Here is a 143867-nt window from a genome sequence, read left to right as displayed (position 1 = left end):
CTGATAGATTATACAACTCAAGTCTAGATAAACAAATCATAATCAAGTCAATGTGGCATGGACAATCCTCATGCTCACCAAATAAGGCAACAAAGTCCAACATAGTATCAGCTCAATAAACAATATAATGAAACTAAAAACATAGTCAACCACTAAGCATGTCAGCATAACAGCATGTAAATCAACTCAGCTCTGGCCTCCTGCCGCCAGAGGTATCAACCCCCGAGGTACCTAATCCTGAAAATGTGCCTCAAACGTGGGGTGAGATCTCTAAAAAGAAATCTCAGTAAGACAAGGGGTCCTTAAGGATCTCTCCATCCCAAGCTCACTTACATGTGCAATATAAGTTCTAAAAACAGTATAATAGTATAAGTTCCAAAATCTGTGCAATGCAGCATATAATAATGTCATGTGTGTCAAAATCCTACTGGCCAGAGAACATGTAGGAATTACATACGTCTACAACCTACGATCAGTGCAAGACGCTACTTGCACCCACCCACAAAATCACCATATTGTATGACGCCACATACTCAGGCTTACCGTCTAGGTGGAACAACACATACATATCATAAGGCACTTGAACTTAACAGCTCAATAGCATTTCAAATATCAATACATGAAAACACATCATGCATATAAACCATCCTTCCATGAGGTATAGTGGAACCAACAATGGCAAAACTGAGGACACGAAACCTTACCTCTTAAGCAATCAATCCAAGCCAAAGTCCACACTAGCTCAAGGTCGACAAATAGCACAATCACAATCTATTTAGACTAGCAATCATATCAATATTTATAATCTACGAGTTTATGACACAATGACAACGTTCTCTTTATCGTTTCATGCCATTAGGCTTCTCTCAAAGCCATAAGCCCTTAATCCAATTGATTTTGACTTAGTTCAATTATTACAGAGGTTCAACTTAACCAATCTAGGGTCCGTAAACGCAATAATCAGTTCAGTATGAACAGAACAGTAACTGTCTCGAAATTCTCAGAATATCCGGATATATGTCGGGCCATATCTGGATATCCATATCTGGATATCTCCAACCCCATATCCGGATAGCAATATCCGGATATCATATCCGAATATTTCGCGACAGAATGCAGTTTCTGCATTTCTCGAGATATCCCTTCCAAGGTTTCGTTTTTAAAACTTTTAAACGTTAAAGTATGCATCTTTAAGCACATTTAGGTCAGTGCTCATGCTAACTAGTTAATCCTACCATTTTACATGCCAAGACTTCACTTTTATCAAAGGAAAACTCATGACAAGTGATGGTGCTTACCAACCAAGCTTAAAACAGAGGTAAGGGTGCTCTTGGAGCTCTCTATGAATCTCCACAAGTCTGACTTCAAAGGTTCACAAACATGGCACACAAAGTTTGGTCCTTTCACACTATAGATGGCTCCTTGAAGCTCAAAATGCCAAGAATATGACCCCCACAACCCAAACTCAGAACTCAACCCCCAAAGCCTCTCAAACTCAGAAGCTAAACTCATAAATGGAGCACATTTCAATCACTCAAGGCTTAAACACACTCGTATGAAGCTTTTGTGAAGAAATCAAGAGGAAAGGTGACCTCTTGAAGAGGGAGGAAGGGTGGCAAGGTGGCTGAACCCATGCTTCAGAAATGACTCACGTAGGAGGTTGAAATATGGCCTAGGGTTATGTGCACTAAGCATTTATACCCTCATTACGTTTAATCACACTGTATTAGCACTAATAGCTACGCTTATTATTTTAATCCCAAACTTTGGATTCTGAACCAAGCCATTTTTCTAGGATTTTTCATATTTTTATTTTATTTTTCGCAGAACTTTGCCGGTACGCGCTTTTAAGTGGCCGATATCAGTTTTGATGCCAGTTCTCATTATTTTGACTCCAAACTTGTTATACTAGTCCTAGATATTTTTCTAGTTATATATACATACTTTTCATGATTTTTCGAGATACTTCATCGATACACATTTATATCGCGAGGCAGAATCGGTATCTGCACTTTTCGTCAGAAAACAAGTTTCAACATTATTCATCACTTACTATAATTATTTAAGCTTTCTCATAATTATTAGGGTCAATTATGGAATTATTTCCTAAATTCATATTTAAATTAATTTAAATTCCTAAATTAACGGTGCGGCTTCTTACAAAAACAATCCATTAAAATTCTTTGAAATTCCAATCAAATACACCCGCATTAAACTTCTTGAATCAATGGTTGGGCCATATACAATGAACCAACTGTAAGTGCATCATTATCCTCTACTAGGAAAAGATTCGTACTCGAATCTGCTTCATATTCACCGATATCAATTTCTTTAGACGAAATCTCAAGTGATAAATCTTCCTCTATTAGATCTTCATAATCTAATTCTCCATCAGATTTATCATAGACTGGATTATCATCATAAACTAAATCTTCATCATAAGATGGATAATCACCATAAATCGAATAATCATCATAAACTATACTATGATCGTAGATATCAAAGCGAGGAATGTTGATTTGCATCTCAATATCTTGAAAAGCGAACTGAATTCCAAGTCATATTTTCCAATTATGTCCCTGGTTTAGAATCCCCAAAGGATTGACGTCCTATTCTTCGTCATCAGATGCGTCCTCTAATTCCATTCCTTCTTCGGATTGAATGCACAAATTTGTCCACGTAAGTCGCTGCTCCAAATGTTGGATTCTCATGCTCTGCGCCTCCACAAGTTGTCTCTTCAAAATTTGAATTTTATCGGTATGTGCTCTCACGAGCTGTCGCTCCAAATCTTGAATTTTTCTGCTCTGTGTTCGCACAAGCAATGTCTACAAAAATTAGATTTTCATGCTCTGCACCTCGACAAGTTTTTGCTTCAAATCTCGGATCCGCTTTTTGAGCTCTTTATTTTCTATGTCACACACGTCTATCTAACGTGATTGTCTGTCTTTTTTTAAGAACGAATCCACGTCGCTTGCCTTCATAACTCCACCATCAATGACCTATATGATTCTGTTCAGCCATTGGTTGTAGGCAACCTAGTGCTCTGATACCAAATGATGCCAAAAGCGCATAGTAAAGGTTGCTAAACAGATAATTAGAATTTCACAAACGAGTAACCCTTTGGTTCTCAATTATAATTATCAAAATAAAAAAATTCAACCGCAGAATAAGGTTCATAAGCACCATTTTATAGACTAATTACAAATTGATCCAAGATTCAAAAATCTAAAATCCTAAAAATAACGAAAATTCCTAACATAAATATATCGGTAACTAACTTCCAAAAATAAATAAATAATTATAATTAAATCATTCTAAACATGTACCAAATCTTAGATCTCAAATCATGTCAAATGTGTTGCTTTTCTTTTCTTGTCAAACAAATCTCAATCATATTTGCTGCTTTATTAGGACATGGATTTGATCGTAATTTGTTATATTTTAAATCACTGTTTCTTTCAACAATTAGGTCATACTTATTGGGCAACAACTCTAGATGATTCTGAACTTCTTGAATCAATGGTTGGGCCATATGCAATGGGTCAACTATAAGTGCATAACAAGTGTTGTATAACTAAAGCAACATGCTCTCTATCAGAATTCTATAACTGAAAACATTTCGATCAGGAAAAAAGAAATCACTTGGAGGATCATTGAAAGTCACAAAATTTTGTGGAGAAATGGCTAAACCAAATCTTGCTAGCCTATCAGCACAAAGATTTGCTCTCTCCAGGCAAAAATTCTGAATGCAAAAACTGCAGCTTTTGGATGATGTCTCTAATGCAGCACACCAAGGAGGAGATGCCACTAACCTTTGTTTTACTTGAGATACGCAATAAGGCTTCTTTTGAATCACAAGCAAGAACCAGATTAGAATATTTAATTTTCTAAGTTAGGAAAATGCCTTGATGACAACCCTATAAGGAGAAGAGCCAAAGCTGTCTTCCAATTGATATAGATTACTGCTGGAAAATTTCAAATCTTGTAAGAAGAGAAGTAATCTAGTGATGGGGATAACGGGCTTGGAAAAATTGTTCTCATGAAGAGATAAATTTCTCCATAGCCAAAGAGACCAACAGGTTACATAAAACATATCTTTCCAAACTAACAATTTCTTAACCTGAAAGCAATTAGTGATATTGTGTCAAAACCAACTTTTTCCTCCAAATTGAAAAAGTCTTAAGGCGCAATATCACCAAACCAGCTCAACCATATCGATTTGGTATATCCAGAGTCACAGGAGGTATGGATAATGGTTTCAACTTGGTTTAGGCAAGAGGGGCAGGATTGCAGACCACTACTCCAATGACAGGTTCTATCACGAACCGAGAGTTTGCAGACCACAACCCACATGAAAACTGTTACTCTATAAGGACCCTTTCATTTCAAATCGAATTCCAGAATCTATCACTACTGTTTGTGAATCCCGTTGAGGTCTCACAGTAAGCGTTCCTGACAAGAGATTGATAGAGGGTGGAATAATCACACTCAATCTCAAAGTAACCTCCTGGTGAAAAAATTGAGAAAGGTATTGTCAATTCCAATCACTTGACAAAAACTTAACTAAGTCACAAACTTTTAGAGTTAGATATGACTCAGATGGTTTTTAATAGCAAGATCGAGCATATTACTCTGCACACCACCCCAAACATTAGTTCAGAAGAAAGTTGTTCTCCCATTGCCAATATCTTATTTTAAGTGTTGAGACATGTTGTGCTAGACCTTGCACGAGTTCTTCAACAATGTTGAATCACTACTTTTCAGTTTTCACTACCACCTCATGGCACTGGTCACACTTTCTGCCATATTTGCTGTATAGGACTTGGACCCAAGGGCTATCCTGGTTATTGATGAAATTCCAAACTATCTTTTACATAAAGGCCTCGGTCTAACCTCTCAAATTAGTGATCCCCAGCCCACCATAGTTCTTAAGAAGACATAGTCTATCCCAAGAAACATATAGTCTAACCCACCATAGTTTTTTGTTTTATTTTAATAAAGTTAACAAAAATATTTGCAATTATTAAATTTGATAGGATATTTTACTTATCTTTTTTTCATGCATACTTGCCTATTCATTTGCAAAATTATTAAATCAAAATCTTAATTAGCTTTTTACTTTTTTCCTCTTCTCTTGAGATTCTGATCTAATCGTGTTGAAAATGAATAGTTAAAAAAAAGATAGATATAATAACTTATCTCCTACTAAAATATTTTTTAAGTTTTGAACTTTTTTACAAAAATTGAAAGCTTCAAAACAAGATATTATGAAAGGAAAAAATATTTACGTTTTTATTTTTTGTATTTCTCTTTAAATTTTAAATAATTAAATTATAATTTAAAAAAAAACAAAAATTTAATATCAATTTAAAATCTATTGTCTACCCTCCAGATTCATCATAAATAATTTTTTTTAATAATTTCACAAAAAAAAAAAGTATTAATAAAATTCTATCCACTTATGGATAACTATTAAATCTTGTTACACAAAAGTAGGAGATTCTAAAAACTGAATTAAGAATCTGTAAGCCTTGTCTTCGTCTGCCACAAGAACACTGAGGGAAAAAAAAAAATGGAAGAAAACAACACCAGTGCAAAGCAAGAAAAGAACATCAGTGATTGGCTTCCCATCACTAAATCTAGGAATGCAAAGTGGTGGTATTCAACTTTTCACAATGTCACTGCTGTGGTTGGAGCTGGAGTTCTGGGTTTCCCCTACGCTATGTCAGAACTTGGATGGTTTGTTCAACTCCCTCCTCCCTTTCAATTCATCAGATCTTACAAACAAAAAAACACACACACACATATATCATAGTTTATTATTTTGTGTTGGATATGGTATATGGAGTTAATGTCACATTCTTTGTCATGCATGGCAGGGGTCCAGGAATCACAGTTTTGATCCTTTCATGGATTTGCACATTCTACACAGCATGGCAAATGATTGAAATGCATGAGGCCGTGCCGGGAAAGAGGTTTGACAGGTATCATGAATTGGGGCAGCATGCATTTGGGGAAAAGCTTGGACTTTGGATTGTGGTGCCTCAACAACTAATGGTTGAAGTTGGTGTTAATATAGTTTACATGATCACTGGTGGAAAATCTATAAAGAAGATTCATGAGATTCTTTGTCATGATTGTAAGCCCATAAGAACAACCTACTTCATCATGATGTTTGCTTGTGTTCAATTTGTTCTCTCCCATCTCCCTAGTTTCAACTCCATCGCTGGGGTTTCTTTGGCTGCTGCTGTTATGTCCTTGAGGTACGGTATTTATTGTAGTACTTTTATTGATCATCCATGTTAATTATGAGATGCATAAAGAGAGAAACTTTTTGATTAAAAGATAAAATAAAAACCTGAGAGTTATTGGTTTACTGACTACACAACTAGATCCCAGGATTTGACGTGCGGAAAGGATAGTGGATTTGATTCTTAATAGTAGCAATGAAGGGTGAAGAGGCTTAAACCCGAAATATGGATAATCTGGTTCATTAGCACTTTGTACACATGTTGGTATCTTAAAGAAAAAATTGCACCCACACTGAATCGGATTAGTTGCGAAGTAATGAACCGATTGGAATATTTCTAAAAAAAAAAAAAAAAAATTAATATCAATCGAATTTTTGAAGGAACCATGTAAAAAATATCTTTGCTTGTTCTGCAGTTACTCTACAATTGCTTGGATAGCTTCGGTTCACAGAGGGGTTCAACCAGACGTGAGATATGATAGAAGATATTCAAGTACTACAGGAAATGTGTTTGGCTTCTTTAGTGCTTTGGGAGATGTAGCTTTTGGGTATGCAGGGCACAATGTGATTTTGGAGATCCAAGCTACCATCCCTTCAACACCTGAAAAGCCCTCCAAAGGAGCCATGTGGAAGGGCATGATTATTGCTTATATCATAGTGGCTTTGTGTTATTTTCCTATTTCCATCTTTGGTTATTGGGCTTTTGGAAACTCTGTTGATGACAACATCCTTTTGTCACTTGAGAAACCCCGCTGGCTCATTACAGCTGCTAATATATTTGTTGTTGTTCATGTTACTGGAAGTTATCAGGTACATTAATTTTTTTTTTTGTATGCTGTGAAAAATTATTTATGCTTTATAATCTAATTAGTTTTCTTGTTAGGTCTTTGCTGTTCCAGTGTTTGATATGTTGGAATTATTCCTTGTGAAAAGGATGAATTTCAAGCCAAGTTGGTTCCTTCGATTCATAACTCGTAATTTATATGTTTGTGAGTGTGCTTTTCTCTCTCATACTTAATTTTCATTTCTTGCACTTAATTCCACGTATAAACAGAATTTATCCAACAAGTTGCAAATTTATTTATATGCAGCACTTACGTTGTTCCTTGGAGTTTCATTTCCTTTCTTTGGTGGGCTTCTTGGCTTCTTTGGGGGATTTGTCTTTGCTCCAACCACATACTTTGTAAGGAAATTTTAATCTCCAATAACTTTTTACAACATAAAAGAAAATGTTAATATTGATCAATTTCATGATCTTTTGCAGCTCCCTTGCATAATGTGGCTTCTCATCCACAAACCAAAGAGATTTAGCATTTCTTGGTGGGCAAATTGGGTATGTACACCAAAAATATTCTCCACACTCATATATAATACTTTTGTTTAAATTGAAAGTTATATTTACAAATTTTTTTATTTACAAACTCTTACAATCTCAACTATGTACTCCGGAAGGTACACATGTGAGTAGGGGTGTAAATGGGCTGGGCTGGGCTGGGCTTTGGCCATCCTGGCCCAAGCCTACGTCAAAAAAAATTCAGCCTATCTGGCCTACTGGCCTATTAAAGGCTTTATTTGTAGGCCAAGCCCGGCCCATTATAAAAAATAAGAAAGCCTGACATGGCCTACAGGCCTTGTAGGCCTCCCACTATATATACTAAGCAAAAAAAAATAATTGTATAGAGCAAAGAAAGTTCCATTCATGCATGCACTAGTACTTCTCATAAGAAAAAAATGACAAACAAGAAAGAGTCAACATAATACCTCAGCTCTAGAATGTATATCATAGAGGAATAGAGTCAAAGAAATGGGAAAAATAAAAAAAATACAATTAGTGGATGCTGAAACAAAGTCTACAAGAGAATGTCATTCATCTAAAAATCTTTAAACCACCATCAAGACAAGGGAAAGAAGAGCATTATTGAAAGATCTTCATCAGTAACATCATAATCCAGCAAGGTACCCATTGCTCCATGGTATTAAGCTGCAACAGCATATAAAATTTGGAGACATTAGACAAGTTTTCCTTTCGTAAAATAAAATAGCACAAAAAGTAAGAGATATTGGTATTTGGTACTTTGTGTCTTTGTCACATAAAATAAATATTATTTTATTATTTTATTTTAATAAATTAAATAGGCCAGCCTACAAGGCCGTAGGCCGGGCTTGACAAAATTGGCCTATGGCCTATTTATTAAAAAAGTCTTTTTATAAGCCTAAGCCTACTCTACTTTTCTGAAAGGCTGGGCCTAGGCTGGGCTTAATGTAGGCTGGGCCGTAGGCTGGGCTGGGCCAGCCTGGCCCATTTACACCCCTACATGTGAGTGAATGTATTCCTCAGAATTTACATAGTTGAGTTTGTAAAAGAAAAAGTTGTAAATATAACATTTCTCTTTGTTTAATATTGATTTATGTTTTTACTGTATAAGAGTTTGATTTTTCTTATCGCTGTTCCAGTTTTGCATCATATTCGGAGTGCTTTTGATGGTTTTAGCTCCTATTGGCGCATTGAGGCAGATCATACTACAAGCTAAGGAATACAAATTTTACTCGTAACTTCCTTTGCACAATGAGGCTGCAAATTCATACTTTGATTTTTCTACGACAACTGGTCATCTATGTCTTTTGTTCCTTGTTTTTTTAGATATTATCATTTGCTCTAGGGAACTTCTTCATTCTGTTGCAGTGTTGCGTTGATTACTTCTTATGATTTGTAATAAGTACTTATGCGAAATCAAATATGTAGATATTCAACTAGGATTTTGCAGTTGTATTGAACAACTCAAAGGATACTCATTTTCATGCATACAACAAGTCAATCAGTAGAATTCGATTGATTGGATTTAATTCATGTTAGGTAACAATCTTTACAAAATAATAATAATTACTATTTTGTAAAAAAATATCTCAATTTTTTTTTAAAAGAACATGTTTTTTTTTTTGTATACCAAGAACATGTTTTTTAACGTCTGAAAGAGTCTGTTTGATTGTGTTCTGATTTTTTTTGTTCTTAAAACTGTTTTGTAAAATAGTTATGGAAATAGTTGTTTTCTATATTTATTTATTTTTGAAAGTTAAAAACCAAAACAGAAAACAAAAACAACTCAGACATGTTCTCTAAATATGATTCTAAAAACAAAAAAAAAAGTTATAGTTTTCAAAACTTTTTTTACAAAACAGGTGCTACCAAACGAGTTTTTTTGTTTTTTTGTTCTGAAAACTAAAAAACTGTTTTTAAAAATAATAATCAAACAGAATCGGGCCTGTTTGATTGTGTTCTAGTTTTTTTGTTCTTAAAACTGTTTTAAAAAATAGTTATGGAAACAGTTGTTTTCTATATTTTTTTCTTTTTGAAAGTTAAAAACCAAAACAGAAAACAAAAACAACTCAGACATGTTCCCAAAATTTGATTCTAAAAACAAAAAAACAGTTATAGTTTTCAAAACAGTTTTTACAAAACATGTGCTACCAAACGAGTTTTTTAGTTTTTTTATTCTGAAAACTAAAAAACTATTTTTAAAAACAATAATCAAACACAGCCGAATTCCTAGAACTGTTTTCTATCAGCTGGGCTTTAAACCGGGCCAAATTGGGCACGGGCAGGCGATAGCCCAATATAACGCATGTTGTAATCATGATCAAAAGTCATGCCCCTACGGTCCAATATACTTGATTGCATACTAAAAGACTGGGCCAAAAGAATAGAGCCCATGGGAAGGAGAAATAATGGATTAGACTGAAACGCTTTAAACTCTATAGCAGTTGGTGAAGCACATGTAATTCAACTTAGCACGCTTGAAAGTCGCTATCCACAAGGACTGATCAGTTATCAATTTACCTTGTATTAACAGAGTCCTAGGCTTAAGTTTAATCTTGAACAACCATGTGTGTATCTAAGGGATAAGACAGTTCACTTGATGATATCCAAGATTATGAAAATAATAACAAAATTGTGGAGATTCCGTATTAAATATAAACTACAGTGCAGCTTAAGGAAATATAGAGTTGTTACTGAAGATTAGTCCATTAAGTTAGCCATGTATACATTAGCTACTAAGTTCGACAAATAAAATCTAAACCACAAACTATTTTTAGTTTAGTTTCGACGAGCTCGATAAGTCTGGCTTGAAATCGTGCACGGCTGATTCATAGGCCTAAACTTTATTTCATTTTCTAATCCTGTGAATTGTCGTTTAAGACATATATTATCCTTTTTTATTCAAATAATTGAATTCCAACGAAAACTATGGTGTAACTTTTTAGTTGTCATTATACGAATATTAAATTGTTCGAATTTCTTGATCCTTATCAATTTGAATATTTTAAAGATTTAATTAAATTATAAAAGTTGTGTCCAATTTAAATAATCAATAACACCCAAAAGTTAAGAATATTCATAAAATAAATTCTAATATTCTACAACTTTTGACTCTATTTTCTTTCAATTTAATTATAATTTTAAAATAATCAATTTCATAACTTTCTTTTGCATTTAATATAAAACATTTTTTATTTCAAGGATTTATTTTAATATATTTCTACAACTAATTTCATTTAAATTTTTATGGGCTGTAAATTTAGTTTTAAGCAGTAATTTCCTTTTGAGCTAAAATGAAGAAACAAAAAACAAAATAGGATAAAGTGAATCATAAAGCTAATCATATTATTTAAATAATTGTTTTTAAGATACTAATTCCATATTTATATAACAACTGCATTTTCAATTATGTCATGAATCGTAAATTTAACATATAATTGTGTGTTTATATTAAAATATATCAATTATTAAAAATATAAAAACTTACTATAAATTTAAAAAAATAAGCAAATTCTTTTAGAAAAATAATAGTTTGAAAGACCAACTTTTGCATTATCTATAAAAAAGTAGAATGATTAATTTTATACCGAGATAAAAACAATAAGGTTGATTGATTTATTTTTATTAATTAATTGATCCTCAACAAATTACAACTATTAGATTTATAAAAATTAAGGATTAAGATTAAATATAAAATTTATTAATGCCCCGTGAAAAATATATATATATAATGTTGAAAATTTAGTTATGCATAAAAAAAAATGAAAATATTATAATCGTTTCGTCACTTCACAATTAGTCAAATTCAGAGTAAGTCTAAGATTAAGACTTTAAATCCTTTCAAAAATAATATTGAAAAAGATCGAACAGGTATTATCATCCTCTGCCAACTTATATATCATCATTTGGTATTTTGCATAATCTAATTATGTGTAAGAATGTGCGTAAGTACATCTTAAATATACAGCTTTATCTGAAAACAAATGCCAGCTAAAATCATTAATATTTAGCTGAAAAATCTACAACAATTTGCAGTAACTCCTGAATGAAAAAAGGGTAGAGATTATACTTTTTTTATTTAGAACAGGAAATAAAAATCTGAATCTGATGCTGGAAAAGTAAAAGTTTACATGCTGTGCTCAGGTGCAGCAACGTGGAGCAATAACCAGACGCCAGAGTTCCAAGATTAATGACTCAATGGCATCCCAAGTGATTCAATACGACCACGTAGACATCTAACTCCTAAGCCATTTGCCCATTTGTCCCACTTCCCATCTCCTATCTCCTCCCATTACATTTTACAGCTTTTTCGTTTTGTCTTTACGGCACAAACAGATGACCACTTAGACGATTAATTAAATTAAACGAATAAATAAAAAAGTACAATCTAGATCTAACAATAAGTAAAGATATAGAAGCAACAGAGTTGTCAGATCGCGCAAATAATAAGTATGACCCACAAAAAACTTTCACTAGCTATTGGGGTGTTACTAACATTGATTACATTGATAAATGGTATTCAGATATTTCATTAGAACACCACTGTTCCAAGCTCAAACTCAAACTCAAACCGGAAAGCCATTTTATCTAAGGATTTAAGGGAACAAAAAAAGTACACATGCATTAATTTACACTCAAGCAAGCCTTAACTTGTGGTTATGTATTCACAATTCTCAACACCAAGGTTGGAGATCAAAACCAAAGAGAGGATTATTAGTATTCTCACGAGCATGGAACGGAACGACATCGTTTAGGAACCCAATCTCAAGCTAAGAGCAGCTTTAACGTCTAATCTCCATGCAAAACCACCACAGTCCATCCTCCACGCATCACAGGGAACCGTTAATGAGTTCCTCTCTCTCCCACACGCGTACTGCACCACCCTCACCCTGCACGTGAACGAAGGGTAAAGAACCACTGTACTCACCTTCATCACAAGTAACACTAGTCCCTCACCCTCGTTCCCCATCATCTCCCCGTACGCACCGTTCGTCCACGTCACCCTCCCGTAACCGTCTGATATGAACCCCGGACACGTGTCACTGCTCATCTTCACCCTCCGTTCCTCGTCCGTACTCCCTAGCCCGTCTCCCTCCACCCACGTGTCCGTCACGCACACCACTGTCACGCACGAATACCTCATCGCTGGCTGATCCATCGCACCGCAGTACCAATAGGGTTCCACCTTCGCAGTGCTTCGATTCTCGAAACTCAGCCACACCGGCATGTTTTTGTTATTGTTGTTTTGCACTTCCTCTCCTGCAGATAGGGTTAGATCTCTCACCGGAGGATCCTTCGGATCGGGAGTTTCCGGAATCAACGGGAGAGTCACCACCGGCACCGGAGTCTTCCTCCGCCGTATCCTTCGTTTGCCGGTGGTGTTGTTTTCTCTGACGTACTTTCTCTTAGTTCGGCCGTTTTTGGAGAAAGCGTCGCTGCTCTCCGACGAAGAACCGTCGGAAGAGGCGCCTCCGGCTACCGGTTTCGGCGCGATGGGACGAAACCTAAGCATTATTCTGTCCATCGTGGACATATGGCATGTACCGGTTGCATATCTAGCGATGCAACACTCACCTCTTCCGTCCATCCTCTCTCTCTCTCTCTCTCTAAACGCACCGTTTTGCTTTCACTTGTTTTGTGGTAGAGGCAAAGTATTATGTGGATCAGTGGAAACAAACATTAGAGAGCAAATTAATGCAGACAGCGAGGGTAGAGACACGAGGGTTGGTTTTATAGGAACTGTGAGAAGGACACGTGTGAGATAGAGGAGAGAGGGGAAGAGTATTGGTTGGGAAGGGAAACGTGGCGTTATATGGGAGAGATTGAGTGAGAGAACCAATAGGAGAAGGAGTAGTGCACAGTAATAGCGGCAGAAGAGGGGCACGTAGTAGGCTGCTAGCTTCGAGCATTGTGAACTGTGATTGTGATACTTTGACCGTTGGATGGATTGGGATTCCAGATCATGGTTCCACGTGTGCCGATTCGATTATGGCACAAATCTAAGTTAAATTTTGTTCCCCTTTCGCATACTGCTATGGAAGCGCCTTAGCAAACACTGCTTTTCTACTGAAACCTCTTTTGTGAAAATGAAAGAATGGTAAAAGGAAACGATATATGCTAAACGTTTATGCGTTCAAACGGTCGACGATGATTGGTCACGGTCCATGACGATATAAAAGTCGGTTCTTAAATATAAGAGAAAACCCTTTCAAATTTGAAGTATGAATAAGCAGTATTACAAAATTTTAAAACATTATGGATTATTTCTTTTAAAAAAGTACCACTTAATCTTTTTAAAAATTTAAATTTTATAGCGAATATCATCGAATTACAAAAATCACATACTTATACAAGTTACAGATTAAATGCTAAATATTAAAAACTCATGAAAGTCAAATATTTTTGTTATTTAATCTATACCTTTTCTTACATTATCATAATTTAAGAAAATATGATAATAAATTATTTATATATATAAGAGAATGTTATACTTATAAATTTTTATTTACAAACTATATTATGTCTGACCGATAAAAGACTCTTGAATAAAGTCTGATCGGTCTGACATAGTGTAATTTGTAAATTTGTAAAAAAAAATTATCAATATAACCCTTTTCTTATATATATATATATATATATATATATATATATATATATATATATATATATATATATCAACATAAATTTTATAACTAGTATTAATCATCGATGCTACCTGCATCTTAATTATAACTCATATGAGCAATAAAGATTGCAAAAAATTGATAAACCATTCATTATTATACTACAAATTAAGAATAACTTTGCCAAATAAGTAGATTTGTTATTTTAAGAGATGTGAAACAGGGAGATCATGCATACAACGTCATGTAAAAGTCTTCAACATGAAACTAGATCAAATAAATGAGATTTTAAAAAGGGAAATAGTTTGAGAAATTATATGTATACAAGTTTATTATTATGGATTGAGTGTTTTTCATGCAATTATAAAATTTTTATAATACATTATTTATTTTATTTTATTCCTAAAACATTCTACAATTCACCATTTGTAAAAATTGATGACACTGTCTTGTTTTATTTAATAAGCACTAAACACAACATAAAACAATTAGCTCTATAAATTACATAGAAGAAATGAAGACGGTAATAAGGTAATTGCAAGATAAAAACATCATATTTGATAGCGTTGGCAAAACGGGCCAACCGACTTGACTCGGCCCAACTCGCGTGTAACCCAAAAAAAACGAGTCGGGTTAGGGTTGGCTCGAAAAATAAAACAAGCCAGAAAATCCAACCCAACCCAACCAAAGTCGAGTTAGGGTTGGTTCGCGGGTTGGCTCAAAAATATGGCGAGTTGACTTGAAAATCGGCTCACGGGTTGACTCGTTTTTCTCCTATTTAAAAGAACCTGTAGTATTAATGCACCAGCTATGTGGCTTCCATCAGCTTAAATAAAGGGTTACAGAATGAGAAGTAAATGCAAAATGTTCTAGTTTTGAATTTTCTTCATAATAAATTTGCATCAACATCGAGAAACAATCAAAACTCCTTGCTACCAAGTGGGAAAGATATTGAAGCAAACAAAGCTAACACAACTTAATAATATAAAAATGGAAACGATGTGAGAAGATTAGGGACTTAGGTTTAGAGAAGGAAGAAATACGATGACAACATGTGTGGGTTTTGTCCATTTTGTATATTATAATTTGTATTTTTTATAAAAAAAAAAAAAAAAAAAACTCAACCCGTGGATTGGCTCATTTTTCCCCGAGCTGGCTCGGGTTGGCAGCTCATTTTTTCCAACCTAACCCGACTCGTTTTTTACGGGTTACGAGCCAACCCGACAAGTTGGCTCATTTTTGCCAACCTTAATATTTGATAGGTAGTAACCCTAAAAGCTAAAGCTTGTTCCGCTACACAAGCAATTCTTCTCTATCTCTCCATTTCATTCATTAATTTGATTACCGATAGCATTTACCAAACATGTGATTGACACCCTATGTAGAGGTGTTTATGGAGCGGTTCATAATCGGTTTTGATAAAAATCGAATCGAACCAATTTTAAAGGATTTGGTTTTCAAACCGAACCGGTTTACATTTTTTAAAACCAGTTTTTAATTTTCAAAAATCGATTTATCGTTCATAACGGGTTTTGATTTAAAACCAATTTTAAACTGGTTTTAATTCAAAATCGGTTATGAATCATAAATCATCTATCACGTTCAAAACCGGCTGCACAACAAATTCAAATTTGGTTTTTGATGTATTATGCTATTTTTATAAGCAGTCGTTTCTTTCACCTACCTGGTTGTAGATAGTTGGTCAACTATTTCTTGCAAGAATTTTTATTATTTTGGAACTCTACGGACGAAATGATTCTTACAGATATTGTTTCACGTTGTTTTGAGAGTGATTTGTAAAAGAACAGTTAAATTATTTTAAACTATAAAAAAAATTGCTCCTCGTTCTCTCAAGATTTATGTTACTAAGAGTTTCATTTGAACTGATTGAGGAAAGTATAGGAGCAGCGTATGGCACCGCAAAGAGTGGCGTGGGTGTGGCTTCTATGTGGCTTCAGATCAGTGAAGAAAGGCAGCTGAAGCAGAAGCATCTATGATTTTTCCAGGAAATAATGGGAAATTTGTGCAGAGAAACAATTCACTTGATAGCAGCATCAATTCTATCACTGGCAAAATGATGAATTCACCTTATTTAGAAGACACGTACGATGACTCACCAAAAAAGAAAAAAACAAACATGTTGAAGAAGATTGGAGTTTTATAGAAAAAGAACCATCGATAAGCACATATGGCCCACGTATTTTATCATTGCATAAACCTGTTAGCCAAAATGAATTTACGTATTTGTTCTTTAATTGTAGAGCAGTTTGGTTACGGATAACCAATGATAACCAATTATTTTTATGGTTTGAAAAATAACCCGTTTATAAAATAAAATGCAGTTTCATATGAAACTGATTTTTAAAAATAAACGATTTTTAAAATATGGAGCAGTGTGGTCGTGGATCGGTCTGGTTCTTTTTAACATTTTGAACACCCCCAACCCTACGTCTCTCCACTCCACTTGACTTATGTTCAATTAGGAGGATCAAACAATAAGAGGCACAAAGTGAACAGAAAAGTTTCGACCACTAAAGCTTTTTTGTCCATAGGCTAGAATACAATAGAATCCAATTGTCAAACATGATTCGTCAGGTTTTATGTAAACTGGAGAGTCAACGATTTCAACAAAAATGGGTCGGTTCACATTTGTTCTTTAACAAATGTGATTCATTGTATTACCCAAATCGATTACCCGATCAATTTATTGATTTTCTAATTGAATCGATCGGGTTTCTTCTACCAAAGAACGTGAGATTACCACTAGAGGTGTTGGGGCCTTTGGCCCACCTCGTGAAGGCCTGGGCTTACATGTTATTAGCGGAAAAAAATATTATGCATTTCATGTGTACATAATGATAGGATTATAATAGTTGTTAGTATTATAATAGTTGTTAGCATAATTAGTATGCATTGTCATCATATTATCAACACAGGATTAGAATCAGGTTCCAATATAATTAGTATGTTAATATTCTGCATTAAATAGCATTAGTTGTTAGGATAAATTCAAAATTCAAATTGTAAGTCTTTCTATTGTATTCCTTTTGTATTTAAGAGCCATGTTGGCACAACAATGAAATGGGATGTATTCTTGTCAATTTTATTATGGTATCAGAGCATTGATCTAAAAGATCGCTTCCTGATAAGCACGCATAATGAAAGGCAAGTATAACAGAAATTGATATTTCCAAAACGCAGTACATACAATGCAAAGTGACACTAAAAAGGAACAAAAAGTCAACAACGCAGTATTGTTCTTTGCGCTTACACCATAGGTGATACAATAACTCCTAGACCTGGTTGAATCATCGTCATCAAACCCAGATCAACTCTCTGGTAAGAATTCAAGCTCACATTTATGGCTGGTAGACAACGGTGCTTCAAAGCAGATAATCAGCAACCTCAAACTTTTAAGTGACATTAAAGCAGTGCAGTATGCGCGTGTCAAATTGCTCGATAGACGATTCACTTATGTTGTCCAACAAGGAACGGTTACACTAATGCCTTAACTAGTCATTACTAATGTCTTATATGTACCTAATTAATGTTGCAACTTGCTTTCGGTTGCTCAGTTGATTGGGACAAAAAATAAACGTGTTATCTTTACTGATAATGAATGTATATTGCAGGACCAACTTTCAGGGATGCAGATTGACTTGGGTAGGCAGCAAGACGAAGTGTATGTGTGTAGCACAATGCAGGACATCACACAGAGTGCAGTGGATGCTGTTAGTAATACAAAATCTTTGGAAATATGGCATCAACGCCTGGTTCGTCCTTCTTGTAAAAGTCTGTCTTCACTTTCTTTTATTTCAATGACTGGTAATAAAAATAAATCTGATATAGTATGTGATGTGTGCTTCCCAGCAAAACAGACGCGAAGTCCATTTCCTATGAGCACTCACAAAAGTGTAGCATATTTTGACTTAATTCAAATGGATGTTTGGGGTCTTATAAAACATCATATTCTATTGTGCACACATTTTTTTTATTATTGATGATTGTAGTAAATCTGTTTTGGATGTTTTTGATGTCAGAAAAAAATGAATCTATCAACAAAAGTGCAACAATTCTTAACTATAATGAAAACGCAATTCGGCAAAATAGTTAAAATGGTCATATCTAATAACGGTTTAGAATTTTGTGATCCCAGACTCAAAGACATATACACTGCCATGAGAACTCTACACCAAACATCTTGTGCAGGCACCCCTCAGCAGAACGGTCGCATAGACCTCAAACACGAGCACATACTCAATGTAGCCATAGCTCTAAGATTTCAAGCTCATCTTCCTGTCATTTTTTTGGGTGAATTCATTCTTACTGCTGCTCATCTGATCAATCGCACACCTACTTCACTTCTTCAAGGAAAAACTCTATGAAATATTGTTTAGATTTCAGCAAACTATTCTCATCTACTTGTTTTCGGGTGCCTATGCTATGCACCACGACAACCAAAACCAAGGGATAAGTTTGCTTCTTGCTCATACAATGTGTGTTTGTTGGGTTCCCTTATGAACAAAAATATTGGCGTCTCTATGATACTGATACACATGAATTTTTTGTTTCGCATGACATGATGTTCTTTGAGCAAAGTTTTTTTATGCTCAAAATACTAATATGGAGCAGCCCCATAATCGCCCAAATTTTCCAACTTCATACCTAGTGTTTGATGAAGAAATGCCACAAGTGCCTTGCCTACTAGACTAAGAAACACAACGTCTTATTCACCTATACAAATTGCACTTCCTTTGGACGATAAGAGGAGCTCTTCTTCGCAACCAGCCACACCTGATGTTCGCTCAGATGAAATCCAAGCACCGTTTGAGATCGTTGTTGCTCCAGAAAATCCTAAACCTGAACGCCTAGGCCATGAACAGTGCATTCGTAGACTACCAGTGTATCTGCAAGAGTTTCCATGTAATAATATGCACACACACACTTCCATGTGCTTCTTCCCAAGGCAATCCTTCCTCAGGTACTCCCTACCTCATTGCTAATTGTTTCTTATTCTAATTTTTCACCGCAGCATTAACGGTTCTTAGCTGCTATAAGTGTTGTGATAGAATCACATTCTTTCAGAGATGCCATGTGTAATGAACGATGGCATGTAGTAATGAAGCACGAAATTGACGTGCTTTAACAAAATCACACGTGGGTTCTAACTATTCTTCCTTTGGGGAAAAGAGTTATTCCTTGCAAATGGGTGTACCGAATTAAATATAACTTTGATGGAAGTGTAGAGCGATTCTAAGCTCGACTAGTTATTGCAGGAAATTAATAATCGAATTGAATGAGTCAACTTTCATGAGACATTTGCTCTTGTCACCATAATGGTCAATGTTGGCTCATTTCTCTTTGTAGCTATGGCAAAAAATTTGGAGCTTTACCAGCTTGATGTGAATATTGCTTTCTTAAATGGGGATCTTATTAAGGAAGTTTATATATGTTGTCCTCCTAGTTTTCATTCTGATACAAAAGTTATGGTTTGTAAGCTTAGAAAATCATTATTTGGCCTTCGGCGATCTCCACGAAGTTGGTTTGAAAAATAGCGCTATTCTATTTTGAGTTATGGTTTTGTTTAGTCACTGGTTGATTATGCACTTTTTACAGTTAAGCGTGGCACCAATTTTGTTGCTCTTTTGGTTTACGTCGATGATATCATTGTTGCTGGTAACAATGATGCCTGCTGTGAACAATTTAAATCTTATTTACATTCCTGTTTCAAAATCAAAGACCTTGGCAAGTTAAAATATTTTCTTAGTGTAGAGGTGACTTGTATGAGGTTACCACTAGGGGTGCTGGGGTCTTTGACCAGCCTCGTGAAGGCCTGAGCTTACATGTTATTAGAAGAAGAAAATATTCTACACTTAATGTGAACATAATGGCAGGATTATAATAGTTGTTAGCATAATTAGTATGCATTGTCAGCATAGGATTAGAATCAGTTGTCAATATAATTAGTATGTTAATATTCTGCATTTAAATAGAATTAGTTGTTAGTATAAATTCAAAATTCATATTGTAAGTCTTTCTATTGTATTTCTTTTGTATTTAAGAGTCATGTTGGCACAACAATGAAATGGGTTGTTTTCTAGTCAATTTTGTTATATGTTTAAAATTGGTTGTTGGAACCAGACTTGGATTTGTATAAAAATTCATTTAATAAAAATGCATTATGCTCTAATTTAAAAATTCAGCCTTAGAGCCTCTAGATTGACTAAGTATACTAACTTTATTTTTATTTTATATTTTTTATACTACTCGTAATAGCTCCCTCTCTATCCTCATCCTATTTTATTGGTCAAACAGACTTTTTGATTGATTTTTTTCTATATCATACTTTTTGGATATACATTGAATTTATAAATCTTGTGGAATTATTAATGTTGTTGATTGTATATTATGTTCGGATAAATTTTTGTTGTCTTATTTTGTTTACCAGGCTAACAAGCCAAACTAGAATTTTATTTTTTGTAAATAAGTTAGGCCATATGTCAATAATTATATTCATAACAGGTTAGGCCAGACTAACATATTTAAATAGAGAGTTAACTTTTAATACCACCACAAAGATTTCTTCCCTTGAAAATTCTCTTGCTTTTTCCCGTAGAGCTTCTTCAGCTACCATTATCAATTGAACGTTCAGGTAACTTGCTCAATTTTGTCTTATTCTTGGTGATTTTCTATTAATCTATTAGATTCAATCTCTATTTAAAGACAATTAATCATCGCTTTTAGATCTCAAACTCTGGAATCTCAATTTTCTTTTTGTTTAATTTGATTAATGAATGTCTCATTGTTTAATGTTTGTATTTCACCATTGAAGAATGTGATATATATGTTATTTGTTTTTATTCTCCATGTGAATTCTTAACATGATAAGGTGTAGAGTTTTTAATAATCTTATTAACGTAAATTGGATCCGTATTGTCTCCCTATATATAAGATAAATGTTAGAGTTCTAAATTTGTCTTATTTAAATTCATGATGAGTGTGGCTTTGGTTAATGTGGAAGATATATGTATTCCCTTTAGTTTAGGAGGATGTTTGTTTTATTTATTGCGTGTGTTCCACTCCGGTCCTGCTTCTTGGAAATTATGTGTGCGATATTCTGAATCTGATTTGATTTAGTGTTCTCAAAGTATAAGAGGCTTGTTAGTTGCTTTGTATAGCTTTTGTTATGGTTTCATATTTATTGTGATTTTCCAATGAAATTAAGGCTAAAAGCTAATTTTGGAAGTGGCATTGCGATTTGTGGGTTTCCCTAAATAAACCATGTAGTTTTATGGGAACTGTTGATTTCTCAATTCTTTTTATCAATTTGCAGTTGTTGAATTGGTGTTTTGGTTTTTCAATTTTCATGGGTAATTATTTGTTTTGCTTTATACTATAATAAAATTGTGATTATACTTTACCTGTTTTTTGTGTAGATCGTATCAAATTGTGTGTTAATTAAGACTAATTCTTCTTTCAATCACACTATATTTTTTCTTCTTAAATGTGATTTTATGTGTATCTTAAAGGTAATATCGACTTTGTTAAAGTATCCAGCTGGAGGGTATGATAATCGTAAGATGGCCTAGACTTTGTTTTGTACTATAGTTACTTTCTAATGTTTTACTTTCTCTAAGTATGCAGAAAAAAGAAGGTAATATAGACTACGATGATTATCTTTTTTAATGTTTAAAGTGCACGATTCTTTTCTTTTCAAATGGGACATAAATGACGTTATTTCCTCTGTCTTTTTATTTTTTCCGCCTCACAATTTGTGCTTTCCTTTCTTGGGTTGTTGGTTGATAATAATGTAACGACTTCATAATCATAATCATACAAGTCTAAAGTGGTTAATGAACATTATTGATAACTAGATCTAAAGACTTATGAAGAACAAACAGGATCTTACACCTCAAACTCGTTCTACATCTTCTAAAACCCCTGTTAGTATAAGAAGGAAAATCAGGTAACATATTTGGCACTATGTCAATTTCAATCTTATATCTTTTAATTTTTAGGTGTTATTTTATATCCTTGCACATCACGATATTACTTAGTTCATCATCCTTCTTTACACATCAATGCCAAACATATTTATCAAAATTACATAAGCTATAAATAGAAGCACCAACACAATGGCTAAGTTAAACTCTTAAGTAAGTAAATGTCAGAGTTTATAATTATGATCATTAAATTGACGGATAATAATAAGAGTCGTAAAGCTTTTCGGTAATAAATATAATCTTTTTCTATGTTTAGATTGTAAACTACTCAAGATATTTTTACTATTTCATCAAATTTTAATATGGGTACTTGATAATTTGTGACAATTATTATTTTTTGATATTTGATAACCTTATAATTTTCATTGAATTTATAAATATTGTTATTCATCACCGAGCTTTTTCTAGTAATGATAATAAATTTTTTTTTTTTTTTTTCAAAACTTGTGTTTGTGTACCTTCACCCTTATTCAGCAATGTCCACTTCCCTTCCATATGGGTGGCAAAGTTGAAAAACGGAATGCGCTGAACTAACTCGTAGTCCGAGTTATATAGTACATTCTATTTTTATCCAAAAAGAGAAAACGAACATTATTAATAAAAAAACGTGTCGTTAATCGTACGGCACATTAAGCGAACTCCAACTCAGCGCTATTGAATATTGATAGCCATTGCGACTCTTTGGACGCAAGCTTTTCAGCATCTAGAATCACGCCGCGTGACTCGAAAGTAGCGAAAAATATCCATAGACTACTAAGGTGCCCATTACCTCTTGCTGTAAGTAGGGTATAGTCCCTAGACCTTGATATTTGAAGTTGGAGTTCAATAATTCCGGTGATGGCTAATATAATGTGTGGACCCCATTTGCATGCAAGAACTGATTACAAATGGAGCAATCACAGCCATTTGTTTTTGTTAGCTTTTTATTGGAGCCTACTTTTGTACTAGAGCTGCTACTATGAGTCAGAGTGAATGGCGTGATGTGCATTGCTGGTTAAGCAGCGCTTTCGGGATAACCATAAGGTACGATTTGGTTGGAGTGGGGGGTAGTCTCGTCACAAGGTTCCATTATCGAGAGTGCAACGAGCTCCACATGCTGCTAGTTTGGCACTGTTCACACTTCACAGAATCATTTACCATGATTTGGCCATGTTTGGGAATCAGAAACCACCTTTATTTTTGTGGTTGTAATTGTACGTACCTTCCATTCAAGAGAAAACAACAAAAGCTGCTGTGGAGGGCAACCTCGATCTGCCACGTTGCCTCTCCGCACCAATAGAAGACAAAATAAATGGTAAGATCTATAAAATTGTTACTCTTTTATTTTTTTATTTACAAATGTATATTAAACCAAGGATATGTACAAAATATTTCTATTTTTAATAAATATATTCTATATCTGGTTGCCAAAGATGCTAACTACCTTTTTTATTTTATTTTTTATCCAAAGATTTCATACCAAATTGATTACACCATGAGGGTTTGTTTGCTAAAGGAAAAGAAATGAAAGAAAATAAGAGAGAAGTAGATATGTCATTACTATCCTTCTTTGATATTATCTAATAGAGACGTTTCCCTTCCTTTATTTAGTTTTATCTAATGAAATTAATTTATGAAAAATATATTTCTCATGTTGCTAAAATTTCTTGTAATCATTTTTTAAAATATGTATTTCCACAAGTACATGATTAAAAGAAAACTAGCAACAATTATTTAACTATGTACTTTCAGAAGTATATAGTTAAAAAAATAATTTTAATATTATAATTATGTGCTTCCGAAAGTACATAGTTAAAAAATGATTATAGAAATTTCTGTAACATAAGAAAAAAAAAACCCTTAATTTATATATATATATATATATATATAAAGAAGAATCTCATTAGATAAAACTAAATAAATTAATTTAATTTTATCTAATGAATTTCTTCTTATATTTATTAAGAAGAAATTCACTCTAAATAAATAATTTATTTACTAAAAAAAACACACACACACACACATATATATATATATATGAAAAAAATATTTTTACAACCACTTTAGATAACATTATTTATTGCTAACTCTTTTTAACTAAATCTGACCAGTAAGACATAGTTATAACAATAAAACTATTTTTTTTCTCTCTCCTCAGATATTGTCGACTGATGTGGCAAAAAGAGAAAATATAATTTGTATATCTTATTGATCAGACTTAATTAAAAAGAATAACGGTAAACAATCTTGTTTAAGAAATTTAGGAACAACTAGTTTACCCAAGTCCCAAAACGGTTCGCACTCAATTAGTCAGGTGAGTTGTTTTATCCTTTTACTTAACTTTTACATAACAACGTCAAGATCCTCGATCATTATCTTTAGAGTCGGTAAAACAAGCTCGGCTCAGCGGACCAACTCGCTCAATCCGTCAAACGAGGCGGGATGGACTGAGTTTTTCAACTCATCTCATAAGCGGGGCGGGGCGAGCTAATTTTTTAGCGGATTGATAGCGAGCATAGACGAATCAGCGTAAAATAGACTCGGGTTGACGAACTGACTCATTTTTTGGCGATTTGATGACATGGCGGAATGGGACAGGACAGGCCGCCCACTTTACCTCCTCTAATTATCTTACCTACAAACGAAAACCCTTTTTTTTATAAGGGAAAGCTGCAAATAAAGAAAATTCCTTGTCAAAAAACTCCTATATCCCATATAAATAAGGACATGGCTATAAGACATTTAAATTTAAACATTATCATTCTTATCCCGAGCTTTTTTTTAATTTTTTTTTACTCTTATTTCCGAATCTCTTGCTCATACACTATCATCCTTTCCTCAAGCAATGTCACCAACTTTTACACAGTGTTTTAAAATTTCACCCCGCCTCCACATTGACCCGGGTCAATCCTGATTCCTCCTCTCTGAGGATTGGGGTCACAAGTTGGACCCTATATGCATATATCGACCCCTCCGACCCCCAAAACTCGGCTGGATTTCAGTGACTCCCGGGTAAAAGGGGTCAAGGGGGGTCACTGCATTTTTTTTTTTTAAAAAAAATCCATGAAATAATATCACTTTATTAAAAAAAATAAAATAAAAATGCTTGCAAACCTAAATCTAATTGTTCTCTTCTCTCCTAGCGACCTAGACGTCTTCAATATTCACCTTGCTGCCGTGAATCTTCTAGAAAAGGTAAGAATTTTACCCATTCAAATGAAATCCTTACGGTCGTCAACGGAAATTAAACAAAATCTCATTTTTACTTCCTTTAAATTTTTCTTTATCAGGGAACTTCTCAAAAGAGACAGAACCGGGTCAACGTAGTGACTCCATTAGAATATGAGTTTTGTATTTTGGTATCTTGATACTTTAATAAGTTGTGTAATATTGACTTGTGGTTGTAATTGGTGAATTATATTAAGTATATTTTGAATCTTTGATGATTGGTGGTTTGTTTTTTAATATTTTAATATAGGATATATATATTTTTATTTTTTTAATATATAAAACTGAGTCAGCGTAGTAACCCCATGATCCTCCCAGTTGAACCCGTGACCCCTGACTTCGACCGAGTCGATGGCCGGGCCGAATTTTTAAACACTGTTTTTACAAAAAGGCTCATAACACGCAATAGTGAGATATGAGAAACGACCTCATCAATCATCCAGCTGAATCCAAAACTCCAGACTAGATCATATGCCAATAATATAATATTGAATCAACGTGCATCATAATGAGCTATTAAAACATGCTTTTTTTAATATATATTATCTATCCGTAGATTATTCGACTAGTTAAATTAGATAAAAGTAGGATCACATGAGCGAGGTATTAACTTTACAAAATTTATGCATGAGATGATAAGTGGGCCCATTTATTGGCGCATAATTAAGCGACCGGGGTACCTTCCATATTTTCAAGGAGACAAGATCTTATTGTCTATTCACTTTGAATATGTACCAGAGTTAGGTCATTTAAATACTTCTTAATCCAATTTATATAAACTTAGAAAAGAAAAGAAAAAGATGTTCAAAAAAAAAAAAAGAAAAAAAAAAAGAAACAAACCAGCCATGCAGCTTATTTAAGCTCATTAATTTGAGATTATTTGAATTCATCCTCGGCTAAAATTATTGAACAAAAACATATTTTCATTGCAAGTTGTCAGAGCACGTTTATTTGATAGGTATTATAATTAATTAATTGTAATAGGGTTCATGCACGTATACTTTCCAGTTTGAAGTTTCGTGACGAACTTATCAGAAGTGAGGGATAATTTATTTTTAGTTTTAGTTTTGCCTCTTTGACCCCGTGACTACATTAATTTTGTTTCGCCGCCTGTCAGACTAACAACGGTTTCTTTTCAAATTCAAATCAAAGAACAAAATTAATTAGATGCATATATATATATGATTCCCACGTCCAGGACAAGCAAAGCCACTCATTTTTGTGATTGTTGGTATAGAACTATATAGATTAGGATGGTCGGTATCCATCAAATCAATTAAGAATTTCGTCATATGGAGTCTACCAATGTGCCACGGTTTTCATCATCATTGAGTGAAATCCGGCTATGCCTTGAAAATATTGAACGTTTTAAGTTAGAGAATCATTATATTTATAAATTTATTATTTATAAATTTTTACAAATTATACTATGTATTTTTGAAATTACATAATATAATTTATAAAAAGGATCTTTCTCCTTTAACTTATATCTTAAACTTCTCCTAGTTTGATTTTCTGCCGGGCTTAGCAATCTTGTTGAAAGTTATTTCTATCAAATTACTTTCGACGTCAAAAAAGAATTTATGTAGGAGGCATTAGATTTGTATTTTTATTTATTTTTAATTGATATATTTTTTATTTATAATTATAAAAATATCACATAATTTTCACGTTATTTTTTATATATCTTCAAGATGTAGCGAAACAAATGATGAAAATAATATTTTTTATTTTTACTAATTCCTTTGTAAATTTAAAAAATAAAATAAAAAAATAGGATTTTTATAATTATTTAATTAATAAAAACATAAAAAAAAGATACACAGTGTTGTAAAATTCACATTCTGCACAAGGTCTATAAATTAATGTAACTTCTGATTCGCATGGTATCAACACTAATTGTTGAGATATATAGTTTCATATTGGTTGTATGTGCAACTAATGTGGAGTTTATAAGGTCTTCGGCACTCCCACCCTTTGAGCTAGCTTTTGGGGTGGTGTATCCCGAGGTTCTTTACATGGTATCAGAGCCTCACCGTCCTCCACTTTCTCTTGTGGAGTTTCTTAGCACAGGTAGGCTGAGCCTGTTGCATTGTCCACTCTTCAAGCCCAAAAGCCTCTTGTGTGAGGGGGCGTGTTGAGATATATAGTCTCACATTGATTGTGTGGAACTATATATCTCAACGCTAATCGTTATGTTAATGTTCCTCTCTTTTTTTGGTAAAAAATAATGTTCCTCTTTTAATTATGAATAAAAACGTATCTAATAAAAGAAACAAAAAAGAAATTAAACACTCCCTTAAATTTTGAGGGTTTCAGTTACCTTTTCAAAAGCACCAGGTCTAACTATATAATATAGATGAAGTGGAAGGAGAAATAAATTAGTGGCATACATTACATATACATCGCCGCATGCGCTTTCAAAATTGTATTTTCCTTCTTGAAGTTTTTTGGTTATGTCTTCATGTTGAAGTCTCTTTCAAGTTTCAATCGTTGAAAGTGTCATTGATCAGACCAACAAAAGATTAAATAAATTACTTAATATCTTTATATATATAAGGAAAGTTGCATGCTATCTTTAGGATAAAGACATTGATTATGTCCCTCTGTAATACAATATTTAAAGGAAATTAAACCAAATATATAATATAAAAAAATGACGCAGACAACATGCTGATTACCTACAAGAGACTAGAATCCAAGTAGATTTAGACACGTCACAGCAACTAGAAATCCCTCGAAACCGGAGATCAGGATATAATTGGCATGGGCATCGTATTCTCAATGCGCTGTGATTTTATCTATTATCGACAAAACAATTAGCAACTAATTGTTTTAATTTAAATAAAATAAAAAATACAATTTTAACTATTATCGAGAAAATATTTTTAATTTAATATGGTGTATTTTACAGCAGCAGGAAATCTGGGTTGGATTTTTGTCACGTGAAGGTTAGGTGAAAAGTAGGGAAGTATTTCTTTTCATAGGCTTTGTTTGTTTTCTTCATTTCTTAAAAAGGAAATAAAGATTGATATCAAAAGAAAAGAAAAGGATATAAAGATTCTAGAAGCCCTGACGAGTGCCATGCAATAAAAGAGATGCGTAGCTACTTTCTTGGAATAATATCTTCTTAATTTGCCAAATATACGATGTTGAGTTATATACCTCATACAGTAAGACTTATCCGTTTCTTGTTTATAGTTCATGTCACAACTCATCAACTATACCACATTAGGTTGGATTGAAATCTACTCTCCTTTTTCTTTTCTTTTTGAAAGCTGAAATCTACTTTCTTCTGTTTTGAATTTTACCTCATTTCCTGTCTTATCAATAAAATAATTTCAACTAAGATACAAAACGACACTTCATTTATATTTTCATATATATGTTAAAACTTAACACGATTAACTCTCTTGATGTTGCACTTCTATCCAAATTCAATTATTCAGGATGTTGCACTTCTATCCAAATGGTGTAGTTCAGTTGACGTATAGGAATTAAGCAGGTAGAGACGAGAGTAGGGGTGTAAATGGGCCAGGTTGGCCCAACCCAACCTACAGTCCGACCTACATAAAGCTTGGCTTGACCTGCCCTTTCAGAAAAGTTGAGTAGGTTTAGACTTTTAAGAAATATTTTTTAACAAATAGGGCGTAGGCCAATTTTGTCAAGCCTGGCCCAAAGCCTTGTAGGCTGGTTTATTTAATTTATTAAAAATAAAATAATAAAATAATATTTATTTTATGTAGCATGACAAAGTATCAATACCAACCCTAATTTTTAGATGAATGACATTCACTTGTAGACTTTATTTCAGCACCCAATAATTGTATTTTTTTTATTTTCTCCATTTCCTTGACTCTATTCCTCTATGATATACATTCTAAAGCTGGGGTATTATGTTGACTCTTTCTTGTTTGTTATTTTTTCTTATGAGAAGTACTAGTGCATTCATGAATGAAACTTTCTTTGCTCTATACAATTATGTTGTAAATAATATTGATTTAGTTTTTATTTAGTCATTTATTGTTGTATTGGGCCAAGCCCTTTGTTGTATTGGGCCAAGCCCATTAGGTTAAAAGTAGGTCAAATATTCTCTATAAATAGAGAACCATTTGTACAGATTATTTACAATTCTATAATATATTAGAATACCCTTTTTCAAGTTGGTATCAGAGCTCTCGATCTGAGGGCTTTGCTTCCGCACATATTATCTTCTTTTTTAACAAAACCCTAATTTCTTTGCCTCTTGCCGCCATTAGCCGCCAGTGGAAAATTTTTCCGGGGACCTTTTGGACCAAGGGGACCATTGTTGACCTTATTTTTCCTCCGATCTATCATTCTACGCAGTGTTCCTCCGCCACAAACGACCGAAACACCTCCGATCGCCTCCAATCAGATCTGTCTTCACCGTTTGGACCACTTTCCGGCGACTTTTCAACCGCGACCACCCACAGACAGGTGTGCGCTCACCGGACGACCACACCAGAAAAATCTCAGCCGGCGAAGCCCATCCACGCGCTCTCACGCGCCGCCCCTTTCCCGGCGAGTGAATCCCACGCGCAGCTCCTTTCTCCGGCGCGTGGAGGCGCGTGCGGCCGTGTTTTTGGACCGGACCACCACCATTCTTCTCGTCTTCTTGTCTTCTGTCTGGATCTGTAATTATTTTTCTGATCAGAGGTCATTTGATATTCTGTTTGGTTGATTTTATCGCTGGTTGTTAACTTTTTTTGTTAAAGAATGGCTGAGCATGATAGTTCTTCGATCTTATCTAGTAAGAGCACACGTTCTATATCTCTTCTTGCTTCTTGCACTGATTTTAAAACCTCATGGATTTTGGATTCTGGTGCAACTGATCATATGGCTTGTCGTACTGAGTTATTTTGTTCTTATCATCCTACTGTTGGTAGTCATACTATATCCGTAGCTGATGGATCCCATAAATCAGTTATTGGTTCTGGTAACATTCAAATTCAACCTTCCTTGTTTCTTAAAAATGTTCTTTATGTTCCTCAGCTTTCTACTAATCTTATCTCCACTCAAAAACTTACAACTGATTTGAATTGTTCTATCACATTTTTTTCTTCTCATTGTCTTATTCAGGATCTTACCACGAAGAAGACAATTGGAGTTGCTAATGAACAAGATGGGTTGTATCATCTCCTTCCAGACCATGCTAGCAAAAATCAGTTATTAATGACACGTCATTCTTCTACTGCAGAGTCTATGATTTGGCTCCATCACAAGCGTCTCGGGCATCCACCATTTAGTCTTTTGAAGTCTATGTTCCCCTCTCTGTTTCTCAATAAGTCGGTTGAGACCTTTCATTGTGATGTTTGTGAATTTGCAAAACACCATCGAGTGTCATTTCCTTCTAGCACTATTAAAAGCAGAGAACCTTTTTCTCTTATCCATTCTGATGTTTGGGGCCCTTCTAAAGTGCACAGTGTTTCAGGTGCTAGGTGATTTGTTTCTTTTATTGACGATTGTACTCGGATAACATGGATATACTTAATGAAAGACAAGTCTGAAGTACCAGAGATATTTATTCGGTTTCATCACATGGTTGAGACTCAGTTTGGTAAGGGTATTAAAAGACTCAGATCTGATAATGGTACTGAGTACGTCAATCAACGCCTGTCACAATTCATTTCAGACAGAGGTATGATTCATGAGCTCACATGTGTTGATACCCCTCAACAAAACGGGGTTGCTGAAAGGAAAAATCGTCACCTTCTTGAAGTTGCTAGAGCACTACTTTTTCAGACATCTGGTCCTAGTTCTTATTGGGGAGAAGCAGTATTAGCTGCAACTTTTTTGATCAACCGTTTACCTTCACGGGTCCTTAACAATATCAGTCCTATTCATTCCATGACTTCCTTCTTTCCTTATGTTCCCATATTGCATAGCCTTCCACCAAGAGTGTTTGGATGTGTTGCCTTTGTCCATGTTCATAAACAACATCGGAGTAAGTTGGATCCTAGGGCTCTTAAGTGTGTCTTCCTTGGTTATAACCCTTATAAAAAAGGGTACAAGTGTTATCATCCACCAAGTCGGAAATTTTTTGTTTCTATGGATGTCACCTTTCAAGAATCAGAATCTTATTTCCTGGGTCCTCATCGTCAGGGGGAGAATAGTTCTTCAGAAGACTCGTCCCCTTCTTTCTTTGAGTCTGGATCAATCTTCTCTCTTCCTAGTGTGTCTGCTCCTGGTGTGTCAGAACCTTCAAATACACCTGAGATACAACCCATACTGTCTCACCAGCAACCTCAATCGTCTGAACCACCGGTAAGTCCTGAATCTCCTATTTCTTCTGAATCTCCTGTTTCTGATTCTAATATTATTTCCTCTCATGATTTGTCTATTTCTTCTGATATCTCTAATGACTTACCCATTGCTTCTACTTCTGATGACTTACCTATTGCTCTTAGAAAAGGAAAAAGATCTTGTCACAAGAAAACTTGTTCCTCCTGTCCCTCTTGTACTCAATACCCTATCTCCCACTTTGTTTCCTCTGCTAATCTTTCTGTGCAGCACAAAAGCTTTGTTTCAGCACTAGATTCTATTGCAATCCCAAAATCAGTACATGAAGCCTTGAAAGATAGGAATTGGGCTCAAGCCATGCAAGAGGAGATGAATGCTTTGGAGAAAAATAAAACATGGGAGGTTATTGATAGACCCAACGGAAAGAAAGCAGTAGGGTGCAGATGGGTTTATACCCTGAAATATAATTCTGATGGCACTCTTGAGAGATATAAGGCTCGATTAGTGGCCAAAGGTTACACTCAAACCTATGGCATTGATTATGAAGAAACCTTTGCTCCAGTTGCAAAGATGAATACAGTGAGAATCTTGTTATCCCTTGCTGCCCATTACAATTGGGATATAAATCAATTTGATGTGAAAAATGCTTTCCTCAATGGTGAGTTAGAAGAAGAAGTCTACATGGAAATCCCGCCTGGTTTTGATTCTGTGAAGGGGGAAAATAAAGTTTGTAGATTAAAAAAGGCCTTGTATGGATTGAAGCAGTCACCTCGTGCTTGGTTTGGAAGATTTACTAAGGTTATGATGACCTTAGGATACAGACAGAGCCAAGGAGATCACATTATTTTCTTCAAGCACTCCCAAAATGGGAAGCTTACTGTGCTCCTTGTATATGTTGATGATATTATTATCACAGGTGATGATTTTGTGGAGAGACAGATTCTGCAAACACGGCTTGCCTCTGAGTTTGAAATCAAAGACCTTGGGAAACTGAGATATTTCCTAGGGATAGAAGTAGCTCATTCAAGCAAAGGAATTTTTATCAGCCAGAGGAAATATGTTCTTGATCTTCTCAAAGAAGCAGGAAAGCTCGGGTGTAAACCCTCTAATACTCCTATTGAGCAGAATCACAAGATGGGCTATGAAGAAGAGAGTCCTCCAGTTGATAAAGGACAATATCAACGGCTAGTTGGGAAATTGATATATCTGGCCCATACTAGACCAGACCTAGCTTATGCTGTTAGTGTTGTCATTCAGTTTATGCACGATCCAAAAGAAAAACACATGCAGGCAGTAGAGAGAATTCTTCAGTATCTTAAAGGTACTCCTGGTAAAGGATTGTTATTCCGACGTGATGGCAATCTATCTTTAGAAGTCTACACAGATGCTGATTATGCTGGATCCGTGACTGACCGTCGCTCTACCACTGGTTATTGCATGTTTCTTTGCGGTAACTTGGTGACATGGAGAAGTAAGAAACAAGATGTGGTTGCCAGATCAAGTGCAGAAGCTGAATTTCGAGCTATGGCTCAAGGCATTTGTGAGTTACTGTGGCTGAAAATTGTTCTTGATGATCTCAAAATAAAATGTGAGGGACCTATGAAGCTGCTATGTGATAATAAGTCCGCTATTTGTATAGCTCATAATCCAGTTCAACATGATCGGACTAAACATATTGAGGTTGACCGCCATTTCATCAAAGAGAAACTTGATAGCGGGTTGATTACCACTCCATACATTCCCACTGGGCGTCAATTGGCTGATCTATTAACAAAGGGGCTTCCTTCAGACAGATTTCAAGAACTTACTAGCAAGCTGGGAATGATAAATATTTATTCCTCAGCTTGAGGGGGAGTGTTGTAAATAATATTGATTTAGTTTTTATTTAGTCATTTATTGTTGTATTGGGCCAAGCCCTTTGTTGTATTGGGCCAAGCCCATTAGGTTAAAAGTAGGTCAAATATTCTCTATAAATAGAGAACCCTTTGTACAGATTATTTACAATTCTATAATATATTAGAATACCCATTTTCAAGTAATTATTTTCTTTGCTTAGTATCTACAGTGGTAGGCCTACAAGGCATGTAGGCCATGTCGGGCTTTCTTACTTTTTAAAATAGGCCGGGCTTGACCTATAAATAAAGCCTTTGATAGGCCAGATAGGCTGAATTTTTTTTACATTGGCTTGGGCCAGGAAAGCCAAAGCTCAACCCAACCCAACCCAGCCCATTTACACCCCTAGGTAAGAGCATTATTCGAATCTTCCCAGTACCACCTTTGGGAGGGGTTTAAAGCCTTAATCCTGGACCTGCCCCAAATCGGATTAGTTGCGAAGCAATGAACCGATTAGAATATTTTTAAAAATAAGAAAAATAAAAAACTTTTTTTTACTAACCCTAAAAAAATACCCTACACGTGTCCACCGCAGATGCTAAAAGTAGTTATTTGAATGTCAAAGTCGAAAGTCTGATCATTAGTGAACTTATTCGGAGTCCTTGGACATCAGACGCTGCTCGAAATTACGAAATCAATATATGGGTTTAAAATTTTTAAAGTTATTTTAAATAATTTTATTTAATGTTTATCAAAATATATATAAAAAATATATGGAGATCACGTGAATCCATGTAAAGAGAAAAGAGAAAATATGGACATCATGCACTTTTTTTTTTTTGGTAAATTGACTTCATACACTTTTATTTGTGTATTTTGATGAACATTATTAGATAAAATTATCTATAGTAACTTTAGAAACTTTAAACCCTTATAAATTAATATATATATATATATATATGGGGCAGGATATTCTTACACCGGTGTAAGAGTTAGAAGTCTTACACTCAATCTTGATCATTGATCCACTTGTATCCAATGGCTCACATAACTAAAAAATTAGAACCCTTAGATATAAGTTGGATCAACGGACAAAATTAAGAGTGTAACTTACACTGGTGTAAAATGATCCTAACCCTATATATATATATATTATAAAGAATCAATTCAACTCAAAAGTTTAAGTTGTTAGGTGAGGTTACATTAACGGTTTATACTTCTCTAAGACACTCTTCACATAAAAGTCCACTGAGTTTGAAGGATGAACAATACATAGGTTCACCTATCTGTGTTAAGAAACTCCACAAGACTTAATTAATTATTAACTAAATTGGGGGCGGTGAAGATCAATCTGTGACACCAATGGTCTGATATCATATAAATAATCATTTCAACCCACAAGATTACATTGATAGGTGGGGTTACATTCATGGTTTTATATATCTTTAACGCGTCCCTTCTCACGAGAGTTCACTAAGTTTGAAGGATGGATAATGCACAAACTCAGCTACACCCAGCTATCTATGATAAGAAACTCCACAAGACTTAATTAATTATTAATTAAATGCGGGGCAGTGAGGAATTAACTCGTAACACGGAGGCTCTGATACCATATAAAGAATTAATTCAACCCAAAATCTTAAGTTATTTGTTGAGACTACATTAATGATTTTATACTTCTCTAAGATATATAATCATATATCTTAAAAAAACCTAAACCAATCAAATTTAATTAAGTTGGTCTGATTAAGTTTTTTAAAATAACTAATTACTCGCACGAAATCAAATTTAAGATCTTGTTCTTCAAGCCTGGGGTCATCAAATTAAAAGAAAAACATAAATCATTATATTTTTTGAGTTTTTATTTTCATCTATCTTTTTTTTTTCTATCAAATTTTTTGAATTTTCTACTAATGCAAGGTAAAAATTTTATTTATTTCTTTTAAATAATCCGAGTTTGTAATCAAATCAGATATATTTTATTAACATTTAGTTCTTTTTACAGTTATAGTTTTACATCATTCGAAAACATTTTTGTACCTAAAATATTATGTCAAACTTGGACAATAAACATAATTAAAGATACTTGTAATGGTTTAGGTATTCAGTAAATGTGCATGAATGAAGTAGTCAAAAGAGTATGAGACATAGTTAACTATGGAAGTTTTGAGTTTGAGTCCAAAGTTAAAATAATGTTGTCAAAAGAATGGATAATAATGTTATTAAAGTTAAAACACAACTTTGAAAGCTTAGAAAAAACAAAATTGATCTGGTGATCGAGTTAAGAGTTTGAGTCTCAAAAACCGATCAAATAAATGATAATTGATTTGGATTGAGTTTGGCATTACGTTTGACGTGAAGTGAAATAATTATTAATCAAATTAAAGAAGTAATTTAATTATTTGGATTATTGTCAAGTTTATTGAGACAATTCGATCGATCCGTTGAAAGAATAAATTAAATTAGGTTTAATGAAACATTATAATAATTTTTACAGTTGAACAATAAAGGGAACAAATCTGTCAGCCTAATAACATCTACCTAAACAAACCACACAACCAATAACTAATTAAGAATACTGACACATATATAACAGACAAAATACATAAACTAAATCTCAATGGGAATCCGTCTTCGACCTGGACAAGTTTTCATAGCAACATTGTACTCAAGAAAAAATATTAAGCAGATAATCATTATTTCAAGTGATATATCATATATGTATCTTTTTAATCAGAAATCTTGAGTTTTAGTTTCAAAAATGAAAAAAATAAGCAGCTGGGAAACCAAAAGAAAAAGATGTTGAAATTAAATGGTTGAGATAATTGCTATTTGCGAATATAATTTGAACTTCTTGAGTTTTAGTCTTCTTGTTGGAGGAGTCTTACCAATTGGAGGAGTCTTAGTCTTACCAATTGGTTGAGATAATCTTGAGTTTTAGTCTTCTTGTTGGAGGAGTCTTACCAATTGGTGACGATTAATTGGTGTCCGCCGCAGTCTTTGTTGGGCTTCCTCCTTCAATGCTAAGCCCAAACTCATTGAGGGATTTTTTAAAATCCCTAAACCTTAAACCCTAGATCTCACATCTTCTATATATTCATTAGTTGTGGGTGGAGGCTAGGTTAGAGAGAAAATTTGAGAGATTTGAGAGCAAAGCTTTAAGCTTTGTATATCTCTAGAGAAAGTTTGAGTGAAACATCTCTAGGGTAGTTTGATTATCACCATTGTTGGAGAGGTTGAGTTAACCACCACTTTGGTGAATTTGATTCTTTGTATCCATTATTTACATAGTCGACGTTTGATCTGGACTAGGTCTAGTGGGTTTTTACTTCTTCATTGGAGAAGATTTTCCCACGTTAAAATCTGTTTGTGTTATCATTCTCTCTCTCTCTCTCTCTCCTGTTTACGTTTTTAATTTTCCGCTACGCTGCCCGACCTGGTGAAGTTCAGGCCGAGGTAATTGCCGAGATTCGAGATCCAGGATCTCATTGACTGACTTCTGCGAAAAGGCTGCTTAGTCAAGCTTGAGGGAACCGAGTTCCTAGCAATGGTATCAGAGCCCGAGTTCAACGGGTTCTGAGGGAGACGAGATGGAGACCAGTGGCATAACCCATGATGGAGATATGTTCAAGCTGACCGTAGACAATTTCACCTATTAGAGACCGATGATGGAAGATCATCTCTACTGCAAAGATTTACACGAGCCCATTATCCTTTATGGGAGACCAGAAGGCAAAACCGATAAGGAGTGGGAGATTCAGAGTCCTAAGGCTATAGCTATAATCGGAAAATATATTGATAAAAGCCTCTTTGAGCACGTGTCCGAGTTTACGAACGCGTAGGAGTTGTGGACGAAGTTGGAGTCCATGAATCAAAAAAAGACTCCTAGGAACAAAGCACACCTGGTTCGCCGACTTGTGAAGCTTGAATACAAGGACGACATGAGTATGATTGAACACCTCAACACCTACAAAGGTATTGTAAATCAGCTGTCAAAGGCTGAGATAAAAATTGATGACGAGATGCAGGTCTTACTGCTGTTGAGCTCGCTACCAGAAAGTTGGGATACTCTGGTGGTGATATTGAGTAATTCGACTCCAGATGGAAAATTGAAGATGGATGTCGTGACAGACAACCTCCTGAATGTAGAAGCCATGAGAAAAGAACGAGGTGTTTCGAGCACGTCTGAGGCCAACGTTGCTGAGAACAAAGGGAAATCCAACTCCCAGGGTAGAAACAAGAGTCAGGGTCGAGATCGTGATAGAAGAGGAAAGTCTAGAGGTCGGTCAAAGACGAAATATGAGTTGAAGTGTTTTTATTGTGGAAAGACAGGTCATAAGAAGCCAGACTGCTGGAACCTACAGAATGACGAGAAGAACAACTCTGTGAAGCCGGATTAGATTATTCTCAAGAAGAGGGAATACAAGAGCACCATTGCGGTGGCTGCCAACCCGGATGCCGAGATATTCCTCCTTGGCGAGAATAATTATTTGAATGTTACATATGATGACTGCACCTGGATTGTTGCCTCCTTCCACGTTACTTCACACAAAGGTTTTTTCTCCTCTTACCGAAGTGGTGATTTTGAACTCGTGAAAATGAGAAATCAAGTGACCAACAAGATTGTTGGTGTCAGTGATGTGACCCTGACCACGGATGTTGGGTGCTGACTTGTGCTGAAAGATGTAAGGCATGTTTCTGACATGCGGTTGAGTCTAATCTCGGTAGGCAAGCTTGACAATGCCAGGTTAGTGAACTACTTCGGTAGTGTTAGATGGAAACTAACCAAGGGAAATTGGTCGTGGCCCGAGGTAAGAAGGAAGGCTCTCTGTACGTGATGCAAGGAAAGATCAATGGCAGAGAAGCCAATTCTGTCCGAGATGGATCTAGCTTGGAGCTATGGCACAAGCGCCTCAGCCACTTGAGCGTGAAAGGGTTCCAAATTCTACATAAGAAAGGATTACTGACTGGGTTGAAAGGCCAAACGTTGGAGAGTTGCTCGCACTGCCTAGCCAGAAAGCAGCACCAGGTTTCTTTTGTGAAACCGGATCAACCCAGACGACGCATGTATATTCTTGACCTCGTCCATACTGATGTTTGCTCCATGTCGGAGAGATCTCTTGAAAGAGCTCAGTATTTTATTTCATTTATTGATGACCATTCCCGCAAAGTGTGGGTATATTTGTTGAAGTCTAAAGACCAGGTACTTCAATCCTTTAAAGAATTCCATGCTATGGTTGAAAATGAGACTGGCAAGAAATTGAAGGTGGTCCAATCTGACAATGGTGGTGAGTATTGCAGCCCTTTTGATGCATACTGTAGAGCGGCCGGGATCCGACTTGAGAAGACGCCCCCCAAGACTCCACTGTTGAATGGACTTGCTGAGAGGATGAACCGGACTATTGAAGAGAAGGTCCGAAGTATGATATCTAATTCCGGATTGTCGAAATCATTCTTGGGAGAAGCCGTCAAAACTGTTGTTGACTTAATCAACCTCTCACCATCACGGCCACTTGAAGGAGAAATTCCAGAAGAAGTCTGGACAGGTCGGAAAACGGCCTACAATCAACTAAAGATGTTAGGATGTCAAGCTTTTGTGCATATCCCTAAAGACGAAAGAGAAAAACTTGATGCAAAGACTAAAGAATGCATCTACCTTGATTCGCCGAGATATGAGTTCGGGTTCCGACTTTGGGATCCAATCAATAAGAAGATAGTGAGAAGTCGAGATGTGATTTTTCATGAAGATGAGACTATTCATGACATCTCGAAGCCCAAAGTCCGGGTTAATGTCAGACGTGAAGAACCCAATCCTCCTGTCCGAGCTGAAGCAAGGGGAGAAAATCAAGAGAATGAAAAAAATGATGACCAGCAACAAGCCGATGATGACCAAGATACTGAGGTCCGAGTTGATGTTGAAATTCAGGATGAGAATGATGAACCGGGTTCTCAAGCTGAAGAACAGCCGAGATATCCAATTCGAGAAAGAAGACCCTCTACAAGATACCCATCTGATGAATACAATGTTGTTGCTGAAGACGATGAGCCTCATAGTTATGATGAGGCTGTGACGAGCTTAGACGAGAAAGAATGGGAAAAGGCAATGCAAGACGAAATGAAGTCTCTGCACGAAAATCAGACTTATGAACTGAGCGAGTTTCCAGAAGGAAGACGAGCTCTGAATAATAAATAAATGTACAAGATTAAGAATGAAGAGAACGGGCAGAAGCCGAGATACAAAGCCCGGATTGTGGTGAAAGACTGCAATCAGAAGAAAGGAATAGACTTTGAGGAGATCTTTTCTCCTGCGGTGAAAATGACCTCGGTCTGAACCGTGTTAGCCATGGCGACTTCGATGGACCTCGAGGTAGAACAAATGGATGTGAAGACTGCATTTCTTCATGGTGACTTAGAATAAGAGATATATATGGAGCAACCTGAGGGGTTCCGTGCTCTAGACCAAGAAGACTTGGTATGTCGGTTGAATAAGAGCCTCTATGGCTTGAAGCAAGCACCTCAGCAGTGGTACAAGAAGTTTGAATCATTCATGAATGATCACAAGTTTGAGAAGACAGAAGTCGACCACTGCGTATTTGTGAAGAGGTATGAGGCCGGAGATTTTTTGATTTTGTTGTTATATGTTGACGACATGCTTATTGTAGGGAAAGACAAATCAAGGATAGCCGCCCGAAGAAGGCGTTGAGCTCGTCCTTCGCAATGAAGGACCTCGGCCCTACAAAGTAGATTCTCGGAATCAAGATTATCCAAGATAGACAAAAAAAAGCTACCGTGGCTAAGCCAAGTGAAGTATATTGAGAAGATTTTGAAGAGATTTAGCATGGACAAAGCCAAAACAATGAGCACCCCCCTAGCTGGACACATAAAGTTGAACCAGATGCAATGTCTAAAATCTGATAAAGACAAAGATGAGATGCTGAAGATCCCATACCAATCCGTCGTCGGAAGCTTGATGTACGCAATGGTTTGCACTAGATCCGACTTGGTGTATGCTGTTGGAATGGTAAGCAGGTATCTGTCAAACCACGGCAAAGAGCACTGGGAAGCAGTGAAGTGGATCTTCAAGTACCTTCGAGGTACGACCAATTTATGCCTCCGATTTGGAGAAGGAAAAGCTGAGTTACAAGGCTGCCAGGATTCTGATTTAGGGAGAGATTCCGACTCGAGGAAATCGACGACCAGATACATGATGAGATTTGCCGGAGGAGCTGTCTCTTGGAAATCAAGACTTCAGAAATGTGTTGCACTATCGACAACTGAGGCTGAGTACATTGTCGCTACTGAGGCAAACAAAAAGATGTTGTGGATGAAGAAGTTCCTCATAGAACTCGGCCATGATCAAGACAAGTACGAGCTGGGTTGTGACAATCAAAGCGCAATCCATCTTGCGAAGAATTCGATCTATCACTCCTGTACTAAGCACATTGATGTGAGGTATCACTGGATCCGGGATGTGGTGGAAGGTGGAGAGCTCAAACTCGTCAAAGTGCACACTGACCAAAATTGGTCCGACATGATGACAAAGCCGGTTCCAACAAGAAAGTTTGACGACTGCTGCGAAGGAGCCGGGTTGATGTTGAAGCCGACACATTGAAGTCGGAGGGGGAGATTTGTTGGGCTTCCTCCTTCAATGCTAAGCCCAAGCCCATTATGGGGTTTTCTAAAAACCCTAAACCTTAAACCGTAGATCTCATCTCCTCTGTATATTTATTAGTTGTGGGTGGATGCTAGGTTAAAGAAAAAATTATTTGAGAGATTTGAGAGCAAAACTTAAAGCTTTGTATTTGAGAGATCTCTAGAGAGAGTTTGAGTTAAACATATCTAGGGTAGTTTGATTATCACCATTGTTGGAGAGGTTGAGTTAACCACCACTTTGATGAATTTGATTCTTTGTATCCATTATTTACATAGTGGACGTTTGATCTGGACTAGGTCCCGTGGGTTTGTACTTCTTCATTGGAGAATATTTTCCCACGTTAAAATTTGTTTGTGTTCTCTTTCACTCTCTCTCCTGTTTGTGTTTTCGATTTTTCGCTGCGCTGCCGGACTTGGTAAAGTTCAGGCTGAGGTAATTGTCGAGATCCGAGATCCAGGATCTCATTGACTGACTTCCGCGAAAAAGTTGCTTAGCCGAGCTTGAGGGAACCGAGATCCCAACAGTCTTTTTAAGCAGACAGCTATTTAAGAATCAATGTTAAATGGAGTATTTGCCAAAATTAAAAGGCACAAGTTTATGTCATTTAAGTGAAATTATTGTATTTTCATAATTTTTTATTTTCTCTCTCATCTATAATACTATCATTTTATCTCATTTTCTAATTTTGTAGAGGAGAGATAATATAAAAAATCATTAAATATGCATTAAAACACAATAATTTCACTTAAAATGACACAAACTTATATCATTTAAAATGATAAACATTTTTTCCATGTTAAATATAACAAGTTTAGAAGTACCTCCAAAATATTCTTCATAGTAGATTTTAATAATTCCTATTATTTGTAACTTATTAGTCAATATCATTGTACTTTAAAATGTGGGAAAAATATTTGTCTTTTTGAAAGATATATAGTTGTGTCATTTTAAGAAAGAGAAAGACACAACTTAGTATATTTTTATTTAAATTTTAAATTTTAAAAAAATCACCCATACACTTTCTCTCCCATAACTTCTATTGCTCATGTCTTTCTCTCACTTAAAATGACATAATTCCATATCTGTTAAAAGGACAATACTATCCTTAAAATATAATTCTTATAAGGAAAAATGTGTATCATTTAACATTATGATCCTTTTAGATCAAAGTAGTGTATTTTTTTAAAATTTAAATTAAATTTTTCTCCTCCACTCTCTTTCCCCCATATTTTATTCCTTTGTCTCTCTTAAAAGGATATAAGTGTGTATCCCTTAAAATGACACATACTTTTTCCTTCATATAATTGTTCAAAACATTTTACATACATATATCGATATATATGCTATTCTTTCTAACTTGACATAAGAGTGGCAACACAAAAAAAGAGGCAATACCTATGACGCACGAACACTGACACGGGACACAACACGACACGCCGACACGTTAATTCTAAAAAATAACATATTTTGACACGTTGGGACACATTTTGATATTAAATAATATTTTTAATATATATATATATAATATAATTTATATTTAATAGATATAACAGTCCATAATAAGTCATATAACCAATCAAATATTCAAATTTCGTAACATAAATATAAACAAAAATAATTTTTCGTATCTTGTTAATTTTTCATGTCAAATTTCTTAACAGAAAAAAATTGATTTATAAATTATTTTTTTTATTTTTAGTTAATAAAATAAAATTAAGACTAAAAAAACAAAAAAACGTGTCCGAGCGTGTCCAAGTGTTGTCCACGTGTCTGAAAAAGTTGACTGTGTGTCAACAAAATGTGTCGGAGCGTGTCCGAGAGTTGACCACGTGTCCCAAAATATTGACCGTGTTTCTGACGCATGTCGGAGCGTGTCTGTGTCGAACACGTGTCCGACTCGCACAATTCAAAAAAATTTGCGAGTCCGTGTTTCGTTGGGCATTACAATTATTGTGTCAAGAGAAATATATAGCGTGACTCTAAATTAAAATGTTGTTCGTTTATAAAGTTATATCTACAAAAAATATAAACTCTTATAAATTATATTATGACTTACCAATAAGGTATTCTTTAATGAAGTCTTATCGGTAAGATATAGTATAATTCGTAAATTTGTAAAAAAAAAAGTTTGTCAATATAACTCTTCTATGAATATAAAAAAATTTGGGTTATATATAATAAAAAAAAACTGGTTAAATGAATATCCAGGCAATTTATTGTCTTATTTTAAGAGACAAAAAAACATGTGGTGCTGCTCGTTTAACCCAATAAATTCAATTTTACTAGGAACATAAGAAAACGGACTTTTGTACTTCTTATTGGGCCATGTGTATATATGCTTCCAACTTTCCACATTACTGAATGCCCAAAACGAATGAAATCGCTATGGGCTTTATTGATTTATTGGACTTTTTTGTCAGTCATATCTGATATCTCAAGCACAGTTTGACAAAACCGGCATAATTACTGAACAATTTATTAAAATGGGGTAAATTTAAAATTTTTACTGATTTGAAGTAATTTATTTTTGACAATGTTAAAATATGCATGCCACGTTACCAAAAGTGTATCTCCTTGTGGCACCACCTATGACATTTTTTGAATAGGAGTTATTAGTAAAATATAATCTTATTTATTTATATATCATGTGACAGCATCTTGTTGAATGATACTTATTCACGCTATTTCTTTTCGAATAATCAATATTTAGTAATATTAAAATTAAAATTAAATAAATAAATAAAAGTGATATATAAGATGTCACACGGTAATACTTGATTACAATTTACAAATGTTTCTTGCCGTGATATGTGAGATTTGCTTAAAAATGTTTGTTAATGACCATTATAAATTACTGATAAGGTATTATTCCAACTTAATCATTAATTTAGAGTTTATATAAAAGGTTTTATTAATCTCATATTAAAGGAAATAAGTTATCTTATGTCATAGAGATAAATTTGTGGGATCCACCACCTGAAAAAAAAAAAAAAAAAAAGGTGACACAATTATCGAAGGGTGTGTAAGAGAGAAATTTATCACATGTAGCATAAGAGTAGTTTTTTTCTTATATAAAACATAACATGAGATACGTCTCTACTCAATTTTATTTATTTATTTTTTTCAAATCCCAAACACTGTCACCAAATTGACTCAAATCTTCTTCCTCATAGATGTTTTCTGCATTCTCCGTTTCATACACATACAATTTTTTCTTTCATTGTCCCTTACCTCGCCATTCATATATATATTTTCTAAAGATGAGTTAAATTATTATTTTTATCTATCTAAATGGAAAAATATTTAAAGAACTGTGTGCATAACATTTGAAAATAGCGAGAGAATAATTCAAGGAAAGAGCAAAATCAGTATCAAAGTGTACCGTAGGGGTCTATAAGTCCAATATGTTCCCTTGTGGGATGAGAATTACTATATGGATTATACCTCTAGCACATGTAGAAACCAAGCTAGGAAATATTATCCCAAGTACGAGTATCACTATCAGATAAAAGGGGGGAAGTGTGTGTGTGACTCTAGGCTTACAAACTAAAAGAATAACGATATATAAGATGCCTCTCTCTAGTCTTAAGGGGGGTATTTATAAGGGCTGAGGTATTTGCCTGGGGTGAGTAGGTGAAGGGGGTAAACTCTGGGAACGCCAAGACTGGCTGACATTGCTGGGGTAGCAGTGGCGCAGTCACTGCATTAGCGGTGACAGCGTCTGATGCTGCCTCTATAAAAAGGAGGTTACTATTTATGGCACCTGGGGCGGCTCCCTGCAGTGTTGGTATTCCTAGGTGAGACATTTTGGGGGTGCAATTGCCCAGGGGACAAGAAGGAAGGAGGGTTGGTACTGACCTGCCAGTAGGGCTGACGTGGAAAGGGTAAGGGGATTTGGGCCCAAGTCATTGGGCGGCCCAGATGTGGGTCATCCAGAACACAAAGCATTATTCAAAAACAAATATTCAATCCACAAGGCAGTTCATATAAATCTTTATAACGATGACATAAAGTTCAATTTTATTTTAATTTATACTTCTGTAAACATATTTATTATTCCATATATTTAAACAAAAAGATCAAAATAATAATTTTACAGATGCATAAAATTAATATATCATGCATAGTCGACAACAATTTTAAAACAAAGCTTTTTTCAAACTTTTTCCTTGTTGAGCAAACAAATTTTTTTTATACAATACTTTCAAATGATTCTATTTGCACTAATAACTTAATATAAATATTTTTATTGTAATTTATCATGCAAAATTTAATATAAATCAAATAATTCACCTTTTGTTGTAAAATAAGAAATATAGACAAAAGATAAAAGTAGAGGAATATTTTCTCATATTGTAATGTGTATTACCAGGCTACCATATCAGTACATTTGGGCTCTATTTATAGGCTCCCAATCAGTTACAATATATGATAGAAATGAATCTCACTAATTGCATATAATTAACAAATAGGGGTTACAAAAGTTACATGATGCTTCTCGGCAAGTATACCAATCGCACAAGTAATAAAGTGGTAAATAATATTCGTCTCCACAGGAATTGTGATCTTATATTAATTAATATTCCTTTAAAGAATGGATGAGTTCAAATGGTTTTGACAAATATTGTCGATTGGTGTGAATATGAGGACTAAAAATAAAGACTTATTTTTGTGATTTTTCTGTGATGAAGAATGAGATTGTAAACAACAATGAGAAGAGATTTGTAAATATGAGAAGAGTATTGTAGCTATGAAACACTCACCATATGATCCCCGCTTATTACTTTGGATTGATTTAAAAACACTTATTTATATAAAAACTCATATAAATATCATCTAAAATAATTAGTTAAATTCCAATCCCTTGGTAATTTAACCCTTTAACCTCAGTTGGAATCATAATCCCTTAGTAACCCCTCATGAGAATTAAGCAATGAATACGATAATTAAAATATCCGCAATTAACATACATCTATTCCTAGCATGCATACTGATCGTTATCTTACCCCTTTCGTTATCTTACCCCCTTTCAAGATGAGAACCCCAATATTTCTATCTAGGGTTCTAACTCTCAGACTATTATCAACTATTAGAGTGATCAATTCTAATAAAGAAAATAGGAATTACGCACAGAGTAATGATAAAGAAATTTATATAAACGGGAGAAAATAAACCAATCCTTCGTAACAAGGGTTCACATAAGGTTTGTGACCCTAACTACAATAAAGAAATAACTAGCCAAACATAATCATGGCTAAAACTCCAATATTCATAAAAACATAAAGTAAAAGAGAATAAGAAGAAGAAGAAGATCAAGAATTTCTCTTCGGGGCTCTCCTTCTGACGCACGACGGTCTCCTTAGGTCAAGAATACCTAATTTTGTGCTGAGCCTCCTTTTTATAATCCTCTTTTTCATTTTCCAAAATTACCCTTTAGGAAGCACGGTCTATGATTTCGCAATCTGGCGCTCTTAGCGTCAGATCCACGCCAAGAGCGTGGATGCCTCTGAATGCTGACGCCACTAGCGTGGGTTCCACGCTATTAGCATGGGATAGGAGTGTTCGCGGTCTGGATTGGATCGGTTTTGGAAGCAAAACTCATCTGATCCAATCCCTTCGGTTTGATCATGTAATCATCCATTCGGTTTAGCTTTTTTTTCAAATCCGATCCGATCTAATCCAATTTTTTTCGGTTTGGATTGGATCGGTTTTCGGTTTTTTGAATATCCTAAAATTAGTTTCATGATTATTGTGCAAATAACATCTTTTGTATATATTGGCTTTGTAAAAAAAAAAATGTGAAATACAAAAATATCAGTAAACAATACCATAGTTGATGAGACGTGACTAAATTTTTTTTTGGGTTTAGTTGATGAGTTAATGGGTCTTGAGTTTAGAAATTTTTGGGCTATGATTGGAGAAAGGACAAGTAGGTAGAGGATAATTAATATATTGGATCGGTTTGGATTGGATCGGTTTTCATCAACCCATCCGAAAACCGATCCAATCCAATTAAAATTTGCGGTTTTCTTTTGGTTTCCGATTTTTCAGTTTTCGATTTATTCGGTTATCGGTTTTTCGGTTCGATTTTCGCGGTTTGGATCGGTTGATGAACACCCCTAGCGTGGGAGCAATAATGGTTTCACGCCATCAGCGTGAGTTCCACGCTATTAGCGTGGAGGTCTCTGATTCTTCACGCCATTAGCGTGACATCCACGCTATGAGCGTGGATCTTCATTTTGGCAAATCTCCATTTGGCTCCAGTTTTGTCTGCTTTTCCTACAAAATTAGAAGGAAATCAGTTGCACAATCTTTGATTGAGATTTATCAAATTAATAGTAATTCTAGCCCTTTTTCTCCAAGATTAATCAAGATTTCTTTCTCATTTTGGCTAAAAATCATATATATGCTAGAGGCATATCATTACACAATTTGGCGGTTATGGGCATCAACATTAATATTGTTTATAACACTCTCCCTTGGATGTTCATAAGATAATGTACCTCATCAAAACCTTAATAGGAAAAAATCCTATTTGGAAAAAAAAAATCCTAATAGACTGCAGCACATATTTTACTCCTCTTGATCAGGGGCGGACCCACTAGGAGGGCTAGGGTGCCCCCCCTTAAAATTTGGAAAAAAAATGTATAATATAAGTAAAAAAATGTGATGATGAAATTGCCATGTTGTACACGTTTTTCCCTTCAGTTCCCCATGCTTCTGCCCACACTCCTACCCATATTTTTCCTTGAGAACGTCGGATCATCTTCTCCTTTCTTTCCGTGTTCCGTCCATCTCCAACCTCCTTCTTCAGCCTTTCGGTTTTGGTTGTGTAAATTCTAGAGCTAGGCAGAATCAACTTCCACCTTCCTAACATCATTGCATGTATGTATAGACTAGCTTTTAGATGGGTTGAAATCGTGGAAAAAAATAGTCCTTTTTTTCCTGGGTAGTATATATATATATGTAGATTAACTCTTAGTATTAACTCATAGTCTCAATATACAGTGGTTAAATTTGTTGAAATATCATAAAAAAAATATAGAGAAATTATGTGCATTTAGATTAGGAATTTATTGCATTTTTTATTGAAAAATTATTTCCTTTTGATGTGTTGTTCATTGCCCTTTTCTTTTGGCTAACAATCTTCAAATGGCTATGATTTGGACTATTTCGTTTGTTGATGCAGATGGGTTGATGACTTGATGTTAGGCAATTTATCGATCTTAGTCAACTACTTACAAATTATTACAATTTACGTATAAGTCGTAAGGTGAATGATCTGTTTGATTAATTTTAGTTTTTTATTTTGGTTATCCATTTTTGTTTAGTTAAGTTTCATGAAAATGAACTCATACTTTTTTATTTTGGGAGATAGAAACTGACTAAATTTCTTCTTTGATGTTTCAAGTTTGAATTGATTGGGATACATTCTTGTAAATGACAGAATGCATATCCTTCCTTGTTACAATGATCTATTTCAATACAAAAATTACAAACCACAAATAATTTATAACTATATATTTCCTATTTTCTTTGTAGTGGTTATTATGGGAAAAAGTGCTACTATTGATGCTTATTTTAAGAGAAAGAATGATCTATTTCAATACAAAAATTACAAACCACAAATAATTTATAACTATATATTTTCTATTTTCTTTGTAGTGGTTATTATGGGAAAAAATGCTACTATTGATGCTTATTTTAAGAGAAAGAATAGTGAGTCTTTGTCCTCATCTACTTCTAATGTTGAATTGTCAAATATTGTGACTCCTTCTTCAAAGTCTCCTAGAATTGAAAATAAAGAGGTGGTTAAAGAAGATGATCTTGTTTCATTGGAAATAGATCCTGCATTGCGCCTTCCAATATGGAAATTTCCTATAAATCAACAAGATCAAATTTGTCGTGCATATCTTAAACTTGGTCTGTTTCAGTGCAAGCTTCAAAATTATCCTTTCTCTGGGCTAGAGAAGAATCGACGTCATTTTTGCTCTTCCTGGTTTGATTTGTTTCCATCTTGGTTAGAGTATTCTCCAACTAAAGATGCTGCATTTTGTTTGCCTTGTTATTTATTTAGTAAACCAGGTGGCAATGGTCGTTTTGGATTTAGTACATTTATTGTTGAGGGATTCAGAAATCGGAAAAAGGTTAATGATAGAGAAAATTGTGCTTTTCTGCGCCATGTCGAAAAAAATGTTATCTCAATGCATAAAAATACTGTGAGATCATGTAGTGAGTGATCTTATGAACTAATCTCAACATATTGAGATATTGGTTGAAAGACTTACTTCTCAGCAAATTGCAGCTAATCGTTTGAGACTACAAGTTTCTGTGGACGTGACAAGATGACTTGCTTTGCAAGGATGTGTTTTTAAAGGTCATGATGAAAACTTAGATTCACTTAATCAGGGTAATTTCCGGGAGATGATAAAGTTTTTAGCTTCCTATAATCAAGAAGTTGAATCAGTTTTCTTAGAAAATGCTTCTTAAAATGCTTCACATAGTTCCCGTCAAATTCAAAAGAAAATTCTTCATGTTTTCTCTCAAAAGGTAAAGGACACAATACGAGAAGAAATCTCCAATGCCAAATTTTGTCTTATTATTGATGAAGCTAGTGATGTATCTAAAAAGAGCATATGGCCATTATTTTGAGATTCGTAGATAAAGCTGGTTTTATATGTGAAAGATACAAGTGCTATAACTTTGAAACAAGGACTATGCAACTCTCTTCGTCACCATAATCTTGATGTTCAAAATATTCGCAGACAAGGCTATGATGGAGCTAGCAATATGCGAGGTGAATGGAATGGACTGCAGGCTTTAATTTGCGCTGAGTGTCCATATGCATATTATGTCCATTGCTTAGCTCATCGTTTTCAACTTGCCTTGGTTGCTGCATCTCATGATGAGTTAATATTGTTGCTTCTTCTTGTAAGCATAATGATGAGTCAAGGGTTGCCCAAACAAAGGAAATTGCAAGAATGATTGCTATTGATGAAGGTCTTAATCAGATTGGTACTTTGCATCGAGCTGGAGCTACTCGTTGGAGTTCTCATTAGAATTTGATATGCAGTTTGTTTCAAATGTTTACAGCCATATGTGAAGCTCTTGACAATATTTCTAATGAAGAAATGACATCACATTATGGAGATGCAGATAACGCATGCTCATCATTGACATCTTTTGATTTTGTCATCATATTGCACCTTATGAAGGAAATTATGGGTATTACTAAAGTCTTTTGTCAAGCTTTGCAACTATAGTCTCAAGATATTTCAAATATTTTACATCTGGTTTCAACTACAAAAGAGTTACTTTAGAAAGTAAGAGAGTCGGGTTGGGATGCTTTCTTGGTTCATGTTCAAGAATTTTGCAGAAAACATGACAATCACATTCCAAATATTAGTGCAAAATATATTAGAAGGAGAGGTCGTGCTCAAAATGAACAAGGTAATTTTTCTACTGAGAAATTTTACAGGGTAAATATCTTTTGTGCCACAATTGATTATCAATTGCAAGAATTAAATAGCAGGTTCAATGATAATGTTGTTGAATTACTTACTTTGAGATGGCTTTAGATCTAAGAAATAGGTACAAGTCATTTAATAGTGATGATATTTGCAAACTTGTTGATAAATTTTATTCTAGAGATTTCACAGAACATGAAAAATTGCATTTAAAGATGGAGTTACAACATTTTGAGCTTGACATTCCTAAACTTCTATATTTGATTAATTTATCAACTACATCTAAATTATGTCAAGGGCTAGTAAGAACTGGAAAGTCTATCATTTACCCTCTTATTGATAGAGTGATTAGACTTGTACTCACTCTTCCAGTTTCTACAGCAACTACTGAAAGACTTTCTCAACTATAAAGATAATCAAGACCAGACTTCAAAATAGAATGGAAGACCAATTTCTTGATGATTCTTTGATTACATACATTGAAAAAGGAATTGTTTTGAATTTTAGCACGAATTCAAATATAGATGAGTTTAACAATATGAAAACACGTAGAGCAGGAGTCAAGTGAAGTGATATTAATTTCTGTAATAGATTTCTTTCAATTTTTTGTATATTAGGTCTATATTGTATTACAAGTACTTTTATTTATGATATAGTATTTTTTATTTTTGCCCCCTTTTATTAAAATTTCTGCGTCCGCCACTGCATCTACAGATATTGAGATAAAGAATATTAAAATATGATCATATGGGCACTAGGCATTAAATAGATGATTCGGATCGATGTGTCTTGGAACATTTTGAGAGTGACAGTTCTCATTAGTTTTATTGGCCAAAAAATTTAAAAGTTACAATTTAAATAATAAATTATAAAATTGATATCATTTTCCAATATTTTACGGAACTAATGTAACCAATTGCATCCAGATTGAGCGCAACTACCATATGGCAAGCTCGGATGAATTACATCCAAAATGATGCGCAATGCCACGTGACACTAAGGGACCCCTTACATTATACATACAACAACCCTTAGCACAATATGACAAGCTTTGATGAGTTTCACTCAAATTGATGCGCAATTAATTACGTATCAATTTGGATGCAACTCATTAGAATTTGCCACGTGACAGTTATGCCCAAATTGATGTGTAACTAGTTGTGTATGAATTTGAGCGCAACTGAATGCATTAGTTGCATAAAATATTTAAAAAAAAATTAATATGTAATTTATTATTTAAACTATAATTTTTAAATATTTTTTGTACTTTCATTTCTTGTTGGCAAGCAATTAGCACATAAAAAAAATTAAAATGTTGATTTTTAATAAATAATTACAAAATTGTTGCAATTTAAAATCTATTTATGAATTTGTAACAATTAGTCGCGCCCAAAATGAGGTGGGACTAATCATGCCCAAAAGCAAACAACTCAAACTTCGTGATTGGATCAATCTCGACCAAGTGCCTTGTTGATATCAATAACGTCGTGCTCCACAACACAATAATATTGCCACAAAATTGAGTACATAAACTTGGATAGCCACTCAAACTCTGACTTATGGAAACCCAAAATCCTCTCTTTGAAATGCTCCCCCAAGCCTAGAACTTGATAACACACATGTAATTAAGCATCTCATTCATAGCTTTCATCCTTGAATCACGATTCATCATTGCATTAAACTAGTAACCCTTGTTCTTTCGAGTAGCCACAATAACAAACGCAAGAACACCAAGAAGTTTAATCAAGGCAGTAACCATTGAGGCACTTAGCTAGATAATTATAAATAGAGCTGTCAAAACGGGCCAACCCAGCCCGTTAGGCCCTAGCCTGTGCGTGCCAGGGCCAAAAAGCCCATTATGGTAAAGGCCCGCTCGGGCCAAAAGCCCTATGGGTCAGGGCTAACCCGCGAGCTTTCAAAAAATTAATTTTTTTCTGATTATAATAATAAAATATGACTTTATAAAATAAATACCCATTTTATTGCCAAGCTTCAATGAATAAGTTTCCCATTTTACTACCAAACTTCAATGAATAAGTTATATAATATATATATATATATATATATATATATGAGGTAGGATACTTTGACATCAGTGTCAATTGAAATTTGACCCCTCATCTGAGAGCCATTAGATCCAAAAAGATCAACGGCTCTGATTTGTAAGCATGTAACACCATTGATCTTTTTTTATCTAACGGCTCTCAGATGAGGTGTCAAAGGATCCTACCTCTATATATATATATATATATATATATATATATATATATATATAACATTAAATATTTGCAATACGAAAAGGGAAAATGATAATGGAGCTGAAAAGCTGTGTGATCTTGAATGAATATATAACATTAAATATTTGCAATAGGAAAAGGGCAAATGGTAATGGGTTCAGTTTAGACGGCCTTTTGGCTTTGCGTGAGATGAAATAAGCGAAGGATCTTCGTATTCGGAGCGTTTTCAATTTGGGGATTTATCTCTATTTCATTGGATAGGTCACAAATCGGACGGTGGTGGTTTGTTTCTTCTTTCGGTTTTTTTGAAAACTAGATTTATTTCTTACTTTCTTCTTTTCCTGTTATTTTTAGCTTGATCCGCAGGCTGGCCCCATCCAACCCAAGGGATGAGAGGGCCATGTGGAGTTAGGGCAAAAAACAATCCAACTTTGATAGGGCCAAAAATACATAGGGCTGAAAATGGGATTGCATGGGCTGTCCTATGGGCTATAGCCCATTTTGACAGGTCTAATTATAAAATAAAATTAAGCCACAATATACGGGGTCGGGTCGCGCCCAAAATGGGGATGAGGTGTGACTTTGAACCATTTGTGTTTCATTTTAGGTGCGACCCATCTCTGTAACGCATCAGATTCAGTCTCACTCTTTATTAAACTAGTTGCTATATATTTGTAAATAAATTTCAAATTGTAATGTTTTCGTAATTATTATATTAAAAAATAAAATATTTTGATTTTTTTTGCAGTTACCACACCAATTATGTAGGTCATCTAAGAAATCGCATTGTGTCGATAACCTAAAAGAAGCCAGATACAATAAAGCAAAACCAATTTTAGGAAGCCATATCCTAGAAATCTATTAGATATATAAAACGACAGTGACATTCACACGCTATTATTAACTTCTTAAGTAATAAAACAAGAAAAACAGTTTTTTTTTTTGCTAAATTTCAAATTTACAATCGGCCAAGAGCTTTTCTAAATTACTGTTTTCTTTGGCTCGGTTCCTTGATCTTCTATTAGGAATTCACATTTTTACTTTTTGGTGGTAATTAATAGGAAATCACAATGTTCTAATTCTTCAACTACTCTGGATTTGTGCCTGCCGGATACAGTTGAAATTTAGGCTGCATTTTAGGACCTAGAAAAGATAAAGATCAAGGTATTGTAGTGCCAAATGTAGCCCCCACCATAGCATCGTGACTGACCACACCTCCCAATGAGGGCACAAAACTCAATAACGCCTACCTCTTATCCTCATTTCCCATGTTATGGTCATTTTCTCGTCTGATTTGATCCTCTTTACGCACATCAAGTCATGCTCATGCACTCTCTTCAATTGACCCATATCTAAATTTGATTTTCCCATTTTTGTTATCAGGGAAAAACATATACGAAGAGAAGAAGAGATAAGGAGGTGTTTGATCTAGTTTTTAGTTTTTATGTTTTTATTATAGAGTTTGATTTTCTCATGTTATACGAGAATTTAATTCTCATATTATGACTCAACTAATGGTGGATCTCATATTTATTAAAAAAAAAATTGCACGCAAATCGAAATATCACAACTTAAGAATTGAATTATCATGCAACATGATAAAATGTTTTCCTTTTTATTATTAATTATAAAAAAGTATTTTATTTTTATTTTTATTTTCAAGAATTTAATAGAATAATAAAAAACATATGTTTAAAATTTTTCAGAAATTCTTAAAGTAAATATAAAATGATATTTTTATAATCATTAAAAGAAATATTAAATTTAAAATAAAAACAAAAATAAACTCGGTGTAACGTTCGCATCCCACTTGTTAGAAGAATATTTTATTTTAACAATATTCTTTATACATTTTTAAAAGCAAAAATTAAAATTAAAAAAAAAAAAAGTGATATCATGAACATAATTATTAATAAAACCAAACTCAGGATAAGGTTGGTATCCCCACTCGTTCTATATAAATTCTACGTAGCCCTTGCTCTCAAGTAATTAACATTCCACTTTCATACTGAGTAATAGACTATATACTACTATATTGCATTTAAGGTGATGGACCTTGGAAACTATGGCTATCCCACACCAGCAGTGGAAAAGATTGATTCTAGCTATGATGTGCCTGAAGGAGTGGAAATTCGGGGTAGATACGATAAAGAGTTTGCAAAAATTCTCACAAAAGATGCTTTGAAATTCGTTGCTGACCTACAACGTGAGTTCAAGAACCATATCAAGTACGCACTAGAGTGCAGAAGAGAAGCAAAGAGGAGGTACAATGAAGGGGCTCTACCAGGGTTTGATCCTGCCACCAGGTACATAAGAGAAGGAGAGTGGGTGTGTGCACCTGTTCCACAAGCTGTTGCTGAAAGGAAAGTTGAAATCACAGGCCCTGTGGAGAGAAAGATGATCATCAATGCTCTCAACTCTGGAGCTGAAGTCTTTATGGTTAGAAATAATTAACATATATTATTTATTTATTTTATTTTAACAAGTTATACATATTAATTAAGGGACTAATAACATGTTATCAAATAACATTTTTGGAGTTACAGGGGGATAATTGTTATGTTATTCGATTTTGGATTAATCTCATACTTTGTATAACTTTTTTTTCTCCTTGATTGGAGAGATATTCGAAAGATTTGACCTATTTTTTTTTTTTTTTTTTGGAAATACTGATTTGACCTATTCTAAATGAATATAATATTATATTTACAAATTTTTTATTTATAAATTTTTATAAATTACACTAATTATGACCGGTTATACTTAATATAATTTGTACAAAAAATTTATAAACGGATCTTTTTTCTCTAAATGAATACCCCAAAATAATTAAGATCATGAAATTAAAAAAAATAAAAATTGAGGAATGATATTTCATGTTTCATTTAACATTAACTATTTTATTTAAGATAAAGAAATCATGTGACAGGACATGCTAATAAAACATGGAATATTAAGTGTAAAAATTTGGTGTGCCCTTTTATTTGTTATATTATTTTACATTGGAGGTTGGATTTAATTTGGTTATTCCTAGGACCAAAACACTGAAAATTGTTTTTATATTTTTTTTCTAAGGCTGACCTTGAAGATGCACTCTCACCTAGCTGGGAGAATCTGATGAGAGGGCAAGTGAACTTGAAGGATGCAGTGGCTGGTACCATAAGCTTCCATGACAGAAGCAGAAACAGGGTTTACAAGCTCAATGATCACACGGCGAAGCTTTTTGTTCGACCAAGAGGTTGGCACCTACCTGAGGCCCATATTCTGATTGATGGTGAACCTGCAACCGGTTGCCTTGTTGATTTTGGCCTCTTCTTCTTCCACAATCATTCAACCTTCCGTCGTACTCAAGGTGCTGGTTTTGGCCCTTTCTTCTATCTTCCCAAAATGGAGCATTCAAGGTAAGCATTAGTCATAAGAGCCAAAGAACAAAGCTAGCAGCTTGGTTAATAACAGTTTACTATGTTTTAGGTCTTTTAGTTGGTGTCTATGTTGCACGGATATCAACACAGGAGATTTTGACAATTCAGACACGTTTTGATATTAAATAATATTTTTAATATATGTAGTATATATTGTATTTAATATTCAACAATTTAACAAAAAAATAAAACTAGATTTATAATACCCATCAATTTTAAAAAAAACATAAAATCTAAATATTTACTATTATATTTTCAAATTGAAAATCTATTATACATTCCAGTTGGATTTATTCGGTATCCATTTTTTTTTTTTATTATATCAGTTTGATAAAACATCGATAAATTTTTTCATGATATATAATAAAATTTTAAATATTATAGATGTCAGAAATGTCAAAATGTCAAAAAATGTTGGTATGTCCGACAGGACACACGCTTATAAGTTGCAGTGAGTTATATATGTAATTGTAATACAAGAATCTTGTGATTGACAGAGAAGCCAAGATATGGAACAAGGTGTTTGAGATGGCAGAGAAGATGGGAGGCATAGAAAGAGGAAGCATAAGGGCCACTGTTATGATTGAAACACTTCCTGCGGTGTTTCAAATGGATGAAATTCTGTATGAGCTCAGGGACCACTCTGTGGGTCTGAACTGTGGACGGTGGGATTACATTTTCAGTTATGTTAAGACCTTCCAGGCTCACCCAGAACGCTTGCTACCAGACAGGGTCCAGGTTGGCATGGCTCAACACTTCATGAAGAGCTATTCCGATCTTCTCATCAGGACATGCCATAGGCGCGGTGTGCATGCTATGGGAGGAATGGTACATATAGTTTGGTTTACTGCTAGCCATGCTTTTTTATTTTTAAGTTGGGAATCGCTCTAACTTCTTAGCAAATGGTATATATAGTCTATATATAAAATGTTGGTTGATGTTAGAAATGTAAGTACAGTGATGAGTAATTAAGTCTCATATTAGTTAGCAATGGACCAAGAACAAGCCTTGGAACAGTGTTAAGATTGCTCCTTGTGACCGGAAGGTCATGAGTTAAAATTTGGGAAGCAGTTTTCCTGCAAACATGCAAAGATAAAATTAAGTACAATTGACCTTTACCTCTATCCCTGCAAGTCAGAGAGCCTTGTGCACCAGGATATGCCCTTTTATTGATTAGGAATAGACTAAATTAAGACCACATAAGTGATAGGAACCATAAACTCATTGTCTTAAGGATTTGGACTAACAAGCCTGTTGGTTTGAATTTCCTACTTATCTCATTGATCACTCTTGATTAATTATCCCATTAATACTTGTTAAGATGGATACCTTGCATTTGCAAATGGCTAATTATATGAACACAACATTATTAGAAAATGTCAAACTAAATTGGGAAAAAGCCATAGATGCATGTAGCGTTTTTTTATAGAAAATGTCAGAGAGTTAATTTAAGTTGTTCAACAGGCAGCTCAGATTCCAATAAGAGATGACCCAGTGGCTAGTGAGGCAGCATTAGAACTGGTAAAGAAGGACAAGCTTAGAGAGGTGAAGGCAGGGCATGATGGGACTTGGGCTGCACACCCTGGTCTAATTCCAGCATGCAGGGAGGTTTTTAACAACAACATGGGCAATGCTCCTAATCAGATAAAGACAATGAAACGTGATGATGCTGCAAACTTAACTGAAGAAGACCTCTTGCAGATACCTAGAGGAGCCCGAACCATGGAAGGTCTACGCCTGAATACACGGGTGGGCATTCAGTATGTGGCAGCATGGCTCACTGGAGCTGGTTCAGTGCCTCTTTACAACCTCATGGAAGATGCTGCCACTGCTGAGATTAGCAGGGTGCAGAACTGGCAGTGGCTCAAGTATGAAGTTGAACTCAATGGGGATGGGCTTCAAGTGAAAGTCAACAAAGAACTTTTTGGTAGAGTGGTTGAAGAGGAGATGGCTAGGATTGAAAAAGAAGTGGGAAAAGACAAGTTCAAGAAGGGAATGTACAAGGAGGCTTGCAAGATCTTCACCCGCCAATGCACATCCCCAACACTAGATGATTTCCTGACTCTGGATGCCTATAATCATATAGTCATACATCATCCAAGGGGATCATCAAGACTTTGAACTTTGAATTGGTTCATTAAGTATAACTAGTAGTTCGTTGATTTGGATTCTGTCTTGTGTAACCTATGTCGCCCCTTATCTTTTCATCACTTCGTAGTTCATGGAAGGGCCTAGTTTCATAATTATGCATAAAAGTAAAGAATAAAGTTCGTGATTGTAGCTTGTTTGAATGATATATACAACATATGGTTTATGTTTACTAGCAATGAAAACAAAAGTATACGAGTAATTTAAAGTTTATGGTTTTCTCAATAATAAATCAAATTATATCATTAATGTTCATAAACTAATTTATGATCTTCAGTTACATATAGCTGCGTTGAGGGTCTTGAACAATGATATTTTCTCTTCATGTACTGCAATACATCCGAAGTCCTTTAGTATAGAACACGGTTCCACTCTCTGCAATGTACAGTGAAAAAATTTTATTGAGAAGGGGAAAAAAGATTGAGCAGATGCTTCAGTGGGACGTGATTTCCCACCATAGGGAATAGGGGTTTAGGTGCTCATAACCTGATATGCAAATGTATGGACCTAGCTTGCCAAAAGAAAAAGGCAGCAAATGCAGTACATTCCACTTGGAATTTAACTTTTCTGTTGTAATTTGGGCAAACTTTAAAGCACAACTGCGAACGATCGTGACCAAGATTGTGCATGTACCCGAATTGCATGCTCATTCCTGGTTCATTGATGGTCGACTACTCCAAATAACTGTATGTTATATAGTCCTTGGAATAACTCTTGAAAGTGATAGATGATGTTATTCATGGCTCGAAAATAAAAATAGAAAGTGGGTCCATTTCTCATCTGAATTGGACCCCATTAGAAGAATGAATGGGGCTATTCATGTAAAGTACAGCAAGCACGCATACATGATATAACTTCTTACATTGCATTCATCGAATCTGATATTAACGAAAATCTTACTTTGTCATCTATAAACAATATCAGCCTTATATTAATATTTTATTATATTGTACATCATCAAACGCTTCAGCAACAGCATCCAAAGCAAACGATCGATGAGCAATTCCTCAGTAGAGATAACCTATATGTCCACGGCAATTTTTGCATCCAAATGAGAGAATTCTAGGAAAAAGGCCTTGAAATGCTCATATGAATGCTTTACATCATCAACAGCACACATTTCTCGTATGCTATGCATTGACAACTGCGGTGCACCTACATCAACTGTGCGAATACCCACGCTACTTGCAAGGATGGGACCAATGGTTGAACCACAAGGCATATCATTGCGCACCACAAAGTCCTACATCAACATATCTCATTATAATTTATTCTTCAGACAACTCCTATCTACATCAGCAATCTGTTCCAATCAGAGAGAGGAGGGAAAAAAGAGGGAGATTTTTTTCCCCCCACTAAACTGACCTGAATGGGAAGGTTATGTTTTGATGCTATCTCTCTGAATACGAAGGATGTGACTGCATTGGTTGCATAGCGTTGGTTTGCATTGTGTTTAATGACAAGTCCTCCATGTAGTTTAGGCTGATGGTTCTCTTCATGTTTGTCCTAACGAGAAATTGTGTCTCACTAAAAAGCAATAATTTATATTATATTGTCAAAAATCATAAAGCAAATGAAAAGACATACCATGTAATTGGGGTGTAGTGCATGCGCCATATCAGCAGAAACAAGGAAGCTTCTCTGTATTGCTTTCTCAAGCATCTAAAACAAAATCAGCATAAAGAAAACTGATTATTGAAAGCATAATCAAGTGTGGTTATTCCATATCTAAATATCGTTAATGCTCCTATTGTACATGCCACAGCCCACAAACTTGTGGACTGGTGCAGTAATGAATTAGGAAGGCTGAAACACTCACAGAGCCCCAATCATTATTAAACAGCTCCTATTTAACATCTAGAATACCGCGTGTACTGCTCGTGAATCCTCAACAGACAGTTGACAACAATTCAGCAGTTCATTCACAACAAACAAGAAGTATGAAAATGGAAACAGAAGATAGAAGAATTTTACCTTGGAGTCTGAGCTAAAGGAATTTGTAACCCTAGATAAAGCATTTAGCATGACATTAGAGCCAGCTCCTTGTGCAGAATTAGATCCACATTCCTCATGGTCAAACAAAGCCACCATTCTAACACCTGTCTCTTCCTTAAGACTGCTGTCAGAGGATGTAGCGTCTATCAGTGCCTGAAATATAGTCCGTCAGTTTACATAGGATATAATAAACTACTACAATATTTTTTTAAAGAAAAAAACACTTTCACACACCATGCATAATCAACATTCTAATTTCCAAGTAGACAGTGACATAATCTTAGATTAAGTCCCAAAATGCTAAAGTCAACTTTTTCTACTTTCAAAAATATCATTTTGTCAGTCAGACATAAGCAACTGGATTTGAACTAGTAATCTCTTAGTTCACACTTGTTCATAGAGGGCAGAAGATGCAAGTAGACCAAGAGTTCATTCGCTGTATCCATTCCATTAGAGCACAATTTATAATGATGTTGTAAACTGATGGGGAAGTGATATTTTGGAGCTTTGTACATTATAAAGGGACTCAAGTCCAAAATTCCCCAATTCGAGGTAATAAGTATCATTCACAATGGCGCACTTCAAAATCAAGATTATAATTCAAAGTTCATCTTTTGAAACTTGACAAGAGAAAACAGTCTCTATAAAACACAGACCTTCAACGAGCAAAATGACATGCAGAGGTTATCAAGCCGTCCTGAAAATATGAATTCCTTGGCAGCTCCAGCAACTATACTTGGTTGTGTATCACATGCTTGCAATTCAAGCTCACAAATGTCACCTGGTTCACACCCAAGATTGCTTGCCAGCAACTGGGGAAAAGAGAAAAGAAGAAAGTTACCAGCAATTAAACCCATAATCATCATTTTTACAGGCCATTATCCAGTCAAGGCGTTGTAACTACATGTGATAATCAAAAGAAAAGGTAACTGAAATAAAAATATCAAAAAGGCGCTGTCAATTTCAAAGCCTGTTAACCTGAAGTAGAAGAGAGTGGTGCTTCGTATTTCTAGTGTCTGTTTTATCATTTGCTTTCTTTCCACCACTCTGCTTTCCACTTTCAACTGAACCATTTTCAGAGACCTCTTTATTGAGCTCTGCCTGCAAGATAAAGCTCAAGCTCATTGAATGTATAAAATCTAAATCCAATAATTAGAAACAAACACCTTGAATCTGAATAAGCAATATCTATGGAAGCTTAAATCTTTGAGTTAAAAAGTCCCAATGCACACCTGCAAAAAACTATTTCACCAAAACACAAACATGACATTAAATCATTAATTAACCTGTAACCATTACATGCTAATACAAGTACAAAAACCCATTGTTGCGACTAGGGAAGAACGAATCCTATCTAACAAAAAAATGCATCGTTAACAAATAAATGAACTCTCAAACCACATGCAATCAATTAGATCGTAACTCGGGTAAAGTAAAATATAATTAAAGAAAATAAAAGCAACCTTTTAATCTTGGACTTGATGCATCTTTAACCAATAATTGAACAGTTTGAACTCTCTAAGACTCTAACTAGATGCAATCAAATAAATTGTACTTCAGGTAAAGTAATATTTTAAAAGAAAATAAACATTTAATGTTAGATATGATGCATCTTTAATCAATAATTACAGTTTGAACTATCTAAGACTCCAACTACATGCAATCAAATAAAAAGTAACTCGGGTATTAAAATATAATTAAAAAAAAATAAGCATTTTATCTTGGACTTGATGCATTAAACCTGAATCTCAAATTCCGAATCATAATTATTTTCTATAGAATACTACCTTAATAACAAAATTACAAAGTTTTAAAACTATGAGTATATAATAAACAGTGCCGAAAGCATAAATTAAGTTTAATTCCGGTATTACCTTCACAGATGTTGCTAAGATGGGAAGAAGTTGAGTTTGAGTGTTGGCTTTGAATCCTTCATTAACATTCCTAACCAAACAAGTCATATGTTGGCAACATAACATAGTCAACAAAAAAAAGAAGATGATAATCAATCAAACAAACGAACAAACAGGCAAGATGCATGTATTCTCAGCTGAACAGCAAGAAAACCTGTCTAAGTGAATAGCCAAATTTGGGATCCGCATTATTGGTTCCTCAATCCTTACAAGTTGATGCAAGTAAGAAACAGAACCTCCTTTTTCTTCTCGAATCATTACTCTCCCAGCAACGGTCAAATCCCTATCAAACCACGTATGCCACAAGCCACCACCATAAGTCTGCACCCCAACCTCCAAAAATCCACCTTTAACCACCTGCCCAAAAAAAATAAAAATAAAAAATAAACCCATTTCATTTTATGTTAAAAAGATCACATATTTACAACTAGAATTAAATTAAGTAATAGATGCAAAACTTTACCTTGCTCACGGGCTTCAGTTTCAGACAAGGACTATCAGTGTGAGCACCAACTACGTAGAATCCATTCCCAGCAACGTATCTGGGTGAGCACACATTCACGTTCAAAATGGCAAATAATAATATAATATTAAATTGATAATTGTCACTTTACCTTTTACCAATAGCAAAAGCAACGATGGTAGAGTGATTCCTAGTGAAGAAGTACGTTTTGCCGGCTTCCAAATTCCACGCCTCTCTCTCGTTGAGTTGCTCAAACCCCGCACTTCGCAACCGCTTCTTTGCCTCCTCTGAACGGTGAAGAAAATAAACAATAACATTGAAAATGGATCCAAACAGTGCAATCTTATAAGAATTTTTTTATTTTTTTTTTCGGCTTTTCTTACCGACGGCGTGGAAAGGAGTTGGAGAAGCATTCAGGAAGGCGATGAGATCGGAAACAACGTCGTAGCTTTCTTCCTTGGCCATGGCCCTTCACCACCTTCACTCTCTTTTTTTCTTCTTTTTTTTTTAATCTCAGTTCAGAGTTGAGTGTGCTGTTCTTCGTTTAACGAGGACTAGTACGAAGTTGGCTTAGCGTGAGGTTTACACGTTAATTCGAATCTCATTCCAAACATGCGTGAGGTTTACACGTTACAAGTTTCGAATCTCATTCCAAACATATCATTTACACTTAGCCTGTTAATACGCTTGATTTAATTGAATGCATTATTATTAAAGTGAAATTATTTAAACTTTGAAAAAGGAATTTTTATGATATAAATTTGTTTTTAAAATTTGTTTTTTATTCCTGAAAAAAGATTAATCTTAGAGTAAATATCTTTTTTAGTCCCTGACAATATCCACGAAGCCCTTTTCAGTCCCTAGCAATAAAAAAAGAATAAATTGGTTCCCTAACAAAAAAAGAGGTCACGTTCATCTTTCCGTTAATTCCCAACTAACGGTGCACAGTTGGCACGTTAGTTTGCTAACGCGGCTTGGATGTGGGACACCGTGGAAGACGAGACGATGACGTTTTGATCCCTGTCAAAACCACGAGGGCCATTTTGGTCCCTGTCAAAATGCACTAGGACGTTTTTAGTCCCTGACAAAAAGCACGGGGCCCTTATTGGTCCCTAACCAGAGAAAAATAGGCACATGACTTCAATGCTTTTCTATGCAGTCCAATTTTGCAAAACAGAAGTGCATTACATCAGAAACAGGAGTGCAATCTATTTGTTCATCACAAAGTAATTAAACTAAATTTCATCACAAAGTAAAATACTTCTTCTTGGCATTTTATTTCAATAAAGTTTGTGTTTCTAACTGAAGTTTCGACCTTATTAACGATTATTCATTTCTTTTTCAATGCTAATTAAGCTTCCCACTTTGTTAAAAGGGATTCTTGGCTCTTGCAAACAGCTTTTACGATCCTTAGAATACTATGAACTGCTTTAATTATCTTAGTCTATATAAGACATAGCGTTATGCGATTTACAAACAATATCTTCATTAGTGTAGCATTACAATTATACTATTTATTTTTCTATAAAAGATAATTGCATGATTGTTGGTATTTAAATACAGAGAAAAATCAGAGAAGAAGCCAGGTAAATGATTGTTGATAATTGCAATGCATGGCAGTTGACTGGACTGCAATAGTTGGTAGTTCTCAGCCACAGGAAGGCAACTTGAGAGGAAGCAGCCCACCTCCATCAAATCCACAACAGGCAAATGAGCTATTGAGTAATGAAACAATGAATGCAGCAACCAGTGGCACACGAAGCAGATTATTGGCCTTCATGAGCACACTTGGTTTTAGGCCAACAAGGCCTGCCTCAAGAAAATGATCTACTGCTGTATATGGCCTGGGAGTAGTGCATGAGCCAACTGAGAAGGGTTTATTATTATGTGACTGATTTTTTTTTAAAATTCTGGCCATTATGTATTTGGAGGCCTTAGTATGTCAATGTTTTCTTTATAAATTCTGGCCATATTGTATTAGAGACCTTTCTTTTAATTCCTGGCACTTGACTTTATTTTGTAATGCACTACTGTACATCCATGTCTTCAAATATAATGATACTCAAATCATGTTCCAGCTATTATGTTTCACAGGGTTGATGAATGTTTAAGTTTACCATTTTTTATGTTTTTTAACTAATATACGTAGTTGTAGTTCTTGTACATCCATGTCTTCTGGTTTAACAAATTGGATTGCATACAAATCCAATCTAATGTCATGTTCCTGTTTTGCAAAACTGGATTGCACTTCTGTTTTGCAAAATTGGACTGCATAGAAAAGCAATGAAGTCATGTGTCTATTTTTATCTGGTTAGGGACCAATAAGGGCCCCGTGCTTTTTGTTAGGGACTAAAAACATCCTCGTGCATTTTGACAGGGACCAAAATGGCCCTCGTGGTTTTGACAGGGACCAAAACGTCGTCGTCTCGTCTTCCACGATGTCCCACATCCAAGCCGCGTCAGCAAACTAACGTGCCAACTGTGCACCGTTAGTTGGGCCGTTAGTGAGAGTTAACGGAAGGATGAACGTGGCATCTTTTTTGTTATTTCAGGGACCAATTTGTCCCTTTTTTTATTGCTATGGACTGAAAAGGGCTTCGTGGATATTGTCAGGAACTAAAAAGGATATTTACTCTTAACCTTAAATCTTTATATTTTTCTGTCAAAATCTCTATAAAATGTTTTTAATTAAACATACTCTTTTCTTAAAAATAAATAAAAACAACGAATCTGAAATTAGTGTGAAATAATTATTCTCTTATTTTCTTAATTCTCTTTGTAATTCATAATTGTGATAAAGGAAGAGACAAAGTGTGATAGTAAATATTGGAATTGACGATGCCTGTAGTGCTTGGAGGGAATGTCGTAATGGTGGCACGTTAACTATGCGACGATAACAATTCAGACAAGAAAAGATGTTTTTGTTCATATGCAATTATTTAGGATAACTTCACTTTTGTGATTATAAAGTTAAATTACCAAATTCATATAGTTTTAAGTCTATTACTTAAATACATTGTAGTTATAACGTGTGTTACTTAATCTTTTGAAGGTTAAAAAGTTATTTATCATATAAAATATAAAAAAAATATTAAATTATAAATAAAAAATCAAAATTATTATAATTATAAATAAAATCCTTAAGGGGACGTACGATTATTTTTAAGAATCTTGGTTACTAAAAATATACTGAGAAAGTGAATTTCCTTTGAATGTGAGCAAAAAAAACTATTTGGTATACCAAAATATTATTATAGGAAAGTGAATTGCTCCAACTGCTAGTGCTAATGGTGTCATCACCACGTCACTAGCGTGGGAAGAAAATTAATGGCAAAATAATTAAAATATTATTATTTTTAATAAATAATTATGAATACATAGCTGTTTTGAAACAATTTACAAATCTATTGCACTTATTCACGCTTAAATCAGGCATGACTCCCAAAGCATTCATGCCTAATTTGGGCGTGACTCGTCTGGTGTTGACACGTGGCACAAAAAAGTCAACTTACGAACCGTAAAACTTTGGAAAGTCACAACTTTTGATTCAGGTAAAAAAAATTTGATTTCACAAAACTTTTCGAGATCTACGCAATGACACTTCATTTGACATATTTTATCTCACAAAAATAATTCAAATTCGCAATAATGATATTATAAGAGCGTTTAAACCATAAGCTTCTGAGTTCTGCGTTTGTGATTTTATATAAAAAAAATAAAGATTTGATTTATGATTTAAATTAAAAAAAATTAAATCATAAATCAAATCTTTTAATTTTTAATATAAAAATAAATAAAGATTTGGTTTGTGATTTAAATTAAAATAAAAATAAAAATTATTATTAATAACGAAAAAAATAAAGATTTGATTTGTGATTATAATTCAAAAACCAATTTGAAAGATCTGTATTAATAAAGGAAATAATTAAATAAATATTATAAATCTTTAAGGAAGAAAAATTTTATTTTTGAAAATCATTCATAAGCTTCTAACGAATCCAGCCATAAAGACTCAGTCTTTGTTTTGTATCATAGACTTTTTCAAACTTTAGATGGACTAATCTACTTTGGTGCTATCTTTATACTACTATTATTGTAAATTTGAACTTTGTTTGTGAGAGATAAAATATATCAAATGGGATGTCATTGCGTAGATCTCGAAAAGTTATGTGGAATCAAAAAAAGAATTACCTGATTTGGATACCCGAGTCAAAAGTTATGGCCTTATGAAGTTTTACGATTAAACTATTAACTTTTTGTACCACGTGTCAACACCAAACAATTCATCTCTAATTTAGGCGTAAATAGTCACGCCTAATTTGGACGTGGATGAGTGTAATAGATCTTTAAATAAGTTCGAAATAGCAATTTATTCGTAATTATTTATTAAAAATTCAATATTTTAATTTTTTTTGCCGAAAATCTTATATTATAAAGGAATTCCATTATGTGGAAACCTTGCTGATGTGTCGCACTATGGTTCAATTTCACCAATGTGTTCACACTACAACATTTAAAAAAGTTTTCTTTAATGGTAAATCGGTGAATATAATAAATACAAAAAAGAATTATATTTTCAATTGACAGGATTTGTTACTTTAAATCAATGGTCAAGATTGCTTATTCATTGATTTATAACTACTAAATCACTCTTTGTCGTCATCTTTGTTTTTTAAATAATTGATGTTGATCATGTAATCTAATCGTTTTTTTAACCTTTATTCAGTTTAATTCAAATCTTTACGTTTTTTGAAAAAAAAAACAGGATATTCATTGTTATTAAAACAAATGACTGTTTTATTCCATGAAATGACTGTTAAAAAATGGGATATTCATTGATTTATAACTACTTAATCACTCTTTGTCGTTATCTTTGTTTTTTAAATCTTTATTCAGTTTAATTCAAAAACTTCACATTTCTTAAAGAATACAATTCTATTTACTCGAAAAAAAATAATTTGTAAAAAAAAAAAAATAACTATACATATCCCGACCTTTGTTCCTTATTTTCAGATTTTTAAATTTGAATCTTTTATTAACCTCTTGATTCAGTGGAATCAGGTATGAGTGTTTTGTTATTAGAAAAAAATTGTGTTTTATTCCATGAAAATCTCATTTATAACTACTAAATCACTCTTTTGTCGTCATCTTTGTTTTTTAAATAATTGATGTTGATCATGTAATCTAATCGTTTTTTTAACCTTTATTCAGTTTAATTCAAATCTTTACGTTTTTGAAAAAAAAAATGGGATATTCATTGTTATTAAAACAAATGACTGTTTTATTCCATGAAAATCTCATTCATAACTACTGAATCACTCTTTTTTCGTCATCTTTGTTTTTTAAATAATTGATGTTGATCATGTAATCTAATCGTTTTTTTTTAACCTTCATTCAGTTTAATTCAAATCTTTACATTTTTTGAAAAAAGAAACAGGATATTCATTGTTATTAAAACAAATGACTGTTTTATTCCATGAAATGACTGTTAAAAAAATGGGATATTTATTGATTTATAACTACTAAATCACTCTTTGTCGTTATCTTTGTTTTTTAAATCTTTATTCAGTTTAATTCAAAAACTTCACATTTTTTAAAGAATACAATTCTATTTACTCGAAAAAAAATTAATTAGTAAAAAAAATAAATTATACATATCCCGACTTTTGTTCCTTATTTTCAGATTTTTAAATTTGAATCTTTTATTAACCTCTTGATTCAGTGGAATCAAGTATGAGTGTTTTGTTATTAGAAAAAACTTCTATTATATTCCATGAAAATCTCATTTATAACTACTGAATCACTCTTTTGTCGTCATCTTTGTTTTTTAAATAATTGATGTTGATCATGTAATCTAATCTTTTTTTTAACCTTTATTCAGTTTAATTCAAATCTTTACGTTTTTTGAAAAAAAAATAGGATATTCATTGTTATTAAAACAAATGACTGTTTTATTCCATGAAATGACTGTTAAAAAAATGGGATATTCATTGATTTATAACTACTAAATCACTCTTTGTCGTTATCTTTGTTTTTTAAATCTTTATTCAGTTTAATTCAAAAACTTCACATTTTTTAAAGAATACAATTCTATTTACTCGAAAAAAATTAATTTGTAAAAATAATAATAATTATACATATCCCGACCTTTGTTCCTTATTTTCAGATTTTTAAATTTGAATCTTTTATTAACCTCTTGATTCAGTGGAATCAGGTAGGAGTGTTTTGTTATTAGAAAAAACTTCTGTTTTATTCCATGAAAATCTCATTTATAACTACTGAATCACTCTTTTGTCGTCATCTTTGTTTTTTAAATAATTGATGGTTATCATTTAATCTAAAAGTTTTTTTTTTAACCTTTATTGAGTTTAATTCAAATCTTTACGTTTTTTGAAAAAAAAAATGGGATATTCATTGTTATTAAAACAAATGACTGTTTTATTACATGAAAATCTCATTTATAACTACTGAATCACTCTTTTGTCGTTATCTTTGTTTTTTAAATCTTTATTCAGTTTAATTCAAAAACTTCACATTTTTTAAAGAAGACAATTCAAATACATATATAATTTTTTTAGCTCGAGCTCAAATTAGAGCCCGGCTCCGCCACTGTAAGTACCTAAGTCCTATTGAAAATACCAATCTAAGTGAACACCCAATTTTTACGGATACGGATAAAAGCGTTCTTAAAGAAGATGAGGCCAAAACAAATTGGAAATAGTTAGATGAAGACAAAAAATGGTTTTGGTGAAATGACTTATAGTCAATACTCCAATCACTATGCGCACTATCAATGGACATTAAGCAAAGATGTGGGTGTATGCATAATGTTGACATTAAATAGGTTATGTGAGTGTATGCATATTGTTGACAGTAAATAAGTTCAAAAGTATATACATGAGGTCTTTTTTTTTTTTTTGTAAATTATGCATGAGGTCTTTAGTCTTTTTATTTATTGGAGTTACCTCTTGAGGAGCTGATGAGATCTCCTCTTGATATGAAATCTGCATTGATTGATGGAATCAAGGGATGAGATCCTTTGATTCCCTCTAGATTGTGCTGTTGAGATACTCTTAGGTTGTGTTTGGTTGAGGATAGGGGTGGCAATTTCTGACACGACCCGCTAACCCGACCCGGACCCGACACGAAATTTTCGTGTTTGGGTCAACCCGTTTACTGTTCGGGTCGCGTTCGGGTTGAAGAAAAATGACACGAAAAAATTCGTGTCGGGTTCGGGTCAACCCGTTAACCCACTCTGACTCGCAAATAATTTTTGTATAAGGTTATTATAGTCATTTTAGTGAGTGGTATAAAAATAACAACATAAACTTAGGGTTTCAAACAACCCTTTTCACTCAGCAGTGGCTTTATTGAATGTATATGCTTTTATTGGATGTAAAATCAGTGCCTAAATACAGGTTTTGAATGTGAGCATTCTAAAACTCGTGTCAGATTAGGTCGGGTCGAGCCGTGTTAATATGTGTAATAATGGGTCATGGTTACATTATAAGGTTATTCGTGTCGTGTCGTGTCAACTCGTAAAATAAGCGGGTCGTGTTCGGGTTGAGAATTTTGACACGAATAATTAATCGGGTTGTGTTCGGGTTGAGGTTTTCCGTGTCGTGTAAAATTCGGGTCGGGTCGTGTCGTGTCGGGTTGGGTTGACACGAATTGTCACCCCTAGTTGAGGATATCTCATAAGATAGATGGGTAAAAGCCAATTGGAGATGTAGCTTGACCATGTTTGGTTGTCCCACTTTCATCATTTGCCTACCTAAACTATTACCCCAAGAAATTGATTTGCATGTCAAACTCCCCAATAATGAAGGCAAGATATTCCCATTTGTGATGTTGTATTTTGAGTTCCCTAGGTAAATAGCACCAAAAATAAGAATGGAAATTACTATCATACCAAACTATTTAAAGGTAAAAAATGGTATCATGTGTGATTCAAAATATTTAAAAATAAGGGGTATTTTGGTAATTGCAACTCATTTTCCCATCAATATTTTAACTCAAAATCAAACATAGACTTTATAATATTTACCAAATTTTTTCGGTAATTTTTTTTCCAACTAAACAACTTTTTTTATATTTTTCTACCAAACTCACTTTCGAACCTTTTCCCTAGTAATTACATTTTCCTAGTATTCAAAAAATTTCTCCTCAACCAAACGCCCCCTTAAGATATTATTTAGATATAGCCTGATCTTTGATTAGAGATATGATTAAGATATGAATTTAGTCCATAACAAGGAACAAAAAAATTAGAACACAATCAAATAAGTTATTTATTTTGTTATGTCTAAGGGAATAACATCTATCCTTTTAAAGAATATAAACTTATATCCTTTTAGATTCTAATCGTTGATTTCCATCCATCAACGATTATAATTTATTGGATTAAAATTATTAATTAATTAATAATAAATTTGGCCCATTAAGTTTGACCCATTAAGTTTGGCCCAATAGATTATAACCGTTGATAGACGGAAATCAATGGTTAAGATCTAAAAGGAAAATTTATATCCTTTAAAAGGATATAAATTTTATTATAAAAAAAAAATATAAATTTATATCTTTTAAAAATATAGATATTTTTTCCCGTGTTTAATATATAAAACTTTATCCAAATGTAAAAAAAAACCACGATAAAATAATAATAATGACGAATTAGTTTAATTGATGGGCCGGTGTGGTTGGAAACAACAAAAAGGGCCTAAAATTACGAATCGTACAGTGATTTTGATTTGGCTATTATTACACAGAAGAATATTGTGACAATCAAGTTGTGTTACTATCAAGTGACTACCAATCAATTTCACCGTTAAATCGATTATGTTGATCCAACGGTTATATTTATTTCCATCTTTGTATGATCATGATTCCCCATATTTAAAGTGAAAGCATTAAATATGAGAAATCATAATTATACAAAAATGAAAATAAATATAAAGTATTAAATTTAGGGAACCATGACCATTCAAAGATGGAAATAAATATAACCGTTGGATCAATATAATCGATCTAATAGTAAGATTAATTGATAGTCACTTGTGATAGTAACTCAACTTCGTTGTCACAATATCCTTCCTCATTATTACATCATTATTACATGTAAAATCCAACCGACCTTGAAGCGCACTTTATTTAAAGTGGCTAACCCTAATTGAATCAACCACAGAAAACGCGCTTACGAAGACTCCCAAGGCGGCTTCTCTCGTCTCAACCTTTCGTTCTCCTACGCTTTTTCTTGCTGGTAAGGCCATTCGATACCTCTGAAAGATATCGAGACGCTGCCATCGTCTAGGGTTTTATTCTTCATCTCGTTGATTCTCCTTTTTCCTATTTTTTTTTTCTGCTTGATTCCTATTATTGTCTTCTCTCCTTTGTCTTTTTTCCCTGATTGATACCACTCGCTGTTGATTGTATCGTGGAAGAATTAAAGAAAGGATAAACGAAATTATAATTGATCTTTTGAGTTTTGTGATTACGGATCTTGATTAGGGTTGTGTGAATTCTAGAAAAGCGAATCGAATCCTCGTTCTATTTTTTGGGGTTGGGGTTTCCAAATTTGGGGCTTTTGGTCTGAAAGCATCTTTTCTTCGATAGTTGATTACTGATTTAGAGGACTTGTGCTTGTCAATCTAATGGCGGCAGGGCAAAAAAGTGTTTTGCTAAGGAAAGAATGTTACAAATTTGATCACTCTAAGAATGGTTCTTCCATCAAGGAATTTGATGGATCCTGCAACAATCACGTCACCCGTTCTGGACGGAATGGGTTTCGTGGTGGAAAAGAGGGGAGAGAGCAAGGTGAGCTCTGTGTTGAACGTGGGGAATATGCACGTGCCTCAGGGTTTCTGGCGGGTGATGTGGACGAAGCTTTACCACCGCCAGAGAAGAGAAGAAAAATTTCTCCGATTGTGTGGGACCTGGCAGAGAAGGAAGGAAAAATACCTTCAAAAGGTAGGGTCAAACAGGTTACTGCTGTGTCTCCTTCTCTTCCATCTCTATCGAGCAGTCCTGGAGCCAAAGGTGTTTTGCGGTTGACTTCATCAAATTCCTCTTATGTGTTGCCTCAAGAACATTCGCAGAAACATAACCAAGATGTGGATGAAGAAAATGATGTGCAAGGAAGGAACATCAAGATGTCAAAATGGTTTTATGATGATCTTTCACCAAGGGATGCTAATGATGAATACAAGCACGGCAAAGGGAGCCAAAGTCCTGAAACTGGTGAATTCAGAAGAGATTCAGACAGCACAATCACTACGTCATCAGGAAGCAGTGGAACAAAGCATTATCTGGGCCGTTCCATTGATGATTCTTATTCTAAAAAGGAGTTCCTTATTGACTCTATGGACGAAGTTGAGGTACAAAGTAATGTTAGTGATTCTCCATCAGATTCTGATGCAAATGGTGGTTTAATACATATGCAGAGAAATACAAACATGCTTCAGAGTTCCAGAAGTGTGTGTGAATTTGAAATGATTAAGAAAATAAATGAAGGAACTTATGGTGTTGTCTATAAAGCTAAGGATAAGAAGACTGGAGAAATAGTAGCATTGAAGAAGGTGAAGATGAACTTAGAGAGGGATGGATTTCCGTTGTCGGCCTTGAGGGAAATGAACATTCTCTTGTCTTCCAATCATCCCTCCATTGTGGATGTTAAAGAAGTAGTTGTTGATGATTTTGATGGTACGTTTATGGTAATGGAGTACATGGAGTATGACCTTAAGGGGCTGATGGAGGTGAAGAAGCAACCCTTTAGTATTGGTGAAATAAAATCCTTGATGATGCAACTTCTTCAAGGTGTCAAGTATCTCCATGACAATTGGGTTCTCCATAGGGACTTGAAGACATCAAACATTCTCCTGAACAAAGATGGGGAGCTCAAAATATGCGACTTTGGGTTGTCAAGGCAGTATGGAAGCAGTCCGAAGCCATACACTCCAGTTGTGGTTACACTATGGTACAGGTGAGTAGCATTATAATATTATATATGTTTAGTTTTTATTCAAGTTATCTCTGTCAATGTATCTGTTTGTGAGTTTTTAGTTGTAGTAGTAGATGAATGGTATATATGACGAACTTCTGAATAGTTTGTTGGTTCTATATGCAGAGCCCCTGAACTATTATTAGGCGCTAAAGAATACTCAACAGCAATTGACATGTGGTCGGTGGGTTGCATAATGGCTGAATTAGTTGCAAAAGAGCCTCTGTTCAGGGGTAAAACAGAACTTGAACAACTTGACAAGGTTATTATTATTGAAGTCATTTGGATATTACTTCTTTTTTCTACATTATCTTGTGACTACTGTGCTATCTTTGTAACACTTTTTTTGTTTGTCAACTGTCTACAGATTTTTCGAACCCTGGGTACACCAAATGAGAAAATTTGGCCAGGATTATCCAAATTACCTCGGTCTAAAGTAAATTTTGTTAAGCAACCGTAAGCCTGCCTTCTCTCTTTTCTTTTTTAATAAGAACATTGTATAATGCGGGATAATACTGTTATTCTTTGTCAACTTTTTCACTAGAAATTTTTGATATTTCAGATATAATATGTTAAGGAAGAAGTTTCCAGCTGCATCTTTCACTGGTTCACATGTTTTATCCGAGCTGGGATTTGACTTGTTGAAGCAGCTTCTAAACTACGACCCTGAAAAGGTATATTTTATTCATGGTAACCATAAGCAGCTTCTGTATTTTGTGAGTTGAAACTGGATAGCGCAGCTTAATAGAAAATGTTTTTTTTCTTACAGAGGATAACTGCAGAAGCTGCTCTTCTTCATGATTGGTTCCAGGAAGCCCCACTTCCCAAATCCGATTTCAAGCATATTTTTCCTTCTTGGCGATGATTGGATAAGTACTTTTACTGGATGCATGAAATACCAAGAACAGTGCTATTTTTATTGTTAATGTTTCCAACTTTGTCTTACCAAATTAGTGATCATATACAAAAAGTGATGTGATTGCAAAGGACCAGGAAATGGACTTCATGAGGCTCTTGCTTCTTGCTAATTAGAAGCGGCAGACTAATGTGTATAGTGGCCTGAGAAGGTATGGCAGTGTACCTGATATTTTTTTCTTCACTGAAATTCCGTTGATCCTCTCTGCCAGGGAAAAAGATGTATATATATTTCAGGATGTTCAGTAATAAAAGATGAATTTGTGCTATGGTATGTTCTTATATTGTGCAATCTATTTTCAATTTTCCTTTTGGCCATGCCGTCTAGTTGGGGGTATTGAGTTTTGTTATTCCTAGTTTTTCTGCACTTAATTTTTACACCAGGAAATGCTCCTAAAAGCTTTGGGTGCAGCAATTCGCCAAGCTTTGATATTCGTTGCATATATAGAGAAATAAATCAATAGCAGGGAATTTTCATTTCCAACTTGGTCAACAGGTAATCATGTGAATTTCTAAATTTGTAAGTTGGTCCCTGAAATAATACCATATTCTGTGCAAGATTTGGAAGAAAAAAAAATGCCTAGATTTCCATTTTCTGCATGCTTCGTTCCCCATGACCTTAGATCATATGGTTGTTTAATTCACAAGACGGGGGAATGTTAGTTTAGGCTATGGACTGCGTGCTCCGAAATGGATCGCACATTAAGAAGTTTGCAGAATTCAGTGAGGTGAGAAGAGAGGGTTTAGTACTGGAGGGTTGAAAGTATGGCGTTATCTATAAGGATGCGGAAGTCATGATCGGCTACCACTGCAAGGCATGTTGTCTGTAAATTTGACTAAGTTCTCACTTGAGTTGGTCGATATTTTTGCAGTGAAAATCTTGTCGTGATAGTATTTTGCTTTGTTTAATTATACAGTGATCTTGTTCATGCTGGTGAATATAAAAACTGACCCGATGGAATTTCTCTTTGTTCGTCTGAATAGGACATGCATATATGCATCGTGCTCCTAAATAGACAGTTTACACTGCAGCTAATTTGAATGCAAATTCTGGAGAGTCTATTTTTTGTCGGCTGTGAGAAGCAAGTAGTCAGAGATGCTTCAACAAAGTAAGGTGGCGTCTGAATTTTTCATTTTCCGTCAATGTTTTCCCTCTTTAAAAAGAATGTGATTTTTTTTTTTTGTCATTTTTCTCCTGTATTTCAGCTCAAGGTGCAATCATCTTTCTTTTACTTTCAACTAACCATAGTCCCAAGATTTAAAGGGAAGTAAATTTTTTAAATAAGTATGTATGTGTTTATTTTTTATTTAATTTGAAATTATTAGAATATAAACTTTCAGGAAAAATAATATCGTCTTTTAAAGGTTCAACCATCTTTCGGTTACTTGAAACTAACCATAGTGTATGAAAGGTTTAAAAGGTAGTAAAATTAAAAATGAATAAGTATGAATGTATTTGCTTTTTGTTTAAATTTGAAACTATTCAGAATATAAACTTAGAAAATTATGTCTTTTATAGTATTTTCCCGGTCTGACCTTTTGGACTTTATTTTAAAACAGAAATATTAGTAACATTGATCGTTAGAATAATTTTGATTGAGATCACCACAGAATGAAGTTGTCGTTTGATACTTAATAGGATTTAACTGTACAATAAAGTGTGTACTGAAAATAGAGCATACAACAATGTGTTGTTAACATTCTCCTAATTTTAATAGAGTTATTGAAAAGAAGCAACTAAAATATTAAAAGATCAAATGAATGTATGGTTTGATAATTTTGGATTAGTTTTTTTTTTTGCTAAAGCTTTATAGTGATTTTTTTATTATGAATCGTTTCAAATGTGATGTAAGTAAAAAACATGGTCTAAATTATTATTTTACATATCTTTTGGCTGGACCGTAGATGCAGCGGACAATTTTTGGCTGCGAGGCTCTTTTACGTCAAGCACTAAAATAATCTTGATAAGTGTGGTTTTCTAACTTCTTGTTTCTTTTCCAAATTAACAAAACTCCGTATAACTACTTTTTATCGTCACAAGATGGATTGTTACCAAAAAAAATATATAAAAATAATAAAGTTTAGCATCATATATATTTAATAATTTCAATTATACTCAATTAAAATAATTTCTCTAACAATATATTAAATTATTATATTTAATGGTATGAACCTGTTTTGTAATTTGAAATACTCACAAAATTAAGAGTTTCTCAAATTTTATATCAAATTCAATTGTTTAAGGATTTAATGTTTCTACATTGAGGGTTAAATTATCTATATTCTCTCCAAAACTTTGGGTTGAAAGATTAAAAAATTATAATGATAAAAAGTTATTATAATTTCAAAATAAATTATAATTATAAAAATATCTTGATTTTTGTTCTAAAATTAAATTGTTTTGGGCTCAATTTAGTATAAACGCTTATTTTACTCTTAGTGATACATATATTAATTTAGTATTTAAAGAATATATAGATCATATATAGAACAGTTTACTTTTTTAATTGTAATAAATATCATTAATTTGGTTTCTCCATGGTTTAATTAATGGTCTCATCGTCCTTAATAAATAGTTGATTTTAGTCACTTTTTTATGATTAGAAGAAATTAATATCTTTTTTGGAAAATCAAAACGAGTGTTTATTTTGTAATAGTAGTTTACATAAATAATTATTATTCTAGTAGTCTCCAAAACTTTCATTAAAACCGTTCGTCCGTAATCGGTGTACCATGAAAATCAGGTAAAGTTTACTAAGCATAAGCATGAAATGGCCCAAGTTTACTAAGAAATAGCTGGAACTAACGATTTGATATTAATAAACCGGAGAGGGAATCATAATACTCATCTAATGACATCTGAGAAACGTGATTTCATTCTTAACATATAGTATGATTTTTTTATGAAATGAAATCAAAGGCAATACTTTCTACTTAGTTTTAATTTTCAAGTGGATGAGCCCATAATAATATTATATTAAAGAATAGGATTTGCCTTTGTGGAACTATTTTTATTTCAGTCAATGGATAATAATAATAATAAAAAGAGTAAACACCCTTTTTAGTTCCTGTCAAAATCTACGAAGTCCTTTTTAGTCCCTCGCAATAAAAAAGGACCAAATTGGTCCCTGAAATTATAAAAAAAGGGTCATGTTAGTCCTTATGTCAACTCCCAAATATGTAGAGTGACCCTTTTCTTATACTTTCAGGAACCAATTTGGTCCTTTTTTCTAGGGACTAAAAAGGACTTCGTAGATATTGCCAGAGACTAAAAATGATGTTTACTCTAATAAAAAAGGTTGCCTTCTGCCCAATCACAAGGACCTCAATAGTTTAGATCTGCCAAGAACATAAGTGTGCTAGGTTTATTTGGAAAAATGATGTAGAAGTGAAAAATCTATAGAATTAATATTTGTCTTTTTAAAAAATATAGATTTTAGTCAAAATTACTATATTTTATACTAAGAATTAATTACATAATAAAAATCATGATGGAAAAAAATAAAAGATTTTTTTATTAAATAAAAAATAATAATTTTAATTAAAATAAGTCATTTAAAAGAACAAATATTTCCCCTAAAATCTAACATAAAATATAACGAAACAGATTTTTAATTATGTTCGTCCATTTATGAACCAAGTAGCTAAAGTTCTGCCAACCAGTTTTAATGAAACCAATATCATTCAAGGATACAGAAACACCTGCAAAGGTCAAAAGAGACAATTCATGCAAAAGTAACATCCAACAAAATTCAAATTCAATTGACTATTTATTTCATCAAAGTAACTCTTCAAATCTGAGTTTGGTAACAGCCGGAATTTGCAGGAAAGCTGAAAGGTAAGCGGATTTCAGAAAAGTATTAAAATACAAATTGGTAAATTAAGTTTTCCTTTAAAAAGAATTGCAGTTCAAGCCCGAAAATCCAAGGGGGAACTCTATTAAGACAGCACTTTCTCGACTTCAACTGTCACCTCTTTGGGAGGTTTCTCAGCATGAAGATTAGCAACAATGCCCTTATGTGAATAGTAATCAATAACCTGCATGTCCAATGCACAAATTTTCATTTAAGACCATGCAAGAAAGTTACAAAAAAGCAGATAAATGAGGAAGGTACTCCTCATATAATTGATATATATATTACATCTAAAATTGAAATGAGGCTAGAAATTGGCTAAATGGCGTGAGAGGAGAGAATTTACACCAACTTTCAAAGAAGCATGACCATAAAATAATACATCACTTTATCAAGGATGTAGACAAAAAGAATACTTGCTGACATCTACTTCACATCCAAAGTTATAATAGGATTCAGAATCATACCGGTTCAGTTTGCTTGTGAAATGCTTCTAGTCTTGACTTCAGAACAGCTGCAGTGTCATCCTTGCGCTGGATAAGAGATTCACCAGTAACCTGAGGAAAACAAATTTACAATGAAAGAGGTAACGCGGCCAGTGCTTCCTTAAATTAAAACAGTTAGCCTAGATGCATGCCCTGACCTTGAAAACACCTCCACTTCCCCTAAAGTTTTTGTCCACTCCACAAAAAAAACAAAAAAACGCAGACACTCTCTTTGGGAGAGACTATCAGGATGGCCAGCAACTAAAACCAGCAATGCCCTCAAAATCAAAACCAAATTCAGTTCCCAATAAAAGGTTCTAACAATAAAGTGTGGCACCTCATTATATTCAGCATTGATATTCAATTCAGAATGATATTTTTAAACTTAGGGAAAAAGACTTCTCATGTTGCATGAGAAGTCTCCTCTCCTACCGCTCTCACTTTGATATCTGTGTCAATCACTTTTCTATTTTTTATTTTTTTCTTTAAGGTGAGCCCTACCCCTTTCTCTCTCTGTAGGAAAACTTGCATTTCTCATGCAACATGAGAAATTGCAAGCCCTTAAACTTATACAGAACTCTCATAAATGCTTAAGTTTACTATGAGCAGAAATCATGCTATAAATAACCAATTCAACCTAAAAGCTTAAGTTCTTAGGTGAGGGTCTCTTCAATGGTCTATATTATACTCTAACATGCCCCCTCACAAGAGAGCCTATTGGGCTTGAAAGGTGGATCATTAGGCCCAGCCTACCTGTGCTAAGAAATTCCACAAAGAAAGTGGAGAGCGGCAAGGATTGAACCCGGAACACCTAGGCTCTGATACCATGTAAAAAACCAATTCAACTAAAAGCTTAAACTATTAAATGAGGGTCTCTTTAATAGTTTATATTATACTCTAACACATGCTTTGGAAAATAACTTTTTGCAGGGTTTAAATAAAGATGCAGGCTTACATCATCAACCCCGGGAACCTTAGGAGGAGCAAATTTTGTATGGTAGGTTCTGCCACTGGATGGGTGTATCCAGCGACCAGTAATCCGCTCCTCAAGGATTGCATCATCAATTGCAAAATTGAGCACTTTATCAACTTTAACTCCCTGTTTATCCAGCATTTCATCAAGCTGCAAAGAAAAAAAATCCAGGTTCAAAGTATGTAGACGAACAGCAGGTAAAACAGTGCAGATAATCTAGTAATTCTGTTTTTATACACATAATCCTGATATTTCAAACAAAAGAAACTCACTGAGTAGCTCAGATGTCAAACATTGTAATACCTTCTGTGCTTGGACCACAGTTCTTGGGAAACCATCAAGAATGAAACCTTTCTGACATGATGGTTTCTTCATTGCTTCATCTATAATACCAACAACTAAGTCATCAGAGACAAGTTCTCCCTGAAAAAATCATAACAATGTCATATTAGCAATCTCATAAGAAAGTACACAAAGAATAAAACAGTAAATCCTCGGTGAAGATTGTATACAAAAAAGAACTTACCTTATCCATCGCTTCTTTAGCCTTAATACCAAGAGGGGTTTTAGCTGCTACAGCGGCTCGTAACATATCACCAGTAGCTAAGTGGCATAAGCAGTACTCATCCTTTATGATTGGCGACTGGGTGCCTTTTCCAGATCCAGGTGGGCCTGCATTAACATTTTTTCAAGTTTATAGTCCACTTGGATTTCTGAATCTATTTCAAAATATAAACTAGTAAATTCTTAAAGCATGAATATTAAGTGAGCTAACCAAGCCAAATACAGAGAATAACTCTACCTGGAAACTACAATAACTTGTTGAGCAATCAAGCAAATATAAAGTCAGAGACACATTATCAACAGCATAAGATTGAAATTTGAAACCAAATATGAGCAGAACCACCACAGACATATGAAATAATTTCATCATGGCAAGCATGTTTCCACCAGTAGTACACAGACAAATCTACAAACGAAAATTAGCATGCATATGAAAATAACCAGAATTGCTATAGGAAGTGGGAAACAATTTAAAACTACTTTATAATCCAATCAAACAATAAGAAATCCTTCATGACTGATATACAAGTCTTCATTGTCTAAAAGTAGAGCTAGACAGCTCAAGTCAGGTTTGTTGTTTTAACCAAAAATATCAAGCCTACAATGTAAATAGTTACAGATGAATGATAACCATTGACCAATAAAAAGTGATAAAGAACTCAGGCCAAAAAAATGAACCCATACAATATAACATATTGTGCTATCTCTACCACAACAATTACTAAAAGAAATAAGAATGTCATGCACTGTTGTAAACAGAGGGAGAAAAACCTCTAAGAGATGGATGCGAGTAGATTCACCAATATAGAGAATTATATTCAAATGACAAGTATTAATCAGTTCAGAAGAAACATAAATAACTACTTGATGAGACACCTGGTGGGGTTCAAAACACTCTAAGCTAGGCAGTAACTCCGGAGGTGTTTGGTAGAGAAGAAATTTTTTTGTTCAGGGGAATCATGATTACTAGGAAAATGATGGAAAAGTGAATTTCCAGGAACAAAAAACTGTTTGGTACACCAAAATATTCTCAGGAATGTTGATGATTTATGTCCTATAAATTATGTAAAGCAGGATATTTTAGTCAAAAAAAATATTAAAGCGGGGTTATTTATGTCCTAAAAATTATGTAAAATTTTCCCAAACATGTGATTCTTATTCACAATTTTAATTCCCAGGAATCTATTTTCCTAAGAAAAAATTCTTGTACCAAACATGGGTAACTAGTATTCCCAATGTGAGTTTCCTGGGAATCTAAAATGTATCCCTCTACCAAATGGCCCCTTAAAGCATAAGATCAACAACCACATGCTCCTAAATCACTAATACGAAAATCATATTCGTCCATCAAAGACTGAAAAATAAAATAAAATAATAATAAAAACAAAAAAAAGCACACCTGAAAAGCATAACAAAAATTCATAAACCAAGAAAGCAGGTTCTACTAAATTTTCTTTCCAAGCAACTAAACAGCTTAGCTTATCGTGCCAGAGTATTCCCATCCTCAATTGTAGAACTAAAACTACTAAAATTTCTCAGTGTTTTCCCTACCATACCAAAAACATGAAAAATATTTTTTTAAACATAAAAAGAAGCATCGACAACTGGGAATCTAGTGGAGTCACAGAGAAACCCTAAAAATCGCATCAACATTCCAAAGCAACAGGTTTTTTTTTTTTTAGTACAAAAGCAACAAATTTTTCAGTAGATTGTTCTTCGAATTTTCGGATCTGAAGTAGCAGGCAATATAAAAATGAAAACTTGATGAAAAAAATAGAAACATAGATACCAATAAGAATGAGACGCTTGTCAGGTTTGGAGGAGCACTTCAAGCGACGAAGTAGCTCGGACATGAGATCCACAGAGGGAACATCTTCAAGGTTACTGTTGTTCGCCATTCCTAGCGGTTGATGCTGTCGTTGTAGCGGTTAATGGCGTTGGAAATGCGTTTGAGACTGAAGAATTCGTAGACGGCAATGTCGTATTGTATTTTATACTTTGCTCCAACGTTAGGCTTCGGACTTTCCAACGCTTCAAACTCAAGTTGCCGTCTTCCCGGGTTCCCTTCATTCACTTTACTTTCTTGCCCTTGGGTTTGGTACAAGTGTTAGGTGAGCGTTTTTATTTTTATTTGATTAAAATGATTTATTAATTTTCATTTCAACGTTTTATTTTGTTTTTCGTTTGGGGTAGGTGACTAGGTGCAGAAATTATTAATTGACTGAAAATGTGTTATCTGTGGGATATGTTCTGGGGTAGGTGATTATTTCCGATTCTAGTTTGGTAGACGTATCAAAATAGTACAAAACATAACGTATGTGTTTTATTTTAGTGTTTAAAGTAAATAAATTTTGTTATTCAAAAAAAAAAAAGTAAATAAATTTTTCATCAAAATACACATAAAGAAAAATGCATGGGCCTATATTTTTTTTTTTTTGTTTTATATAAGTTCATATTGACTCCCTAAATTTTTTGTGTGTATTTTATTGAATATTAGATACAGTTATTTAAAGTAATTTTAGAAACTTAAAATCTTATACTTTGTGGACCCCATAAATTTTTTTCTGTGTATTTTGTTGAACATTAGATAAAGTTATTTAAAGTAGCTTTAGAAACTTTAAACTCTATACTTTTGTGGATCCATGTGAAAAGAAGAGAGAAAAAAATATGGGTCACACATATTTTTGTGTGTAAATTTTGATGAATATTAGATAAAATTATCTAAAGTAACTTTAGAAACTTTAAACCCTTTAGTATATTTTAAAAGAGGAATATGCTTCTTCCAGGAGATAATATACAACACAAAAGAATGTAGGCGACTTAATAAGGAGAATAGAGAGTGACTATTTGGATCCTTTTATTTTTAACTTCTTTTCTCCTTATAAGCAGAAGCTAAGTCAAACAGGTTTTGAAAAGAAAAAAAATTATAATAAAGAAAAAAGTCAAAAACTAAATGCTTATAGGAGGAATTTTTTTTAGGTTTTCATGAGCTTTTCTTAAACTGTGTGCTTTTTTTTCAAATGAAATATCGTAGAGATAGAGATTCTAACTTAAACCAACGGGGGTTGGCTCAAGTGGTAAGGTACTTGGGTTCGCTTAAGCAAGGACTCGAGTTCGAGACCTTGTGTATGTAGAAAATCCTCGTTGGGAGACTCACATGTCAATGCTAGGTAACCTACTCGGGTCGGACTGGACATAGTCGGAGCGAAGCCCCGAAAATCAGTGGAGCAATCCAAAAAAAAGAAGAGATTCTAACTTAAAATAAAGGAGGATTCAAATAGGTTCTTTAAAAAAAAAAAAAAAAGATCTCATTTACTTTTTATTTATTGCATCATACAATTTACCTGATAAATATATTTCTCATTTTAAAAAGTAAAAGAGAATAATATATGTAGTCAAAAATTGGTAAGCTACTATTATTCCCTGAGCTTATCCAACCAAGAAATGAGACTCCGTGAGTCCGTGTTATACACTACTTTTTAACTCAACCATAGCCATCATTATCCAACCGGACTCTTAATTTGCAACAATCAAAGACGAGATGCTCATCCATCCATACTTAGATCAGTTTAATTATTCTCTTGTACGTAACAAGGGATGTCCAGCCTAATTGATGGGACTAGTACTTCGATGTTCAAAACAGTGACGAAGGTGTTTGATTAAGGGATGATCAGAATCCTAAGCCAAATATCTGGTATTGAGTGCATGGACACTTGCATAGTGAGAAAATGAAAAATCTAGACGTGATAAGCTTAGATATTCTGAGAGGGAATGTGAATGAATAAGTTGTGTAATTTCTTTGTGAACGTGAATGTGAATGAATAAGCTTAAATTTAAACTTTTACATCTCTTCTGATAGTTGTTAGATAAAAAAAGTCAACAATAAACATGTGACATTATTGATCTTTTTTGATCTAACATCTCTCAGATGAGGTGTCAAACTTTAAATTTGACACCGGTGTCAAAGAATCATATTACCTTATATATATATATATATATATATAAGAAGGTTATATTTATAAATTTTTTGTTATGTCTGACTGGTCATACTTTAATCAAGAGTATATGATCCGTCATACTTAGTATAATTTGTAAAAAAAAATTATAAACGGATCATTTCCCGTATATATATATATATATATATATATCTCGAAAGAATGTGATTGGTTATTTAAAAGAGTGAGATAAAATAGTGCAAGGTCGATGCAAGGAAGAGTGACCAAAGTGCTTTCTTTGGGCAAAATTTTTATTCAAATACCACGCGAACAGTATTTTTTATCAGACTGTCACGTGGCGTAATTCGTTACGACTGGTAGCGAATTATGTTCTCCAATGATTTCGTGACACGTGGTCATATTACAGACTAAATTCGCTACCACTGGTAGCGAATTATGATACGTCAGCCTTTTTTTATGAAAGTCATATTACAGACTAAATTCGCTACCACTGGTAGCGAATTATGATACGTTAGCTTTTTTTTACGAAAGTGTGCCACGTGTCACAAAATCATTGACGAACGTAATTCACTACCAGTCGTAGCGAATTACGCCGCGTGACAGTTTGATAAAAAGTATTGTTCGCGTGACATTTGAATAAATTTTTTTATCAAAAGGAAACATTTTGGTAACTGTTTCTCGATGCAGATCGAGTGAGAGAGAAGCTGTTGAAGGCAAAGACCGGAATGCCCACGATAGTAGGCTTGGAGCAAGTTCAGGTCCGAGCTCGTCCATATGGCATGGCCTGATTGAGATCCAAGTCTCGGGTAACAATCCCAGAACAATTACCAATAAATTTAATTTTACTTCCTCGATTTAGTTTTATTTAAAAATTTGTTTCTTCCCCTTAAAAAGTTCCATAATTTTCATAAATTTGTTAATAATAATGTTTATGAATTAATAATATACAACTAATCCGAATTGATTCCAATCTTAACTAATAATTTTGTCATTCTTAACATATGTTTAAATAATTATATAACCAACTTTCATTGGTTTAAGTGGTAAAAGGTTTATTCACGGTGCTTGAATCGAATTAATGGATTATTGATTAACGGATAGATATAAAAATAATAATTTTAAACAATGAGATAAGTTTTAATTATTGTAGGTACTGGGTCGACATTTGAAGTTTTGGCATGATATGTATGATTTTCAAGGACGAAAAATGATTTTTTTTTTTCTCCTCCTTCTTTAAATTTAAAACCATATATGATTCGCCGCATTCATTTTGGGAGATATTTTTGTTTAAAGCTTTCTTGGTGACCATTGGCCAAATACATTGTTAGCTTTTGAGTGAAATAGTTAATTGCCATTTGTCACTTTATTTATAGTAGAAAAAAAGGGTTACATTAAGATTAATTATAAAAACAAAGCTCAGATCAGTGCATTTTATGGTTTGTTAGCAATTTTTACTAGAGGAAAAAGTTTATGATGTTACTTTAGACAACTTTGTCTAATGTTCATCGAAACGACGTCGTTTTGATGTTGAAAAATTAAAAAATTAGAATGATAAAGACTATTATAACGCTGAAATAAATTAAAATTACAAAAACATTATGATTTCTGTCCCAAAACGACGTCATTTCGATGAACATTAGATAAAGTTATCTAAAGTAACTTTAGAAAAAACAAACGCTTTTTACTATTGCCTTTTACTCCTAAAAAAGAAATCGTAATTTGTAATATAAATAATTAATAACTGATGTAATCTTATATTATTTATAGTAAAAGGATTAATTTATTCCTAAATCATCCTCGAATCTACTACCTTTCAAATATGAAAGGAATTTGCAGCAGCTATATAAATAAAAGTAATAGTGTTTATACTTTATTTTTCTTATATTAACTTTACATTATGCTTTAATTAAAAAAAAAAGTCACATTCTAATATATACTTTTATTTCTCAAACACATAAAAGTAGTTTTTGTTATGTATAAACATCATTTCTTTGTTAAAAAATTATATCTACAATCGAGATTATTCAAAACGAGGTATGGTGGAACGAAGGGATTATCAAATTGAAACGTTTAGGCAGGATGCTTCACAAAATTTAGTGTGGATCATTGATATAAAAGAGAAAAGGGAAGAAAGAGAATGAAAAAATAAAAAATAAATATTTACTCTTTTTGAATACACGCACGTACTTTTTGAGTTTTATTAATCTCATGCAATAGAAACAAAATTTTATTATACGATTGTCTCTCACATTATAAACACTCATATTATAAACATAATTATATGAGATCCATCCACATAAAAAAAAACACAAAAATCAATATATATCTAATAGAAAAAAATACTCTCCAATAACATAAAAGTACATTTTTCCTTTATTTAAAGGCAACAAATATAACAATGATAATTATTAAAATATTAAATTGTTATAAGGGGAAAAAAGGATTTCAATAAAAGTTTAAACTATAATAATAATTCATAATTTTTAATTAAACTTTATTTGAATGTCTATGATTATTACAGTATTTTTCTATGATATGACAGTAAAACATTATATCGAATAATTACTAGTTAAATATGACAAATTATTAAAATACGAAAGTCTAGACAATACTTGAGCTGTCACTCTGGAACTTGAGGAAACGGTCAATAAAAATATGATTTATATTTTTGGTTCATTGCGTGGAAAGATAATACTTGAGCTGACATGCAAAACAAAAGATTTATACATATTGGAGGTGCAAACTAAGTTGAGTTGAGTAGCTTGTTAGCCATACAACTATAATATTGAATACATATGTCCGAAAAAGTGTGTCAATCGAAGTAAAACCTAGTGTTTTATTAATGTCCACGACAGAAATAGACCAATCCAGGATACTGTAATGACGGTTACGACTACCTAGCATGGAAATAAGTAATTTAATGAAATATTATTTCCGGCAGGAACTGATGAGATCAGATAAGAGCCGATTCCTAAAATTTCAAAGAAATTTCTTTTACAAGACGAGTCACGACCAATTCTATGGTACAATTTCAAAAATAAGGCGGCCAAATAAACATAGTGTGATAGACTTTTCAAATCCTAAAATGATGCCCAAACTTGCAAGGTAAAAAATTGGATGCTAAATGAAATGCAGTCAACAAAAGTCTAGACATGTGCGGCAACTGGTAAAAGTTCAAAGCAAACAAAATTTAAAATTATCCAAAAATATAATATGACAGATTCGATTTCAACAGTTAAAACTGCAATCCATAGTTTACTCGGTATCCTTACTTTTTGATTTCTTTTTCTTCTTAGTCAGTGCAGCAACTGGTAAAAGTTCAAAGCAAACAAAATTTAAAATTATCCAAAACTATAATATGACAAATTCGATTTCAACCGTTAAAACTGCAATCCATAGTTTACTCGGTATCCTTACTTTTTGATTTCTTTTTCTTCTTCTTAGTCTCATTAGCAGCCTCCAGTACTTCCCCATTATCATCCCCTTTATTCTTCTTTTTAACTGCGACCCCATTGGCACTGTCATCGACAACCTGATCATCCATCTCCTGGTCCAATTTTCTTTTTTCTTTCTTTTTCTTCTTCTTTTCTGATTTATGATCCTCCACTGCATCACCATTTGTAATTTCTGTGGGCTTATCTACGGCCATGTCATCAACTTCATCATCAGCAGCAGGTTTTTGCTTCTTCTTCTTGGCTTTCTTGGCTGAAATTTCAACAGGCACTTCTTCAGCTTCCATCTCCGTATCTGCAGCAACTAGTATAAAGCAGCAAAATCCCATTATAATACATGTAGTGAACTACAATATATATATAAGTTAAAACAAAATTAACTCTCCGCCATATAGCCTCAGTAAAAAAAAGAGAAGTCCATAATATGGCGGTAGTCACAAGTGCTAAAGATATATAATCACAAGTTCACAACCAAATGCATATTATTCATGAGTGAGGGAAAATGAGAGAGGGGGACCATAAGTCTCCTTGCATCCCAACCTTTGTTTTCAGCATTTTCAATAACAGACTTCATGACATCTATGTTCTTACGAGGGGCAACTCCCTTGTCATAAAAGTCAAGTCGCTCCTCAACTTGCTCACGTAGTTTCTCTCCAAACGCAGAAGTACCGCTTTCTGCATTGCAGTACAACAAAATCATGACAAAGGTACTAAGTAAGGCCATAAAAGATTTCTAAAATTAATATTTAAGAAACAAACCAGAAAAGCAGTCAATCCGGGATGCAATGGAGCATTTGTTTGCAAGATAGCGAGCCATTCGACCCTTATTTCTGGCAGATGCTCGACCAATAAAAGAAGAGTGGAATATCAACCCATATTTAGGAGTGTTTCCTTTTGTTTTTAAGGCCCTGAATAGAGCAGGCAAAGACATTATAAATTAGAAGTGAGAGTACACAGGAATAGTACTGTCAACAATGTAGACCAAAATTAGCTGTTGTCCAGACAAAACACATACAAATTCTTGCACTTTTACACATGAAGGCTCGTTACTTTTCTATAAACAAATAAGCAGGTCAAACTTATAAAAACTTCAAAACAAGTGGTGGAGTTGAAAACCTGAACAAAGCTTTCTCTGCCCCAAGAATTTGAAGAGTTGAAGAGGGGCACTTAGCTAAATTTGTGAGGCTACCAGCATGGGAAATTAATCGAGCACCAACAACTTCACCAATTAAAGATGCCAAATTTGGTGCAATATCATTCATTTTTGCAACCAGGTAATCATACAGCTTCCTCCTGTACTCAGATAGGTCCATTACCCTCTGTGCAAATTGCTGAACATTAATCAAGTCCACTGGAGACAAATCCTGACCTGAAAAAAAAAATTAAGAGAAAGGAGATTTAGAAAGAGAATGAGACAAAGGTTAAATGCAACACAGTATGAGAATTCTACCCATGGAGGCCTTGGCAGCTTCCACAATCTCTTTTGCTTTATCTTCATCTCCAACAACTTCAGTTAAGTCTGAAATATTGTCTTCAGACAACTTTGATTTATCCTCAATAAATTTTGAAACTTTGGCATACAGATAATTATCATTTACAATCTTCACCAGTTCAGGAAAATGCCATGAATACCATTCTCTGCACAAAATTGATGAACCAGCGGAATAATGAATTCTTCAAGTTTATCAATTTTCTTAAAGGAAATAAATTATATCACATATGAAAATTTTCTAGATTTAATTGAGTATTCAGTGTTGAACACATAGTACCTGACTCTCATGGAGAACGAATTGATATCCTTATCAAGTGTATCAAGAAGGAAGATTGCTTGAATGACCATATTGTCAACTCGATTAACATTAAATTTCACCTTTGCTCTGCTATAACTATGCGCCAGACCAAGTTGTCCCTTAATCAAATCTCCTGACTATGGAATTCAAGTGAGGAAAAATAAATAAACAATGACAAACATACATCTCAGAATGGGAAACCTGCAAGCAGAAACACAAAAAGAGGCCTGAGTAAATGCTAACCTTGAGATCATTGACAAACCTATCAAAATGGAACCGCACACCACGAAGTAATTCATTCACAAACTCATTACTTTGGCAAGGAATTTTAGACACTTCAGATATCTGCGAACCAATCTTAGGATCTGATACACCTAAACTGAACTTAGACTTCTTACCATCCTTCACTTTAGGTAAGTTAGTCTCCAAAACAGTCCTCAGTTCATCAGTCAATATGCCTGAACACCCAAAAAAGATTATATGAAAACTTCGTACCAATTAAACCAACATGGCTACAAAGAAGTATATAAGCTTTTCTCGAACAAACACACACTCATCAATAGTTGCAAAGCTAGAAAGTGAAAACTGAGTTGAGAGGTTCAGGTTGGTTACCTTCGGAGACGGCATTGCACTGTTTGAGAGCATCGAGAGCAGAGGTAAAAGGATTGAAAGAGCGAAGCTTGACGACCTTCCCAAACCTGTTCAAATCCGAAACGGATTTCCGAACCTCTTGAGTGTTCTGACCGATTTCGTCGACGCCATGAGCCTCGAACAGGGCATAGCCAGAGGCAGATTCACAGAGCAAGAACAACGCCATCGACACGACTGAATGCAAAACCCTAGAACTCAGAGAGAGCGAGGTTAAAATAGCGTTAGAGTTTAGGGTTTTAGGATCAAGTTGTGTACACGGGTCAATTCGGGTTTTTTTTTAGTGATTTTAGTCCGTCAATGAAATAGGGGGAAAGGGATAAATTTGGGCCGGGTTAGCTAAGCCCATAAACTGAAATTTAGTTTTCTCAGGCAAATTATATTTTGAAACTGAAGCCTTCAGAGGAAAATTTTCTCAATATTCATACTATACGGAGGACTCAGTGTATCACTAAAATCATTAGGATTGATCTAGTGGTGAGGATTTTGGATAAGTTATATTAGGTTATGTGTTCAATTCTCACCAATGTATCCACATAAAAAAAATTAAAAAATATGACTCAACTTACTGTATTTATTCTACCTACTTTTTTATTATCTAATAATAAGACTCTTTTACAAATACATATAATGAATTGGAGTTTAAAGGATTTGCCACTGAGTTACAAAGTTATATCTTTTTTCCATGTATTATTACCAAAGAGAAATTTAAGGAATCTGAAGCAGTCAACAAATCACAATGGCCCATTGTTTTTCCTTGGAAGAAGGCTTGCTCTGCAGCTGGGTGTTATGAGCTCGTCAAGGTAATATATTGTCCCTCTATATTAACCATAATAGAAAATTTAAGCTTGTGGTATCCTGGCTGGCATTGTAATTGTCACTGCGAAGGTCTTTGATAAGCCAAGGCATTTCATGAAGCTTAATAAGATCGGATTTTAGAAATATATTGTTTTCTCTTGAAAATGGTCTAAATTGTAATTTTAATTTTGTATAGAAATAAGTATTAATTTTTTTCAACCATTTAATCAGAATTCATGCCTCGAAACAACAAAAGTTTATGAAATGTGATTTTATTGAGAGATGAAATTTCAGTTTTCCATTCGTACCACAAATAAGAAGTTATCCTTCACACACATCATTGTTGACCGAAGATTGTGGGGTTCAAATCGTTCGTCTTATTGTGGAACAATCTGCATTCTGCATAGGTAGGGGTGTTAAACATTTAGAGTCTTTCACTCGGCTAAGGCCTGAGCTTACATGTCTAAAATTAGTTGTTGGCATCAGATTTAGACTTGTATAAAAGATCATTTAATAAAAAAGCCTCAAACTCCAATTCAAAAGCTCGGTCTTAAAACCTCATAGGTTGGATGAGTATATTATTTTTTATTTATATTTTATATTTTTTATACTACTTGTAATAACTTTCTCTTTCTCCCCAATACATTTCACCCCATTTTATTGATTAAACAGACTTTTTGATTGATTTTGTTCTATATTATGTTGTTTGGATATAAATTGAATTTATGAATATTTATGGAATTATTAATGTTGTTGATTGTATGTTTGGATAAATTTGTGTTGTCTTATTTTTTTAAACAGGTTAAACAAGACTTTTATTTTTTGTAAATAAGCCAGACAGACTACAGGCCGATAGTTATATTTATAACAGGTAACATGCTTGATCTGACACGTTTAAACACAGACTTAGTCTTTTAAAACCAAAGCTCGGCTCGGCCCGTTAACACCCATGTGCATAGGCTAAAAAATTTAAAATTTAAAAATTATAATTTAAATAATAAATTATAAAATTAATATCATTTTTAAATATTTTGCGAACAATTGTTTATCAATGATTCAATTTGAGCGCAACTCACCAGAACTTGTTACGTAAAATATTTACGTATAATCAATTTGGGCACAATTGGTTATATTAGGTACGTAAAATATTTAAAAACAATATTAATTTTATAATTTATTATTTCAATCGAATTTTAAATTATTTTACCATAATAAATAATGGATTAACGTTTCTCATGCACTAAAATTATCTTCCGCAAGCTAAAAATGATATCATTTTAGAATTAAAGATTAAAAATAAAAAGTATTTTAATAAAATTTATAATACAAAAAAATTAAAATTTTAAAATACCTTTTATTTTTAATTCTAAATCCCAAAATAACATCATTTTGTATTTACAGATTCCCAATAAATATTTTGTGTATCCTTAAACACAATTTGTCCTCTTTTACATATTTTTTGGTTGAGAAAAATATTTATTATTTTAAATAACGTAACTTTAATCATTTTTTAAATGAAACGATATTATAATTAATCATTTTTTAACTTTTCTCTTCCACTTTCTCTTTCTTCCTAATTTTATAAAAAAGAAAAAATATAAAAAATAACTAAATATAACCAAAAAGCATCATTTCATCTAAAATAATACAAAATTATATCATTTAAAATAAAAAAAACTTTTCACTTATTGTTATTATCGATTAAAAATAGCTGGCAATGGCAAGTAGAAGCATCAAGACTTTCCCTTTTCACTTCTGTGTGTGACCAAAATGCAAATTTTATGGATTCTTTATGACATCCAGCACGTGCCACAAACAAAAATAATGAAATTAATTATTATACATAATAATAAACTTATTTTGGTCTCATTGACATTATATTAGTCCTTCATTAACATCAAAATTGTTTTTCCATGTTAATTAATGCCATCAAAATGACCCTCAAAGTGCTGCCATTTGAGGTGGTGGATAAATCATACCCTAAACCCGCTACTCTCGTTAACTTCTTTTAATGTAAAAGAGCCAATCCCTTTAATGCAGTCTATCTCCTCACGAAACTATGGATCTTCAATGTCACGAGTCCATGAAGTGGATTATCTTCCCAGCGATAATGCTCAGATTTATAGAACCAATCTTAATGCAGAAAGCTCTTAAAAAAATTTCTTGTCCTGCCCCACATTGACAATCATTTTTTTGCTGGTGCCTCATTATCAGACAGAATCTTTTCCATGTCCTCAAGATATAGCCATCTTTTGTTGCTATTCTTGTCATTCTTGACTTCCTGCTAAAAAAAGAAAAAGTAAAGATGTTAATTGTTGAATTTGAAATAGTAGCTATCACATTTAATAGCATTACATAGCTGTAATAGTTGTAATATACAATTGTACTATTACACAAACCCTTCTATTTAAGGCACTCACACGTGATGTGTAACTTCATTCACAATAATTGAGGTTTCTCACAAAATCCTTGCTTTCTCTACAGTTTACATTATGAGATAACGAAAGGAGAAAGTGGACAGAACTAAGGGCCCGTTTGGATGAGCTTTTTTTTTTTCAAAAGTTGTTTTTTTTCAAGAAAAAAAACACTTTTCATTCTTAGTTTGTTTGAATGTCTGCTTTTAAAAACAGCAAAAGTCACAAAAAAGTCAAAAACTTACTTTTTCCAGAAGCTAAAAATTTTAACTTCCAAGAAAAGCAGAAGTCAAAAGCTAAATATTTTTTTCAAAAACTAAATATTTTTATAAAAATATAAATAGCTTTAACTTTTATAAAAAGCACTTCTAAAATAAGGAAGAGATAAAAGTTACTTTTTTGAGAAGCCCAAACAAACGGGCTCTAAGTCGCTAGCAATGATAAAAATGTTGAGAGAGACTTATGAATTTGGTATTTACTAACAGAATAAAAAAGAAATTATAAATTAAATCACCGTTGTAGCCCTCACTAACATGCAAAGCAGGAAAAATAATTAAGTGATCCAGGCCCACTTAATTATTTGGTGGTCCCTCTCACATGAGTGAAATTTTTTTTCCATTTTTGTCCATCCCATTTTTTTCTTTTCCGATTTTGCCCCCCCTGTTTTGAGAGAAGGAACACCCCAAATTTTATGGGCCAGGAGTACTACATTTTCTCTCGCAAAGCAGATAGCTGAAGCATTAGGTTGATTTTTATTTTTTTCAGAATAGGTTATCTGGATAGGATATACAGGGATAAGTATTATAAAAAGTTAAACAATTTATAGAGGATTTTTTTCCCTTTCCTATCCTTAAACATTAACAAGCAGCCATCCAAGAACTAGGGATGATTGTTTCTAGTGATTGTATCATTTTCTTTATAATTATTAAAATCAAGTAACTTAGAAGAAGAAACAAACCTCATATTTCTGTACCAAAGATGTCCACAGAGATTTACACTGCCCAGGACTTCTGCTGATCCCATTAGCCAACAAGTTTTGAGATATTTCTTCCCAGAGGGCCATCCTTCCCTTCGCAACTTGAAATTTGTCATTCAGTTCCCCGCGCATACCAATCAGCCTCTTAACTTCCTCATGTTTCCATTTTTTTCTCTTCACTGATTTTGAAGATTTCTCTTCAGAATTTGATGTCTTTTCAGAATTGCATTCTTCAGCAACTTCAGAACCATCGTCTTTCAGCTGGGACTTCTCCTTTCTTGGAACATAACCATTGTTAGCCTTGATTGACTTCTCAATTGGTGAGGATTCAGCAAATGATTTCCAAAATTCATCTGAATCCTCTGTATCAGACAAATCACCCTCGGCTCTGCTGGAGGTAGCAGTGTCTTCCTTAGGTAGTAGATCTTCAACATCAATACCATCATCTGCACCAATTAATAACACAAGGGTGAGAAAAATGATATAGGATTCAAAAGAAATTACAGCAGAAAAACTATATCAGTTAAAATTAACTAATTTGTATGTACCGAATATAGTACAAGAAAAAGGAGGCACATACTGATGCAGTATAGACCATGGAAGTCCGTCGCACTCCGACATCATTTTGCAAAAAAGCAATAAAAACATCTCACTATAAATTAATTTAGAGTCTCTTGTCCATTTAAGAACAAACAGCATTCAAGAAATTCATACTGCCAGTAGCTTATACACAGTAATCCAACAAAATTATGAGCAAATGCATTTGATACACATTAACTCATCATCATTAAAATTTACAACAAAAGTAACCAAATGTCACAGACTTTAGACAAATCAAAAGTCATTTAGGTAACTAAATTGTCTTTTAACATTATATTGGTTTGACAAGGAAACTGCTAGAGTGAAAACCATAATTAGCTCCATTTTCATATGAAAACTTCCACAAGTTTTGCACACAAGAGACTAGGTAAATGCAAGAACCTAGGCAACACAGGGCAGTAAGCTGCAAGAACAATTTAGTCTTGGTAGGATATGGTCCCCTGGTCAGGCAAGTAACAGTCATCTTGAGGCAAACATACAATCAACATCGCCTTTATACAAAATGCATAGACAAACAAAAGCATACCACCAGACCTCCACAATTCTATATGTATTCTTCAAGTGTACATTGTTTTTACCTCTTATTTGCAATTGCCTGTGTCCATCCACCACTTTTCTCAATGTTGATATCCCATCCAGATGGGATTTGCCAGATAACCTTGTGTTTATCTCATCAGTGAGAACAGCTGCAGGATTTTCTGTGGCAATGGCAATAACTTCAGGCCGTTTGCCACTGTACTTCCTCACCATTTTCCTTAACACCTCAGACACAATTCTTTCAATGTGAGCTAGTGGACATTTTATAGGGCAGCTAGAAAGAGCAGCATGAGCAGCTTTATGGAGTGCATCTAACAGCTTCCCTTTGTCAAGCCATAGGCATCTTGTGGTAATTCTTATCTTGCCTTTTAAGGTGTTTTCAACCAGACTGTCTAAATTTTGAGGGCGAAATATTTCCATGCTGTAAAAAAAGATGAATATTAGCATGTCACTAAACATGTTATACTTGGCTTTGACTTAATTGAAGACTTGAAAGATCTACCTAACCACAATGATGCCATCTAATGCAATTCTCAATCTTTCATCAATGAAGAGTTCACTTGATGTTCCAAATGCTCTGTCACCATCACTATACTTCAACTGTATGAAAAAGGGGGGAGAGGGAAATCTCAGAACTACAGAAAAATTCTAAAAAAGAGGCCACCGGAATACTTTGAAGGCCACCAACCTGCAAGTTCTCTTTCCCAAGTGAAATGAAACCATTAGAAAGGACTCTTCTATTTCTCAAATGTGAAACACCAAGCATCTCCCCATTCTTAATAACCTGGTGCATAAATCTCATCAGTTCCTTCAACATAATATGTAACAAGTCATATTGTATGTTTATCTAAATCTTGATAGAGGCCACTCCAGTAGTCTCTCAACTATCACACAAGAACATCTGATAAGGAGGCAATCACTCACAGCAGTGTGCCGAATGCCAGTTGATTTTCCAAGTATTTCATGCTCCTTCAAGAACAAGAGTTCTCCATGTATGGGAAGAAAATGTTGGGGCTTCACAATTCTAAGTACTTCCTCCTGCAGAAATATATGTTGTCTTCAATAACATGTTACATCAAAGACAAAAACCATGCAAAGGGATGCATATTAAAAGACAAATCTCATGTATAGTAAACTGAAAATGCATAAGGACAAAGTAACTAGTTTGACAAGGCTTGATTATCCATGTGACATCTTGTTATCTCAGTATCTAATAACTAGGAAGAAAAAAGGACGGAAAAGATTGAAAACTTAGCAAAGTGAATTAAGATGTAAGTACTAAAATAATGATTTGATGATGTTGCATATCATGCTTATATTTAACAGACAAGGATAAGAAAATGGGGAAAAAAGAGAACAAAAAGGAAAAAAAAAAATCATTGATATGCAATAAAAAAAACTTACCAATTCTCCACGATACCCATGGCCAGATGTGTGCAGACATTCATTCTTCCCCATAACTATTGTTGATCCAATCTCTGATATGCGGTTTAGCATTTCCATAACACGAGACTCATTACCAGGGATAACCTACCAGTGATATAAAAAGTAGAGGTCAAATTTACAATACAAATTGATTTACAAATAAAATATTTTAGATTATTTTTTCCTATTGGTAGAAGAATTTTCAGAAATTAAAACAAGCAAAAGGTCATGCAGAAAAATCAGAACAGTACATTGTAAATTCATACACTGATGTTAGTTCATTAGTAAAAGGTTCATTTTGATACTATACATGCTTTAGATAAATCAAAAGGCATTTTATCATACCTTAGCTGAATACAAAACAACATCTTCCTTTGTCAGTTTGAAAGAATGATTACTTCCATAAGATGCAATATTCAGGGCAGCACGTGGTTCTGCCTGACACAATAGCACATATTTGGTCATATGCCATAAACTTGTCCCGTGTCTGTAGTCAATTGAACTAGACAGCCATTAAGGGATCTTGAAAGTAACTTACTTGAGAACCTGTTGTTACAATTAGCAAATCCTTTGGTGCATAAGCATCAATATCCTCTGCTTTCACCTATGTAAAATTAGAAAAAATTAAGAGCAGGCAACAGACATGAGGCTTACAAAGCTCTTACAAGTTACAAATACAAGTATATACAGGTCCATAAAAATTTAGAAACACAAATCGTGACCAACGGTGGAGACAAAAAACAAATCCAACAAATAGCTATCTAAATAAATGGAAAACAAATGAGATACACCTGCTTAGTTAGACAAATAATTATTGGCTCACAACATCATAGACAAATTAAAACCCGCAATGCTATATAGAGCTGAATGTTGATCAGCACCAAAGCAACATGAGCATAAAAGGGAATAGCGAAAAAGAGGAAGTTAAGGTGGATGTATGGTCATACAAAGATGGACAAAATACAAACGAAGATGTCCGACGAAAAGTTGGAGTAGTAGCGGTGGAAGAAAAGATGAGATAACATAAATTGAAATGGTTTGGGCACATTTTTTGAAAACTCCTAGATGCTCTGGTAAGAAAAGAAGTTTGTTACCGTAAGGCATTCATATAAATAAGGGAAGAGGTCGGCTGAAACTTACTTAAGATAAAGTAGTAAAACAAGAATTAATGAAATGGGAAATAAATTGGCATTCGGCGCGCGCTCACACACACGGACACGCGCACGCACACACACACCTACACACATATATATATTTCAATTTTTCCTTATCTATTATTTTCCCCTCAATTGTATGTGTTTTTGTTTGGGTTCATCAATGTCAGACCCCAACTAATTTGGTATTAAGGTGATATTGATGTTGGTGTTATTAAATTCACAACTAAACATTATCTTGAAATTTTAACAAACATATTAAGATTGAAATGCGTAACAGAACCACTTGGCCCAAAAGTTCAAGATGGTAAGCAAGGTACAAATACGTTGCAGAGAATATAAAAACTAGCTGCGGGTGAAGTAGTGTAAGGAAGGAGGGCCAACTAGGAACAAGAGATGACAAAAAACACTGTTTGAAAAAAAAAATTATGGAACCTCTCAAAAACAAAGAGAAATTCATAACTGACTATTTGTCTACTTGCACTGAATTTCAACCTAATCAATAATACAATACCAGTTGATCACCACTAGACCCCTCCAGCCTCCACCTGCCAATCTCTTACGTCTTAACATTACTTTATGAAAAACATATGGTAGAGAAATCAAGTCCAACCACCAAAAACAACAAATTAGGCAGAATGACAGAGAAAAGTCTCCCAATGTTTATTACCAGAGTGGATGGATCAATTGGAGCCTTTCCATCCTTCCAAGCTGCATCTAAATATGTCCTTAAAGACATGCCGACAAATACCTGATAAAATAGTCATCAAATTATAACACTAACACTTGTTTCTCAATTGAAATATATGAGCTAGGGAGAACAATGAACATACCAACTTTCTACCAGTTAAATCAGCAGCAGCTTTAACACTTCCAAGACGATGTATATTTGATGCAAACTGGGTTGTTATAACCCTTCCTTTAGCAGCTGAAATACGCCTCAACAATGCATCTGCCACAACAGATTCACTTATTGTCCTTCCAGGTGAGAGTACATTGGTTGAATCACTCATCATCTGAAAAGTAATGCCCAAAGCACTGTTTACTTCTATCTTTTGTCAACATTTAAGAAAAAGAGAGAGGGAAAGGCTACATATTTTGCTGTAACCAGGCACACAGCAGAAAATAAGAAGAAACCAACAACCTACAAAACTACATCCACAGGCAAAAGCAGAGAGAAATTTACTATAATCAATGAAGATTACTAGGAGTAGCCCACTCAACACTCAAATCCAAATCTCAATAGACAAACTGTGAACAATGTTATCCCCTATTGGCCCAAATCCCCCACTTCCACCATACTATCTCCATGAAAAATCCTTGTCAGCTCAGGTCACATGCTGGGGCAAGCCCAAATTTAAATAAAAGCCACATACAACATATTTTAATTTAACAAAACAATTGAACTTCTGGTGGAACATAGCTCAACTGGTATCCTATATAAAAAAAAAATATTTTCTAAGCAAATCACCAAAAAGATTACAACTTGAAACTTTGAAAAAGTATAAAAATGTTACCCTTTGAGCAACTCTATCAGCATATGACTGATCATGAAAACCATATTCACCCTGAAAGGGACTATTTATGCACCGCCCACAGAAACATCACAACAATTCAAAGATCCAGGGGACTCACCAATGTGACTCCTTCTTTAGAGAGTTCTTCTAGAGCTTCACGATCAAAAACTTTACCATCTAATGGTGTTTCATCAATCTGTTGAATCAACTTGTTCAGCAACAGGAGATTCAGGGTAGACGAAAGGGACAATGCATTGAGAAACATAGTAAAATTCTAACCTTCCAATCCCCAGTGTGAAGAATAGTGCCATCAGAACAGCGAAGAACTAATCCACAGCAATCAGGAATAGAATGGGTCACTGTAATAGGTTCTATCTCAAATGGCCCAGCCATAAACTTCTTCCTTGTTCTGAATATTTTGAGTCGGGATGGAACAAAAATACCATGCTCCTTCAAACGTTTCCTTATAAGCTATTAAGAAGAAAAAAATTCACTTTTTCTGGACCACCATGAACAAAATAAGCAATGACAAGAACAGAACTTTGATGACATAACCGTGCCACATTTTTCATGATAACAAATACTAATATGGTGTGACACACAACAAAGTGTTCAAGAATTAGTCAGTCAACTTCAAGATATGTTAACATTAACACCTAACTCCTATCACTTCCTACGGATTATGGAACACTATTGTTAATTCATATGACAAATGAACTAATTCACAAGTAGCATTTTAGCAACAAAGTAACAATAAGATTTCTTCTTACCTCCATTGTAAAGGATGATGCAAAAATTGGCGTATGAGAATCCAATGACGGGATGACCTGATGAACCAAGTAAAAGTTATAGTAAGGACAGATAAAAGGAAATGACAAAATATATTGCTTTAATAAAAGAATAATCAATTAGATTAAATGTTCGAGAAAAAATAGAGTATTAGAAAACATACAGTAAGAACAAAATACTTTTATATAAGAGAATAACTCATTAGATTCTAAAAGAAATAAAAATATGGAGGACTGAAGCGATCCTATTCCACAAAGCTTTGTGGGTATGACTGTTTCAAGTTTTTGTCGGACATACGAGGTTTCCTGACACCTTTTGGGTGTAAGACACTAAGACCACAACTTTCAAAGTAATAATATTTTTAAAAGACTATATATTCCCAAGCAAGGAAAACAGACACACTAAGCAAAAGGGAGTACACTCAACCATTACATTAGACATATGTTAAGCCTGTAAAAGAGTATTCAATGAGCGGCCAGTAAATGTATCCATGAGCCTCAGTCCTTAAACATACCACAATCCCAAAGCCACTAATTAGAGAACTAATCTATTTGTTGGTTGTATATCTTCCTCGAAGCCCTTAGCATTAATATCATAGCAACAAAGGCACCAGATATTGATTTCTTCATCTAACTAAGAGCTTTTTAAGTTCAGTCTCATTTTATTATGGGAGAATGCATTAAGCACTGGGCATTATATCCCATTACAAATACTCAAACAGATTTAATGCAATTTGTCAAACAGAACTAGTTGACAAAAAGGTATTTATCAAACCAGAAGTTTTCTTGGAGAAGGAAGCATTACCCAAGGCAACGCACCGATATGATCTTCATGACCATGTGTTATAACAACTGCTTCAATTTTGTGGCTCCATTTTCTTATAAATGTTGTATCAGGAATGATCTTTTGGACCCCAAGCTCATCATAGCTGGAATATGTGATCCATATATAAATCAAGGTCAGTTAACTTAAAAAGTATATGAAATCAGAGCAAACGACAATCGTGCAGCAGCAATTTGATAGTGACTTGAAAGTGCAAATGGGATTTAAATTTTTCGAACGACCTTCATATAGAAAAGATCATCTGGTCTTATATGTAGGATGCAATGCCAATTTTGGCTAGTGTTTACATTTTAAAGTCTTTCATAAGAAATTGCCTACTTAAACACTTCAAGCTTATTCAGTGGGCTCAAAATGACTGATAAGCAAGCAAAAGAGGAGGGGGCATTGGAGTTGCAAGACGTACCCTGGAAACATGACACCGGCATCAATGAGGATATAGCGATCATGGTTCCCAACAAGCATGCAATTCATCCCAATTTCTCCCAACCCACCAATAGGAAGAACTCGGAGGGGTGGCCCATCCGATCCTTCATAAAATTGCTCCATTTTGCGTTGAACAGAGTCTTCCATGCTTTTTCTAGGACCTTCTATTTTTCTTGATCTTTTGCGCGGTACTTTAGATCCATCAGTATCTACATGAAACACACAGTATAAAAATGACAGAAACTGGTTCAAGATTGAAAGAAAGTTCAAGAAAAGAATGAAATTGTATTGCTACAGCTCTTCCTTAGGATCTGAATCAAACCTAGAAGGTAGAGACTAGAAGAAGATTAGAATATTTTTTTTTCTCAACTACAAGGGATTGAAATCCCTGGCCATCAACTTTTGTCCTACCCTACTTTCTTCTATTTTCCTTCTTCCTCTTATATTTTCTGTTCCCGGCCCTCCCAACTACATAACTAACACTTGTTATTTCGGTTGGAGATTCTCCAACTAATTAACTGTTAAGACCAACTAATCAGTCATGCTAACTAACTAGCTACTATTCATCATAAGTTCACCCTTCCTCCTTCTAACATACGTCTTGCTAACAAAACACAACAAACATAAAGATTAAATAATCATGCATAAGATTAAGATTACAGGTGACCTTTAGCTGTAAAGTAATTTCTTAAAAGGTGGAAGGAAGAGGAAAAAGAAAATGAAGCAACATTATCATTAAACTCACAACTATACACAGCGATACCTGCAGTAGAATTCATTACTCACTCAAAAGCACCCAATTCCTAATATATATTACACATCAAAACCCCTTCCGAGAGTGCTAACATTAGACCTTGGTGTCTTAAAAACTACTTGAAGACTATGAATTGAGTTATAAATATCCTGTTCCAAACGGTAAACCTTAACTGGAAAATTACTCAACAGAACCGCATGCAGTTAATCCAAGTTTATCCAAAAATAACAAAAAAACAAATAGGAATTCTTCCAAATTTCATACATAGAACCATGAAATGCGAAACAGGATGGATTACCTGAGAGAGCAGAAGAGGAAAAAGAGCAAGAAAGGGGACGCCTTGTTAGGTGAGGGTAACAGAGAGTGTGAGGACAAAAGGAAAGAAAAGTAGTAGCCATTCTTCTATGGATACACAAGAGAGAAGAAAAAGCGAAGGACTCAGACTCAGAATCAGAGACTGCAACTTAGATGAATGAAAACCCTAATGATTAGTGGCGTTTAAGGGTGGATGAGGGTTTTGCTAGGAGCTGCTCCTCCTAATGGAGTTGGAAGCGGGAAACAGATGTTGAGCTTCAGAAATATCTTTCTTATCATTTCATCAGTTTCCCCAGCACTAGAGTTTCAAGAACGAACGTGCCTGGCACACGTGTGTCGGAGAAAAATTTCAGTTTTAATTTTAAAAAATGATTAGTAACTAATTATCATCGCACAGCCAGAATTGCAACTGTTCCCCGCACTCCGGATTAGTCTCATAGCCGGCTCAAAGAGTCGAAGCTCGTGGGGATACCGGAAGGAGTCAACTCGTCTCAAAGAGATAATTAGGGTTGGGTAACTCCAAAAAAAAAAAAAGAATTGCCACCGTTGAGAGGCAACATGAAAGGCTCAAATAAATATAGTTGTACATATGTATTTGGAATCTGTTTTATTTAACATATTATTACTATCAATTAGCATTATTATTAATGTTATTGTTAATTTATTTCATCATTAAATCAATTATGTTAATCAAACATTTTAACTTCACTTTCTAAAAACTTTTTTTTGAAATAGTATCTCATCTAAGCTTGGGACAAGGAAGGGTGATTGTGTAAATCCTTATTTGGTGTGTTAATTGTGAGTTATAATAGATTGTTTATCTCAATTCTTATATGGCAAGGGGTGATATGCACCTCTAAAGACTCCAACGCTAAAGTCATATCGTGAAAAAGTATAGTTCACATTGCAACAAAAATGTATATACATTGTTATCCAAAAATAAATAAAAATAAATGTATATACATTGAAGCATAAATCATATATTAATAGGTCTATAAAATTTGTTATTATGAAGCATGTGAGCCTTTATATAGGGTTAGGACATGGCTGTTTTGAGGAATGTTATGGGCCCATATAAAAGGCTCATATTCTAGAAGGTCCAAGAAAGGATAATAAAAATAGGAAAACAAAGAAAATAATTCTTGATTGATATTAACCCTAGTACGACAGCAATTGACCTAGCGTTGGGGCCCCCAGAAAAGCCACTAAAGGTCCAGAATTCTAATACTCATAGTTAAACTCTATAAATAAGAGGTAAAGCTTATAAGTATGACACTTACTCTCTTTGATATATGTTGCTACTCTGCACACACCACATCTTTGGCTACATCGTTATTTTGTACAGAATGATTTACTTCCTCAAAGGTATTTCCTTCATAAATATCCGAGAGAGCCCTAGATCCAAGATCAGCATATCAGTCGTTGACTGAACACTTCTATCTCTAAGATAGAACATGAGTGCCAACAAGGGAGCATACATACTATAAACATTGGAGAAGAAGCTTATCAAAAGAACCTAGAACGCGGACAAATTGAAGCAGTATTATAGTTGAGTTCGAAGTTGTGGCTAAAAACAGCTGTTATTTTTTAAATTTGTTTTTAGATACTTAGGCGAATTTCTATTTTTGCAGAGGGGCAAACTAAAGTCGGCTATCCCGACACATTCATGTAAAAATTATCATTTCAAATAAAACAGGAAACTATTCAATTAAGTTTGTATTGGTAAGTTATGGTAAACGACGTTGGGCTTACAATCTGAAGGGCGCACTCCACCAACTAGACTTCGGCAACAAAGCCAAGTCTGAATAAAAAAAGCCACGACAAATGAAGTCGAGCTGAACACAAAGAAGGTGCACTCCTCCTTCAAGGATCTAAGACTTTGGCACAAAAAGCCAAAGTCTATCAAAAAGCCATGGCATGCGAAGCTGGACTTAAACAAAAAGATGCAAAAATCGTCTCCATAAACTAAATACGACCCTGGCCAGGTCGAACTAAAAAATCCATGGTATAAGAAGTCAAACTCACTACAAAGAAGGCGAAATTCGCCTTCGTAAACTTAAGATTTGAGCAAAGAAGCCAAATCAAAAAATAAATCTATGGTACACGAAGTCGGGCTCATTACAGAGAACGCATTCATAAACTAGATTTTGAGAAAAAAAAGAGCCAAGTCCAATGAGAAAATCAGGACAAACGAAGTCGGATTCAAAAGACAAGAAGGCGAACATAGTGCCTTCGTAAACATTGACTTTGGCGGAGAAGCCAAGTCCGAATAAAAGAGCCGTGATATGCAAAGATGGGCCGAGATAAAATAAAGTTAGGTCGTCGATTGGCGAACGTTGCCTTCATAATCTTAAGACGGGCAAAAAGCCACGTCAAACAAGAAATCCATGACATGCGAAGTTGAGCACAAAATCAGAAAGGTTAAAGACAAGTCGAAAGTAAGAACACCATGAAATATGAAGTCAATCTCATTTTCGGGAAGACAGACGCAATGCCAACGGAAGAATGAAAGATGTCTCCACCAACTTAAACCATCGGCAAATAAGCCGTGCTTAACCTGGAGAAGGCGAACCCCGTGTCCGACCATAGTTAGCCTAAAAAAGATAGATATGAATCAACAAACTCGAAACAAAAAGCATGAATCAAATAACCGTAACAAGAAAATAAAAGTCCGAGAATAGACCCAACAATATTCATTACAAAGCCAAAACAAGCTAAAGGGCCCATCCAAAAACAAAAAGAAATACAAGTCAAAATTGGCATTCCGACCCTTCACTTCGCTACATAGGCTGCTCTTCCAATAATTTGTCCACCACGGCAGTGAAATCCAACTCCTCCCTTTCATTTTCTTCGATCTCCTCAACCTTGGTCGACGGAGCTTGGGGATTGTTGAGATATATAAAACCATTAATATAGCCCTACCCAATAGCTTAAGCTTTTAGGTTGAATTGGTTATTTACATGGTATGGGAACCTCGGTGTACCGGGTTCAATCCTCACCGCCCCTGACTTTATTTCTAGTGGAATTTCTTTCTTCGCACAGGTAGGTGGACCTGTGCATTGTCCACCCTTCAAGCTAAGTGGGCTCTCGTGTGAGAGGGCGTGTTGAGATATATAAAATCACTAATATAGCCTCACCCAATAGCTTAAACTTTTGGATTGAATTTGTTCTTTACAGGGATGAAGAAGGACGATGACCCTATCCTCTATGTAGCTGCGATAATGCATCCCCCCGTTCTTCAAGTCTAGGTTAAAGAGCCTGGCCTGATCAATTGTATTAATAAAGGAGCCTTCAACCCCCTTGGATAACTTCATATAGAGGTTATTATACTCAGTTTGCAGCTTTTCCTGGGGCGGTATCCTTGGCTTTAATGATGGCATATTGCTTTTCGAAAGATTTCTCAACCGCTTCCAAGGCATCAGACTTCTCCTACAAGGTATTAGTGGTAGATTCCAAGTCTTCCTTGGCTTTCTTCGACTCCTCCTCCACCCTCTTATAAGCTCTGATCTAGGTCATCCTTTCATCCATAATATATCTTTTTCAATTTGAAGGGGAAGCAGCTTCAGAATGTGCCTTAGCATACTTGCCATGCGTAATGACAAAGGTTCTAATCAAGGAAGACGCCTTCAATGCGGTGACCTCTATCTCATGAAGCTCCTTGAGTGCATCTGCAGAGAGGAGCTTGGGATCCAAAAAATGCTGGGGAGGGCGGATGACTCATCGGAGCTCGGTTGACACCCCAGATTCCCAAAGTTCCCCTTTCTGAAGAATCCCCATATTCAGAGGAGGAGGAGGGGCCTCCTTAGTCAAGGGAATGGTTGTGGCTGCAACCGAGGAATAGCTGCCCTGAGCAGAAGTGCTGGTATGGGAAACGAGGATGCCCTAAGATTCTTTCTCAGCAAAAACGATTTCAAAATCCTTACGCTTCTTTTTTGTTTTGGAGTCGGAAACTGCTGTCGTCTTACCCTTGTTCAGAGCTGCGAGAAAATTGGGGTCGGTCATATTTCGAATTGCAAAATCAAAAAGAAAATAAACAAGGTAATTAGAACGAAATTGACAAGAAAATGCAGCAAGAAAATTAACCAAGACTAAAAATAGAGCAAGAAAAAGCATACTTAGTTCCTGATCTAGCTTGACCTGAGATTTGAACACAAAAGAGGACGAGCTGACAAGACCGTGTTTATCCACGTATTTTAACAATGCCCTGGCTGCAGCCCGTTCCTCGGCAGAAAGAGTGGTCTAAACGAAATAGTAGCTGGACAACAAGGAATTATGATGATCATATAACCAGTAGAGTGGATATTTCCCCTCTTCTCCCTCTTTAGTAAAGAGAAACCATGGATGACGTCCAACCTGGGCCACAACTTTGAAGAAGTGGCCCTGAAATCGCTTGAAAGAGTTTGGAAACACGGTAAACAACAGTTTTTTCATGCAACCTCGGATATTAGTCCAATACTTCCATTCCTTTGGCTCGAACCCGATGTGGGATGTATAAACGTTGAAGAAGTGAAAAAAAAGCGGCACGGAGCAACACAAAGTCAAATATGCAGACAATTGCTTGAAAGCCTTGATGAAAGCCCAACCATTAGGATGAAGTTAAGATGTGGCTGTACAGAGATGAGCTAACACAACTATTTGGAATTCAGTCAATGGAAACGGAAGACCGACCTTGGTGATCAATTCTTGATAAAAGAAAAAAAAGAGAGGCTTGCTCGGGTTCCGACCTGAACAAATGAGCTTATCTCCAGTAAGGGGAAGAATGTCATAACCATCCATGTTACCCATTGCAAGCCTGACTACATCCTCAGAGCCCATCGATGACTTCATCTACAAAAATTCGTAAGTAACCGAAAGGAACCGAGATATTAAATCAGCTAAGATGGCTCCATAGACAACCTAGAACAATAAAAGTCGAAATCAATAAAATGAGCAGACATGCTCGAATCAAAAGAACTACTCCTGGACGAGCTAGAAGTCTCATCCAAAATTTCAATAGGATGAGAGGCATCCCCAGGACTCGAACTCAGCTGGGAGACATTTATTTGATAAGTACAATCAACTAAAGTTGACCGAGCCAAAGACATTAAGTTGCGCTCAAAAATTTTAGAACATAAAAACGAACAAGCTGGACAGGCCCTAGACTCGGATTCCATCTCCAGCTGAGGTGAATGCGGTCTAGAAGCAGATAGACAAGGATCTCGATTCAAAAAAGTAATCACGCCATAAGAAGATCAATTTGCGGAGAAACGTGCATAAAAGGAGCCGCAGTCTACGAACTCGGAGACACGAATCTAGTATCATCGCAAAATAGTTATGAGCCACAGCCTCGGCTAGAGGGATGCATCACGAGCCTCTTCCTGCTACCCCCACTATGATAACCACAGAGTAGCACCGTCTGTTTTTCCTCCTCAGTCCAGTTTACGCCCCAAAGCTAAAACCTAGCTCTAAGAGGAATACTCTGGACAAACTTAAACTTGTCCTCTTCCACCTCATCACCTCGACCGAAACCTCTCGGATGTTGCGTTTCCCCTCTCGCCCACTCGAATCTCTCCCACTCATCCCCAACAACACTCGTGTATTTGGAAATTTAGGGGGGAAGTGTTATAAACCTAGAAAACCCAGAAAATGGGTACATTATGCCAACAACTAAAGCTACCCAAAAAGCGCAAAGTGGAAAGCAGAAACACCAAAACAACGAACCCCAAAGAGTTCGAACAAAACAATAGTAAAGATACCAAATGCAGTAAACACAGGAAAAAAAGGGGGATAAGTGCTTAAAGGTTACCTGTATGAGTATTTTGCGAAGACGCCCCCTTAAACAACCCAAAGTTATGCTCGAAGTGAAGAAATGGAGGATTTTGCAAAAGCATGAAGCCAGAAAACCCAAATGAGGAAGAATAAGGAAGACAACTGAGAAGAAATGAAAACATAAAGCCAAATGAGTAAGTTAACGGTTATGGGCGCGAACTCGAAATGTAAGGGGTAAAGTGATAATTTCCTGATGATAAAATGGTCGAAAGCAATGTATGACAGCAGCAATAAGTGCGCACAGAGCCTGAATGTGACACGTAATAATCAAGGCATGTCTCACCAATGAGAAAATGCTACGCATAAAGGCGAAATCGTCGCTTAGAAGGCACATAGACAGAAAATCAGGTCCTTAGGTCCCAAATCTCGGAATAGAAGCGAAGTTCCAAAAGAAAGAAACATAGATGAGTCATAAATCTCGGCAAGAAAAAGGCTGGCATATCTAGTACCTTGGCAAAAATATTTTAAGGGAAATAGGGGACCCCAGATAGCAACCCAACACAAATCAGAATTATCAAAGCCACACATTTAGGAACAAACATCAAAGTTTGAACCAAGAACGTGGCCAAATTCCAAATACCATGAGCGTCCGAAGTAACCCGAACGCGAATAAAAGCAATTTTACTACAACATGACTACCCCGACTACGAAGAATTGCAACCCAGCACCTGGAGACAATAGGCAAACACGTAGCCACGAGCACGACATAACCTACATCCCGGTAGTCTGATCACCCAGATTACCGGACTGAGGGGCAATTATTATGGGCCTATATTCTAAAAGGCCCAAGAAAGGGCAACAGAAACAGGCAAAAAAGGGAAAGAATCCTTGATTGATATTAACCCTAGTACGATAGCAATGGACTTAGCATTGGGCCCCCAGAAAAGCCACTAAATATCCATAATTCTACTACCCATAGGTAAACTCTATAAATAAGAGGTAAAGTCTATATGTATGACACTTACTCTATGTGATATATGTTGTCACTGTATACACACACCACCCCTTTGGCTACGCCATTATTTTGTGCACAGTGATCTGTTTTCTCAAAGGTATCACCTTCATAGATACCTGAGAGAGCCCTAAATTCAAGATCAACATACCAGTCGTTGACTAGACACTTCTATCTCTATGATAGAACAAGGAAGTTTATTGAAGAAGCTTTGCTTTGAAGTAGGGTCGTACCCAAATAAAGTTGTCGATCACGATGTTAGGTGTAGCGCGACGCTGCATGCACCAACCTATAACGTGGATATCAAGGTGCTTAGTGGGCTGACTATTAGACCATGTAGTGGTCAAAAAAAGTTCTGCCACAACTCAATGCTTCATTCTTAGAAATGTTGAAATATATAGTGCAATTAGATCGTGAATAATGTAATCTTTGATTTTATGACCTTCTAAAGGGGTTACTATATGAGGTTTCCCCCCTTAGGTTTTTGAATTTGGTCAAGGCCTGTCTACATATGTCTTTCTTGAGGATTTATTATCAAAAGTTTCTTCTTCGGTTCTTTAAGTTTTGGCTGAGGCTTAAAGGAGATAAGTGCATATCGAATATCTTTTTGGCAGTTATGCGACCCATGTCTAGTTTTGATTAGTCTAATGACTTTGGTCCCCATAAATGTAAAAAGAGTTTAAATGCATTGAATGCCTAAAGCATTTATTGCTTAACATCCTAGTTTGACGTTCCCATAGTTTGGATTTTGTGCGACTTTCTTTAAAATTTTTTTAAGGATACCTCATATATCTTATCCTTCATTTTGTTATTATTCATATTTTTTCAAGTATTACATATTATTTGTACCTTTGAGGATTATGGTCAATGTGATCATGGTCCACACACCATTGGATAAGGTGTTCAAGTTTTATCCTTGGATCAATCACCAGGTGGTCAAGATACTGAATGCTAAGTTGGGTCAATTATATTTCGTCACTGACAATATTAATGATAGTCATGACTAGGTCACATTCTTTGCAAGAAAATCAAAGTTTAAATCTTGAAAAAAAAAACTATTGATCAGAGCATTTTTTAATTTGTTTTTGGAGTTTTTTCTTCTTCAAAATTTCTCTTTCTTTTATTAATTAATCATCTAATCTGGCTGAATCAAGTAAGATCACAAGGATGAAAGACTTTTTAATCATGACAATATCCAATACCTTATTCTTATAGCATTAAATGTAATAATAACTTAATAAAAAATGGAAAAAAATTTGAACGATCTAACTAGGGGTGTTCATCAACTGATTCAAACCGCGATGATTGAACCAAAAAATCGATAACCAAATTAATCAAAAATCGAAAAATAAAAAATTGAAAAAACCCCGTATATTTAATTGGATTGGATTGGTTTTCGGTTTGGTTAGTGAAAATCGATCCAATCCAAATCGATCCAATGTATTACGTATTTATTATTTTCCAAAGATGGTAACTTGGAATCTTGGATGTTAATATTATTGATAGCAAACTATCTTATTTTTCATGAGTTTTAAGACTTGTTTTAGTTTAAAGACTTGAATTTTCAAGTGGTTTGTAACCTTGAATGACTTTATTTTGATATACCAAATGATTTGTTTGACTGAAACTTTAGTTTCTTGAAAAATCATAAACCGATCAAATTCAATCCGAATAAAATTAGATTGGATTGGATCAGATTTAAGAAAAAAAAGTCGAATCGAATGAATGATTAAACCGAAGAAATTGGATTAGATTTTAAAAAAATTTAAACCGAATCAATGATTAAATGATCAAACCGAAGGTATTAGATTAGATAATTTTTGCTTTAAAATCGATCTAATCCAGACTGCGAACACCCCTAAACCTAACATCCCATCGTCCAAAGATTTTTCATGTTTATGACAAACCTTCTAATTAATTTTCTATTTTTTCCTTTCATGCTAAATTTAGTGTCTTGTACTTCACGAGAATGAGAGAAACTTGGTAAGTTAATGACTCTATTGCCAGATTCTTATATTATATCTTCTTCCAATTTATTTTGATATATGTAGATGTTTATTGTAGAGAAATGAATTATCCCTCCATTGAAATATAATTCGATAATTTAATTATTTATTTAATTATTTATTGCTGTTCCTATTTTCATTACTTTCTTTTGGTACATTTCTTTCATTATAATATATTTGAAAATCACATTTATTTATTGGGCAGGCATTATAATAGCCCAGTTTTAGCTTAACCCAGGCCTAAAGCCACAACATAACTAGATTTGGTCCGATTCAACCGGGTCAAACCCAAGCCACATACATTTTACGAAGCATGAAACATGCAATCTCCACCTCAATCTGCATTTAATGTTCTCTGCTACAAACTACGTGTCTTCAAGTGTATTGCAAAAGCTGAGCTGCACCTGTAGCATGAGCAACACTTGCAAAAAGAAGCAACCCTCTTAGCATTTAGACAAATGCCAAGCCAAAAAAAATAAATCTCAACCACCTTTGTGTTTTTTCAAGACATTTCATTCGCCTAATAACATGCATCATAATTCAATTCAATCTTTAGAAACTAAAGGGTCTCTCTCTTATAGCCAGAGAAAGATGGTGATAGAAGGAGAGGCATTGGTGGCGTGCAGTGACAAGAGCATGAAAATTGGGGTGACGATATGGGACATGGACACAGGAGAAAACCTTCATCACATACCAACCTGTGCTTCACAATCTTTCGGATTGGTGTGCTTAAGAAACCGGTTCCTCGTGGCATCACAAATTAACAAACATGGGTCTGTTGGCGGTGGAGCCATTGTTGTCTGGGCCTTGAACAAGGTAACGTTTTATCAACTGAAACTCCCAATTAATGAATGGGGTTAGTTTTAATTTTTTTTTTAATTCTATTTTTTTTTAGTCTGAATTCACATCCCTAAGCTACAAATAGGTAACCGTAAATGCTTTATTTATTGATCCAGTGTTTTGAAAACTATATGCAATTACCATTTTGATGTGTACACTGGATTGAGATCTAGATTCTCGCATTTTTGTGAGTAAAACGCAGAGTGTTAACAATTTTATTGTAAATTTTGATAAAATATATGAAATTAACTTTTCTCCTATCATGTGAGATAAAATCATTTCCTACGATCGCAAAATGATATCGTTTTGAGATTTGAGAATAATAATTGATGGCATATTAATAAAATTCATACTATAAAAGAAATATAAAATTTTCAAAATATACTGTATTTTTTTTTTTAAAAACCCAAAACCCACATCATTTTTGTGATTGCATGATAAAATTTTAAACATTTTTCCAAGATATATACATACAAGCAAACGGATAACAAATTATAAAGTTGTTATCATTTCCACCATAACTGTATTGTTGGAAATTGGGGAAAAATTGAAAGCAGAGAGAAAGGACTTAATAACGTTAAGGGCGGTTTTCCCGTTTCTTTCCATACTTGGCAGAATGGCATATCATTGTAATGTGATAATATCATAAAGGAAAATATTATACTTACCATGAATATCTTTCACAAATAATGTTATACTTGTGCATTTGATGCAATGCTTTGATAGTTGTGGTGGGGAATTGGACTTCAAAATCTTGAATCTTTCTCATTATTGGTTCAAAAATTGATGATTCAATTTCAAAAACATTAAATAGCCAGTAAATAAATATTAATTTCTCCTTAAGTGTTTATATAGTCAACTCTATTTAATACCGGTATTAAAGTCTTATATAGAAATTTCTGAATTGAACCAAATATTTATTTTCATATTATTAATTATTCTTGAATCAAATATTTTATTGATATCTTATTTTATTGAACCAGGTATAGTCAACTCTAATTAATACAAGAATTGAAGTCTTATGTACAAAATTTTGAATTGAACCAGGTATATTTTTTCCACATTATTAATTATTTTTGAACTGAACCAGGCATTTTATTACCTAAAAATAAGGGTAAAATCTAATTAATTGCAAAAATTAAAACCACTAATAAAATAAAATAAAATTGCAAAACTTTGTACCAAAAGAATTTTTTTTTGCAAAACTTCGAGGGTTTGCAAACCTTCCTGTACAAAGGTACCTTCCTGTAAACGATCCTAAAACTCACTCAATGGCTAATTAATCATCTCCCATGGCTGAATAAAAATCAGTCGGATAAACCCTAATTACAAATATCAAAATCAACAAAGATAGAACTACATAACATTTGCTATGGTAAAAAATAATAAAGTAATTGTACCACCAAGCACGTGGATTAAATGCTAAGGGGTTGTTCTAGTTTAACAGATGAATTATATACAAAAAAGAATTTAAAATAAAGTAATTGTTTGTTTGTGATATAATGACTAATTTAATTGTTTTTCTTATTTATGTTTCAAATACATACGTCTATTTGTCCGAAGAGAAATGGTTAGAATTATTAGATTCACAATTTCACATTAAGAAATTGGAGTCCTTGTGTTATGTGCTTAACTATATTTTAAAAAAACTAATTAGTTTCTTACTTACTAAATACACACACATATATATATAGGGTCATGATCATTTTACATTAGTGTAAGTTACACTCTCAATCTTGTCCGTTGATCCCACTTTTATTTAAGGGCTCTAATTTTTTAGTAATGTGAGCCATTGGATATAAGTGGATCAATGGTTAAGATTGAGTGTAAGACTTCTAACTCTTATGCCGGTGTAATAATATCCTTCCCCATATATATACATAGGGAGAGATCTTTTGACTACAGAGTAAGATTTAAAAGTCTTATTCCTCATCTTAACCATTAATTTTCGTTCATCTAACAATTATAGTTTGTTGAGTCATACTAATTAATTAATTATTAATTTCAAATAAATAACAATCGTTAGATGGACGGAAATCAACAAATTGAATAACATGGTTCAATACCAAACTTATTAATGCATTTTCTCTGTAACTATCAAAACTCAGAGAAAGGGCAGGATGTGGGAAAATTAGCTAAACACTTAGTATTATCCATAAATATCACACAAGCACAAGTATTTTTTTCTCTCTTTGGTACATTACAAACGCCAGGGTACAATGAACGAGGAACCTACCACACACACACACACATATATATATAAGTAAAAATAAAACACACACACACACACATATAAGTAAAAATAAAAAGGGTGTAAAAATAAAAAAAAAGGAAGAAGAAGAAGATGGGGAAGGGGAAAGGAAAAGAAAAGGGGGGCGGGGGAGATGAAGAGGAAAATGATTAATAAGGGACCATATGAAATATAGGAATAATAACGGGTCTAACCCTCCACCATGCAAATAGCTTTTTTTCATTTCGTCCTAAGGCATATCGTCCGTTGATTTATATCCCACTCCATTAAGTCTTGTTTTATTACCTTCTCCCAAGTAAGTTTCGGTCTACCTCTACCTTTCTTTTTGTCGATTTCCTGGTAACAACTTTTGTTCTTACGGGAGCATCCAAGGGCCTTCTCTTTACGTGCCCAAATCACCTCAATCTATGTTCTCTCATCTTTTCAGCCACCGGTAGTACTCCTACCTTTCGTCGAATATCTTCATTTCTTATCTTATCCATCATCGTATAACCACACATCCACCTTAACATCCTCATCTCTGTTACTCCCATTTTATGTGCATGTTGCCTATGTGCTGGGAAACATTCAGCTCCATATAACATAACAGGTCTTACTGCTGTTCTATAGAATTTTCCTTTTAGCTTAAGGGAAATTTTGCGGTCAAACAAAAACCCAGAAGCACTACGCCATTTTATCCACTCTACTCTAATTTTATGATTTACATCCTCATCAATCTCTCCACCTTTTTGCAGAATGGATCTTAAGTATCTAAAAACATTTTTCTTGGGTACCTTTTGACCAAGTAGATGCACGGAATCTTGGTCTACATCTCTTACTAGAGAAAACTCACACTTCATATACTCAGTCTTGCTCCGGCTTAACGTGAATTCTTTAGACTCCAACGTGCTTCTTCACAATTCCGGATTTCTACTAACACCGTCTTTGGTCTCATCAATAAGTACAATTTCATTTGCAAAAAGCATACACCATGACACTTCATATATTCAGGATTTCTACTAACACCGTCTTTGGTCTCATCAATAAGTACAATTTCATTTGCAAAAAGCATACACCATGACACTTTCTCTTGGATATCTTTTGTTAGTTAATCCATAACTAAGGCAAAGAGATAAGGACTTAGAGCCGAACCTTGGTGTACACCTACTGTGATAGGAAAATAACTTGATGTTCCATTACAAGCTTTCACACATGTAGTAGTCCCATCATACATATCCATGATTGTCTGCATACTTTGATGGTACTTTTTTCTTTTCAAAAACCTATCATAAAACTTTTCTTGGGACAATGTCGTATGCTTTCTCAAGATCTACGAACACTATATGTAAGTCCTTCTTTTTTTCTCAATATCTTTCCATTAATTATTGCATCAAGAAAATGGCTTCATGGTACATCTTCTTGGCATAAACCCAAATTGATTTACAGAAATCTTGGTCTCTCTCCTCAAGCGATGTTCAATAACTCTCTCCCACAATTTCATAGTGTGGCTCATTAGCTTAATGCCTCTATAGTTAAAACAATTATGAATATCTCCCTTGTTTTTGTAAATAGGCACAAACATACTTTTCCTCTATGCATCAGGCATCTTATTTTTCTGAAGAATCTTATTGAAAAGATTGGTCAACCATATATATATATATATATATATACACACACACACTAAGTGTTTAGCCAATTTTCCCACATCTTGCCCGTTCTCTGTGTTTTGATAGTTCCAGAGAAAATGTATTAATAAGTTTGGTATCGAATCATGTTGTTCAATTTAGGAAAGGCATCTATATATAAACGGTGATACAAGGCTGTCGTATCTAAGTTACAAATGACTATTTAATAAACGTTACAAATGACAATTTAAATTTGAATACAATTGTATCTTAGTTACAAATGACTATTTAATCCTAGTTACAAATGGCTATTTAATAAACGTTACAAATTGACAGTAGAGAAAATTTTGGAATCTTTAGTTTTAATTAAAAAACAGCATCTATTGTTTTTGGAGTTTATTACTCCCCCTCAAGTTGGAGTATGTAGGAATGAAACACCTAACTTGGCAAGGATGGAAGAAAATGCAACTTTCCCTAATGCTTTAGTAAATATATATGCTAATTGACAGTTGGACCGAACATATGAAGTAGAAATGGTGTTTGCCTGAAGATGATCCCTTAGGAAATGACAGTTCAACTGGATATGTTTTGTTCTTTCATGAAACACTGAATTGGCAACAATGTGTAAGGTTTCCTAGTTGTCGTAGAAAAATTCCAAAGGCTTGTTGTGAGTGACACCAAGAGAAAGGAGGAAAGCTTTTAACCATACTAACTCAGCAATTGTAGTAGCTATGGCCCTATACTTAGCCTCAGTTGAGGATCTTAAAATTGTGCCTTGTTTCTTGGTTTTCCAAGATATGCGAGATTGACCAAGCATAATAAAGAATCATATGATGGATAGTATACTGAGTGGGTATCCAGCCTAATCAAAGTCACAAAATGCTCGAACATGGAGATCACAATCAGATTTTAATAACAGACCTTGGCCAAGGTTGTGTTTGATATACCTTGGAACGTGAAGAGCAATATCATTATGTTGTTTCTTTGGCTGATTTATGAATTGGGACAATGTGTGGATTGCATAACATAGGTCAAGTCTTGTGATAGTGAGGTAGACCAAGCGACCCACAATGCGTCTACACTGAGCTGGATTTTCATACTCTTCCCCATCTGCTAGCATAAGTCGATGATGTTGTTCTATAGGGAACATAGCAGGTTTGCATCCAAGAAAGCCAGCCTAAGACAAAATGTCTAGAGCATATTTCAGTTGAGATAGGAAAATGCCAAGGGGATTGTGAGCAATCTTGATCCATAGAAAATACTTTAGAACTCCCAAATCATGAATTTTAAAACAAGAATTCAGATAGGACTTAACCTGATCGCATGCAGGAGCACTGTTTCCTGCCAAAATAATATCTACTTACATAAATAAGTAGAACGACAAAAACATCTCCCTTCTGTAAAGGGAACAAAGTATAATCAGCCTTGCTTTGAGTGAAACCATAAGAGTGAAGGAATGTGTTGAGTTTAGCAAACCAATTTTGTGGGACTGGCACAAACCATACAATGATTTCTTCAAATGACACACTTTATCAGTGGAAGTGGCAGTAAATCCAAGGGAAATCACATGTAGACTTCTTCATTGAGGTCTCTATTTAGGAATGCATTTGTCATATCGAGTTGATAAAGATGCCAATTTCTAGCAGTAGCAACAACTAAGAGTGTGCACCCACTGATCATTTTTGCAACAGGTGCGAAAATTTCATGGAAATCTCCACCAGCTACTTGGTTATTGCCTGCGATAACTAACCTCGCCTTATATCTTTCGATCGATCCATCCAGATTATACTTAAGACGAAATACCGATTTGGATGACAATGCACGCTTGCCGGCAGGCAAGTCAACTAGTTCTCACGTCTGGTTATTTTCTAGAGCTATGATTTCATGAGACATAGCAACAATCCACTTTTCATCTATTATGGCCTCTCTTAAGTTTCTTGGTTCCCTGGATGTATTGATGGCTGCAAGAAATTCTTGGTGTTGTTGGAAAAACAGGAATAAGATAAGTAGTTAGCAATAGAGTAGGGGATACCTGAGATGACATTAGTATTGGTGCAGAGACGTGGGGGAGCATGAAGTGCAACATTGCAACGATAATCTTTGAGAAACTCTGGTGGTCTCCTTTCACAGCACTGAGTGTGCTAAGGTGTAGTGGTACTAGATTGTGAGGACTCTAGAGGCTCTGATGAGCTCCTCTTTTCGGCTAAATTAAGGCTGCATAACATCTTGCAAGGGAGGTTCTGGTGTGGTCCCTACAGGCCCATGCTCTTCATGTGTATCTTTATCTTGCATTAATTGTTGGACCATCATATCGTAACAAGCAAGTTGCATCGGAAGCCGATGTTTGTCACTGGACTGGGCTGATGATTTTGAATATAGGAAGAGATTTTCATCAAACACCACATCCCTTGACACCAAGAACTTTCTAGTTTCGAGATCAAATAGCTTCCATCATTTTTTATTCACAAGATAACCCACAAGGATACATTTTTGGGCACGTGCGTCAAACTTGTCGCATGACTTGCGTTGGTGTTGTGCATAACATAAGCAACCGAAGGCTCTCAAATGATCACAAGACGGAGGCTCGCCAAAGAGCAGTTCATAAGGGGTCTTTCTAGCAAGAAGCTTGGATTGAGTTCGATTTATAAGATGTGCAACAGTTAATATGCATTCTCCCCAAAAACTAATATACATTTATTATTAGTGAATTTCACTTCTTTATCATTTGACTGAAGTAATTGTGCTACAAAGATCAAATTGCATTGCAACCTGGAGACAAATAGGACATTAAGTAACACAAGGTCTGAATTAAGAACTACTGTTTCTTTCTTGATAGCATGAGTTGTTGTCCCATTAGGCAAGCCTACTGCCAAGGGCTTTATGGTTTCAATATCTTTTAACAAAGATAAAGTCCTAGTCATATGTTGGGATGCTTCGCTGTCAACCAGCCATTTAAAGGTATTATAGAGATTACCAGTTAACCTTTTGGTTTGTAGTGGCTTCTCCACCAGAGTTAGCAATCGTTCCGCTACTTCAGGTGTCAGGGCAGCATAAGCTGAGGCAGTTTCCTATCGATCGTGTGCTGTTTTGCTTGCTTCAAGCTCGTCCCACATAGCTTGTAGCCGTGTGTAATATTCTCCCATCGTGCCTCCTTGTTGTTTGATGGTGGATAGACTTGCCTTTAGTTGATATACTGTGGTATGTGACCTTAAGCCTTTGACCACCTTCACTTGCCATTAATGCTGCTATCAACTAGGTTAGGCTACGTACTGGATGCTACCAAGATAATTCAGAGTTACGCGGAAGTGTTTGCGGATCGCTTTGATATCATAATGAGTTTGGTATCTAACCATTTTGTTCAATTTGGGAAAAAACGTCTATATATAGATGATGGTACAAGGCTGTCGTATCTAAGTTACAAATGACTATTTAATCCTAGTTACAAATGGCTATTTAACAAACGTAATTTGAATACAATTTTATCTTAGTTACAAATGGCTATTTAATCCTAGTTACAAATGGCTATTCAATAAATGTTACAAATGACAATTTGCATCTGAATGCAATTGTATCTTAGTTACAAATGGCTATTTAATCATGGGAAATATAAGAATCATGTTGCAGGAATGACACTGTTCATTCCTGCAACAAGGATACGGCGTCGCGTCGTATCCTGACTTTGGTCTGACTTTTTTTTTTAAGCGTGGGACCCACACTTGATTTGTGTGTAGGAAAGTGCTCTTGTCATGTCAAATGACAAAAAGGGAACCCTTTAATCATAGTTACAAATGGTTATTTAATAAACGTCAAAGCAGTTTCTGGAATCTTCAATTTATAGTCAGAAACAGCCTCCGCTGTTTTTGGAGTCTATTATGCATGTTTAGGATTCGATTCATGGTCTTTGTGTTGTATAATGACTATATATACCAATGGATATGGTTTATTAGCAAATATTGCCATGCAGAATAAGGTAAATATTGGCATACAGCGGTGGTACTTTGTGCTTACTAGTAATGATTATCTTGCCTTTTAATTTATGAATGGTAAATTATTTTTTTGCAGAATATTTCATTGTTATTTATATGTTATTGTTTCAGCCTCAACAACCACTTTCAAATTACACACTGGAGGCCTTTGGGCCACTTTCTTGCACAAAAGATGGCATATACCTTGTGGCAGGAGCTTTGTCTGGAAATGCTTATATCTGGGATGTATGTAAAAACACCTTGAATTATTTATTTTATCTAAAAATGTTTGTTATCTGTATATTAAAATTCTACTTTCTCAATTAGTCACTTTCAGCTCATCAGTCCTGTTTTTATTCACATGCATATTTCCCATTAAATTGATTGAACTTCGCCCATTTTTTGTCCTAACACTCGCTGGTATAAACTTGCATGTAAGATTTAGATGGAAACTTGTATTTGGTGAAATTCTGATATATTTATATATGGTTAATTGTAGGTGACCAGTGGAAAATTGCTGAAGACTTGGAGTGCTCATAATAAATCTCTAAACTGCATGATATTTTCAGATGACAATTCCCTTCTTATTTCTGCTTCAGATGATGGTATGATCTGTGTTTGGTCCATGATTAGGTAAATACTGAATTTGCTTTCCCAAGACAATTTTTGGCCTCACGAATAAATGCAATAGAATAGATATTAATCGCTTCTATATTGATACATTTGTTCTATTCAATTTGATGCAAGTCTGTTAGATGTGGAAGAAAGGGGAAGCTTGCCTTCTTTGTTACATTGTTTTTCAGGGCACATGTCCTCCATAACAGGTCTTTTAACTACACCAAGCAGTTACTCAGTTTTAGTATCAAGCTCCCTTGATGGCACATGCAAGGTGATGAAACTATGGTACATGCTGTAAGATTTTCATGAGATGACTTTATATTAAGATGGGATATTCCGTTTATCATAGGTCTGGGACTTTATCTCAGGAAGGCTTATGCAAACTCAAGTTTATCCTTTGGCAATAACTTCCATCGCCCTTCACCAAGTAGAGATGCTCTTGTTTTACGGAACAGTAAATGGAACAATAATTGTCAACAAGCTTGATCTTGGTCTGGAAGAAGGTCCTTCCATTATCACAATAGGCCAACCACTGGAATTGAAAGGACACAAGTAATATATATATATACGGTCCTTGAAGCTTCTCTTTTCTCAATGTTCATTGAGGATATAATTTCATCTCGGCATACATGATTAAAATCTAAGAAACAATCTCTTTGTAAATATGGAAGGGTAAGGTTGCATATAAGGATTGGCCTCGCCTCACCCTTGCTAGTCGAGGTTTAATGTGAAGTGGTATACAGGGTTAGAAGCTGAGCATAAAGTTAAAAACAAAGAACTCCCTTTTAAATTATTGTTGTATAAATATTTACAAGATATTTAATCCAAAGCTAATTCTATTAATACAAGATTGGATGGAGGTGTTTGAATGTTTCAAATGCTTTGTTTTAGAATCAACCTGTTTAAGTTTAACTGTAAAGAGAAACTTCCTTTAGTGATCAAATTTTGATTGCAGTTTCCAACCTAAATATAAGTTATGTTCATATTATGAGCTTGAGTATAATAATCAGCTTAAACTTTTATGAACCATGCAGTGGAGCCATTACTGCCTTGACCACGAGTCAAGCAGGCCTAATATCTGCCTCTGAAGACTGCACGATCTGCATTTGGGATGTCATCAACTGTGCAATCATTCGAAGGTTAAGTCTTCAAAAAGGTAACACAACCTCTCCAGTTATGTTATTGTTCTTCTCTCTTTTATGGTAGAGGAAGTTGGCATTCATTTGGGCATGTATAAACTGTTTCTTTTGGCAAAATATTCTTTAAAAGAATTTTGAAGACCATCGTTCTGTATGCATTGATGTCAGTTTGTAAAAGCACTTAATAGTGATGATAAAAGTTTCAGAACAAAGTTACAAAGACATATATTAAGCAATGGTCGATGGTTTTATTAATAGCAGGGAAAGTAACTAATATTGTGGTAGTGCCAAGGTCCTCAGTTCTCCATACATCAAACAATAGGAGAATCTCCAATGAGTATAATGTTTCTCCACTTGAAAAGTATTCTCAGTCCATCAACTCATCCAACGGAACAAACACTCTCCTTTCCTTGTGTCGCCTCTACAAAGAAAAGCAAACTTGTATTGATTTACGAAGTTCTGGTTTCTTGAGACAGAACATGTCTTGTTCACAGGTTTTTTCCTTTCCCTTGAATATATATTAGCTTCCATTTATTAACACATACAGTATAATAATTTTATATAATGCATCCTCTTAGAATGTCCACATGATATTGTATAAAATATTGATTATATCTTAATATAGTTTAAAGTATTATCTTTAAGGATTAGTTTCTTTATTTTTTTATATTTTATAATTTATTTTCTTATTTTAAGAGTAACTTATTTAATATAAGTGGGAATTTGGGCTTTGTCTTGTGGGCAGAAAGCAGAAATGGCTATGGCCATGGCCATGCAAATGAAAGTGGAAACAAATATAGAGTCTCGTGTATGGGCCATAAAGATGGCGAAGCATGTCATGAATATAAACAAACAACTGAAGTCACAACTGTTGGACATGATGCGGCGCAGATTGTTCTCTAAAAAAAAAAACCGAATTTCAAAAAAATAGTAGAAAAAAGCCCAAAGTTCAGAGTCTTGTTCAGGAAGAGGAAAATCAGAAACCTTAGCTTATTCCTTTTCAAGATAAAGGGTCTTTGTAGTATTTATCAAAAAAAAAAAAAAAGGGTCTTTGTAGTTCTCTTCACCTCTTAAATCAAGTAATTTAGCCTTTGGTTATTTTCTTCAAGACGTGTTTCAGTTCAGGAGTAGTTTCTTGGCTTTTGCTCCGTACTGTGTATCTAGACTTGTTTCTATGTGAAATGCTAAACTTTTGGGCCGGTTTGGTATGCAAGATTTTTTGAAATTTCCAAAAATTAAATTTTTTAAATTTTTTAATTTTAAGATATTATCGTAAATTGAATGTAAAAATTATATTTTTAAAAATTGAAATTATCACATAAAAAAAATTTATCCTGCCAAACGCCCGAAAGATTCTGCACTAGCTTTGTAGTTGAGTTGGTATTAGAGAATAACAATGTGTAATGTGCATTGGACGAGGCGCGTGTGGTTTGTGTGTCAGCTCTGGTATTTTTCCAAAATTTAATTGAATTTTTATAATTGGAGCTGTCTTCAAGTCTCAACAGATCCCATTTTAGCCCATAAGAGAAAGACAAAATGGAATAAAACACAAACAATAAAAGCCAAAAGATTAAAACAAATAAACGTTTAAATATTTTTTCCAGTTATTTTTAGTTTAATTTTTAAGAAAATTTTAATTTAATCTTTATATATATAATTATTTTTAATCTTGTCCCACCATTTATCATCCTTATAATGCAGTGAGATTGATATAAAATAATTATATTGAAAATGAATATTACACTGGTACAGAAGTATAATATATGAAATTTTAGTCTTTTATTTGATGTTTATTTTTAATTTAATCTCCCATCAACTAGAAATAGAATACAACTCCAAAATTTTACAAGAATTAAAAAAGAAAATTCATTTGCATTAATAATGAAAGAATTTCTTTTTTTCAATAAGACATAACTACACCGACTTCATCAAAATGTGAAAAGCATAACTCGACTTTTATTGATATTAACTATTTATGTACTGAAAAAGTACTACTTGTTCCATTCACATGAATTGGAAAATACTATGCTATTGAAATGTTGGGAGTTTGAGTTCTTTAACACACTAATAAAATGAAATTCAAAACGATCGAACATATGTAAAATTAAAATAGATGTTATGTAAAAAACAAAAATGTTTTAAGTTTTAACCAAAAAATAAAGGAAAAAATATTTGTCATTTCAAATGACATAATCTTACGTCATTTTAAAAGAGAAATAGATTCATACTTTTTTTTATTTAAAATTTAAATTAAAAAAATCACACACTTTCTCTCTCACATAATTTTTATTTCCTGTGTCTATCTATCTCTTAAAATAACACAACTTATATCATTTAAAATGACAAATATCAAACTCAAAATAAACGATAGAAAATAAATGTAAAAAAACTAAATAAAAGATAAAGTACTAAAAAACAAAATTATAAAAAAGACCATGCGATGGAGCTGTGAAATGAAACCCTCCTTATATCAGACGCCGCTCAAACATTGATACTGCTACTGAGGTGGTTAAAGCATTTAGACTTGTGCACGAATGGCCCAGTTGAAAGCATTTCCTGCATGTTCATCTCCTGCTACTGCTCCTTCTCTGCATACAAGAGGTGCCCTTTATAATTTAGTTCCATTTCGATCTCTTGTGAAATTGTTGTATATGATTAAAGTTGAAAAACCCCCACTTTTGAATGTTAACAATTTATTCATGCTTGGTTAGAGTAACTTTCCCTTCATTCACTTCCATTAACATTTTAAAGGATTTTAAACAACACCCAAATAAAGGGAAATCAATTTCTGTTTTGCAGAGCAGCTTCTGCATCATCAATTCCGGAAGGCAAAACCATCATTGTTCAAAGAGGTGATCTTTAAATGCTAAAACTTTACTCCTTAAAGTTTACAAACATATGTCCATACTTCTGAGGCTTTTTTTATTTTTGATACCTGAGGCGTTTTGATGGGTGCTTTGTTGGTCTTATTTTGGACTTTTGTACTTTATGTAGTTGGGGCCAAGAACAAGGGTTGGTGCCAGTAAACTTCAAGGTGAGATTATTTTGTCTCTGGATCTCCCTTTTTCCACCTATGTGAAACTGTAGGTGGATGGCATTACCTTTATTAACTTGATGAATGAACTCAATATAAAAGAACTTATTTTAGTTAATTTTTCATCTGGGGTTAAGTATAAGGTCTCCATCTATCTTTGAGGTAAACTGATACATTGCTGTTACCTAAGCAATTTTTTGTTTCCAGTTCTACATGGGGTAAACACATTCTGAATACTTGTGGATCTTTAAATTAAGACAGCATTATATTAACACGTAGTATATCTTATTGTTCTTAATATCTGAGCTTTTAATTAAGTCCTTTTTGGTTATTAACGCGTTGTATTTCGTACTGTATTATTCATCTGTTGGAATTGAGTCATTTATTTTCACTTGTATTTTGAAAATCAGCATTCCTTAATAAAATTATGTCATAACAATAGACAAATAAGTTTCTGAAGAGGTGATTTGTGGCTTCTTAGGGTATGGGTGGTTTCTGTTGAAAGCATGAGTTCATTGGAGGCACAGTGTGTTCACCACTTGTTATATTGATTAAATGCTATTTGATATCTAAGTTTAATGCCTGTACTCTCTAATGCTATTAAAGTTCTCTTGAGATGCAGTTGTAAAATCAGTGCAACGCAGTGATACTGGGGTAGAAGTTTCTGAAACCAGGAAGGGTAGTGGGCTACGTGGAAAATTGAATAAGGTTGTGCTGGCTTATAGTGGTGGCTTAGACACATCAGTCATTGTCCCATGGCTGAGGTATAGATGTTGCCTTGCTCTTTTTCAGTTTTGTAGTATATGTCCATCACAAGCTCGCAATATTTGATTTTTCCTCTCCTTTATATACTCAGAATGACAAATACTTAGGGTGTTAGAGATAAGTTTGTTTTTGGTAATTACTGGTTTCTCTTCAGTAAAGAATGTTTAATTTTTTTATAGAATGCGTAAATAGAAATCAGAAACCATTTTGAGATTGTATGGATGACATGATCAGTTTTAAACACAAGAATTTGGAGTTTTGAAGTAAAGCATGCCAGCAAAAAATGACGATGATTACTTTCTAACAAATTTAGGATGTGTTCTAGGAGATTGGACAGTAGATATCTCTGTCAATTTACCTGCTGTTATATAACTGTGCTTTTATTATAATCTCTTATTTAATGGTTCTGGCTTTGCAGAGAGAATTACAATTGTGATGTCGTTTGCTTCACTGCTGATGTTGGCCAAGTATGTTATGACTTTTAGAATTCATTTTCTGTAGTCAAGATTGTCGTTGTGTAGCCTGTGTTATTGGAAAAGGTGTTTTAAACTTGTAAACTTTCTGACTGGGATTTGCTTTACCCAATTCATTGTTTATATGCTGCAAGTCTAGTAACTTAGTTAAATTTCACAGGGAAGAAAAGAATTGGAAGGTTTAGAAGCGAAAGCTAAAGCCAGTGGGGCCTCTCAATTAGTGGTAAAGGACTTGAAGGAGGAATTTGTTAGCGAATACATATTCCCTTGCCTGCGTGCTGGTGCAGTTTATGAGAGGAAGTATTTGCTTGGGACCTCAATGGCCCGTCCTGTAATTGCGAAGGTACTTATGCTTGAAGTTTGTTATTTCATAACTCTTGGTAAAGCCATCTCTTCTGTTAACTCTTCGTGCCATATTCACTCTTTTTATATCGAAAAAGAATCATAATGACAATGATAGCGGAACATGCTTATCTTTTTTTCCCCCTTTTATAAACATATATTGATTGATACCTACCGATTGATAGGCCATGGTTGATGTTGCCAAAGAAGTTGGAGCTGATGCTGTCTCCCATGGGTGTACAGGGAAAGGAAATGATCAGGCATGTATTACTAGTAGGCTTTCAACACTACATCATGTCAATTACTTTCTTCTGACACATTTATATATAAACATTTAGGTTCGATTTGAGCTCACTTTCTTTGCTCTGAACCCCAAACTAAAAGTTGTGGCTCCATGGAGGGAGTGGGATATTACAGGGCGAGAAGATGCTATTGAGTATGCTAAAAGGAAGAGTGTACGTGTTCCTGTGACAAAGAAATCCATATATAGCAGGGATAGGAACCTTTGGCACCTTAGCCATGAGGTACGTATTGCGGTTATCTTCAATCCAGCTCTAGTTATATTGTTGATGTCTAATGATTTATCATTTTTGGGGTCTAAGCTTTCGTCGAATTTAAGGTCAAAAGTTTGATGATCTTTTAAAAGTAATGGATTTGGATCCTCTTATGTTACATGACCATGAGAGGGAAAATAGAGAACAAGGCACTATCTCCTACCCTGACAGTCATGTAACATGAGAAGATCCAACTTTGAAATCTAGCAGTTTACTATATGCTGGTAAATGAGGTATGTCATGTTGGCACCTGAAATCAAGAGCGTGTTCGTATATCTAACAGTGTATGGCTCACTATTAAACTCAACTTATTATATTTAAGGTTCCCACAGGCATATTCATTCCAGGACTAGATATTATTGTCATTGACTATTCTATTTATGTATGCCTTTTCTATGTACATTTTATTTTAGGTAAACCCTCATTTTCGTCGTCCAAAAGTACTAGCATAACTGTTGAGATATATAGTCCCACATTGGTTGTATGTGCAACTAATGTGGAGTTTATAAGGCCTTGGGCACTCCCACCCTTTGAACTAGCTTTTGGGGTGGTGTATCCCAAGGTTCTTTACATATCCCAAGGTTCTTTACATGGTATCAGAGCCTCGTGTCCCGGGTTAGATCCTCGCCGCCCCCCACTTTCTCTTGTGGTGTTTCTTAGCACAGGTAGGCTGGGCCTGTTGCATTGTCCACTCTTCAAGCCCAATGGGCTCTTGTGTGAGGGGGCGTGTTGAGATATATAGTCCCACATTGGTTGTATGTGCAACTAATGTGGAGTTTATAAGGCCTTGGGCACTCCCACCCTTTCAGCTAGCTTTTGGGGTGGTGTATCCCAAGGTTCTTTACATGGTATCAGAGCCTCGTGTCCCGGGTTCGATCCTCGCCGCCCTCCACTTTCTCTTGTGGAATTTCTTTGTTCGCACAGGTAGGTGGGCCTATGCATTGTCCACCATTCAAGCCCATTGGGCTCTCGTGTGAGGAGGCGTGTTGAGATATATAAAACCATTAATGTAGCCTCACCCAAAAGCTTAAGATTTTGGGTTGAATTGGTTCTTTACATGGTATCAGAGCCTCGTGTCCCGGGTTTACATGGTATCAGGCGCGTTATCCCAAGGTTCTTTACATGGTATCAGAGCCTCGTGTCCCGGGTTCGATCCTCACTGCTCCCCACTTTCTTTCAAGTGGAATTTCTTTCTTCGCACAGGTAGGTAGGCCTGTGCATTGTCCACTCTTCAAGCCCATTGGGCTCTCGTGTGAGGGGGCGTGGTTAGATATACAGTCCCACATTGGTTGTATGTGCAACTAATCTGGAGTTTATAAGGCCTTGGGCACTCTCACTCTTTGAGCTAGCTTTTGGGGTGGTGTATCCCAAGGTTCTTTACATATCCCAAGGTTCTTTACATGGTATCAGAGCCTCGTGTCCCGGGTTAGATACTCGCCGCCCCCCACTTTCTCTTGTGGCGTTTCTTAGCACAGGTAGGCTGGGCCTGTTGCATTGTCCACTCTTCAAGCCCAATGGGCTCTTGTGTGAGGGGGCGTGTTGAGATATATAGTCCCACATTGGTTGTATGTGCAACTAATGTGGAGTTTATAAGGCCTTGGGCACTCCCACCCTTTGAGCTAGCTTTTGGGGTGGTGTATCCCAAGGTTCTTTACATGGTATCAGAGCCTCGTGTCCCGGGTTCGATCCTCGCCGCCCTCCACTTTCTCTTGTGGAATTTCTTTGTTCGCACAGGTAGGTGGGCCTATGCATTGTCCACCCTTCAAGCCCATTGGGCTCTCGTGTGAGGAGGCGTGTTGAGATATATAAAACCATTAATGTAGCCTCACCCAAAAGCTTAAGATTTTGGGTTGAATTGGTTCTTTACATGGTATCAGAGCCTCGTGTCCCGGGTTTACATGGTATCAGGCGCGTTATCCCAAGGTTCTTTACATGGTATCAGAGCCTCGTGTCCCGGGTTCGATCCTCACTGCTCCCCACTTTCTTTCAAGTGGAATTTCTTTCTTCGCACAGGTAGGTGGGCCTGTGCATTGTCCACTCTTCAAGCCCATTGGGCTCTCATGTGAGGGGGCGTGTTGAGATATACAGTCCCACATTGGTTGTATGTGCAACTAATGTGGAGTTTATAAGGCCTTGGGCACTCTCACTCTTTGAGCTAGCTTTTGGGGTGGTGTATCCCAAGGTTCTTTACAATAACCACATTAGTCCCTCAATAATTTAGAGTTTCATCTTTTAGTTCCTTCCGTTATCCTCCATTGGAAGGCTGTCTAACAGATGCTTACATGGCCTGTTACCTACTCACAATGTTAATGGAGAGCAACAGAAGGGCCAAAATTATGATAGTTTAAATTTTTTATGGACTAAATTAATGTCAAAAATGTTGTGAGAACTAGAGCGATTGCACTTGTATCTTTGAAGGACAAAAATAAGGGTTTACTCTAATTTCTTTATAAAAGCATGAAACAGATTTTTAAAAATATTTCTAGGAATCCAATAATTTGTTACTAGTCTCTAGAGCATTTGAATTATCAAATTGAATGCACAACAACATTTCTATGCTGTATTATCAGAAGTTGCTGCTAATCTTTAGTTTGATCTAGTGTTATGCTTTATGTAGTGTAGCTCCAATAACTATATTTTGGAAATGACATGTTGCTAATTTCTCTTATATATGCAATCTGTGACACTGAAGGGTGATATTTTGGAAGACCCAGCTAATGAGCCTAAAAAGGATATGTACATGATGTCTGTAGACCCTAAGGATGCTCCAGATAAAGCAGAGTAAGCTTCCTTCTTAACTTGTGATTACACTCTATATATAGCCTCGGAGTTTCTGTTATGCTTTTAAAGATTTTGTTCCTTACATTTTTGAAAGCTCGCATTATGTCTTGCAGATATGTGGAAATTGGTATAGAGTCGGGGCTTCCTGTTTCAGTGAATGGGAAGAGGCTATCGCCAGCATCTTTACTTGCTGAGCTCAATGAGATTGGCGGAAGGCATGGAATCGGACGGATTGACATAGTTGAGAATCGGCTTGTAGGTATGAAGAGCCGTGGAGTTTATGAAACTCCCGGTGGAACCATCCTGTTTGCTGCAGCACGTGATTTGGAGTCTCTGACACTTGATCGTGATACAATACAAGTCAAAGATTCATTAGCCCTTAAATATGCAGAGTTAGTGTATGCTGGCAGATGGTTTGATCCACTTCGGGAGTCCATGGATGCTTTTATGCAGAAGATCACAGAGACCACAACAGGTTCTGTGACTTTGAAATTGTACAAAGGTTCTGTTACTGTAACAGGTCGGAAGAGCCCCTTTAGCCTGTATAGAGAAGACATTTCATCATTTGAGAGCGGGCAGATATATGATCAAGCTGATGCTGCAGGGTTTATCCGGCTTTATGGTCTTCCAACGAGGGTCCGAGCAATGCTTGAGCAGGGCATCTAAGTTTTCATTTCATTTCAACATGTACTTAATTGAAAAAAAGACCTGCTTTGTTGCACTAGACAAATTTCGTTGTCCATTCGCATGTTGAAAAAACGGTGGATTGTAGCTAGAGTTATTAGCGGATCACCTGAACCTTAATAAAATGAATATCTAAACATTCATACTGAATTCAAATTCAGGTTTTAAAATGATGATTAACTAAAGAAGCATTGTTTATAATCGTTAGTGTTTTTTAGTTTAAGATCCAATGACTACTTGACTAGGGACTTAATATTTCAATGACTAAGGATATTTCAACGCTGTTTCATTTTATGGATAGACTATATTGCCTTTTTTTTTTTTTTTTTTGAATATCTATATTGCCTTATTTTATAGACGTAATTGATGCGCTACAAGTTTTGAGAATTATTTGTGTAAAAGAGCTGAAATTCTATGCTAATATAAAATTGTTTTTGTTTCCAAAACCAAGATTTGTGATGCTTGTGCTTCCAATAATGTCAAAGACAAATGAAGTCAATCGAAGGAGGTATTTTCTTCTGCAGTTCCCAAGCACGCTTTCTGTTCTCCTCATGATCCCAAGTTTTGAAGTGCTCCCCCAATGGTCTCAATTTCGGCTTAGTTGGTAACCTTGTATCAATAGTTATCTTCTGGAGTTCAACTGCATTCTCAAGCACGTACATAACTAATTCAACTTCACATGCTGCTCCACAAAAACCAACCAATTCCAACTCCTTAAGACTGTACTGACATTCCATTGTAAATTTGCCTTCTGTTCTAAAAATAGGGTTGGTATTTAGCATCTGCAACACGTTAAAATGGCAGATTCAGACTCACATTTTCCTAGCTTTTGAGCAAAAATAATGCTTGATGCAAGAGTCTCATCACCTTACACGGGAGAGAGGAGGCAGAATTAGAGTAGAGATGTGCAGAAATTTTTGGTGTGACATGTTATAATCAAATGGTATGATTTATCTAGATGTGAGGTGATGTATGTGTAAATATGTGTAAATACTCTTTTCGGGCAAATTTTGCCCAGTAATAAAAAACTGATTGATGCTTTAGGGTGAGTTTAGTATGGGCTTCTAATAACATAAAGCTAATTAATGCTTGTACTTTGCCCTTTTAATTAGCATCTAAAAGCAGCATGATCTAACTTAATCATAGTCCGTATTCTTAATTCACCGAAAATAACGAAGACCATATTCATGAGTATTTTTGACAGAAACAAAGACAGAGATACAAGGATATTTACCTTGACTGTGAACCTCCATAGTGAAGGTGATGCCTTTAATAGCAGAACACAAGCACCAAGTGTTAAGCTGTCATCAACGCAGGCAACCAATTCCAAGTACTTCAGATTTTGTAACTTGGGAAGTTGACATAACCAGTAAATCTGAAAACAAGACAGTAAAAAAGATATCACTCCTGTTAATAAGGAAAGCAGCCTAAAGAAAGGATGGGAATAAAAAGCTACCACTTCAGGTACGTTTTGTGTAATATCCAATTTAAGCACTTTTATTTGCGGGAGAAAACTTTGTCTACTGAATTCCACAAAGGATCCTCCAAATGTTGCTTCCACAAGGCTTGGAACGCTCTTGAATTCTGCGTTCAAATGGGATCCGTAGTATTTGAATGACATTAAATTCTCAGCAAAAATCTCAAGGTTTATCAGCTCCCAACATCTTACCAACTCAAGACATTTCAGCTTAAGAGATGGACCTGAAACCTTCATAGTCTTTGGAACTCCCGAGTTAACCAAGCTCAACGTTTCAAGTAATGGACAGCAACAAAGTAAATACTCTAGCATCTCTTTCTTCACAGTAATGAATTTCAGACGCAAGACAAGCAAGGAATTAAAACTTGCTTGTTTAAACAGGTGCAATGGAAGAACATATTCAAATGTATGCCCAAAATACAGCTCAAGCTTTTGAACCTTCTTTTGAATGGCAAAGTGAACCCACTTATCAATATCACACCCAGTGCCCACATGAAACCAAAATTTCAATCCTTGTAGAGTTGAACTTTTAAGTGAACTCAACAATTCATTGATCCAACTTGTATATGTTTGCCTTTCTGCATCATACATGATCTCCATTGCCATTTGCAAATGCCTCCCTGCAACCTTCTCAATATCTTTTTTCATGTCTTTCATAATAGGTGAACCATCAAATTCTAAGGTCCCAGAAAAAGAGGTCCACAGATATCTCCATTTTTTTGAGAGGATGCTGGTCCTAGCAGCTTCATTTATTGACAATTTAGATAAAATGGCTACAGGGATTCCATCTGGCAATTGGTTGATGATATCTTCTTCTTTATAGTCTTTCTCATCATTAGCTTTTGCTCTCTTCTGTTTATCATCCCTGCTAGCTTCATCTTCCATGGTCATTCGTGGCCTAAAATTTACCAAATTTTATGGATCATCAGCATATAAGGATAATGAATCAATAAAATTGCAAAAGAAAATTTCATTGATTTATCATCTGGAGAAGAAACTTCGATAATAATGATAACTAAATGATACCTCTTTAATTTTGTCAAAATGTCATTAAATTACTCATCCTACGTAAAAACATAAATGTTGCAAATGTAATAAGGTTTCTGAATCTTTGTTGTTGAAAGTTGAATAAATCTAATCATGACTAATAATTAATAAAAATGTAAAAGATGTAAAACGTTTATTGAAGCAAGAAATAAGAACAGATACCTCTCTACGACTTACTATCTTCTCTTGTGATTTCTGAATGAGACGGATAATATGATTGTGATTGGTTTTTCATGAATGTTAGAAAACTGATCTTAGTAACTAAGATCCCGTTTCAAGTCCTTGGTTTCTGATCCACGTAGAAGAAACCTTTTTTTTTTTTTTTTTTTTTTTTGGAAACCAGTAGAAGAACCTTTTATTATGTAAGATCCGGAGTATGCTCCGTTTGTGACGGACCTAAGCTCAAAATATTATTATTATAAGGGGATAGTTATATTTACAAATTTTTTGTTTACAAACTACGACGTGCTTCTAGGAGTACATTAGGTTAGATTATGTATTTTCGGGAATATATAATGTAACTTGCAAAAATTTGTAAAAAAAGTTTGTAAACAGGTCTTTCTCCTTATTATAATAATAGAATTGGTTATTCTACCTACTACCTTCCAATATTATTAGATCAGAATCTCAACTACCTTTATTATTTCATTTCTCTCTCATTTTGAGATTATGATCTAAGGGTATTGGAGAATGATAAGTGAAGGCAGACAAAAAAGAAAATAATAGATAAAATAACTTATCACTATAATAATAATTTTTTATTTCGGGGGAATTCATTTAATATACTTGGTTTGCTTAGAGTGTGCATAACAACCTTCCCGGAATGAGTTTTTTTTTTTTTTTTAATTTCTATTCTCAGGGATAAAAATGGATGAGAAACTCGTTTGGTAAAATCGGTTTAAAACTGTTCTGATTATAGTTATAACTTTGCATTGTGTATTTTTTTTTTGGGAAAAATATTTATTTTTTTAAAAGATATAACTTTGTATCATTTTAGATTCTAACCGTTTATTTTCGTCAATTAATGGTTAGGATTTATTAAGTTAAATTTATTAATTAGTTAGTAATTCACAATAAAATTCAATAAATCCTTACCGTTGATTGATGAAAATTAACTGTTAGGATTTAAAATGACGCAAAGTTATATCCTTTAAAAGGATAAATATTTTCCCTTTTTTAAAATTCCATTTGAAAGAAAGTGGGGACGATCGAACTCGGTACATCAAGGCTCTGATACTATGTAAAGAATCAATTTAACCCAAAAATTTAAGTTGTTGAGTGATATTACATTAATAATTTTATATATCTCAACACTCTAAATATTTTCACAAACTTTAACTCTTTAAATCAGTTAAGAGATTACAATTAAAGTTCTTCCCTCTCTCAAAAATAATACCTAGGACTTATTGTCAGTTTTTTTCTTTTTTTGGGATATATACATGACTTATTGTCAGTTCTGTTCGTAACTTTTGAAACTTAAATTTAAAGAAACTACAAGAAGGAAATTCTAGGCTAATCTTTACTGGAAAGCTTAGGTTATAGGCTTATAGGATTGAACGCGTTAGTCTTACTCTCAGCCTTTTTATTTTTATCAAATCTATTTCTGGAAGAAGGAAGTTCAGTTTTTATGCAATTTATAGTAAGGGCTTACTCTCCCCCAAACTTAGGAGTCTTCTAGGTTTGAAATGTAAAAAATTATTTATCATTTTAAATGACATAAGTTATATCATTTTAGGAGAAAGATAAACACAGAAAAATAGAAATCATGGAAGAGAGAAAATTGATGATTTTATTTAATTTAAAATTTAAATAATTTTTTTTTCTGTGTCTGTCTATCTCTTAAAAAGACAGAGTGTAATGTCATTTAAAATGAGAAACAATTTTCCCATAAAAGAAAAGCACAAACTAATTTTTATCATTTGTTAAACTTCATTTTTTGTTTTAAACAACGAGAAAGATATGTGGATATCAAACAAAGCTTCAGAAATAAGTATGAGTGAGAAGAAGTTTCTTTTTTCTTTTTTTAATTCCGGGAAGTTAATTATTTTTTTGGAGACAAATCAAGTTTATTTGGTATTCCACGATTCGGGCAGCGAAAGGGGTATATGAGTTGAGTGACTAATAAATTTTTTTTTTTTTTTCAGAATTTGAATTTTTTTTTTTTTTTTTTCAACAATCAGTCTGTTGTGGGATTTATATTTTCACTTGAATCAATCATCGGAAGATTAGAAGAAGAATTATAGTGCTACCATCTATGAAGCACCGACACTTCTAAAACCTTGACGTGTCGTGTCCGACACTTCCCGACACTCTCCGACACTCCGACACTTCCCGACACTCCAACACGCGTTATAGAAATTCAAAAAAAGGTTCAAAGGTTACGTTGCGTTGAGTTTTTAATTCCAACTATTAGATTCGTTGGATTACGATTACCATTATATTGAATTTAATATAAATATTTGGGAAATCTTATGTTTTTTTGCAAAATTGATGAATATTATAAATTTAGTTTTGTTTTTTATTAAATTATTGAATATTTAATATAATATACACTACATAAATTAAAAATATTATTTAATATCAAAACGTGTCCTAACGTGTCGAAATCTAATATTTTTTAGAATTAACGTGTCGGAGTGTCGTGTCGTATCGTGTCACGTGTCCCGTGTCAGTATCGGTGCTACATAGGCTACCATTTGTGGATATTATCCGTAACTATTATAAATAAATAATAATAAAAAAACGAGTATAAAATGTGTGCCCCGCCCGCAGACGTTATGCGCGTACCATCATGGAACTGCCGGTCAAAGTCAGGTAAAATAAATCCTGGAACCAGCACACAGGAACAAGACAATTTATAATTAGGTAAAGTTATGAATTTTACTAGGAAGTATCATAAGATTACGTCATAAGAAATTAAAGATAAAATAAAATAAATTAAAATTTTAGTATATTAAATGATATAATTTTTATTTTCAATCTCTGAATTAATACTCTAAAAATACTTATTAGCAATTTTCATGTTATTTATATAACAAAAATATTGTACAAATTTCATATTTTTTTACATGAAAAATAAAAAGTAAAGAAAGAGTACATAACAAAATTTGTAATTTTTTTATTAAATCAAAAAAAAAAAAATATGTAATATAATATTTTTGTATTACTTATTAAATAGTACAATAATACATTATTAAATAATAACATAAATTTTTTGGTCTTAATGATTAATATAAATTAAGCGAAAATCATTTATCATTTTATAGAACACAAGTTTATATTATTCTAAATTAAATAGCTGTGTGTTGGTACATTTTTGTTATTCTTTTATATCTCTATTTTCTATAAAATTAGGAGGAAAAAATCATATTGCAAAAAGTAAATAAAAAATCAATGAATATATATATATATATATATATAAAGACAAACAAAATTACACTCTAATTTTGTTTACAAAAAAAAAAAAATGTTTACACTCTAATTATTTGATATTTGCAGTCCTCAGTGCTCACGAGTCACGACTAAATGCTTGACGTACTATGCCGCAGTTACTGTAATGCCAACTTGTATGGAGAGGAGTCGTTCTCACTTCTCACGATGACAAGAGCCATTCCCCTATTTTATTTTATTTTTTGGTAAACTTTCCCCCCCTACTTTACTACCACGTCAATATTATTACTTAATAGGAATTAACATAATTTTCTTATCTTATCATCCTTAAAGAACTACAGTCAATTAATCTTTTCGTACACATTAAATTAAATATTTTTTAAAGTTTAAAGTTAGCTTTTATTTAAGGGAATGATGTTTCATGAGAGATAAATTTTATTTCTTATACACACATAAAGGTGTATAAGATTCATAATTTTTTTTTTTTACATAACCTCACATAGGGTCTACATATTTTTATATATATAAGTAATAAATTTACCTCCTACAACATAAGATCCAATAAACCCTTTATTTAATTATGATTTTGAATATTTTTATTTTAATTGATACTTTTTTCGAACGGATAAGCATTAATAAGAAGACAGGGTAGCTACCGTGTGAGTGGCGTGGCGCCGACACGTCTTGGATGTTCATTTGGTGGCTAAATCAATCGTGATTAATCATCGCCAATTCTATAAATAGTAAAATAATAAAATAATAAATCACGAGTGATTTGACCGTTAATATTAGTTGTTCTAGGGCGTTTGAACTTTTGAAGTCGTGGCCTGGGTCCGCGTTATCCAATTTTTCTTTGTCCAATTGAACCCCGTGACGACGTTGATGGCGTTTTTGCACATCCTCGAACCCTCGCAGCAACTTGCGCCCCATAATAATTTTCACAAACAGAACACTATATAAGTTCCCTTTGCGCATCCAACCTTTCACAACATTATATTGTAATCATAATTAATATATTCCACTTTGCATAGTTCATATTAACAAGTGTTTGTAGCTACTTCCCTTTTGTGGTTTTTGGTTTTGTCTTGTCTTGTGACATGAGGAAGGACGCGGAATTCGAGCGTGTTCTTAGTTATTTTGATGAAGATGGTGATGGCAAGATTTCGCCGTGTGAGCTAAGGAACCGACTAGGCATGATGGGTGGGGAGCTTCTGTTGAAAGAAGCAGAGATGGCTATTGAGGAATTGGATTCGGATGGTGATGGGTTGTTGAGTTTGGAGGATTTGATGAAGCTGATGGAAGCAGGTGGAGAGGAAGAGAAGTTGAAGGACTTGAGGGAAGCTTTTGAGTTGTATGATACTGAACGGTGTGGGTTCATAACTCCCAAGAGCTTGAAGAGGATGTTGAAGAAGTTGGGGGAATCAAAGTCCATTGAGGAATGCAAAGTTATGATCAATCGGTTTGATTTGAACGGGGATGGCATGCTTTGCTTTGAAGAGTTTAAAATTATGATGCAGTGATATTCTTGTACATTGATTCTGGTTGGGGCTGATGTGTTTATAGGTTTTGTTAGGGTTGGCTGTTGATTTGATTGATTTGTTATTACATTATCTCTAATTCATTTTATGATCTGTAAATATTATTGATATAAATAACTTCTGTGTACATTGTTTTTTATGAAGTTAAAATTATCTTCTATATATACATAAAAATATATGGGATATATATATATATATATATATATATATATATATATATATATATATATATTTATGGAAATTAATTTTCTTATGCTGATGTCGACAAGATCATTTTTCTGCGGACACAGATGTAGGGTTGGCAAAACGAGCCAACCGGCTCAATCCGACCCAATCCGTGTAAAACCCGAAAAAAATGAGTCGGGTTAGGGTTGACTCGAAAAATAAACGAGCCAGAAAACTCAACCCAACCCGACCCGAGTCGGGTTAGGGTTGGCTCGAAAAAATAGAAAAAAAAATTCATTGATGCTATAACTTCTAATTTTTTCCCTAAATTATTAATTCATTCAATACAAAGACATTATACAGATAAACCATAGAAAATTCCTTTTGCATTTGGACTTGGACTTATTGACAGTTGACACCACATTCACACTGTCACACATATTACAAAAAAAGGTCCTTAATGCACGGTTTTGGACTTATTGGCAGCTGTAGGGTATTTTCGTTTGGGTCTTTGGAATTGGTATTTTAGGTTTTAGCTTTCCATTTTACCTTCATTAATTTTTATATTTTTATATTCACAAGTTGTTATGACCCGTGGGCTGGCTCGATTTTTTTCGAGCTGAAACGAGTTGGGCCGACTAGAGTTAGTAACTCATTTTTCCTAACCAAACCCGACTCATTTTAGTCGGGTTACGAGCTAACCCGATGAGTTGACTCATATGTGAATTTCACCATTTATGTTTAAAAAAAACAAAAAACTCAAATATGGATCTCTTTGTAGAAAATACTATTCACTATTCCTGCAAATGGAAAATAACATGACAAGACTATTTTCCTGTAGACACATATGTATGTGGGTTCAACCATTTATGTTTAAAAAAACCAAATAGGAACGAAATATTTTTCCATCTCAAAATCCGTCCCTATTAGAGACATAATTTATTTCGTTGCTAATTCCGTCCCAAATAGGGACGGATTGTTTTTTTTGTCTCTAAATCCGTTCCAATTAGGGACAGAGTATTTTCCGTATCTAAAATTCGTCCCTAATTCATACTTTTTTAGTAGTGACTGTTCACTATTCCTACAGACAGAGAATTTTCGTATATATATATAGATATTCTCTCTTTTTTCAGTATAATTTGGAGTATCTTTATTTAAACCTTATTCGATTACCTTGTCCTTGAAGTATGGTCCCGAAGGTTACCTCTCATTAGAACAACAGGTGCATTGAGCTTCGCCACCAGAAAAAAGATAAGACTATTCCCCCATTTGAGGAGAGAGTTACATTCTCTAGTCTCCAAATGGACAATATGGACTCATACACTTTTATATGTGGATATTCATAAATTATTTAAATATTAATCTCTTACTTTATAACCATAAATAGTAAGGAAATATGGAATAACAACTTGGCTTAAAAGAAAGGTATCAAAGTTTAGCGCATTTCTTTCATTTTTTTTTTTTTGGATTTAATAAAGCTATGAGATGCATACTTTTTTTGAATGACTCGGTGTGACTGAGATGCATCAAATTGTATGACTCGGTGTTTGATTGTGGAAAACACAGAACTGCAATAATAACTGATCCGCACTTTAATGACTTGTATTTACGAATACGGTCCTTTAAAAAAAACGCAGGCCAGAATCAACCTAATGGCTTGAAATATATTGCCTTCAATGAAATTTACATTCAAATTTTATATGAATAAAATTGACAATTTAGAAAATTAATTAAAGAATCAACTCTTTTTTTACTTCAACTATGGATGCGGCTTTTGTTAAGAAAAAAAAAAACTTGATTTGAAAATAAATAAAATTCATACAGTGGCATTGCGACTTGCGAGGAGGCTAACCCATTCTAATTATTCATTTGAGGTCCGATTGTTTGTGGTTTTCTTTAAGATTTTTTTTAAAAAAATTAAATTACTTTTAATTTTTATAATAATCAAATAAGTTTTTTACAAAAAAGTAAAAATATAAACAAAATTAATAAAAAATGTAAAATAGTATCTTTTGAAAAAAATTTAAAAAAGAATTATATTATAGAAGTAATTTAAAAAAAAAAAAACAAAGACAAACCAACTCTTACTAAGGTCTATAAATTATTTTTTATTTTTTTTTGGTAAAGAGTCTATAAATTATTTAAATTAGGTTAGAAGTTCGTTTCACTGATAAATCTGTCCAAACAGGCATGTGTCAGAATTTTATCGTATTTAATATATTTTCAAATTCAGGTAAAATATTAAGTCAATTTAAAAGATAAAAATATTTGAAATTATAAAAAATGTAGATAACTAATTTAAATACAATTTTAAAAGTATAAAATAAAATAAAATAATTAAACAGTACATAAGTAATTTAAGAGAGAATAGATTAAGAAATTTATTCACTTGAAAAAAAGTGAACCGACTTACCGATGCATAGAAAAGATTTTTTATTAGAAAAGATTTACTCACTTGATATAATTTTTTGTCTCAAAAGAATTAATCCTCAATTATCGACTTAAGGATACTTCCGAAAAAAAAAAAAAAAAACCCACTTTCGGGTTATATACATTTCGTTCGGCATTGTGCCTCAATCAACTCTGGTGGAGAGCGTTTGCTTTAAATGTCATCTTAATCGCATTATCCTTTTCAAAAATGTCTCATCATACCCGCAGTGTGTGCCACTCACTCTCTCAATCCCACCATAGAGCGTATAAATGCCTATAAATTATGGGATAAATAAGAGTTACGTTGTAGGAAAAATAATTTGGTTATGTTGAGATAAGACAAAATAAAATTAATGAACAAAGTGTCTTATCATATTTTTTTATTATTTTATTTTTTTGTCATTTAGTGTTGCATGATATCATGTAACATGATAAAATAAAGACCCATAAATTATAATCACCTCATAGTTATTACTAGAGGGATGTTTGGTAGGAGAAAAAATTTTAGAATACTGAAAATCTGAGATTATAAATTCGATTTATTTATATTTTATATGAGGATTATAAAAATTTTAGAATACTAGGAATCTGAACAAGGTGCGTTTGGTAAATGAAGAAAAAATTTTTATCACAAAAATACAATTATTAGGAATAGGGTGAAAAAGTTAAAAAAAATTATTTAGTAAGTTGAAATATTATCGGAAAAATTAATTTCAGGATAGACTTTTTTTTTTGCATTTTGCTGGTGATCCAAAAATACCACCTTCTGGGTGGTATTTCTAGATAATATTTTTGGGATCTTGCATCATGCCATAGAAATAAATTATGCAGGTCCCATCATTTTTTAAAAATAAAAAAAGAATTGACACAATTTTTTATGTCTCACTAGTATAAGATAATTGTCTCATGTAAAAGGAGATAATTTAAACCCAATGTTTTTATGCCAATTTTACACATAAAATTAGATGTTTATACAAATGAGAATACTATACAAATTATTTAGAAATCCCTACCGAACATGATCAACTCGGAAATCCATATAAACTTTTCCAGGCAAAAATGTAAAACTCTTTTGCCAAACACACCCATGTCAACTAGCAAATTATTGTATGTTGATGGGCAATACCCTTTCAAACCCGCATAAATCGTAGAGCTTGTTGTAAGTCTTAATACCATAAATTGATGAACGTGGAACCAATTTGTTCTTGTTTTATTCAACGTTGTTTTCTTTTATTTTTGGAACTGTAACGGAAACTTCAGATGATAAAATGATATAACAAGTTGTATCATTAATTTGCTTAGTAGAGCAACCTGATAAACGAGTCATATATGACCCAAGATGGTTAAGTTGTTTAACTCATAACTTGTGTGAATCATAACCACCCATTGTTGCAATGCAGGCTCATAATGTGGGTTTGGACAATCTTTATCAATGTAACTGACGGCTTAATCGTTCTTTATTAGAAATGACTCATTGATTATTTATTTATTTATTTATCTAATTTAAAGAACTTTTTTTTTGAAAAGCAAACAGGAAACAGAAAAACAAAAAGAGAAACTAGGAACACCTCCTAGACCAAACTACTCCTACATAGTCCCTTTCAAGTTTGTCACGACAACCAGAAGGAGGCGAGTCAAACTCTTGTAAAGACCAATCAAAGGAGTAGGCAAAAGAGGCCATCCAATCGGCAACCCCATTCCCTTCCCTATGAATATGGGAAATTCTAACCCTCCAATTCCATTCCAGCATATTCCTTATGCGCAAGACCAAGTTAGAGGCTGGATGATGAGAGCTGCACCCTTCTCTTATGAAAAACTGGGCTACTAAGGAATCACCTTCAAGCCAGACAAAACGGAAACCTTTCCTCCATGCAATCTCAAGCCCAAGGAGACAACCCCAAAGTTCTGCTAACAAAACATTACCACAGCCAAGATTTTTACAAAAGCCAACAAGCCACATTCCACTAGCATTCCTAAATACACCCCCACAAGCAGAAGCTTCTCCATTATTCATACTTGACCCATCCACATTGAGCTTAACCCAAGGGTCCGAAGGAAAAACCCAAGAAACTAACTTCTCTTTATTCGAGTTAGTCTCAAGACCAGCAACCCGAAGCGTGTTTTCTGACCAAGAAAAATCTTCACCATAGACCATAGCAGCTCTAAAAGTGCCATAAGCAGGAACAGAAGATCCCTGAAAAATTTTCTTATTCCTAGCTTGCCAAATGAAACAGGAAATGATACCAAACAGAAGAGGCCATGATGGCAAATTGGACCAATTATGATCCTTAGAGATATTGGACAACACCCATTGCTGAAGATTAAGAGAGAAAAAATCCTCCCAAGCCTCTCGCTTAACTGCAATCTCCCACACTTTTTTTGCTGCAATACAATCTCTAACCGCATGTAAGGAAGTTTCCGTAAAACAATTGCACAGATGACATATATCTGAACCCGCCATGTGCCGTCTGCAACGCCTTTCATTTGTCAAAATTTTATCTCCTAACAATAGCCAAAGGAACGTACGAATCCGTTCAGGTCCATGCCACTGCCAAACGCGATTCCAAGGTAAATTGGTAGATTCCTCGTTACCCCTGGATATGGCCATATAAGCGGACTTCAGCGAGAAACTCCCATCAGATGTCCTTGTCCACAAAATTCGGTCATGACCATTAACATCCGAAGGAGGAAGGATGTTATTAATACGAGCATTGACGTGATCGGGAAGACTATGCTGGAAAGCCCCCCACATCCAACTTCCGGAGGATGAGACAAGATCAGAGCCCATTAGCTGATGATTTATCTGAGAGGGATCAGAAATAGCAGCATAGGATGAGAGTGCACCACAACCCGGAACCCACGGATCATCCCAAAAATGAGTAGAATTTCCATTACCTAGCAAAATTCTGGAATGCTGTAATATCACAGGCCAAGACGAAACAATTGCTTTCCAAAGAGAGGAGCTATTTCGAGTAGCAGAAATATTAGGAACCAAATCAGACTGAACTTTATACTTGCTCTTTAAAACTCTAGCC

The 143867-nt window shown here is 34.3% G+C and overlaps 12 protein-coding genes across 18 annotated transcripts; 6 read left to right on the top strand and 6 right to left on the bottom strand.

Moving 5' to 3' along the window:
- The first annotated feature begins 5572 nt into the window (after positions 1–5572).
- LOC133309767 (lysine histidine transporter 1-like) lies at positions 5573–8803 on the top strand. Its single transcript, XM_061510573.1, has 7 exons — positions 5573–5739; positions 5880–6263; positions 6667–7060; positions 7134–7239; positions 7342–7433; positions 7515–7583; positions 8705–8803. The coding sequence occupies exons 1-7, from the start codon at positions 5573–5575 to the stop codon at positions 8801–8803; spliced, it is 1311 nt and encodes a 436-aa protein (XP_061366557.1).
- A 2874-nt stretch (positions 8804–11677) lies between these two features.
- Positions 11678–13251, bottom strand: LOC133309769 (uncharacterized). Its single transcript, XM_061510575.1, has one exon. The coding sequence runs from the start codon at positions 13150–13152 to the stop codon at positions 12316–12318; it is 837 nt and encodes a 278-aa protein (XP_061366559.1). The 5' UTR covers positions 13153–13251; the 3' UTR covers positions 11678–12315.
- A 41648-nt stretch (positions 13252–54899) lies between these two features.
- Positions 54900–58482, top strand: LOC133309778 (malate synthase, glyoxysomal). The gene is made up of 4 exons (XM_061510586.1): positions 54900–55289; positions 55926–56251; positions 56770–57100; positions 57737–58482. Exons 1-4 carry the CDS (start codon positions 54900–54902, stop codon positions 58391–58393), a joined length of 1704 nt encoding a protein of 567 aa, XP_061366570.1. The 3' UTR covers positions 58394–58482.
- A 753-nt stretch (positions 58483–59235) lies between these two features.
- On the bottom strand, positions 59236–63308 carry LOC133309763 (probable aspartyl aminopeptidase). Its single transcript, XM_061510569.1, has 11 exons — positions 63175–63308; positions 62943–63078; positions 62792–62870; positions 62483–62685; positions 62290–62359; positions 61394–61516; positions 61072–61227; positions 60395–60568; positions 60008–60082; positions 59786–59926; positions 59236–59663 (listed from the first exon to the last, which is right to left on the bottom strand). The coding sequence occupies exons 1-11, from the start codon at positions 63254–63256 to the stop codon at positions 59442–59444; spliced, it is 1461 nt and encodes a 486-aa protein (XP_061366553.1). The 5' UTR covers positions 63257–63308; the 3' UTR covers positions 59236–59441.
- A 1096-nt stretch (positions 63309–64404) lies between these two features.
- Positions 64405–76090, top strand: LOC133309773 (cyclin-dependent kinase G-2-like). The gene is made up of 8 exons (XM_061510580.1): positions 64405–64497; positions 71948–72050; positions 72452–73769; positions 73914–74049; positions 74155–74243; positions 74350–74461; positions 74557–74973; positions 75060–76090. Exons 1-7 carry the CDS (start codon positions 64405–64407, stop codon positions 74650–74652), a joined length of 1947 nt encoding a protein of 648 aa, XP_061366564.1. The 3' UTR covers positions 74653–74973; positions 75060–76090.
- Positions 76091–78454: 2364 nt separating this feature from the next.
- On the bottom strand, positions 78455–82595 carry LOC133309768 (adenylate kinase 4-like). Its single transcript, XM_061510574.1, has 6 exons — positions 82368–82595; positions 80541–80686; positions 80318–80437; positions 79997–80164; positions 79024–79113; positions 78455–78740 (listed from the first exon to the last, which is right to left on the bottom strand). Exons 1-6 carry the CDS (start codon positions 82474–82476, stop codon positions 78642–78644), a joined length of 732 nt encoding a protein of 243 aa, XP_061366558.1. The 5' UTR covers positions 82477–82595; the 3' UTR covers positions 78455–78641.
- Positions 82596–87740: 5145 nt separating this feature from the next.
- LOC133309761 (nucleolar protein 56-like) lies at positions 87741–90654 on the bottom strand. 4 transcript variants are annotated; one of them, XM_061510565.1, is made up of 9 exons: positions 90389–90654; positions 90020–90234; positions 89756–89913; positions 89437–89624; positions 89103–89355; positions 88746–88894; positions 88527–88661; positions 88037–88281; positions 87741–87979 (listed from the first exon to the last, which is right to left on the bottom strand). In XM_061510565.1, the coding sequence occupies exons 1-9, from the start codon at positions 90591–90593 to the stop codon at positions 87935–87937; spliced, it is 1593 nt and encodes a 530-aa protein (XP_061366549.1). In that variant the 5' UTR covers positions 90594–90654; the 3' UTR covers positions 87741–87934. The 4 variants fall into 4 exon arrangements, with proteins under 4 accessions (XP_061366549.1, XP_061366551.1, XP_061366547.1 ...); XM_061510567.1 differs by having other exon boundaries at positions 87741–88135; positions 88178–88266; XM_061510563.1 differs by having other exon boundaries at positions 87741–88290.
- Positions 90655–93089: 2435 nt separating this feature from the next.
- LOC133309752 (ribonuclease J-like) lies at positions 93090–103195 on the bottom strand. Of its 3 annotated transcripts, none has more exons than XM_061510553.1 (17): positions 102953–103195; positions 101881–102109; positions 101439–101562; positions 100616–100672; positions 100125–100316; positions 99964–100041; positions 99162–99344; positions 98999–99079; positions 97713–97778; positions 97520–97612; positions 97154–97279; positions 96674–96787; positions 96438–96533; positions 96252–96349; positions 95791–96170; positions 94595–95058; positions 93090–93506 (listed from the first exon to the last, which is right to left on the bottom strand). In XM_061510553.1, exons 1-17 carry the CDS (start codon positions 103050–103052, stop codon positions 93408–93410), a joined length of 2580 nt encoding a protein of 859 aa, XP_061366537.1. In that variant the 5' UTR covers positions 103053–103195; the 3' UTR covers positions 93090–93407. The 3 variants fall into 3 exon arrangements, with proteins under 3 accessions (XP_061366537.1, XP_061366538.1, XP_061366539.1); XM_061510554.1 differs by having other exon boundaries at positions 93090–93503; XM_061510555.1 differs by lacking the exon at positions 102953–103195 and having other exon boundaries at positions 101453–101562; positions 101881–102015.
- A 9131-nt stretch (positions 103196–112326) lies between these two features.
- On the top strand, positions 112327–123083 carry LOC133309748 (protein ROOT INITIATION DEFECTIVE 3-like). Its single transcript, XM_061510549.1, has 8 exons — positions 112327–112551; positions 120528–120641; positions 120895–121028; positions 121143–121284; positions 121363–121565; positions 122048–122169; positions 122414–122646; positions 122898–123083. The coding sequence occupies exons 1-8, from the start codon at positions 112327–112329 to the stop codon at positions 123081–123083; spliced, it is 1359 nt and encodes a 452-aa protein (XP_061366533.1).
- Positions 123084–124619: 1536 nt separating this feature from the next.
- Positions 124620–130984, top strand: LOC133309765 (argininosuccinate synthase, chloroplastic). 2 transcript variants are annotated; one of them, XM_061510571.1, is made up of 10 exons: positions 124620–124753; positions 124952–125004; positions 125147–125186; positions 125809–125950; positions 126370–126418; positions 126585–126767; positions 126952–127026; positions 127105–127290; positions 130013–130101; positions 130215–130984. In XM_061510571.1, the coding sequence occupies exons 1-10, from the start codon at positions 124687–124689 to the stop codon at positions 130765–130767; spliced, it is 1437 nt and encodes a 478-aa protein (XP_061366555.1). In that variant the 5' UTR covers positions 124620–124686; the 3' UTR covers positions 130768–130984. The 2 variants fall into 2 exon arrangements, with proteins under 2 accessions (XP_061366555.1, XP_061366556.1); XM_061510572.1 differs by having other exon boundaries at positions 124687–124755; positions 124957–125004.
- Positions 130985–131264: 280 nt separating this feature from the next.
- On the bottom strand, positions 131265–133147 carry LOC133309749 (F-box/LRR-repeat protein At3g58900-like). Its single transcript, XM_061510550.1, has 3 exons — positions 132242–133147; positions 132020–132160; positions 131265–131567 (listed from the first exon to the last, which is right to left on the bottom strand). The coding sequence occupies exons 1-3, from the start codon at positions 133145–133147 to the stop codon at positions 131265–131267; spliced, it is 1350 nt and encodes a 449-aa protein (XP_061366534.1).
- Positions 133148–137786: 4639 nt separating this feature from the next.
- Positions 137787–138219, top strand: LOC133309770 (putative calcium-binding protein CML19). Its single transcript, XM_061510577.1, has one exon. It carries the CDS (start codon positions 137797–137799, stop codon positions 138217–138219), a length of 423 nt encoding a protein of 140 aa, XP_061366561.1. The 5' UTR covers positions 137787–137796.
- Positions 138220–143867: the final 5648 nt, after the last annotated feature.

The sequence above is a fragment of the Gastrolobium bilobum genome, unplaced genomic scaffold (assembly GCF_033153095.1).
Source record: "Gastrolobium bilobum isolate Gb01-03AN ecotype WA unplaced genomic scaffold, APGP_CSIRO_Gbil_v1 utg10474, whole genome shotgun sequence".
NCBI lineage: Eukaryota > Viridiplantae > Streptophyta > Magnoliopsida > Fabales > Fabaceae > Gastrolobium > Gastrolobium bilobum.
Note: the sequence above shows the minus strand (reverse complement) of the source record. Positions and strands in the feature narration are given on the sequence as shown.

Excerpts from the sequence above, each read along its gene's own strand:
- LOC133309767 (XM_061510573.1), top strand. The coding sequence starts at position 5,573 with ATGGAAGAAAACAACACCAGTGCAAAGCAAGAAAAGAACATCAGTGAT. Across the intron at positions 5,740-5,879 it reads GCTATGTCAGAACTTGGATG|GGGTCCAGGAATCACAGTTT; the intron begins GTTTGTTCAACT and ends CATGCATGGCAG. Across the intron at positions 7,434-7,514 it reads TTGCTCCAACCACATACTTT|CTCCCTTGCATAATGTGGCT; the intron begins GTAAGGAAATTT and ends GATCTTTTGCAG.
- LOC133309769 (XM_061510575.1), bottom strand. The coding sequence starts at position 13,152 with ATGGACGGAAGAGGTGAGTGTTGCATCGCTAGATATGCAACCGGTACA.
- LOC133309778 (XM_061510586.1), top strand. The coding sequence starts at position 54,900 with ATGGACCTTGGAAACTATGGCTATCCCACACCAGCAGTGGAAAAGATT. Across the intron at positions 55,290-55,925 it reads CTGGAGCTGAAGTCTTTATG|GCTGACCTTGAAGATGCACT; the intron begins GTTAGAAATAAT and ends TTTTTTTCTAAG. Across the intron at positions 56,252-56,769 it reads CCCAAAATGGAGCATTCAAG|AGAAGCCAAGATATGGAACA; the intron begins GTAAGCATTAGT and ends TGTGATTGACAG.
- LOC133309763 (XM_061510569.1), bottom strand. The coding sequence starts at position 63,256 with ATGGCCAAGGAAGAAAGCTACGACGTTGTTTCCGATCTCATCGCCTTC. Across the intron at positions 61,517-62,289 it reads TCTTAGCAACATCTGTGAAG|GCAGAGCTCAATAAAGAGGT; the intron begins GTAATACCGGAA and ends TTTATCTTGCAG. Across the intron at positions 61,228-61,393 it reads ACCACTCTCTTCTACTTCAG|TTGCTGGCAAGCAATCTTGG; the intron begins GTTAACAGGCTT and ends TCTTTTCCCCAG.
- LOC133309773 (XM_061510580.1), top strand. The coding sequence starts at position 64,405 with ATGGCAGTTGACTGGACTGCAATAGTTGGTAGTTCTCAGCCACAGGAA. Across the intron at positions 64,498-71,947 it reads CTCCATCAAATCCACAACAG|TGGCTAACCCTAATTGAATC; the intron begins GCAAATGAGCTA and ends CTTTATTTAAAG. Across the intron at positions 73,770-73,913 it reads GTGGTTACACTATGGTACAG|AGCCCCTGAACTATTATTAG; the intron begins GTGAGTAGCATT and ends TTCTATATGCAG.
- LOC133309768 (XM_061510574.1), bottom strand. The coding sequence starts at position 82,476 with ATGGCGAACAACAGTAACCTTGAAGATGTTCCCTCTGTGGATCTCATG. Across the intron at positions 80,438-80,540 it reads CTAAAGAAGCGATGGATAAG|GGAGAACTTGTCTCTGATGA; the intron begins GTAAGTTCTTTT and ends TGATTTTTTCAG. Across the intron at positions 80,165-80,317 it reads CTGTGGTCCAAGCACAGAAG|CTTGATGAAATGCTGGATAA; the intron begins GTATTACAATGT and ends TTTTCTTTGCAG.
- LOC133309761 (XM_061510563.1), bottom strand. The coding sequence starts at position 90,593 with ATGGCGTTGTTCTTGCTCTGTGAATCTGCCTCTGGCTATGCCCTGTTC. Across the intron at positions 90,235-90,388 it reads GTGCAATGCCGTCTCCGAAG|GCATATTGACTGATGAACTG; the intron begins GTAACCAACCTG and ends TTGGGTGTTCAG. Across the intron at positions 88,662-88,745 it reads CCGGATTGACTGCTTTTCTG|AAAGCGGTACTTCTGCGTTT; the intron begins GTTTGTTTCTTA and ends ACTGCAATGCAG.
- LOC133309752 (XM_061510553.1), bottom strand. The coding sequence starts at position 103,052 with ATGGCTACTACTTTTCTTTCCTTTTGTCCTCACACTCTCTGTTACCCT. Across the intron at positions 102,110-102,952 it reads TTCCTCTTCTGCTCTCTCAG|ATACTGATGGATCTAAAGTA; the intron begins GTAATCCATCCT and ends TGTTTCATGTAG. Across the intron at positions 99,080-99,161 it reads ATTTAACTGGTAGAAAGTTG|GTATTTGTCGGCATGTCTTT; the intron begins GTATGTTCATTG and ends CTATTTTATCAG.
- LOC133309748 (XM_061510549.1), top strand. The coding sequence starts at position 112,327 with ATGGTGATAGAAGGAGAGGCATTGGTGGCGTGCAGTGACAAGAGCATG. Across the intron at positions 121,566-122,047 it reads CTGGAATTGAAAGGACACAA|TGGAGCCATTACTGCCTTGA; the intron begins GTAATATATATA and ends TGAACCATGCAG. Across the intron at positions 122,647-122,897 it reads AGAACATGTCTTGTTCACAG|AAAGCAGAAATGGCTATGGC; the intron begins GTTTTTTCCTTT and ends TCTTGTGGGCAG.
- LOC133309765 (XM_061510571.1), top strand. The coding sequence starts at position 124,687 with ATGGCCCAGTTGAAAGCATTTCCTGCATGTTCATCTCCTGCTACTGCT. Across the intron at positions 127,027-127,104 it reads CAGGGAAAGGAAATGATCAG|GTTCGATTTGAGCTCACTTT; the intron begins GCATGTATTACT and ends ATAAACATTTAG. Across the intron at positions 127,291-130,012 it reads TTTGGCACCTTAGCCATGAG|GGTGATATTTTGGAAGACCC; the intron begins GTACGTATTGCG and ends GTGACACTGAAG.
- LOC133309749 (XM_061510550.1), bottom strand. The coding sequence starts at position 133,147 with ATGGAAGATGAAGCTAGCAGGGATGATAAACAGAAGAGAGCAAAAGCT. Across the intron at positions 132,161-132,241 it reads CACAAAACGTACCTGAAGTG|ATTTACTGGTTATGTCAACT; the intron begins GTAGCTTTTTAT and ends TCTTGTTTTCAG. Across the intron at positions 131,568-132,019 it reads TATGGAGGTTCACAGTCAAG|ATGCTAAATACCAACCCTAT; the intron begins GTAAATATCCTT and ends AACGTGTTGCAG.
- LOC133309770 (XM_061510577.1), top strand. The coding sequence starts at position 137,797 with ATGAGGAAGGACGCGGAATTCGAGCGTGTTCTTAGTTATTTTGATGAA.